Source organism: Cydia amplana, chromosome 1, assembly GCF_948474715.1.
Source record: "Cydia amplana chromosome 1, ilCydAmpl1.1, whole genome shotgun sequence".
Taxonomy (NCBI): Eukaryota; Metazoa; Arthropoda; class Insecta; order Lepidoptera; family Tortricidae; genus Cydia; species Cydia amplana.
This window is the reverse complement of record NC_086069.1, coordinates 19643866-19788044: the sequence shown is the minus strand read 5'-3', so window position 1 is coordinate 19788044 and position 144179 is coordinate 19643866. Positions and strand designations below refer to the sequence as shown.

Sequence of the window (144179 nt, the reverse complement as noted above, 5' to 3'; positions counted from 1 at the left end):
TGAAAATTAAGTAAAATAATATAGGTATAAAATCCTACTGCTTAGGGAGTTACCCCTCCCCCTCGGTAAAATCTTACCAAGCGGGATCCGAGATTACGTGGATTACGCGCTACCTGGCCAGTCCGTCAACAGCGGCGCTCTAAATCCTTCTTAATTACTCCAAATACTCAAACAGACTGACCATTTTGCTTATTAGGGTTCAGTGACCAACATCCAACCCTAAAATTTTAATGAAATCTGTATGTTTACAGAGATTGCTCAAGCTTAAGATTAAGGCTGAGGATACGATGCCTTTTGGGTATCTAACTACAGATCGTTATCGTACCGCAGTGGTCTCTTAGAAGCATTGTTTGAATACGACCGTATGTAGAAAATAGAAACAGACTATGTAAGATACAGTCAAAGGTATGATAGATTTTAAAACATTACGTGAATCCATGCCAAGCGAATTCCCTTTCCCTTGTACTTCTGTCTTTCCCTCCTTTACATAGCAAAAGACATCTGGGTCAAAAAATATCCGGAGTAGTTTTTTCGGGTCTCTATTGTTTCCCAAATAGTTTTAAGCCATAATGTATTGTTTGCCCGAATTTTCGTTAATCATAATTCATTTAATTCAGAAACGCGTCACTTTTCAGGATTGCCATAAATCAAACTTTTGTTTTTTTTTTTACATGGAGAATGCTTCTACGCATACCACCGGGCCGGGGAGAAACCCGGACGGTTATGTGGGACTCAGGGCTGTAAAGAGGCCCCACTACCCACTAAATCCCATGGTGTCCTCTCGCCGCTATGGTTGCGGGGTTACGGGGAAGCTCGCGCAATGCGTCCGCGACCCCGCAGCGGCTATCCTGACTAGGATCCATACCCATTTTTTTTTATATCCGTCCCAGTGGAAGCGCTTCCGGGACACAAGGTCGCGCTTACCATCTCGGGAGCCAGCGTCATGGGCGGGGACGCCCCCATGTCCGCCGCCCGCTGGCTCTCATCAGGGCGGCAGGTTCCGCTCATGAGCGGCACGCCTGCGGCCTATGCGGCGGCGGCACATTGGGTCAGCCTCGGCCAGGACTTCCCGTTCGCGCTCGGCCGCCTCCTTGTCTCCCATGACGTGCTCGCAGAACGTGAGCACAGTCTCCCACGCACTTTCGCTGCCCAGCATGGCCTGAACTACGGCTGGCAGCGATAGGTCTTGCCCTACCTGGGCGACCAACTCCTCCCGTTCCTCGCCAAAAACTGGGCACTCAGCCAATGTGTGTTGGGCCGAGTCTAAGCCGGCTCCGCATTGGTGACACTCCGGTGTCGGTTCCCGCTGGGCAACCTTGTGCAGGTACCTGCCGAAACAGCCATGCCCCGACAGTACCTACGTTAGTCTGAAAGTAAGGACACCGGAGCATCTTTCAACCCAGTTACGAAGGACTGGGCGTACGGCCTCTATAGTGCGGGAGCCAGCCCTCGGCCGTTCTAGCCGCTGCACCCACATCTCCGTCGCGTCTTATAGCAGCTCGGTGCGCCGCTTCGCCACCTCCTCGGGTGCTTTCGGGTCACCCCCGGCTCGCGCCTCCCCGCGCCACTGGTACAGCGCCGCGAGGGCCCTCGCGTCCAGGTCCCAGGGCAGAGAACCGGCCAGCACGCACGCGGCTGCCGCGCTCACTGTGCGGTATCCTCTGATTACCCTCAGCGCCATTACCCTCTGCGGTCGTCGCAATTGGGCAATGTTGTGGCTGCTGAGGGAATCCGCCCATACTGGGGCACCGTACAGCGCCATCGAGCGCACCACACCCTTGTATAAGCGGCGGCATGAGGCCTTGGGCCCTCCCAGGTTGGGCAGTATACGCCCAAAGGCCGCCGCTGCGCGCAGTAATTTGGGTGCTAAACGCTTGAGCTTGGGTGCTTGACGCTTTTAAGACTCACTTTGAAGTGAGTCTTTAAGTTCCACTTGCTGTCAAGCAAGACGCCGAGGTAGAGTAACGTCGGCCTGACAGCAATTGGAACGCCTCCCACAATAATTTCTGCGCCACCTGGAGGCGCTCTTCGCGGGCCGCCATAAAACAAACCTAACCTAACCTAATCTATCTATAGGCTAACCTAACGAAAATCCTGAAATGTTAACGGTTTCAGTTTTATGACAAATGATAATATGACAAACAATACATTATGACTTAAAACTTTATGGGAAACAACGGGACCCCAGTTTTTTCACATATATTCATAGTGAGTAAATTAGTCATGAGCGATCTTCAGATTAGGTATATTTTAAAAGATAGTTTGTTATTGATTTTATATTAATAGGTAGCATTAATGGCACCCACAGCTTCTTATCACAGATTCCAAATACAAAAGTTATATCTAAATCCTTTATTTACCATTTAGAGCAGTTTTATTAATTAGAAATAAAATGGTTTCTTGGAAATTTTATACCCTTATCCGTCTTATTACTTTTAAAAATGTTTTTCGGGATGAAATTGATTTTAGGTAAGTATTATTTAAAACATCCATAGTTAGGGAAAAACATAGGTAGGTACATAATTATTTGAACATTCATACCAAAAAATAAATTATTGATACACATAATGTTTTAACGGCCCACTGTAAGTAAGTACTTTATACTCTTAACACATTCACTGCCAGAAACCCGCCTAGTGGGCGCTTGTATCGTTTGCTTTGATGCCGACATTTTATATCGACATTAATATACCTATTGTATTGTCATTTTTTCGATTATAAAGCTGTAGAAGTAATAACTTCTATTAAACGTTGTAGCCATGAAAAATAAAACGTACTTACCTTATTTACATTTTGTGCTGTCTAAAACATAATACCTCACCAATGTGGCTTTAAAATAACTAGCAAAAATAATGTAAGATTCATAGCTATGAATTTACCAGTATAAGGTTAGTTTAGCCGGCTAGAATTACCTTATCCACTGGCAATGGGATATACTAGGAAAATATAGCTTAACGTATGTGAAGATTATATGTCGGTATGAATTTAAACTTACATGTGTGGACTGGTATCGTAGGCATGCAGGTGGGCTGATCTCCGGCCGTACAAACGAGCTGGTCCACAGATAAGGGCGCGAGCGTAAGTGCCACCATTGTTGTTGGGAACAATAACCCACCGTTACAGCTATTATCTGTAACGCGCGGCTCCAGCCTAATGGATACCCTTCTGAACATCACTCGTGATTGTTTTAATTTTCATTAAGTAGCCGTCCCGGTTAAGTAGGAACTATTAGTCATGCTGTTATTGCTATTGCTTTAAAACCCTATAGGAAGTATTTTAGCGACCGATAATGAACAGTTAGGTCAACACGGAGTTGCTTTTACAATTGTTGATATTGAGATTGTTAAGGCTTAAAAATACGGCGAGATATGGTCTGGCGACTGCTACTATCATAATAAACTTTGGTAATAATGCTTTGGTAAATAATATAGGTAGGTACCTACTCACTTTGAAATGTCACTTCTGAAGTAAGTTAAGGGTTTTTGTTTACGACCTTTATCTAAATTGTTTTATGTGAATAATATATTTGACCTGCCGACCCTGAAATATTATAATATAAAGTATAAATTTAAGGCTTCTCCGAAATCGGACCCTTGTGAAACAGAATACGGTACGCTATTATTCACCTTTTGTTTTGATTTTATGATCACTAAACTTGTTTATTGAACAACTTGTGGAGCGTTTCAGGGTTAATTCTGCTAAAAGCATCCGATTTTACTACGACGATAGATTTGTTTACCAACCCACTTACTTTTCTTTCGGCTAATTTAGTTTAAGTACAAAAGCGCGATCCCTTTTGTTACAGTTTGCGAGGGATTTACGGTAGACATTTAGGTACCTATTTCTTAAATTTGAATTGTTTCAGGTGTTTACTTGTATCCCAGAATGTTTACGGATTGTTTGACAAAGAACCCAATTGAAATGGATACCATTTTTGTTCAACTGATGTCCGTCGCCCATGCATTTTGCGCGTAGTTGTCCGTACATATATTGGCGCGAGCGAGACGCACGGGCGACTGACAACATTTAGATACCATTTTGATGTCACAATGTAAGCTTGAATTGGCCTCTAAGGCAGAGGTAGGTAAATATGATAATTAAACGAAATGAAAATTAAGAACAAGTAGTGTACATTGTTAGTATCAATAATTACGACAGCTTACGATTAAACTCATGTCAATAAAAGGTAGGTATGTACGTCCATAAATAAACATACTGTGGAGTACCTACTAAATTATGATAAACATTGAAACATCTCTTCAGTGTATATATTTATACGTATAATAAATGAAAATCATCAATTACATAAATAATCCTTGATAAATCTTCACCTTCAACACATCGCTCCCAGCCATTCCCGGTGCGAAGATGCCCATGATGCTAGCAGCATTTTCACGCTGGATACTATGGACGATCTTTCCACCAGGAACGGATCAGAACTTTTAGGTGGATTTCGAATATATTCAATATTAATTCATAATAAACTAGGTATAGCTAAATACCTGCCAGAAAAGGTGTTATGAATGAATTTATTAAATGGTAACTTTTTAATCTTTTTAGACCAATGAGTAACAAAATGCGCCAACAAAGCAAACAGGGAATATTTCCAAGTATAAGCTGGGACATTATCAGTCTTTGTACTTTAGACCCGTGTGGTGCTTTTTTACTATCATGGATTCCATCTCGCAACAGTATTGAATGTTAAAGGGACCTGTGTGAGCAAAACATTATAACCCAACCCTTAAATCCTTTTTAGCTTTACCGTGACTGCGATATAAAAAGGAAAAAAAGGTTCGTATATAGACTCGAGTATAAAAGATCCGTATTCTGCATTGATAAATTATTTACAAGCTTCATGTATCTCAAGCTTTTTACTATATGCCACTCAAACAGGAAATCTGACAGACGAGCTTATTGCAAATGACTATAATAATAAACTACTAGTACGTAAACATTGACAATTTTTAAAGTGAAAACTTCTTTAGCGACGCTGTGCACTTTTTGAGGTGGGGAAAAAATGTTTCCTCGAGACAGCGTAAGACGATCCCGTGACCGTAAGATTTAGATGGCCACTCATTTAGATGGCATTTAAATCAATAAAGAAAAGATATTACATGAAAAACTGTTACATGTAATGTCATTGAGTTTTTCTTTATTGATTTAAATGCCATCTAGTGAGTTTCGCTCTACCTGGTATTAATATAACTCGAGTACTAACAGTGATGTGCTTAGGGGTTTCAAGTAATTAACGCTAACGCTAGATGGCGTTAACCTCAATTATACATAGTGCATTTTGCACTAGTCATTGAGTTTTCACTTCTGCCGGCAGTCCCTGAGTGCAACCCGTTGTTTTTTTATTTATGAAGTATTGAGTGAACACATGCAAGTACACTAGAGTCTGTGTGGAAAAAGAAGAGTCGTGGAATGTATTGGGCCCCATACATTCCACGACTCTACTCTTTCCGCACAGACTCTATAATTACTTTAAATAAGCGTATTGTTTAATTATTTAGTCAACATGTACTTAAGTACCTAAAGATGAAAATAGTTATTTACGATACAAGTGCGCAAAGTAGAAATTCGGTACGAATGGTGATAAATTAACACACGACCGAAGGGAGTGTTTTAAATCGACAGGATTTGCGAATTACTTATGCACGGTGTAACGTACAACGTTTTACAGTACATATGGCCATTAAAATTTTCGACATGGGCACGGATAGTGCTTATTCCCGTACTAGTGCGGGAGATTAGCACCATATTAAGGCCGTGCATCGAAAAATAACAGGATCTTAGAAAGGTGGCAGTGGCTAGCCCCGGAAACAAACAGTAGTGATTTTCGGATATATGTTTCTTGACTATATGATAAGACATTTCGTAGTAGTCGAAACACGAATGCTTAAAATTTTCTCGATAGAAAATAAATCCAAACTTACGTGTTCATTTTTCGGTTTTAGCTTCGTGCAACTAGAAAACACATCCATATCCAGCACAATCCACCTTACAGCAAAGGTTTTCATCTCGTCTTAACTTTCAAAGAACTAAATATTAACTTATTATCCTTTACCGATGGATTTATTATCGATTTTTGATTTTATGAATTCAACAGCAAACGCCCATTTTACGCAGTTCGGTTTCTCTTTCTGTCATGCGTCAAAGTCATAAATGCATCCTTTATGCCAGTAATGTTAGATGGCCGTCGTGCCTCAAAGAGGTAAGACCTATGTCACTTCGCGCAGCGCTCCGAATTACGTAAAATTTTAATATCCAATAAACGTTGAGTCGTAACTCCATTGAGTAGTAACGGAATCGGAGGTAAACCTATGATGGTGCCTTCTTACAGGCCTATACGTTACGCATGTGTGCGTGTTTGCTTAGCTACGTCATGCTACGTCGAAATCTATACTCTTTGTCAGTTACAACGGGTTAGGAAATTTCGACAGATATTGAAATGTATCGGTAGCTGTTTGGTATTTAGCCATCAGAATCTAACCGTAACTTTTTGCTTTATTTTTGTTTGAAAATAAAATATCTATAAGAATATATTTTTTGCTTTTTTTCTATTGTAATGATAAAAATAAATCTAGTATGTTTCATGCTCAAATAATTTAAAATAATTGAATAAATATTAAAAACTAATTGATATTATTCGTTTTAATTATTATATTATTAAGTTTGTTTGAATAAAATATTTTATTTCAATAATACGAAAAGTTATTATATTTAAGTACCACTAAAAAAGGTCTCTACTTACAAAAACTCACTTGCACGGGCCGGGGTTCGAACCCGTGACCTCCGGTTTGAAAGTCGCACGCCACTACAATTTCACATAAGTAATTTACAATGACATGTGATACCGTGGGAAAAGTGAATATTACAATGTACTGTGTTACTATCATTTTATAGTTTATTTTGGCTTGACAAGGAGGAATGAGAAAAACGTGCAGAGCGAGAGGATTAAATCTCAGTGTCCCTTTCTTAAAGTAGCCAATCCTAATTATGACATCTGTTTTGATATTAATTCTTTGAACATAATTTGTCGATGTTCTTTTTTATATCATCGAGAAAGATTTTTATTAAAAAAATGTGTTGAATTTATATGTTTTATTTATGTTTTTTTGGCATAAATTTCATTACTTTTGACAAATTTTGATTGTGATGACAAACGATTTGATGTGATGTGTGAAACGAACCATGTGATCAACGATTTATCTAATAAAACTTCATTTAGTCGAAAAAAATTGTTGTCTACTACCGGGTGGAAAAAAATTATGGGCCCTGGAGGGAAAGTGCCTTAAAACCTTAAGTTTGCTCATTTTACTTAAATGAAACATTATTGTTTTTTAAAGAAACAACTGCATTCAAAGATTTTTGAAGTGAAAACTTCTTTAGCGGCGCTAGGCACTTTATGAGGTGGGGAAAAAATGATAAACTCGAGACAGCGTAAGGCGATCATGTGACCGTAAGGTTTAGATGGCATTTAAATCAATAAAGAAAAACTCAATGACATTACATGAAAAAGGTTATAATCTTGTACGGGCTGAAATACGAGGATCTCACAGTATTATAACTTTATATCACTCAAATATAATTCAATAAAGCTACATCTTGATGAAATCGCTAATAAAAGTGAACTCTAGTACTGGTGAATAAAACTCAAAATATCATGACCAAATATATTTAGACGCGAGGTCTGCAAGGTAACTTTACAATTTCTATTCGAATTTTAAACAATTAACGCTATAAATTTGAATTTCGAATTTTAAACAAGCTCACTGACCAGCAATTTCGGAACCAAAAGTTTTCAATAGAAAGGAGGATGGGTCAATTATACATAGTGCTGCAGACATTTTGGACTAGTCATTGAGTTTTCACTTCTGTCGGCACTCCCGGAATGCAACACGTTGTTTTTTTTTAAATTCGCTTAGTCGCGCCTGGGAATCGAACCTACTTTTTCCACACTGTATAAAAGAACACAAATGCTTTTCTTCTGGTAACTTAAATGTTCTATCTATCTTGGTGATATGTCAATGCAATCAAATAATCTGAAAAAATAATAATAACCCAATTTATGAATTCCGTTCCTTCAGAAAAATGCGAAATGTACGTACAATTTTTAGGGATATCGTACTTTTCCCAGAGACAAATTTAGTTGGCTAAGACACATTTTCACTGATTTGGGGTCTGTACTAAAAATCTAACATAATATGATAAGGACTTAATCGTTTTAAGCTCAAGAGTGAGTTTTTCTAAAGCTTTTTCTAAAAATTATGTCTTTATTAACGTTAGGAGTGCACTGCAGCATGTTAAATGTATGCCAAAATGTCAAGGGAGAGAACAATAAATTAAGTTTAAATTCCACTTCCACTCATCAGCAAAGTGATATAAGTATATCAGCAGTTTAAAGTTATTTTTTATATCACAAAATTAGCGCATCAAAAAAATCAAAGTGCATAGAAAAAAAGTCTCCTGAGTCATAATAAAATTGATGTCTCTTGGGTCACCAGAAAAGTCACCAGGGAGAACGATGACCCAAATCACATTTAAAAGAAAATGTAAATTTTGTGTACTACCTACGAACATTTTTCAAAAAACTATGTTTTTATAACATATTAGACCCAGGATAGATCTAATACCTCTTTTCGTACCCCGGATAAAATGGTCGGCGACTAAAAAAGTAACTGAAACGTTACGTTATTAGGTTCACGATGCCGCGTTGTACCCTTGCCTTCGTTGCGATATGTTTGGTAAGTCAGGAGACTTAAAAAATGAGCCATGATTTTGGGACATATTAACAAATATTTTTTTGAATATATGTATATTAATTTTAGCGGACTTTAATAATTTACCAGTTAAATTAGATGTAAATACCTTTTTAGTTAATCGTTAATATGATATATTAGTAGCAGTAAAACACTTTATTGTACAAAAAGACACATAAAACATGAAAAAAAAACACATCCTTCGTATATGGTAGAATATATTTTTCACACTTATAAGTAAAAACCAAAACCGATACGCGATTGGGATACGCTCTTTTTGTATGGGATAAAAAAAAATTCTCCTGGGTCACCAAGAAAAATCGACATATTAAAATAATTCAGTTCGTTTTTAAGTTCTAGTCAGATTGACTTTTTGGTTATTTGAGATAAATTACAATAACGCTTAGATTTGAAAAACATGATTTTCTATTTTGTTGCGATCGACCCGGGTAATAAAAATACGGCGAATTTGAACTTTTGTTTGTTGTCGTTGTAAAATGTATTAAAAAATAATGTAGACACCCCTGACAATTGAAATTCAAAATTATCCAGAAAAAGCGGCCAAGTGCGAGTCGGACTCGCCCATGAAGGGTTCCGTATTTAGGGGATTTATGACGTATTAAAAAAAAACTACTTACTAGATCTTGTTCAAACCAATTTTCGGTGGAAGTTTGCATGGTAATGTACATCATATATTTTTTTTAGTTTTATCATTCTCTTATTTTAGAAGTTACAGGGGGGGGACACACACATTTTACCACTTTGGAAGTGTCTCTTGAGTTTCAGTTGTTCTAAGTATGGGAAACCCCCAAAAAAAAAATTTTTTTTTCTATTTTTGTGTGAAAATATAATGCGGTTCACAGAATACATCTACTTACCAAGTTTCAACAGTATAGTTCTTATAGTTTCGGAAAAAAGTGACTGTGACATACGGACGGACAGACAGACATGACGAATCTATAAGGGTTCCGTTTTTTGCCATTTGGCTACGGAACCCTAAAAATGACTGTTTCAAAAAGGCACCCTGTATTCCTTACATACCTAAATAATCTCTTATTCAATAAAACATATAATTACTAAACACTGTGATTTATTTCAAATAAATGCAAATCGATCGGATAAAAGATATTAATACCTACCTATACAACAATGAATACGAGTACAGTCAGCTGCAATAATATGTTACACACCGAAGGCCGTTTTGCGGTAGATCATGTTAGATCTTATTTGTAGAGCCATAAGAGCGTGTCACATATTTTTGCGGCCGTCGAAGAGTAACATATTATTGCAGGTGACTGTACCTATGAAAAATTCGAGGGTTAAAAAGCATTTCAACCAAAGCATTTATAATAATAACGACCATGGACGCCTGCAACCCCAGGGTTATTGTAACCCCATAACAATAAGGTTGAAATTTGCATTTAGTGACCGCAAAGTCAGGTGAGCGTAATCAAGTAAATCTGTTTTCATCATATTTTATCAAAAATAATCTCTTTTCTGTTCTTGTGCTATTTTCTTATTATCAATACTCTTAACTTATATGCTATATACGCTGCTGCTTCTATGATGTTAACATCTTCCAAAACAACAATAAATATGCAGGTTTATGAATTAATTATTTTATTGTTTGCTATTATGAACAAGTAACAACGCCATCTGTTTCAATTTTTTCCGAATTTAAGTTTCTGGCCGACCGCAGCGACCACGTATAATGGTAGTTAACTTCTGTAACGTTAGATGGTGCTAAAAGGTCACACAAACTTCACGTGCGGCGCGAAGCGTTTCCATGTGTGCGTGTTAGCGGGGAGGGAAGAACTAGCGGGCGTGGTTTACGAAGCGCCAGACGCGGCTGCAGTAGGCCCTTAATGTACCGTAAATGTTATATTTGAACTTGTATTTATATACTTGCATCAACATTCCATGCAAAATCTTCACAACTTGTACTTAACAATTTTCTAGTTAGTTCTACTTATTTATAGTTTCAGGTCGCCATTATCAAGAAAATTCCCAGTCTGTATTTTGAATCTTGAACGACAAGAGGCGACGGAAGTCGTGCAACGACATCGTTAGGGTCGTCGGTATTTTAACTACGGAACTTTAAAAACGCAGACGCCTTTATCGCTGAGCGCCGGGAAAAAACAACTTGGAAATGGCTAGGTGTTTGCTTTTAGTGTACTATGGTCATCGAGACTGACCCGTAGAAAAATATCTCAAAATACCTGGGAATATTTTTAACTTTCAGGTAAAAATACAGGATGATTTCATAGATGTGATCAAAATTTTTTAAAAATTTATTTAAATCCAATAAGATTATTATGAAGCGTTTTAGCTTCGTTATTATTAGTAACTACCTAACATTTACCTACCCGCGTCTGTCCTTAAAACTTCCGTACCTACTGGCTTTGCCTTTTTCCACCTGTTGATGCATTTTGGGATTAAGAGTGTTTTTGCGTGCTGAATTTTATCCAAACCCGTTCGGCCAGTTGTGGTTGATTAAACATATGTTTATATATAACAAATGTTTCTACATTTATTATGATTATTTGGAGCCTGTCGTGTCCCACTGCTGCTGGGCAAAGGCCTCCCCCAATTTTTCCACAAATCTCTGTCCAGTGCTATGTCTGGCCACTCCTTTAAAAAGGAGTCCAGTTCATCCCGCCATCGCCGGCAGGGTCTGCCAGAGCCCCGGTTTGAGTTTTCGGGCTCCCACTCTGACATGATTTTGCCCCACAACTCACTCGGCATTCGGCAGACGTGACCAGCCCAGTCCCATTTTAGCTTGCCCGCCTTCCGAGCTACATCGACAATTTGGGTCTTGGAGCGTATGTTCCGGATTTAATAATGCAAATAATATTTATATATTTTTACATACGTAATATTATTGGGACCATTAAAAAAAATTAAGTAGGCCAGCGCTCTTATGCATATACGAAGCGGAACTATTTTGTTGTTAAATATCGTTCATTATATATGTAATACGTAATTGATTTTATTATGCATATTTTTTGCGTTTATTAAATTTCTTATTTTAACAGACATTTCATAGGTAGGTACTTCATTGCCGTCTTACAACACTTTTGAGTTCTTCAATAAATAGACATACATAAGACCAGATAGTAACATAATATGATGCTTAACCAGCAACGCTGCAACAATAATGTAACGCTGCTGCAGTGGGAATCCGAATGTAACCTTTAATTGAAAAAAAAAGAGTACAAAAAAGTTTTTGTATCAAATTAAACAGGTTTACCGATATATTCATCACAAGATTATTATAGTACAACATATTATTGTATTTCTATACATCTTAATACCTACATAGGTATCCATTGTGCTTCTAAGAAGACAATTTCGGTGTATTTAAGTCCAAATTCAAACACAAGCAATACGAAGTATAAATTAGAAAAGCAAATTTGGTCGAGTCCCTAGTTTTGTGTGATTTACAACGGTTGCTCAAGCGACGGCTTGTTTAATAAGCTACTAAAATGTATGTATATGTATGTAAATAATGCGCAAAGTACTCAATTTACATAGGTACTCGCTATAACTGATCTCTCGCTTTTCCACCTACGCTGCGGCTAAAGCCGTATAAGCATTAATTAAGACCCCGACGTCGAATTAGCGTTAGTAACTCAAAATTGCAAATGAAAAGGATTGCAAACTTCATTAACCTCTTATTATAATACCATCGTTAAGGTTTTGAAGCTCAAAGAGAACAAATAAAATATTCAAACATGAGGTGAGCTGTTTAGACGACATAACGGTTTCACTCACTTGAATTTTTAGTCGCTATTGGTGACTAGTTTCGCCTGAGGTGAGCCTTTGCAAGAATTAAAATTAAAAAACATGTATTAAATGTTAATGTAAAAAAACTTTATAATATTTTAAGATGTCGTACATTGTTAATACAGTCATATATGAATTTAATTTAACATGAATCCTAGGTTGTTTAAATCAAACGTTAACTTCTATAGTTACTTCAATTTATACCATAATATACTTATGTAGGTATTTATTATTCGCCGAGTATATTATAGGGTTTTTTTCCTTGCTATGAAGCAGTACATTATTATGTCTTTGAAAAAATACATGTCATCACCCTTTCCTTTGACAACTGATACCTTCTAGAAAGCCCTTGCTTGATCTTAGGAAAACATAATATGCAAAAAAACTATCCAAAATCGGATGTTAGCTCCATCCATCATACGGAGTGACAAGGGCGAAGGCTTGTCGACCCTAATCGAAAAGCAGCATACAGTACATATACGATATCAAATTTGTTAAATACATATATACGAAAGGCTTAGCGATAAATGCAAATAGAAAGGGTGATGCGGGGAATAAATTATTCACGTATTGCCAAATCGACTGAGCCTTTTTTTAACAGGTTCGACTTAATTTGAAAATGGTCAGCGGATAAAAATGTAAAAAGTAGCACACGCTAATTTAATACTAGTATATGTTTTATATTGTCGCAGGTAAGCGTATGAAAAGCGTCTTAATTACCTACCTTATGATAAAAAATACTGTTGTGATATATAACTAGATTGATATAGACTTTACTGATTTTCTTATGTATGCTATTCTTACAAGTCACAAAAAAGCCTAGAATAAGAATCACCCACCACTCCACCACACCCACTCTGATAGCAACAGTACTAATCGGATACGCGATAAAGACCGAGCTAAACTACTTGCATGCTATCGTAAAGCAGTGATTTTCAACCTTTTTAGGGTTATTCAAGAATTAGAAATAAAAGTTTTACAAACTAAGTATATCTGACATAATCATATTAAAGGGCTCGTTCTTGTTGTGATAAAACTTTGTAAATGGACGTAATTATTTAAATTAAATAAATTTTAACAAAATATACAAATTATGTATAGTAAAATACCACGACAAATTATACAAATAGGTATATAGGTAACTACTTTCCATCGAGATATCGGTGATATTTTTTTCTATTGAATAAATGCTTAAGTACGTGAAATAGAATTAGGCACAGACAACAATTTCAGTCAGTTATTACTGTCATTACTGTCATTAGTTCGTAATAAAAAGTATATTTCTTTGTATAAAAAAAGAAACAAAAATTTAGCATAAATTGCATTCAACAAAATACATATTCCATAATGATTATCTCTTAAACCTGAATTTTAAGTTGAAATTGAGTTTGGTGGCGTAATAGGGGTTTCCTCGTACCTTAGCTACTGGGCACGGAGCACTCGCTGACTAGAGGAACACGCCCCTCTTGGCACAGGTACGGGTCAGATAAAGAAACTTTACACGAAAACATATCGTACAAACTAGCTACTTCGTTACTAGCTAACACGAGCATCGCATCCTTTCTTTAATATATCAAGTTGCTACATAGGTAATTATATTTTGTAATTTTTGCTTTATTTTATTGTTTATAAAAATATGTAAAAGTGCCCCTGTGGCCTATTTGCTAAATACATTTTTTGAGTTTGAGTTTGTATTTGCACATATATTTACCGAATTGACTAAACAAGCTTTTATGAAACAAGTAACAATACGAAACATGAAACCTTAATTATCAATACTTCAGCATTAACAATTCTGAAGTTGCTACGATAGCCGCAACAAGAGGTATTCTCTACCCCTCTTCCACAGTCCATACATTTCATAAATAATAAAGGGTTAGTAATTGGGATCCTTTTATCTCCCTATTCGATGAAAACAATAGCGTCTATTAACGGCTCCCGTCAGATGAGCCGAAACGAGGCCGAAACGGATTACCTACTTTATTTTTTTTTCTTAGTGGGTGTTGTATAAAATAAGAATTGTGTAAGTTGGCTTAATTAGCTTTTCCAGTTGACAGTGCTGTTCTTAATATTCGGAAATTCTTTATTAAGAAGTTATTTGTTGACAAATAACTTCTTGTAAAGACTTTCCGAACATTAATATTTTGTCATCATTGACTGTTTGTATCAAAAAGAATTTTCCTTTTGCGTAGACAAAACAGCCCGTTCAGACAGGAAACAAGTCGGGGGAAACAACGTCAGGTACCTTACTCTGGAGAACAAAACTCTATGATTGGAACTCTTTTGTTTGATATTGGATGGTGCCTCAGAAAATCTTTTGCCTTTATATTTATAATGAACAGGTACAAATTACTACGTCAAGAATATAATCTTTATCTCATTTACCAATAAGGAAGTAATTCATTGTATTTTCAATGCCTCAAGTGCTGGCAAAAGTTTGAAAAGGACAAATTAAACAGATAATACTGGCTACGGGCTACGGGAATGGTTATGATTTTAGCAGTTAATGTAACACTCATGTATGTATGTATGTAGTACACGCAGCCGCGTCGAAGCGACTCACAGGCATATTCTAATTTTAATCACAGGATATGAATGCGATCCATATCTAATCCAGATCTAATTCATATCTTGTTATTAAAAATTTTAGTCGGTTTCGGTGAATAAGCTGTCGATTGATTCGATATTGTAACCGCGATGAGATTAAACCAGGATTAAACTACATTCTCAAGCCGACTTAATCATTTGAATAAAAAATAGTCGATTTAAAGCTTTCCAATTGTTTACGTTGTTATCCGTGTAGTCATCGTTATTATGAGTCACTCAGTGTTTTAAGAATAAGTACTTTTCAGCCCAAATGTAAATAACACATACAATTAATACATATTATATTTGTTAAGATAATTATAATTGAAAACTTACTTACATTATTACCATGCAAATGCCGATACGCGCCTAGGGACTGGAAGGCAGTGTCACGTGTCAAACTGACTACTGACTGTCCAATTGTTAAATCGATAGCTGGTGTCCGTTAACCGGATCGGACTTCCGGTGGGACGTCACTGGTTCCGCATCGGAGATAAACCTGAGCTTTAGTTGTCACTGTTAGTTATCTATTATTAACTTATGTGGCAGACGAGCAGATAATTAAGCAACGACAGTTGGATCAAGGGATCTAGGTACCTAGGTAAATAGGGCGAAATTAATTCCGACAACAACGTTCCCAATAAGGCATTATGGGCATTTTCATTTCAACTTGTACTTTAAAGCGCGACGTCGTGTTCCAGTAACGTCTAACCGTCATATTCTTGACAAAATGGGTTTCACATTGACCGCCAGTTTTGTGACAATTGTTAACCGGTCGTTAATGGTACACAATTAAGTGAAAATGCCCTTATACATACTCGTAATTATTACGACATACTTTAGATAATTAGTTTATTTAGTAGGTATTCAGGGCTTCGGATATCAAAGGAATTTTCCATGATGATAAAAGACATCAAGATAAATTCATTAGTCATTACTTACCTATGGCAAAGAATGAATACAGGCACCAATTTATTTTATGAGTAGTTCTTTACTAAACCTGTAAAAAATATTTTCCTAGAAGCGTAATCAAAGATCAAAAATGAGATGTCACTCTCGAGCGTCGAATGAATACAAATTGCAATAAAGCCCTTTAGGTCAGGTCTACAGATTGATAAATAATAGGTAAGTATACCTACCTCATATATCATAAAGCCTAAATTTTGTACTTTTATATTTTACCCTCTGACTTCAGTCTTATTTAACAAAATTAAATTAAATAGTTATTGGAATTTTTCTTGTACTAGTATATACTCGTACTTAAAGGACTCATCATATATCCAGGAAGATAATGCATAAAACAAATCTTTATTTGAATTTATGTAACAAGCTACAGAAATTTGGCTGAATATACTACTTGGATGAAATTTCTACTAAACCAACCCAACCCTCTGTCTTCACGCGCCTTTATTCCAATTAACGAAAGCAATAAAAGATTTTCTTTTAATTAGATGCCTCGGCGAAGATAACTCGCTTACGGCCAAATCGTCAGCTTGTTGCGTGACTAGACCACGATTTATGACTTAATAGCCAAGTCCGCGCGTTAAGTAGGCCTTAGATAAGGCGCTTCTAAGTGATTGTCGGTGCTCACAACAATCGTAATTACTCCAAACTACTATCTACGCTCCCGCACGCGATCCGTTTCATCGCCAAACTTGAATTGTGCTAATTACCATACAGCGTTTCATTTATGACTATTCCGAATAGCGGTTTTCTCTGTTACCCGTTGTAGATAATTGCACTCAGCGTTGTACCTAGATTTAGGAGTTTTAAAAACTGTATTATAATTCAATTTAAAAGTTTATAAAGGACAGGAGACAAGTTTCACGGGAATGGTATTAACACAATGCTGCATTGCAATGCGGCTGTATTGTACACAATGTACCTAGTAACGCACTCAAGTCGTAGTCTTCAAGGTTGAAACATATCTAGATGGAAAAGAAATGGGCAGATGGCCCCATGAAAAAGTTATGATGGAACATAGCCGTGAAAACTACAAAAACTTAGTTAACCGTTGATAATCAACGTGTATTACGATGATATCAAAATAAAATTAAATCAAAAAACGCCCCATGAACTGGCACTGATCAAAATCCAAATAGGCAATTTCATTTACTACGAGCCTTAGCGAGATATTCAATTCATACTGCATTTCCCTTCTTATTTTCTGCCTTCACCCGGGATGAACAATTGTGTGCAAATTAGTAATGACATCCCGCGGCACGAGACCGCGCAGTTGCGTGGGACACACAGCTTGTAAGTTTGTATAAATAGGTACCTATAGTCAAAAAATTAGCCATTTATCGCTTTTTAGAACCTTGTTGCAATGACTTACAATTGTCATAACAAAAACATTTCTAATTCTTCTAAGAAATTGTTTCAAAGCCTTGCAACTATAATAGTCAAACCTCCACTCTGATGCTCGCGCGGATTCGTACCTGGTGCAAAGGTTGGCCATCGCTATCCAACGTGGCAACGCGGTCAGTGTGGTGGGCACCTTTGCACCCGGTACAGCTCGCGGAGGTCTTTTTGATTAGTTTATTTATAGTCTATTCATTAATATATATCATCATCTTCCTCGAGTTATCCCGGCATTTCGCCACGGGTCATGGGAGCCTGGGGTCCGCTTGGCAATTAATCCCAGTAATTGGCGTAGGCACTAGTTTTTACAAAAGCGACTGCCATCTGACCTTCCAACCCAGAGGGTAAACTAGGCCCGTATTGGGATTAGTCCGGTTTCCTTACGATGTTTTCCTTCACCGAAAAGCGACTGGTAAATATCAGATGATATTTCGTACCTAAGTTCCGAAAAACTCATTGGTACGAGCCGAGGTTCGAACCCGCGACATATAGATATTTCATTAATATATATATTTTTAAGTTTATTTTTTTAAGGACTGTATTATTAATTAGCGAAATTTGCTGAATAAATTACCTATTTATTTTTTTCGGAAAAGGATAACTTCTTGAGCAAAATGAACTAATTCTAATAGATTTAGATTTAGATATTTATTCTCATAATATGAAATTACATTATAAATTATGCTAAACTAATCTACATGAATTTATATTATGATCGTCATTAATATTAACATGATATTATTTATTAGATACAAAATTAAAAATGTCTTAGAAATAATCAATCATCTGTCAACAATTTTATCCACTCATGTCAAAACAAAATACGGGAATAACTAAGTACGAGTATCTCTTAATGATCGTCATGTCAATAATGCCTAGTTTTATTATTTTATACCATTCACACAATAATGTATGTGTTGGTCATATAAAAGCATAAATAGTTGTGACTCTAAGTACAATCCATGAACTACTCTTTGAGAAAACTGAGATAGTATGAATTTAGATTATATCAAAAGCGAAAGAAAGTTCCCTTTGTGTTTATACTTTATTGACTTATGGCTTAGCCTCTTGTGTGGTAAACACAATGCTCTCAGACCGTGTGACACCGCGACTTTCTATAAAGTGGGCAAGTAACACGACATGACGTGCTTCACCAAATACTGTTCCGTCATTCATATAAAATAAGGTGGATTTGGCATTGTGCCGCATCGTGGTGTGGATCGTTCATTTAAAGTTATGTTTATTTTTATATTTTCGATGTGCCACGGCTAGCGTAAGTACTTATACTAGGTTTAACTATATAAGTTCTGTTGAAACACTGACTAGCTTTTAATTTTTTTTTTTTTGGGGGAACATAATTTGAGAATATTTGAGAATGGACAATATTGTGTTTTGTTTTGGTACGTTTCGGGTGTCAATTGAAATATTAATAGTTTTTTTAATTATTTATAGTTCTCGTAATATTTGGTACTAGGTACACTACTTATTTAAATTTGCTTGCAATTTTTTTTGACATGCCCTTTGTACATCTATCTGTGGGTCAGCTCAGTGCCCATTAAGTAGTTTGCCGAACTGTCATTTTGGCAAAAATATCACGACGAAGTGGTAAAGTTTTTTTAGAATCGTGTCCCCTCTCGCTCTGCCAGTTAAGATGTTTAGGTAGTACTTATTGACGATGAACATATTAGCACCTTAGAGTCTTTGACACTTTGGAGACTTATATGCCTAATGTTTAAAGTGTGTAGTCACAGAAGTTCATATTTGATACTTGTCGACAGAACAACACGTGTAACTTAAAGACGAAGAACACTGTTTACATTTAGTACCTACCTACGTACAAACATATAGGTGACATTCGAATGGCAACTGCAGCTACGTTACTGCAGCTGCATTACTGTTGTAACATTAGGGTAACATTTCATTTCTGACCGCAGCTGCACTACTGGTGGTACTGAACGCGTCGCTGTTACTGTCAATTTCCATAGTAAAATGAACAGTATTGCAGCTGCGGTTGGAAATGGACTGTCACCTTAACTGGTGGAGCCTTGCATTGATGGTTTCAATGTTCTAAACGCGGAAGCAATGCGGCTGCGAACGTCACTCATTTTATCAAGGAAATTGACATCCTCAGCGCCCGCGTCAAGCCTGCAGCACAGTAAAGGTGACAGTCCATTTCCAACCGCAGCTGTACTACTGTTCATTTTACTATGGAAATTGACAGTAACAGCGACGCGTTCAGTACCAATAGTGCAGCTGCGGTCAGAAATGGAATGTTACCCTAATGCTGCAAGAGTAGTGCAGCTGCTATTACCATTCGGACATCGTCTTAAGTGATAGTGAAGAATGAATATTTTGGCGCTGCGAAGATTTTCAATTAATTTAAGTTTGTAAGTAGGTACACGTGTTTATTCAGTACAACCCTTCCCCGGGGATACTTAAAGAAAACATTTATGTTTGAGTCATAGCCATAGCTAGTATCTAATTAAATTTCCCTCTGGGTATACCGTCTCCCTACGAACAATTTGGTCCTAAAATAACACTAAGTCGTAAAGATAGAGGCTTATGGTAATGGGTTGGAATAAATTTTACGAGTATTAAAAATCAATAGCCTTTTCATTTCATGTGGAACGTATAAAAACCACGTACGTAACATATTTTGTTTGATGTGATTTCCGACTTCATAAGATCCTAATCGCACTGATAAGTTTAAGTGCCTACATTCGATAAGGCGTTTCCTTATATTAGTTATGTCAACCAAAGATTTTATAGAATATTCTACGTGTATAAAAACATTATATGATATATTTATTAAGCATCTTTATGTTTACCGCATCGCCTAAGGTTGATCAAATAGATAGATGAGGTACTCTTCTGAAAATTGCCTTAAAATACATATACATATATATAATTTTATTTATATTTTCTGCAATTACATGGTGGAGTGCCATAACGAAAAAAGAAAAAGAAATAAACAAGTCCGTTGTTTTTTCGATACTTGTATAAATCAAGCATAGTGTAGCAAAATGTGGCACGTGGCTGCAGCGGGCTGTATCACAGGGCGGACACGCCATACATCAAAAATGATTTGCGTTTATATATGTGCGCGGTACGTCTGTACACGCGTCATTGAGTTTCTGACGGAATCCTGACATGCTCTCAGTAGAGCGCACACACATTCATGTCGCGGCCTGTCGCGGGCGAGGTAATCCGAATCGGGGCGGGGCGGTGCGTGTCCGTTCTGTATGATAATACTATTACTTATTCTGTGGCTGTATGCCGCATCTGTCTCAATCTGCCACATAAGAGCGTCCTGTAGGTAATTTTGCCAGCATCACCATCATGTAAATGGGCCATAAAATGTCAAATAAACGTTTCTTTAAACGCGACCCATTTGGGATAGGTATAATGTTATTAATGATACTTTTTATTACTTACTTATAGGTAGGTACGTAATCACTAATCAAATATGAATAAGTCACTTTTTATAGGAGCAATGCAACTAAGATTTATTTGTGAAATATCATTAATAGTATTTTATGCAACCGTTGTTTAAGAGGGGTCAAAAAAGGCGAGTGGCGTGAGTAACAATTTGAGGCGAAGCCGAAAATTGTTAATAAAGACGCCACGAGTATTTTTTGACTCAGTTAAACAACGTTGCATACAATACTTTTTCTACGACCAAGCACTTACTTTGAAATGCAATGAAATAATAATAAAAATGGATGATGATGATTGTTTAATTTCCTAATATGATAGGTTGTTCAGTGCGTGGGATTCTTAAGGGGATCGAAAATTTTATTATTTTTGCGCTACGATGCACGGTTTAGGAGATACAGCCCTATAAATATATTTTTTTTGTTTTTTTTTTATTTTTATTTTTTTTATTAATTAGGGGTTTCTTACAGAGGAATGGACATTTTATTATTTTTGCGCTACGACGCACGGTTTAGGAGATACAACCCATAAACATTTTTCTTTATTATTATTTTTTTTTTTTTTTTTGTTTTTCGTGGTTTTTAAATATTACGTAAGGGTTTCAAAGGGGAACGAAAATTTGATTATTTTTGCGCTACGACGCACGGTTTAGGAGATACAGCATTATAAAGTTTTTTTTTGTTTTTTTTTATTTCTTTTTTGTTATTTTTTTTTAATATTAATTAGGGGTTTCCTACAGAGGAATGAACATTTTATTATTTTTGCGCTACGGCGCACAGTTTAGGAGATACAACCCATAAACATTTTTCTTTCTTTTTTTAATTTTTTTTTTAGTTTTTTGTGTTTTTTAAATATTACTTACGTGATTCAAAGGGGAACGAAAATTTGATTATTTTTGCGCTACGACGCACGGTTTAGGAGATACAGCCCTATAAAGATGAAAACTGATGATGATGATTAACCAAAACATGTCTATGGTTCACTCATCTGTCAGAAATGACAATTAAAATTAGGTTGGCAACAATGTATTCCATACAATATTTTTTAAGTGGTGATTACACGAAGTATCGTAAAAGTGCCAAAAAGATACTGCGTGTATGCACAAATACTTTTTTGGGGAATAGACTAAAGACTTGTCTTGACAACTATAAGAGAGGGGTTTAAAGGTGTGTGCACGACCCTTTAAATGACAAATAAAAGTACGGGAGTAGAAAAAATTAATTATAGTATATACAGTTATAGTAGAAATATTAAATATTGTGCAAATGCGTTGATAAGCATCTAAATTGAAAGTAACATGTTTTTGCTGCAAGTTAGACAGATTTTGATATACATAATTTACATCAAGGAAAGTATGAAAAGCTAGTAATGTTGAGGCAATGATTATAGCCATATGGCTCATGGCTACGTGCCCTTTGTTTTTAATTATGGATTATACTAAATAATACCCCCCCAGACCCAGCCATGAGCCCAACCAACTACCTTAATCTTTAATAGTCTTCTTTTGTTGTAAAATATAATTATATAGCCTAGCTTACCTACACTCAACTAGAAAATATATTTTGAACTGGATCAATAATATTGATATAAGCAAAAACATTTCTTTTATATTTACCATTAGATGGATATAACAAGATGTACACCTACCACCAGTTTGGCACTGACATAAACGCTAGTGTGAACGTAACTTACTTTCTATGCATCTCGCTCGTACTGGTATACCTATTAGTGCAAGCGAGATGTATAGAACGTAAATTACGTAGACATTAGCGTAAGGTCAATGTGGCTAATTCCGTCATAAGAGCTATTCCGTCTACTACCGTTTTTCTCGAACAACGAACAAAATTGATAATTTGATCGACAAAGCAGCGACTGCTTTTAGTTTCAGCAATCAAAAGCAGATGTTTTTTTTTCCTACGATTGAAAATCAAAGAAATATACGCTCGTGGACGGAATAGTCCCATATGGCGGAATTAGCAACATTGATCTTATATGTCATTGTTGACACTGTCAGTGACTCGTGGTACGGTTACAGGTAAAGCAATTATTTACTTAGGATGCAAAACTTTGAATACCTAGTTGAAGTTCTTTGGGAGTTGAAAATAAGCTTGGCAAGTTGCAATGTGTTCGGTGCGAATCAAGACGTTTTGAAAGTTTAATTAAATTTATACTTTAAGCTAGATTAGTAATACCGTACCTCAAAGTAAAGTCTTGAAGTCAAAATACGCAAAACGAGGGTAATTAAGTAAGTAACCTTTCGTTGGATAAATAATTCGATGTTGATTTAACCAGGGATCGGATACCGGTATTTTTTGTATGGGAACGGAAACGGTATTTTTTCGTTCTTTGCTAATTACTTCATTTCTAATTAGGCAATCTAATAATACGAAGTCGTAACCTAAAAACACAACTGAGTCCTACATTTTGAGTATAAAATAATTCGAAAAATATGGTTACTTCTAAGTTTTTGCAAAAAACCGGTTCCGATCCCTGGATTTAACTTCCAGTTCTTCAGTAGGTACGAGTACATACTTGTGCATTCCATTTCCCTGTTGACATTTGTTTGTATCCTTACCTGTAATTAGTTTGTTTATTTCTTATTTCAGTATCTTTACATCAGTACACATAGATAATGAGGTTTATTCTAATTGTAATACCAGGTTATGAATTGGATCAAGAGTTGTTATGGATTTGATCTGTCAGTATCAAAAGTGAAATTTCTTCAACCAGAAACGTCACTTTTAACAATGACTCCACAATAATCGAATACATAACCGGTTATTACAAGAGTAAGCCTCAATATTGATTGTTGATCTAAACCATCAGTGAGCCTGTGATTGTCTCGATCTGTAAACTTTTAAATGTTAAAGTACATCGTCCTTAAAATCTTACATACATACGTCCTTTTTCATGCTTGTAACTTTCCTTGACTGTATGTGTCAGGACTTTTGAATTCCTTAATTAATAAGCTTAGCAAAGTTACAAATTTTGTGAAAACTCTGTCTCGCTTGTTTTACCCGAACATTAAGCATAGGTTAAGAAATATGAAACGGTAATCATCTTTTATGTCTTCGGAAGAAAACTTCTAATTCTAAAAGAAATCGGTTTAAGTGGTATTCAGATTTAACAATCACAACTTGATTTGTTATTATTACGATACGACCCGGACTAGACATTACGCGCATATCAAGTTGAGATTTTTAAATCTTAATTCCGCTCTTTTTCTTAGCTGTAAGTATTGTGTAAAGTATAGTATGTACAGGTGCTGGCAAAGTACCTAGACGGAAGTCAAGAATAGTTTTTAATTACTACTTCCACAAGTATTGAACTGATTTTGCTCTAGCTACTCATTAAAATATCGATAAAGAAAAGCTAAAGATAGGGAAACTAGCCACTAACCCACTGCAGTAAGTTCTAGAAACGGGCATACAGAGTACCTACCTACTGACAAGGCTTCCTTTGTCTTGCAAAACCTCCGCTGTCGGGACAGGCCGCATAACTTTGCTTTTGCATTATGTTCACCTATTTATACTTACAGAGGCTGAGGCTGTTTCCAACATTACTGGCATGTTGCTGTTTCTGGTCGGACTCCTATATGTAACCGACTGTAGTGACAGAGATTTCCATTTGATGATAGTAAGAAGATTTTTACTAATATAAGCGAATATTAACATCCCACATCCCACATAAACATTACACACATATTATCATAGATACCTACATAAATATTACCAATTAACCATATTACATACTTGTTTTATACATTATTTTAAATTATTAACTTATGTCAACCTTATAACCAATTGGTCAGTAACAGACATTTTTGGACCAAATAATTCTTTAAATTAAGTAGCCTTTGAACATACAAAAAGTGAACTTATCCCTTTAAGATACCTCTTTTAGTTGACCTTATTCGTTACATAGAAGGTAAAATTTGGCTATGTAGCCTTCTCAAAATAATTCTAAATGCATGATTTAAGACGTAGGTAACTAAATAACCCAAACTTCTTATCGTGACAAAAATTGATACTTATACACGTAATTAATTATATATTATACACAAAGGAACAATAAAAATACTGATTTTTTTTAGGTTTTTCAGTTAAGTATATTCTCTGTGATTTAAAGTTTATAGCAAAACTGATTGTCTGTAATCCGTGTTCTAGATTTACAATATAATACACCTCTATCAGAATATATTATTGCCCGAACCATAAATAAGTTAGAACCCGTTAGGATTATTCTCACTGTCACAATAAATTCAAATAGAATTGAGAATCCGTTATTGCTAGCACGCTTGCTGAAATTCTTATTACGAAATATGAAACCACTTTCCTGTTATAAGGGAATTCATTCCACGAATTGAAATCCGAAATAGGGAATGTAAAACTTAACAACTACTTTTATAATTGCTTGAGAAGCTCCACAGCGGGAGCGAACGGCTGTGCCCGATGATCGAGCCGAATAAAAAGACGTATAATATTCTCCTAATTTAATGACTTTGTTTCGTGTGCGTGTACACTCTTCTAACTGAAATAAAAACTGAGATAATGCAACAAACTCCATTTTTATTATATTTATATACGTATATTTATATATGGTGAATCGGTAAAGGATATTCTAACTAAACTGTTGTCGCTTATACAGATCGCTTGAATAACTCTTCTTGCGCGATGTGTGCTTCGTAGTGCCATCTACCGTGGGTAAACTTGTTGCTTGCCGCAACAGTGCGGTTCATCTACTACAATGATTAATTTTCAAACAATGATTAATTCTATGTAGATAATAATAGGGTAACCTGTTTTATTATTCATAAATTATTTATTATGCAACTGTTTTTGAATAATAACTGGCTGTTTGCAGATTTACTCAAGACTTTAACTGCCCAATTCGAACAATGCTTCTAAGATGTCACAGCGAAACGATATCGATCGAAGCATAGTTCGAATTTGGCCGTAAATCAAAAGGCGTATCTATTTAGTACCTATCTTCTACACCGTAGGTACGTATAAAAAAATCTGTTTGATTGTGCGGCTAAATTAATCAACAACAACAAGGCAGTGTCGGCTCACAAAAAATCCTTCAAAGCCATTGTTTTGCTCTCGTTTTATTAAATATCCTCGTGTAACCAGACACCAACTCGCACATTTATTTTCGTCGATTTTAAATATTTCTGTATTTATAAAAACAAACAACTGTATCTACATAATAATAGTACATTATTGTCGAGGTTCGGAAGTAGCTTTTTGCAGGCTGAGGATTCGTTTTAAACGGACGACCTTGGGAGTCCGTTTAATTGAATCCGAAGCCAGCAAGTAGCCTTCCAGCCGAGTCATATACAGTGCTTTTCTCAAAAATGGTGCAAGAAATAGAAATATTTTACAGAAGCAACATTCTAATTTTCACAAAATAAAGTAAACCCATTAAAAAGATTTGCTTTGCCGCCTTTAAAAAAAAGACGTATTTTTCTGCTGAAAATACGCCAACGTATTTGAGACACCTAAATAGTCGCGGTACCAACATTATAATAATAAGTGCTGATCATCTGTTTGGCTGTTTAATGGACCTATGCCTTCATTTGATATGGCCATTTAAACTTTTAAAAAGTTTGGAACTCGTTAAATAATGGAATTTGTATGCAACATTGCAGTCCCGAAATCGAGACTGCAATGTTTTTAACATTTTAATTTTTTGAATGACCATAAACTACGCACTTCGCGACCTATTTTTTAGCCGGCAACGTCGACTTTGCCGTCCATTTTTGAGAAAAATATTTTGTCGAAGAGACGCTCATTGGCATTTTAGATACATTGTCAGTAAATACAATTCACTTCAAAGGTACCTTATATTGCTGCAAACTGTTGTAGGTTTTAATTCTATGAGAATAGGGTGATTCTGATTAAACAATATTTTTTGTTAAAGTATTGTCAATTCACTCTATTGTAAGTGAATAACTAACAAGAACATTACACGTTTACACGTCAGTTAATTGAATTTAAACTATCGTGAGGCATACTATCATTAAGCTAATTTACGGTTTCACCCACGTAATTTTAGTCACTCGTGCGACATGTTATGCGTGAAGCGATCGAATTGGGCGGCGCCGGCGCCCTAATTTCAACCGAGACAGCTGCTGGGCTGTGGTACCAGCATGGAAGCCTGTAATCCAAGGACAAAACTCTGGTTCGTGTTGTTCATCACTACAAGTGTTGGGTGACCCAAACCCGCCCGCCTAAACCGAACGCGCTAGACCTCTACTACCGGTTATCTCATCATATTGCGGCGGCGCGCGGCAGCAGGGCAGTATATGCCGCCCGCCCGTCGTGACCGCTACTCACTCATGCCCTGTTAGTGCTTGAAAATGGAGACTTAGGCTATCCGAAACATATCGCGCGAGTGACTAAAAATCACGTGAATGAAACCGTATAATTAGCTTAAGGTCAGTTAACTGCTTAATATATGACGATATTAATTTACTTACTTGTATTTATTTATCCCTCAGAGAGGGCTAATATCTAAAAAAAAGTCCTGTGCCAATCACATGTCGGAGTTATGTCGATATGCCATGGCTTACAGACGGGCGGTCCATCAAACTGTTATGACTGACAGCCGGCTGCAAAAATGTATAGGTACTCGTATTGAGGGAGAACAATATACTAGCATATATTTATATTACCTACCGCAGGGGTGATTTAGGTATTCAGCCCTTGGTTGCCTAATACTCAATTGGGATGTGTGCAGACAAGGTGAGGCGGTTGCCTATATGTAAAGCAGCAGCAGGGGGCCGATTTTTGAATTTCGAACGTTCGAATTTAAAAGCGAGTGGTCGAAAATAATCGTAAATGAAAATTTGTCACGATTTTTTTCGCATGATCCTAATAATACTTATTTTTGAAAGTCACCATTCGACCGTGTAGTGATTGACTTTCGATAGTAAGGACTTAAAAAATATTTATATTTCAATCAAAAACTAGCTAATCTAATAAACACAAAAAATCGAATAAATTAATTCCTTTAAGATATTTTTTTTATTGGCGGCATATAATACAAAATATTAATATGTGACTAAAATTGTGGATTCCTACTTTCTACTGATATAATTGAATACGAGTGGTCAATACCACTCGATTCTCAAATTCTATCAGTAGAATTTCAAAAATAGCATTTCATAGGTTTTCACTGATTTTCGAGTGACGAAATCGAATGGTCGAGATTCAAAAATCGGTTCCCAGGGCGGCAGGAGCGCAATACCTTACTAGCTCTCTATTTAAAATCTCTCTATCGCCCTGTTATCTTACTCGTATATTAAAACAACGTCATTCTCAAAAAATACGACCCATATAAAATGTATGAAAAGAGTCGTGGTAATTAGAGGCAACCTCAAAATGTTCTCAGAGAATGACCATACAACGACTGTCACGCGCCTGCTTTTGGTCTGCAGCAGGCTCAGAATTGCCAAACTCTTAGGACCGAGATACACTTCTAAGTTTTACTTACGTAAGTAGGGACAAAGCTATTTGTTAGAATGAGATAACGATATTCATCTCTCATTCTGTAGTGTAGCTGTGTGGACTTACGTAAATAAAACTTACAAGTTTATCTCGGGCCTTAGTAAAGAAGTTATGAAATGTTATTTTTTTTTTAATATAAATAGTAGAATGATTAATGGTTATCTACTTGTAACTGAAGCTGCTGCTGAATGGGTTAAATAATATGACCAAGGTTAAACAAGGTTTTACCTACCTAATCGGTTTTATTGATGTTAGTTGAGTCAATTGTAGCCAAGGTACGAGTACTATAATTCTATTTGGAATTTCGTAAATAATTGTCTAGGTAAGACAATTATTATCTATTATTTCAAATAATTGAAAGCGTCCCTGTGCGTCTCGAATCAATTATTTTAATAGGCCATAAACTATTTTGCGTCGCAGTAAAGTAAGTACCTACTTCTACCTACTGTTTTGTTTTCAATTCAGTACAGCCGACTTATGCAACTAAAAGTTGTCAAACGTAGCCATACTCCGGTGTAACTTCCTTTGGTAACTTCTTATTCAATATGTTCAAAGAAAAGGGGCCTGTGTCTTACAGAACAATATACATAATTATAAACGTACAGTATTGTGTTGACAGATTTAGCGATGCCTCATTCAGCACGAGTAACTTAGTCTCATTCCAAAAGAACTAATTAATTACCAAGTAGATTTACCCCAAACCCCCCAAAACAAAACGTTTTTTGCAATTTTTACATGCCGACCGAAGTTTCGGTTTCGGCATAAAAATCATGCTACAGCCGATAGTTCCAGGTTGGCCGAAAAACTGCCGATGCTTTCGTCTGTGTATTTTCGGGTGTATCCGGCCAACCAATATTTGAGCATTTCTCAAATAATTTGTACATTTGTCTTTTGCCTTTGTCCTCTTTAGTTTTAGGCCTGAAATTAATTCTGAGATAGTTTAATATTTACTTTGATTAACGAAACTGAAACAATACTTTGTTTTCTTGAAGATAAAATAACTTCCTTATCCAAAACGCATTACATTAATTTTTAAAAAATATTTTTAGATATTGGGTAGATTGTATGAAAACCCCTATGTCCCATTTTAAATTAGCTGACTTCATCATCAGTTTTTCATAACTTGATGAAACCTTTTGTTCACAATATTTTGTATATTAGGAATGATTTATCTTAGGAATTAATTATGTAATGGATTGATTTTATTTTATTAATAAATATATTTTAATTTTAAACCTTTAATTTTGTCCTGAATTATTTTCCTTTTTTGATTCCAGTTTTTGTTACCGTATTTTCGTATATAAAAAATTTCGTATAAAAAAAATTTCCTAAATTTAGTAGAACTTTTAATGGAAGCTGGTAAAACTAGCGCTGTGGCGGGCATTTAGTTTGTTTTATCAGTTATTTAAATCGAGCTATCATCGACCGACGCATGTGGCTAGTGATCGACCGAAATTAAATTCCAAATTTCGGTTTCCGTCTCGGCAGATTTCGGCATTAAAATCATGATTCGGCCGAAGGTGGTGTTTCGGGCGAAACTAGAGCAAACCCGAATCTTTCTGTTTCAATTTCGGGATCGAATCTGGTGTCAGCGGACACTGGCGCAAATATATAAAATTTTAGAAATATTGATATATCGTTATTCATTTCTGTGTTAGGTACTTATTTTGCTCTGTAAAAATTAACTATTCGCTAGGTGCACGACTGGTGATGCCCTCATTTTGTCGGACTTTCTACGTTAAATCTTATGGAGTAAAATTAGTTCAAGCGGCTGCCGCTAGTACTAATGTCGGACATTCCATAAGATTACCTGTGTTTGTGACGATCAGCGCCACTTCCCCTCCACCGACTTCGCACCTTGCCAATAACATTTCATTTTCCTCGCAAGTTAGTTCTAAATCGTCATATGAAACAATGTTTCAAATTAATCATATTCTCAGCTCCCTTTTTAGGAGTTTATTACTTTCATTCCAAGTTGTGCTCAAATCAAAATACCACCTCGAGTGTAATGACTCAGTGTATCGTAATGTAAGTAAATATTAAAAAAAAAAAACTAAAAAAGCCAGGAGCGACCCGCATACACGCTAGGTAAAATAGGTCGCTGAAACCCAATCTGAAATTAACTTGTTGGTAAAAGTAGTTGCTATGAATTTTTTTGGTCGCTACCTAAACGAGTGAGCGTCGGAGTTTGCTTTAAATTCAACTCGTTCATGGAGTTGAGTAGCAAGTTTCATTTTTCGCAGGTGTTACCTGTTTATGAAGTTGCTCTTATAGGAATAGGGGAGAGCTAAATTAAACGGGATACCTAAGGTCTGATGCCCAATAAAACTCATTCAATTATGTGAACGTAAGTGGAATTAGAAATCGATTTAATCTTTTTTGATATCCTTATCATAATACTAAATAGTAAAACGATCGTAAAACAACCTGACTATAGACAATTTCGTAAAAACCAAAATAATAAAGAAAAATATTCTGCACTATATCTTCTGCACGCGACTTCATACGCGTGGATTGGCGGTAAGGCATTTTATTGTAAAAACAAACATATAGTCGTAACGGGGAAAAAACGAGACAATGCTGAGGCAAACAATCAGAACGTCATACAAATTATATAGGTTAAAAATAGGACAGCAAAAATTTCCTGGCCGCTGAATTGGTGCGAAATGGTTATTACAATTCACTCCCAGATTTTATTGCTGGCTGTTGTTTATTTGTTAAATCCTACCCAAAATGGTACTTACGTTATGGCATTTTAACGTACTACCTTAAAAGTCAATTCTACCAGCGACTGACATCTAATAGTACATTACGATACAAGTGCGAAAAGTAGGAAAAGCGCAACGAGTGGCGATAAATCGATAAGAGTTGCGAATTACCTTTTCGCACGTGTGTTGTACAGTCGACGTCAAAGAGATCTTTACGACTAACGTTACAAAAAAATATTTACACGACTTTATTGTCATAGCATTTAGGTCGTGTAAACATTTTTTTGTTACTTTGGCTGTAAATTTCTCTTTGACGTCGACTGTACAACGTTTTACAGTACATTATGGCCCTTTAAATTTTCGATATACGCAAGTATATTGCCGCACAAGGGCGGGTAAGTACTGCCATATGTACTGTAAATTATAATGTATTAATTTTTTTTGCATAAAAAACAATAACAGATAAAACTGCCTTAAATAAAACTACTTAGTTACAAATAAAACTATTAGAAGTGATTCCACTGTGTACAATTACATTTGCATTGAAATACATTCATTTAACGCGATATTTTTTTTATGATTACTAACGCGGTAACCAAAGACAATTACTGTGTTAGAGATCAATACCTAAGTATGTGCGATAAAAGGTCACTTTGTTTATCTCTAAGCTGCTGTCATGTTATAACAACTGGTATAAAGCAGTTTGCATTATTTCCTATCATGCTTTTATTAATTGCTTCATATCTAGTGTGCTACCAATTACTTAGGTATTGGATAATTATTATTATACACTAATGAGGAAACAGTCCAATTATGAAATGAAATGCAATACAGATTAACTTAGGTATATGTAGATAGTTATTGTTGAATGAAATGCAATACAGATTAACAGTGGTATGTATACTACTAGGTATTATTATGCTTTTAATTGCGCTAATTTGACTGTGGTTTTAAGCAAAGCACTGAAACTGGAAATCAAATCTGATTTAAGGCAGCTGTCCGACAGGCATCTCGTCGTCAAAGACTATTAGTACTAGACTATTTAATACTGTCCCTGCTCTCAACATCCTAGACATTTACGTACAGATTTTGGAAAAATATTATGTAGCCAGCAACAAAACCATGAATTTATCCAAAATATATATTGAATGCCAATCTCATTTACATCCAAGATCAAACCTTTTTCGTTACCACCCTAGAACAACATAATATTTATTTAACTTACTGTGCGCATACGTCAATTTCTGTAAAATTCTTTTTAATATCTATATTTATTATAACAGTTTTGAATGATTCACGGTTAGTTTCACTAGACCGGGATCGACCGGGATATGAACCGTCTCGAAAACAACACAAAAGGTAATCACGGTTCATATCCCGGTCGATAGGTATATATCTATATTTATTAATATTAATGGAGAAATTTTTCAATAACACCATTCAAGCTCTTAACACGTCCCACCCACTGCACCCCCACGCGTGGAGCCTACACCAACAGTCACCACGCCCCAGCAAGCCGCTCGACCAAGCGCACTTTGTTTTTTGAAAACAGGTATTTTTTATCGCGTTGGGAATTCATAAAGAAGCACTTTCTGAGCATATGATACATTGTGATATATTTTTTAAGGTACCTAGGTGTTACGATGACTAAATATGTAATTTTAGTCTATTAGCGCGTCTATGAAACAAGTAATATTTGTAAATCATTCGTAGCGAAAATGGCTCTAAAATGTAATAAGGAAATTATAATATGTGACTCACCAGTGGCGTAACTAGGGGGGTGCTGGGGGGGGCACGTGCCCCGGGCGCCGTCCAAGGGGGGGCGCCAAAATGGGCCAAATACCTCCCATAGAAAATGGACCAGCCAAAATGTAGGAAACAGTCATATTTTTTTTTTCGCGACTTAGGGGTTGGTCTCAAAGTAAAAATTGGTCAGTATAATCCCAAAACCTCCCTGGCAACGGAAATGCAGTTATTTTTTAGCCACCCTGTATACAGGGTGGTCCAAACCTTGACGTGAAAAAAATTTTTTTGGAATCCTAGCTCGTCGTTGGTTATCAGAATATACCCCATGTATGTTAGCCGATTTTTAGTAGATTTCGAGTTTAACTTTTAACTTTTGTTAAGAAATTCCGGGGTGAAGCTTTGCGTTGCTTTTATGCCTTCTAATTATCTAATTATAATTGTTCGTGGTATTTGCACTGATAACATAAATAGCGATGGGGAAGTGACCCCATAAAATAATAGTAGAAATAACAAAAGAGGATTTTTGTAATGAATTACTAATTTGGAAGCTTTCCACCTCAGTTCCTTTGGCCGGCGACTCTGACAAATTATGACTATTAAGTATCAGTTTTTTGACCTTTTAAAAAAACGTAGGGTCTAGCAGTTTCTAAAATAACCAAAAGTCTTTGAAATCGCTTGTATTTTTTATTTATTTAGGTAAGGGCAACATCTAAGCTTGACATGCTTGAACGTAAAAGTTTGTTTTTTTTTCCCAACTCAGCCAAGTGAGGATGCTGATTTTTATTTAGCAACTGCGCCGTTTGTGAAGGATTATGTTACAAAAAGAAATATTCAAAAAAGTTCAATAGTTTTTTTTAATAAATAATTGCTTCACCCCGGAATTTCTCAACAAAAGTTAAAAGTAATAACAATAAAAATCATAATTCGAAAACTACGAAAAGTCGGCTAACATACATATTCTGATAGCCCACAGCATGAGGAATCTAAAAAAAAATTTTGGACGGCAAGGTTTGGACCAACCTGTATAACACATGCCGTGCCAACATCTCGTTCTGTGATACTAGAATGCCGTGAAAAACCTGTGTCAGGTATTGAGGTATCCTGAGTTTTGGTGTGGGATCGGGAGAATTTAGTCCAATTCAATCCCACCAAGGCTCAATTTTGCGCGTTTACCGCTAAGAAAACCTTATTTTTCAAGGCACAACCCATCCCATGTCAGGGAGTATTGGGAGCCTCGGTGTTGACATCTCCATCAGTGACGTCCAATAATTTCGTAGCCATCTTGCTGGGTAGGCTGCGCTCGTATCCAAAAAACTCGGTGTGCTCAATAAAGGGAGGCGATACTTTACTCTGGGGCAGACAGATCCATAGGCGTACCCACGGTGGGGCAAGGTGGGGCAGTTGTCCCACCCTGGTCTCTGACCATCAGAATCAGAATCAGAATGCAGAATCAGAATCAGAATGCATTTATTCGTTATAACATAGGTACATTGTATAGGTCTTAAAGTTAAAGCATAATTGCGAACGCTATGTTTTGCCGCTAGGCGTACGAATTTTTTTACCTAAGTATATTATATATAAACTAAATTAAACATGCACAATTCCAAGGTATTCATGCTCCATTAGTCAAATCAATTAAGTACAAAATTAGAACAGAAAGATAATTCACAAAAATAATTTAAGAATCTCTAACCATAAGCTAAGAATCTCTGTTTCAACCGTACTCTGTTAACGTCCCCAGCCTCCCCTACTTCTGCCCCACCCCTTAAAAAATGCTGCGTACGACCATGGACAGATCCCATATAAAGAGTACTGCTGTCACCTTTGGGCAGGAGCACCTAGATGCCACCTTGGTCCCTTCAAATCAGTCCAAAGGCGCGCTATGAATAGTCTACGATCCCAAACTTACAAGCGATATTGAATCTTCAAGTCTAAGGAGATCTCCAAAAAGAAGTGTATAAGTTTTAAAATGGTCGGCAACGCGCATTACCCGCCCCTGGAGTGTAGACGTCCATAGGATGCGGTGACCGCTTACCATCAGGTGAGTCGTAAGCTTGTTAGCCACCGATGGACTAAAAAAACACTTATTTGTCTAAATCAAAAGTAAACTTTAATAAGTAAAAAGTAACCCTTTCGTTAGTTCATTTCGTTTGGGGGGGGGGGGCGCAAATATGGTGCCTGCCCCGGGCGCCATATCCTCTAGCTACGCCACTGTGACTCACCCTGACCCAGATCCGGGAAATTTAAAACCTTTCCCGATACTGATATTGCATGCCTATAAGGATGGAAAATTGATCTTTTTGGGTTTCATTCCTGGGGAAATTCGTTTCGTAGAGTTGACGTTAACTCACGTAAAGATTGACATAAAGAAACAAAACTATATTTTTTTACGATCGACGTCGAAGCCGGTCATCCAGATATTAACTCTTCAGTAAGATTCTACCATAATATAATATACCATAGTATAAGGTATGCTAGCAACTATACTTATACCGTACCGATTTCATAATTCTACAAGGTATAATTTTGGTATGAAAACAAACGGCGCGTTGCTATCACGTATGTTTGGCCGTATCCGAACAAAGTTGCAGAGTTATACAACTGGAGTAATTAAAATTTGTAGGGGACGGCGAACTGAAATTATGCATGAAGTGAGCGCAGTGGCCGCCCGGCCTTGCCCGGCGATTAATATTAATGAAGTGTGACACGGTGCTCGCTCGTGGCGCTGTTTTATATTGTTTCAAAAACCGATGTTGACAATTCTAAGCTAACCTATATGTAACATACTTGTTGAGTAATCAACAAGTTTGTACAAAATCCTGGAGTTTATAGGTAAGATTTTTTAAAACCCTTGTATGGTGACGATTTACGTTGCATAAACCCATGTTAATATAGGAAAAGGAACAGAAACAACCCGGATTAAATTAATATTAACATAGGTATAATTAAAAAAAAACCAGCCAAGTGCGAGTCGGATTCGCGCACGGAGGGTTCCGCACCATCAACAAGAAATATAGCAAAACAAGCAAAAAAAACAAGCAAAAAAACGGTCACCCATCCAAGTACTGACCCCGCCGGACGTTGCTTAACTTCGGTCAAAAATCACGTTTGTTGTATGGGAGCCCCACTTAAATCTTTATTTTATTCTGTTTTTAGTATTTGTTGTTATAGCGGCAACAGAAATACATCATCTGTGAAAATTTCAACTGTCTAGCTATCACGGTTCGTGAGATACAGCCTAGTGACAGACGGACGGACGGACGGACGGACAGCGGAGTCTTAGTAATAGGGTCCCGTTTTTACCCTTTGGGTACGGAACCCTAAAAACAAACAAAATAAATATGTACACAGGTCGTAAATTTTGCAGCCTACTCGAGGCACTCTCAACTTTAAGAGTTCCCTTAACTTCAGCAGACTGGGAACTTTTGGTCTTGGTAGAATAACACTTTTGCATGTAGGATAGGTTAGGATTCCCAGTACAAGAGCCAGGATACGCGTTCGAGTATAAGCGTAGGGCACGCGTGCAAGTGTCAGGATCTGTACACATGTGCGCTCCGACACGAGCCGTGAGATGAGGAGCATAGATCACGACTCCAAACTTGGTCCCCAATCCTTGCACTTACAAAGGAAATATTTATTTTAAACAAAACATGATAAATGATAAAATTTTCATAATCCGTTACGAGTACAGATATATAACTTATATTGGTTTTCCAATCACAGTTTATAGTATTTTATGCAACCGTTGTTTAAGAGAGGTCAAAAAAGGCGAGTGGCGTGAGACGCCACGACCAAACTACTTTACTACTTACTTTTTCTACGACCAAACACTTACTTTGAAATAAAATTGTAAATTTAACAAATATTTTTCATGTCATCTAGTGGACTTCTACCTACGGTATCTAAGTACCTGTTTTTAGTGATTCTTGTGCTATCACTGATATTTCTTCAGGCGTAGACACTAAGTTTTTGTCTTCATCCATTTTAACTTGAAAGACACACTGTTTTTTAACACAAAAGTTAAGTTTATATTCGACAGGCACAAATAGTATTCATATTCAAGATTCACAATATTCAAGAAGTAGCAAAGAATGGAGGGTTCGGGCGGGAAAAGAATGAATGAAATTAAAAAAAAACATATGTCTATGGTTCACTTATTTGTCAGAGATGACATTCGCACCCATAAGCGAGAGCGAGAAAAATATATTTCTTTCTCGCTCTCACTTATGGGTGCGACGAACCAAGGTCGCGTTGCGGTGCGATAGTTTGTTACGACTATAAGGTTGGCAACAATGTATTTCATACAATATTGTTTAAGTGGTCATTACACGAAGTATCGTAAAAGTGCCAAAAAGATACTGCGTGTATGCACAAATGCTTTTTTAGGGAATAGACTAAAAACTTGTCTTGACAACTATAAGATAGAGTTTTAAAGATGTGTGCACGACCCTTTAAATGACAAATAAAAGTACGGGAGTAGAAAAAATAACGAAATCAGAATCACTTGTTTTTTATCTGGCCGGCTTATTGAATTATTTGATAATGATATTAAGTACCTACCTAAGTTCAAGTAATCCGTTATTACGGTATTTTTATCTAACGGCCTCCTAACCATGTTGGTAGTGGTCTTGCCTATGAAGCTAGGTATTCTGGGCTCAGATCCTGGTAAGGGCAATTTGTGTGTTTACTATGAATTTCCTGAGTTTTGGATGAGATGGAGATATATGCCCCGACTTGTGACATGTGACGTCTTTTCATGTGATCTGTCTGTGTCTGTGTGGGTGTGCGTCTTGTGTCATGTGATTTTGTGATGTGTGTGACGGTCTTTGATATACCTAATACTCCTCTATTTACAAACGTGGTATTTCTGTAGGCACGTAAATTGCCTCTGGGAAAATCGAGATAAATAAAATGAAATGAAAACAAAATTACGTCTTAGGTAGCACACAGGAAAATTGTGCGTGTCGACGAAGTACCTCCTTGCCTCAGTTATTTGACTCGTCTTTTCCCCAACCATGTACGCTCATGGCGCAAAAAATTTAGCGAAGTGTGAGGTCGTTTCGAGGTTTCCTAAGAACGTAATCGGTTTCCGCTTTTCAGATAACACAAAATTCTCACTACTTATGAGGATACTTTTTCAATACACTAGAAGATGTTAGGCGAGTGGTACTCTTAATGGAATAAGTCAAAATAACGTTTTATTTTTTACCATTTGAAAGCCTTAATGATAACCGACCTTGTCACGATCTCTCTACACTTTTACGGTTATTAAATATTGAAAATGGCAATAGGTATATATTTATGGTATAAATATAACATCGATTATGATATAAGGTGTATTCGGGTATTATCTATTTTCGAAACAATTCCGAATCCCCAAAACTCACCCTTAATTTCATCATACCAGAGTTCAATTTTGAATTTACGCTAAATTTAGATAGCCTATTCGAATACAATAAAAGGTCTTCTATTGTACTGATATTAACTACTACTTAGTCCAATTTTGATTTCTTGGAATTCAACAAGAACGCTTGTTTCTATAGTACCTATATAGTTAGGTACTAGGCAGGTAGGTTACCTAATATATATTAACGTTATACTACAAAATAATAATGCGCTAAATTAGGTCAGTTACTTTATAATGACTTTTTTATGGCTTAAACCTTTCAGGCAAGAACATTCATTAATCGCAGGGTTAACAACAATGCTAACTTTGTCTGCAACTTGAACACGCAATGTTCAATGTTCATTCTAAGGAAATAAGCTTAATGAAAAATAAACGTGTGTTTGCATTAAACAAACTTATCTATAAAATAAAACTAAATTAAAACTAGAAACTCATATTAAATAAAATCAAAATAAATATAAGAAATTGGGTTACTTTGGTATGGTGCCGAGGACGCTGGCAAAGGGGCCTAATTACTTAGATTTAGTTTGAATTTACCTGTGTTAAAAAATAATTTACCATAAAACTAGTTTCGTAGAAATATACTCAATACGGGTAAGTTTAGCTGCGGGATAAGTGTGGCTGGCCTACATTTTGGAGCCTATTTACACATTGATTAGTGTTTATTGCGAGTTCAATACATTTGCCACTAAATGCAAGTAGCAAATATATGAACTCGTAATAAACATCCCATCTAACCAATGTGTAAACACTGTTTACCAAACAGGCTTCAATGTGAAGGCCAGTTACACTTACCGTATGCCACACTTAACCGTGTGTCACACTTACCCGTTTTGACCTCTTTATTAAAATAAATAAACTCACGTTAATAAAATAGATAGGCACTTTTAAAGCATTAAAGCCGACGTGGTATAAACAATTGTACCTAATTATAATGACTCCAACTAGCAAAAATAAAATAGGTACTTACTAACAAAACTCATATATATTTATTCAAAATAATATTATGATGTTTTCAAGAACAGAGACTGCTCTACTGGGGAGTAAGGTACTTCATTGAACAAACACTTTAATAAATGAATATATAATAGAGTCGGTCTAAGCTTACACACTGTGTATCATGTTTTCAAATTTTGAATAAGACTTTCTTCGCGTTGGGGTGTATCATGCCCCCCGTACGCCGCTCCGGAGGCCAATTCACATCACAAGTTACATTTATAAAGGGGCCCACTGATTAACAGTCCGCCGGACGGAATCGGCTTGTCAGTTGTTCGGAACTGTGAAAATTTTGTTCTAACTGACAGGCCGATACCGTCCGGCAGACTAGCTGTTAAACAGTGGGCCCCTTAACAAAGAGACATCATTTTGACATCAAAATGTGCGTGCAAATCCGCATCAGTACGGATATGATGGTGGTTCTTGTCTACGTGACAGCGTGATAAAACGGTGTCCGTCACTTTCTATCCCATGGTGTTAAACAGTGACAGTTATTTTATCACGTGGATAAAGATGGATAAAGCTATCCATAATAGGCCGGCAGCAGTGTTCTAACTGCGTCATTCCGCGCGCGCCAGCTACAACGTCGTAGCGCGTCGCAGGAATCATGTAGCGGAAATATTGTAGCAGCTTCACTGGGATTCATTACTTTTACATTAAAAGACGGTAACTTTTGTATACTAAAGGTCATCCCAGAGAAATTGTTCCGTATCATCGCAGACACAGTCAGCATCAATAGTAGCGGATGAAACAACGCGCCAATATAATGTTTAAAACTTTCGCGTTTTGAACACATATTAACTCACGTACAGACTCACTCATTTATAGACGGACACCAATGGATATCGACGACCAGTGAAACTTGTGTCGGAACGTCGGTAAATAAAGGAAATAAAATAAATTACGCGATAGACCCGTCTGTAAATGTCACTTAATATGTGTAACGCGCCAAAAGTATTTGTCACCGTGGAATACTTATTAAAATAGAGATAGGTATAGCTCTACAATTTACGATCAAAAGTAATCTCATACAGTCTAATAATCCTACATATAGCAACGGTACCTATATCTATTTTTGTTAAATGGTTAGAGGGTGGGAGACCAGAGGCGCGTTTCACAAAAGCTTGTAACTTGTTATCAAGCGGATGTCACTTTTTGACAGCTTTTGTTAGAAAGGGACTTCCACGTGTATTACAAATTACAAGCTTTTAACAAACGGGCCCCTGGACCTGGCCCCGTAGACAACATGCCAATCGCTGACGCTCCGTAGCCAATGAAATGCAACTGTCACTCGGCGCGATTCGGGAAATGAAAGACATTCACTAGATATGAAATAGTAACGATATGTGACGTTCGACGGCAAAAGGTACCCTATGGTGGTTGGCGCTTACGCTGTTATTAACGCCGCTCCAATATTATTGCGGCCATGAGATACCTTTTGCCGTGGAACGTCTCACATCGTTACTATTTCATATCTAGTGAATGTTTAATTCATTTCCCGAATCGCGCCGTGAGTCACACTAATATGGAAGAGAGACACAATGCGATTCTATGGCGAAGCGATAGCGATTGTCACCTTGGCTAGGCCACCTGATCCGTTACTTTTGAGACCTACTGACTGAACAAGTAAATATTGTGTAGGTACTTTTTTATTTACGAAGACGTACAAAGATCTCGTTCTTGTATTGAGGCCCTCTTGATTCATATTATGTGTGTCTCCTTTTTAAGCCTCTACACTGTTGTGCCTTTCGAGCCCGGTCGTTTATAAGAAGACACGCAATTCATAAAGGGTAACAGATTCAACATGTATAAAAGCCGTTCCGTTGTGCTTAACCTTATAAGGCCGAGTTACATTATATACAGGGTGCTTCCTGTAACAGGAGCAATAAATTAAACTGTAGGCTGTAAGTACTTTTCAAACTGACCAACATTTGTTCAGCAACTTTTGAAAATAACTCAGGTTTTGATTGAAGCACTCTGTAGAATCACAACGTTATCACCTCTGTTCTCTACAACGACGCAATTAATTTTTTAACTTACTGCTCCTTGCTCTTATTATAATAAATACCTTTTGTTAAAAAAAACTAAAGTATAGTCTTTAAAGAGAAGACATGTTTGAGCTCGCATTCGTATGCGAGCTATTTTTTAATTGTGTATAACTGGTATTTTTTGACTAAAATAAAAAGAATTTTATCTAATACCTTTAAATTCTTTCTAAAATAAGTACAAGTTTTCTAATTGGAACATAATATTTTTAGCCTCAAAAAATGCACTTCAAGCCTTTTAACAAGTATCTACCGACAATACAAACCCCCGTAGAAGTCGTTAACCCCATTAAACTTCATTGCGTACGATAACCCCATTTTCAACTCTTTAGAGATTGAATTTCAAAAAACTGATGGATGTAGCATAGCAGGGATATTTTTCTTCTTATAGACTTATTTATATCCTGTTTACTTGAATACATAAATAATAATGATATTCGATTGCGACCTGAAAACAAAAAACAACAATTATATTTATTTGATAGAAATATTCCTTAAATACACAAGTAGCATAAGGTTCTTGATGGTCACAAATATCATTTTGGCTAGTCTAGAGTAATTACTATTTTATTATACCTTATTTTTTGTTAGTAACTTAATTTAAAGGGATACTTTTCAGAGCATTATTTTGTAGATTTTGAGCGCGAAATATATTGTGATCTTAAACTTCTCTAGCCGTTGGTGTATTTTTTAAATATTTATTGCAACAATAAATAGATTGATTAAAATGTATGTAATCTATTCTGTATGTATCAAGGTTAAATTGTCATGCTTTGTCACATGTAGAATACCTTCCTTAGCCTTTTCAAAAAAAAAACTTCACAAAATTAAATTGAGATTACTGCTACGCACGTGATTTTTATGGATTCCAGCATAATATTTGAGTTTCGTTATTACCATTTAGAACACAATTCTAACGACGGTATTTTTTTATAAATATTATACACACCTAGTTTCCTTGCATGACCTATGTTTTGTTCTTTTTTTACTACGTTTGCGTTTAAATGTCACAAATTATTACTGCGTTGTAAAGGGAAAGAGGAAGATTTAGGCAGATTGGAATGGTGTAGGAGTATTAAATATCAACAACGAATAAAATATTGAAGCTTTTATTTACAAAATTATCAACATGTTATCACTTTGGGAATTTGCAGTTTTACTTGCATAACGCCATAAATACTAGTTAATAAAAACAATATTGATTACATTACAATTCCTCCATTTTTCCATCTTATTTATACCTACCATTAGGTACGACGAGTTACTGTTATGTCAGATAAGATAGATATATTAATTCACGAATAAATATGTGTTTAATACAATAAATTCGACATACAGCAATACATCTTATAATGATATGAAAATATGATGCTATAAAATTCGAAGTAAAAATAGGTACACAGTAAAAAGCAAAAATACTTCGGTAGAAAGACATTGCCTTATATGAATAACTTAGGTATGCTAATAGTTGTTTTTGAAATGTCTCATGCGTTATATTCTCCTTAATTCTTACTTTTTAGGTTACTGTCATTAAATGTTTAAACGATACCTATCTAGAATCCAACATATTATCCAACACCTATAAAAATGTAAAAATCAATTCACAAGACTAAGAAACTAATGTTTTATACAACTTAATTTTGAAAACAAAAAATCCCTTTTGAAAACCAAAATTCCCTTTTATTTATTAATTTGTTCGAGTAATGTATTAAATCTTACGTAATCTAGTATAGGTTCATTCTCATCAAGTAACTATTAGGTAGTTATTCCCATATTGAGCATAATGAAGTATGTATTATGTACATACACGGCGATACCGGAGGTCCGTAGACATAGGTATGTAGGTACATAACCAAAAACAGTTCTATGATAAATCGCTCTTCACGCTGTTACCATTATTTATGTTATTTCTTTCGTACAACCTACTGAAATACTTTATTACATCATCTCCTATTGATTAGGTACTGATCACGTCTTCAAAGCCAACCTGTACAGGTGTACCTACAGTGTTTCTCATTGGAAATCGTAGGCCTTTCTTCAAATTGATAATTGATCGTTTTTTTTTTAAGTGAAAACTTCTTCAGCGGCGCGAAAGCGTAAGACGTAAGATGTCATTGAGTTTTCACTTCTGTCGGCACTCCCGGAGTGCAACCCGTTGTTTTTTTTTTCTTGTTAACCCCTTTTAGCATGCCTTGTAGTTCTTAACTTTTGCAAAAGTAAGGTTGGTGGCTTTCTGTGTATTTATGCCTCATCTTATACTTCACTCGAGTATTTTACTGGAATGAGCATTAGGGACGAATATGTAAGTAAATAGGATTATCTCACAAGGGTAGCCGCGTGCAAAGGTAACCGAATTTTATGGCAAATCCTGTTTAAACAAATCAAATCATCTAGAATACTAATAATGTTGCTGGAAAATTTGCTTTTTTTTAAAGCTGAGAAATTACTCTCGGATCATCTGCGAAGAAATAAAATAAAATTATATTTAACGATCTTGCGCCACGTTATCTTTTACGAGTTCTCCACCATCTGCTTGATACCATTTGCCTTTGGCCGTGATGGCATTTTCCTAAGTTAAGCCAAAGGCTATGGTATTTCAGGACCGAGTTTAATTGCGTTTTACATCAGCTGTAACTTAATAAATACCTACTACGTCTACGTTTATTATAATGATAAGTAGTTGAATAATAATAAAAAGAGAAAAAATGGTTTTGTAATTTACTTTCGATTGATTTTCTTTATTTTGTCGATGTTTTTTTACATTGCACTAAATCGTATATATTAGAGAAATCAATTTTGGTATAACGTTGTGTTTCTGAAATATAAATTATATTGTAGCGTGTCATCTAAGGTTACTTATAAAGCGTAATAACATACATTTATTGTCACAAGTGTACAAACATAATAAAATAAACAATTGTAACATAGAATATCTAATTTATCAATGCGAACAAGCGATTTCATCCGTTAACATTATGTTATATGTACAATGATCGTAATATAATACACTTCTTACTACATTATAACAAAAACAGAAAATATGTATATATACAAAACCAGATTTTAGATATGTATTGACTTCACATTAGATGAGAAACCATGCAGATTTTTACTGACTGATCTTACTAACAATGATGACATCTTAGAAAGGAATCTTCCTAACAACACCATTAAAATCAAACAGGCAGCCAATATGTTAATGCCTGTGTGAGTAACACAATAGCTAGTGATGGAGCATTCGTTATAATAATTGACGCAATTATTTGCATGTTTTTAATTTCGATACTCAGCATAGCAAAATTAAATATTATATTCAAATATACACTGCTATATTTACTTAACATTATGATTCAAGAAAATAAATTAACTTATCTATATAAAGCCTATGAGCTAAGAGCTTCAAATGCGATCATTGATTGACCTTATGAATGGGGTAATAGTATCTCCGACTATCACCGAGCAGTATGACGTTTATAGTCAGCAAAACGTAAGAATTTATATTTGATGAATTCAACTTTTTATATATGTATATGAAGCTAAGACTATCAGTTAAACGATAAGTCTTAGCTTGAATTTTGTAAGGGTAAATTCATAACTGTCCAATATCAATTCTTACATTGACTATTGTTACATGGTGAGCACCATGCTATTGACCAATACATGACACTGACATGTGACAATGATTTCATGAAACCGATGCTGCCAAAAATACGGGGGTGCGGGGGGACGAGGTGAGCGAATCCCGTGCCGTGATTGGTGGTTGGAAGATGGAGTAAAACTACCGTATATTGAGGCAGAGGGGGTACCGTTACTATGCTCAGTCTAGAGGATGTCTTGTCTGTGTCAATATCGTTGGCATGTATAAAAGTTTCATGCAAAGTCAGGGTAAGGACGACTCTCCGTTAAAAACCCTTAAGCTCATAGGCACTCAGCATGTGAATTATTAATAAAACAGTTTAGCAATCTCATATAATTATGTAGATACAAAATAAGCTTACATATATAAAGAATAATATCTCCTCTTATTTGGAGTCAGCTATAAGTCGAACTTTACAGGTATTTTTACATATCTTTGTTTATTTACAACTTCCGAGAATTAGAAGCAATAGTCAACTTTCAAAATTAGATGGAAGACGCTAAACGGTAATCATAAATAAGTAATTTATAAAAATGCAACAGCAATGATTTAGTATTAAAATCAGGTAGGTATATAGGAAGTATCAACATTGATAGACTTATATGCACTTGTATAAAATTGTTATGATATTAAAATTCTATGTACATTTTGTGACTATCTACTTATTTAACTTTGTAACGTAGACCTTTAATAATACATATACATAGATTTGTATGAAATTACAATAATGGGGCTGCATAAAATTAATGCAATAATAAATAAATAAATAAAAAAATTTGCATATCAATTACATTTGTAAATCAATATAAAAATGTTGAGTTTTAGATTGTTAGTTTTATGGAAATTCAAACTGGGGGATAATTGACGGGCAATATTATAGAGACGTGGCTACCATAAATATACTCACATTTGGGCCATTGGCTGGCCACGTGGCTACATCATTTTGACGAGTAAAAAGCCCCCAGTTCGGATGACTACACTTTAGACGATAAAATGCGCGACCATCTTAAGACCGCTGGACAGTGAACAATACTTTATCGCGTAGATGATAAGTAGGTACGAGTAGGTACTTACCTCGTGACACCATTTTTGATTTATGAATGATAGATTGTAATTTTAGAACTGAGTAATCTTTGTACTTAAATAATCATACCATACTAACTTATATACTCGTATTTACAGTTTATTTTTATTTAGGCATGATGCCGTTATTTCGTAATAAGTAAAAAATAACACCATTAAGAGGCTCTTTACTAAAGACACGCGCAAAAGTGAATTTACTTTTTTTAATTCTGGATTGGGGATAAGCCCATCCAAAATATAGGAATAAGAAGAGTTAGACCAAGCTAAGTTAGCGATTTTGATAGCCCAGGCTGTGTAAGTGTTATTTAAACGTCATAATTTCATAGAACGACGAATTGACGTTTAAAATAACACTACGACATTTCATACCATTTTTTGTAGACATATCTGTATGTATATATAACCAGTATTTTGAAAATACACTGTTTATTATGCGCTGCCTTAGCTGTTGTGTATGTAGTAATCATTATTTTAACAAAATAACAACCATGTGTGAAATTAATACAATCAATTCCATTACCTACGTAGTTCTGTAGGATTTACGATCATTTTAAAATGTAAATAAAATCTGTTCACCGCCCAAAATCCGCATATATTCCGCAATATTTTAATTTACGTAAATATAGGTACGCATTTAATTCATTCGCCAAAAGCTCAAACCGCTAAACGCTCGAGCTATACTCGTTCCTTTGAGCCTTGCGGTTAGCTAACAACGTAATAATTTATTGATACGATCAGATAATACCACCTATAATTAATCAAATCGCAATAATTCCATACTAACCTATCATTAATGTAACAAATATTTGTATTATTATTCGTATTCCTAACTACTTGTTACGTGGAAACTATTGTTTAATTTAGATACAATGGAAATGTGTACCTAACACATTGCCGTAACTTAAAATAGGTAAGTAATTATTTCTAAATCCGTAAATAATCGAATAATATCAGTATAAATTAAAAATCTGTAACTCTATCGATGTATATTTTGGCAATTGACATACACTAAACTACCTGATGTGTTGCTTTATACACACTTGTCTTGTCCTTATTTTCTGCGCTGATTACTCATAAGTGCTTTGACTCGCTTGAGGTTCGTGATGGTGATATCGTCATTAGGCTGCAGCTGCAGGGCTCGACGGTACGATGTTGCGGCGGCTGCATATTTGCCATTTAAGTGTAATATTGCGCCAAAATTTGAGTGGTACTCTGCATCCTGTGAACAAGAGCCAACATTACTGAAAAAGTCCACTAAAGGCAACCCAATATTGGAGTCGTCTGAATAATAATAATAATAATAAGACAGTTGAATTTCAATTTCAGTGGTTTGATATCCTGGCGCAGTGGATCTTGTTTTGGTTAGATCTTGTCTTGTTCTTATATTAGGTTGCATGTAACATTTTCAATTGCAGAATGCTTCGAGAATGTTTTGTATAATTGTTGTGAAGAGTTTACGTCTTTGAGATCGTAAAGTGTAGTTAAAGCCACGCTTAGCGGTAATAGTTGTCGTGAAAGCCTTCTCGCATCAAGTTTAACTCTGGTTTTCGTACAGGAAGTTAGAGTGCAAGCTCTAGTCTTTGAAGTCATTCCACTTGAAATATTGTAACATTTACTTAACTGTATTTTAAGTCTACATTTCTGAATGGAAATGTTTTCGTGGGTTATATAATTGACTGGTAAACTGTTTCCTATCAAATCACGCATAGATCCAAATTTATATTAAATTTCATGTCTTTTTTAAGTGGTTAGGTAATGGTCCAATCATTCAATACTTGAAGAAAAAATTGAAAAACTCACTGTTTCGGGTGAGACGTTTCTGTTTAATACAAAATTAATTTAATATAATGGATCATCGTTTATACATTGACTAATTATTTAGCAGAGGAAGTAATTACTCACCTACGTAATTCTAATTTCATAAAAAATATATATGCGTAGGTAAAAGTATATTGCAAAGCCCTTTTTAATTAAAGCTTTCAATTTATAAATAAATAAACCGGGTAACATAAGCGTCTTAACGTAATTATGTAGAAATTATTTAAGTAGCTGTACAGTAGCTGTACAAAAACCTACCTACAACTGTACTATTTAGCGGTAGTATATCGTTAGATGTAAGGGTTATTAAAAACATAAGTCGTACTGTAATAAAACTAATCTCGATTATGTATAGGATTTATAGATCCTTTGGCGAGAAGATAAACGAGCGTGCCGCTATCGGACCAATAAAGTTGTGGGAGTACGATGTACGGACAATCGCATCACATATATCCTATAAACTGGCCGTAACGATTAATTTATCGCTTGGGTGCTATTCTTCCCGCGCTCGGACTAATCCTATGATGCAATAAAGGTTGCGAACGAGCATAGAATTCCACGCGTTGTCCTAAACAGTAAGTATACTCGTAACGTTGGATTGCAATTATTTGGAAAAGCTGTAATCTATTCAGATGAGTGTTGATTTCGTTCGGTAAATTTAATGTGGGAAGCCAAAACCCTCTTTTAGGTACTAGGTATAATTAGGGGAGGTCTGAATCATGCTGTAGGATTTAATTATACAACATTAAACAAAACCCACTGGAAACCTTGAAACAGTTTGTGTTAAATCGAGAGTAGAGTTGCTTATACTACTTATTTTAATGTTGATGAGGAGGGTATTTAAAATCTATTTTTCACCGTCCCTAACTAAATTTCTATTCATTATTAGCGCAATATATGAATGTGCTTATTATATCAAATGTGTAATTATACTCAAAGTAAAACAAATAACAAATGATATACGACACCGAAACGGACTGTGAAGATGACAATATCCCACTTGTTTGCTAGAAATTTAATAATGTTCTGACTAGTCGCACAAAAGTACTAAGTACCTCAGGTTTTAACTGCACAGCTTTCGCATACCACCGTTCGGCGGAGCGACAGCGGCGCGCGTCCCGCAGCGCGCGCGCCGCCGTTGCCGCGCGCGCGCCGTCCGTCGGAGCCAGGCGCGCTGCCAGAACGTGCTGCTCGGCGGCTTCCCTCACTCGCCTTTGTGATCTTAGAAACATCCCTATTGCAGAGTGTTCATTAATATCATAAAGCTCTGCGTTATGCTGCCCAACTCATACATTTAATAGGTATTATGTAACATAATTGAAGTGTATAATACTAGTTGTAGTTATACGTATTTATTGATTATTGCATCCTTAAAACGCGGAACCCATCATAATTTCGGCCAATAAAAATTCTAACTGCAGAATAAATAGGAAAAATATACGTACCAAATTGGTCTCTTATTGACGGATCATTTGGTGCCAGAAGTAGAGCCTTGTTAAACCACGTTTCCGCTTCCACACTTCGGGTAGTCTGTATTTATAAAATGTATACTTGATAAATATCAAAAGGAATGAATACATTGGATACTACACATTTTTTTACAAATCGTGTGATATCACGAAATATTTATTTTATACTTACATTCCTAGCAAGTATTCTCGCCATAGCGACGTGTGTGCCCACGTGGTGCGGGGACGCGACGTGCGCGGACAGCAAGCTGCGCTCTGCCTGCGCCCACTGCTGGAGCTGCATGTGCACTTCGCCGACCATGGAGAACAGGTTCTGTATAAAAATATATCAATTAATCATCTGAATCGATTGCGTTTGAGTTGGTTGATTGATTAGTTGGAAGACTGCAAGACAAAATTTATACCAATACAAAATAATAATTATCCAATGTTATACCTGAAAGTTGTTTGGCAATACTAAAGTTTGGGTATTTGTGATTTTATCGTCTTAGACATACTAGTAAATATTCATTCATTGCTACAGTGGAAGCAGCTCTATTGTATAATTTATTTAAGAAATTTGGATTGAGAGATAGTCACTTTATTGTCTTAATTTGAACAAGAATACATTGGCATTACAGTAACACCTTATCGCTAAAACTCCGTTTACTACCTATTAAACGTTTTTCCCGATGTCACATCCCTATGTAAAACCCTTTTTTATGTATGTAGGGGCACTGTGGGTATGAAAAGTGTCAAATTAACTTACATGCCTCGTCCACCCTACAACGGGAACGTTACTAGTCGGAAGTATCTGTAGAGCCTCCTTGTACGCTGACAGCGCTTTGTGCCAGTGCCCCCTTTGCGAATGAAGCGCCGCTAGCTGCACGAGCGCCGAGACGCGAGCGGCGTCGTGCTCGCGCCGATCGCGCACACGCACGCCGTCAGCGCGCGCGCCGGCACGGAGCGCGCTGGCTGCTTCGGCGAGGCGCCCATCCGCCATCAGCGATGCGCCGAGATTTACGTAGGCCACTGTGGGGGCACAGTCGACGAGAAATTATAATAGGTAGAAGTAGGTAGTTAAGAACCGAATGGCAGTACGAGTAGGGAAATGTGTCAAATCAAGATAAGAATTTTAAAGTTTGAACGCCGCTCCAAGGCACTGAATCTCCAAGAGTGATAAAAAACGAGTCATATTGAACGAAAATGTATTGTTAAATGTTCTTTGATCGATATTTCTAATTACAAGTGTTCTCGAATTACAAATCTCTAGAATCTACTGTAGAAATTTAAACCCATATTCATTGTCTAGTTATCCTCATTTTTATAGGTATTTTTAGCCTAAGTTTACAATCGGTATGAGTAAAATTACAGTGAACGTAAAATCTTTTCGCTTTTAATCCTTATTTTTTACTGGAAGTAGAAAGTTGGCTTCAACACGGGCCCAACTTTCCTTCTAACTGTATACAGAGCTAACTTTAACCTACTCGGCATTTATTTGAAAACCTGTTACCATACTTGTGCAAGTTAAAGGCTATATTTTTATAAGCATAAGCATTTTAATGATTTTAAAATTAACATGATACTTAATTACTTGTATATACTCTATTAATTTGCTCTATTGGTGTAAATTACTTGCTACGAGTATATTATAAAATGACCCGCAAGTACTAGATAATGTAGGTACCTATATACAAATTATTAGGTACTTACAAGCCATGGAAGGTCGGAAGTTAATCGCTTTTTCAAAACTCTTTATAGCTTCTCCGTATCTTCTTTGGTTCTGCAGTATGATTCCTCTGAAACAATCAAATAAGCGTAAGTATACAAAGTTTAATATTTTTTCAACAATCAGTCTGCTAGCCCTCTATGTATTCGAATTTGACATAACTCGCAACAATTCATAATTATGATAATATTATAAGAAAAAGCGAAATGTACGGCGATCAATATCAAAATGAAATCAACTTGAAATACATTTATAAAATGCCTTTCACGTTTCAACTTTATAAGCTTTAGAATGTACGCTATAAAAACACTTAATATGTTAGTTAGACTAAAATTAGGTATCCACTTTAAAAAGGACTTGTGACAATTTCCATAGGTATAACTGTGGCTGTGGAAATGCCGAGCGAATTGAATTCAAGGTACATATTTTGTTACAATTTAAAACTATTGTTCAGTTTCATTTTTGAGAAAATTTTCTCCATACATTATATTTTTATATATTTCTTACTTCGTAGACTGCTTTTACTTACGTTATATTTTGATAATTGCAAGGAGTATTTTTTGTTAGTCAAATTTGCTATCGATTTTTTTTATTGTAGCGAAATAAACAATGTCCCACTTTTCTCGATTTGAGAGCAGTTTGTTGCGTCTTGTTAGCTATGTAAACCCTAAAACATAGTTAATATTACGTAATAATCGTAATAAACTATTTTCCTAATACGTAAATAAAGTGAAAAGTGTACCGAATGAAAGGTTGTTAGGTTAGACACAATTATAATAACTATACGTTTGCTTAAACTGCTTTCCGCTATTTTGGTAATCAGTAGGGACATTATATTGCTAATCTGCTAAATCGGAATTGAGTTTAAACGCACTGGTAGATACATTAGCAAATATGAACGTCAATAAAATAGACCACGAAAAACTGTTTATATTAATGATTATTATACCTTTAAATGAGCAATTATTGTATATTTATTTATTTATAAATATATTTCGGGGATCTCGGAAGCGGTTCTAACGATTTCGATGAAATTTGCTATAATTATGGGGTTTTCGGGGGCGAAAAATCGATCTAGCTACTAGGTCTTATCTCTGGGAAAAAGCACATTTTTGAGTTTTTATATATTATGTTTTCCGAGCAAAGCTCGGTTTCCCAGATATTTTATATCAATGAATTACGTTTTAAAAGTATAGTAAGTAAATGCTTTTTTCCGATGACAATCAGTTACCTTTGTGTGGTACTGTACGGTCAAGGAATTTGATTTCTGTACCATTTCATACCTTGTCACAATAACAATTATGCGAGAGTATCGGCTTTCTTATTGATTGTCAGTGTGACAAGGTATGAAAAGGTACATAAATAAATTTTCTTGTCTGTACTTACTTCCTACATGATAACATGATTGCCAATTAGCTGAGCCTCATTTAAAGAGCATTATCAACTTGACCACGTGACATGAGCTTTATGCCTACCCTTATTAGGTACATATGTAGTGCATAATTATATTCCTTCATATTGTCTTGCTATTTCTGTCACTCTCGGTACAAAAAGTAGTGAGGTTGATTGAAGTAGCATGACAAATACGAACGTTTCCGAGAAAATACGAAGGAAAATAACAATGCACTAAATCTATAGGTACATTCATTACAACGTACATATTGATGATGAGCTTTAGCTGTTAAATATCAATTTGAGTATATACTGTACCTTCTATGCGTTACTATTATCAATACGTTCATTCTTTTCTAGGATGTCGATTTACCTACAGTAAAAGCAAAAAAAAACATGTCGAAGGACAATTTTAGTGACAGTTAGACGATTACCGACGAGAGGCAGCAGTGACCGAGCTACGATGAGGACGAGATTGCATAATTACGCAGGCTTAAGTTCCGAGCCGACAAGGACTCGTAGAGCAGAACAGTGTGCCTTACATGATAAAAAATTAACACGTATGTCTATAACTACGACGTCATTCCACAAGCTAAACGGTTGGTGTAACAAGTAAAAGCTCGGAATTAGACAACTATCAGCAGGAGCCTGCATTCAATAACAATAAATTCAATCAATATTCAACTGTATTTCATTCTGACTGTCAGTGCGTTGCGTTATCACGTGTGTACATATGGAGACCAATTCAAACTTAAATTTTTACGATGAAATGATGTAATTTTTTATCATGTACGAGCGAAATGCACGCGCAAATGATAACAAAATAACATCATTTACATATAAATATAAAAGTTCAAATTGGCCTGACCAAGCTCTTTAAATAAAGATTAAAAAAAAATTGGCCTGATATAGCATTACAATTATAATATAATATCATTCCAATGCCTGCAAAAAATATGTAGGTACATTTAGTAAGGTGTAGATAGTATGAGAAGTTGGGCGTATATCAAAATCACTGTTTAGGTCTACTTGCCACCAGGATAAATTAATAGCCTTTAAACAAAGGCTGAAAGGCCATGACGTTAGAAAGAAAGGAAAACAATGTACTTAACAGATTTAAATATATTCAACAAATCGACCAATAGTTAGCATATAATTATGCCTATCTGTATAGTTGACAGTAAACAAATTTGCAAGTAAATGATAAAATATTTAATGTAGTTACAATATAACCTGCCAGCCTATTATGGATAGCTTTATCCATCTTTATCCACGTGATAAAATAACTGTCACTGTTTAACACCGTGGGAAAGAAAGTGACGGACACCGTTTTATCACGCTGTCACGTAGACAAGAACGACCATCATATCCGTACTGAAGTGCTATCTTAGTTACGATTTCTATGATTACAACACTGTAATATCCTTTAGAAATACCACTCCTTAACAACATGTCCTTTTAAGTGTTAGGTAAGGTAGGGAATAGTATATGTGCATTGATTGCATGACATTTTCAACGTGCTACATTTTGAAACTTCATATAATACGGCGACGGTTTTAACTGACCACAAAGGTTCTTCTGACATCAAAGTGTCGCTTTACGCGTCACAAAACGACACAGGGGCAATACTCGCAGTGCACTAAAAGCAATCACGCTTGCAAACGGACGATGTGTTCCGCTAATAGTGCCACAAAATAGAAGTTCTACCAATAACCGCTAGCGCTCTTCACTTAGCGGGCGCATCGCCGCGGCTGCAATATTGTCCACATGAATAATGCAGGCTCCGCAACGAGCCTGGCTCAACGTGGGCCCGGCGAGCACTAATGAGAACCGTCCGACCCGACCATACTCTACTAACAATTTGTTACTAATTCCTCTCTCATTATTGTGTAAGTCTAGACAAAGAGCACATTACAGGACTTGCTGCTGTCGATTGCTGTTTGCTACCGCTCATTGTTTTGTACTTTTATATAGTATAGGTATTATTAAAAAGTATCGGGCATGTGTATTATTATTATTCGACTTTTTTCTTTTATATTTTAAATAAGGATCTTAGAATCTATCGTTAAGGACCTGCCGGCCTAGCCAAGGTGACAATCGCTATCGCTTCGACAACGAAACGCTGTGTGTCTCTCTATCACTCTTCCATATTAGTGCGACAGTGACAGTTGCGTTTCAATCGCTACGGAGCATAAGCGATTGGCATGTTGGCTACGCGGCCTGACGTCAATTTAACGGTGAAACGACCTATTCTTCTTCAAGCACTACAGGTTAGATTTCGGACTCGATGGTTTGGATCAATGTCGAATCACTAAAAGTTTCAATCCTAACACATATCAACAATGTAATCTAATTTGCCTTTCATGGTTATCTATCTACCTATATGTATATAAATGCACGTGTCCTGACTGACTGATTCATCAACGCAAAAGATAGAAAGTTGAAATTTGCACATCAGGTCAGGTTATATTTATAAAGTGAATAGGAGATAAGAAGCGATTTTGAAAAATTCATCCCTTAAGGGGGTTAAAAAGGGGATGAAAATTTATATGGGGTTATAAGTTTTATTTTAAGCTAGCAATTTGAAACTTCGTAAAAAGGTATACTATTTAAATACACGAAAAGTAATTTCAGCTTTTTTGAAAACTCATCCCCTAAGGTGGTGAAAAAGGGGTTGAAAGTTTGTATGGAGATCGAAAAATATATTGAGTGCGGGACTTGAAACTTTGTATATGGGCATATTATTAAAATACAAGAAAAGTAATTTCAGCGTTTTTAAAAATTCATCCCTTAACAGGGTTAAAAAGGGGTTGAAAGATGGAATCCATTACAAATTCTTTGAAACTTCTTATAAACGCGTGACATAAAATAACATTAATTGAACATTATTAAAAATTCAACCCCTAGGGGGTTAAAAAGGGGATGAAAGTTTGTCTTGGGGCTTGGGGTTCAAATTTTATTGTAAGCAAGGAACTTGAAACTTCGTAAAAAGGTATCCCACCAAAAACATTTATCAGTTAATTTTTCAGTTAATTTATCAGACAAAAAGTTATCAGATCTCTTGTAGAGCCAAGCTTCTAACTCTACAAGCCCTAACTTCACAAACTCTACACCTTAGTCAAAATATGTGGCTTGACCGTTTCGCTACTGTCACATGGACGTAAGGTGAAAAATGTATTCACTATTCATTATTTTTTATAATACAATAGTTCTTAGAGTAACGAAACGGCCAAGCCACTTATTTTGACTAAGGTGTAGAGTTTGTGAAGTTAGGGCTTGTAGAGTTAGAAGCTTGGCTCTACAAGAGATCTGATAACTTTTTGTCAGTGCGAGCCTTATGGTTTCGTCTTGGCAACATTTTACATGAAAATGTTTTTGGTGGGATTTCACTTCTTTTTGTAAGTTGCTTCCATCCCCTAATTTAAACGGTTGCACGTGTGATTTAAGGTACTATTAAAAATCCTGAAATACGTACCTCGGGGCATCTTTTATACAATCTGCTTTTTACTGATTCCCCATACAAACTTCAACCCACCTTTTCCCCTAACGCCCTTTTTCACCCCCTTTTCACCCTTACGGGGTGATTTTGGGGTTGAAAACTATTCAATGCCATTCCCCATTACAAAAACTATCTACATACCAAATTTCAACTAAATCGGTTCAGCGGTTATTGATTTCCCATACAAAATTCCACCCCCCTTTCTCCCCCCTTAGGGGCAAAAAATTTCAAGTTTTTGAATTATTTTGTTGTTTGTGTACTAATACTATCTTACATACCAAATTTCAGCTTCCTAGGACTTCAGGAAGTACCCTAGAGGTTTTGATGATCAACAGTGAGTGAGTGAGTCAGTGACGAAATTGGGGTTTTTTAGATATGAATAAAATCTTAAGTATAAGAGCTATGCAATTGAAATTTTTTATGTTTAATAAGTCCACTATTGACATCATATCCCGAGAATTTTGTTTATCTGGTATAATCCAAACCCAAGTTATGAGGGTTCAAAAAAACGACGAAGCGCTTCGAGAAAAGGTAGGTAGTGCCCTTGCGCTTCGCTTTGCTCGTCTTGGCGGGGGCACTACCGTGCCCCCAGATTATAATAAAAGAGAAAAAAACGAATTTCAGCGTTTTTGAAAATTCATCCCTCAAGTTGGTAAAAAAAGCGGCCAAGTGCGAGTCGGACTCGCCCATGAAGGGTTCCGTATTTAGGCGATTTATGACGTATAAAAAAAAAACGACTTACTAGATCTCGTTCAAACCAATTTTCGGTGGAAGTTTACATGGTAATGTACATCATATATTTTTTTTAGTTTTATCATTCTCTTATTTTAGAAGTTACAGGGGGGGGGACACACATTTTACCACTTTGGAAGTGTCTCTCGCGCAAACTATTCAGTTTAGAAAAAAATGATATTAGAAACCTCAATATCATTTTTGAAGACCTATCCATAGATACCCCACACGTATGGGTTTGATGAAAAAAAATTTTTTGAGTTTCAGTTCGAAGTATGGGGAACCCCAAAAATTTATTGTTTTTTTTCTATTTTTGTGTGAAAATCTTAATGCGGTTCACAGAATACATCTACTTACCAAGTTTCAACAGTATAGTTCTTATAGTTTCGGAGAAAAGTGGCTGTGACATACGGACGGACAGACAGACGGACAGACGGACAGACGGACAGACGGACAGACGGACAGACAGACAGACATGACGAATCTATAAGGGTTCCGTTTTTTGCCATTTGGCTACGGAACCCTAAAAAGGGGTTGAAAATTTGTATGGAGGTCAAACATTTATTTGAGTGCGGGACTTGAATCGTTGTATAAAGGTATATATTATTAGAATACATGAAAATAGTTTCAGCTTTTTTAAAAATTCATCCCCTAAAAGGTTTAAGAAGGGGTTGAAAGTTGGTAGAGAGTTCAAGTTTTATTTAAAGCTAGGAACTTCAAACTTCGTAAATAGGTAGTTAGGTAGTAGGTTTTACTAAATAGTGGACTTGAAAATACGAGTATGCTGGGGGTTGAGAGGGATTATATCGAGAACAATTTTATTCAGTTAGGGGCTTGAAACTTCGTAGCCAGGTTGTGTATAATAATTAACAAATGATTAACAGTCCCTACTGTTATCTTTTGCTGCATAATGTTCTAAGCTAATGTAGAATATATAATCTCCAATATACAAATCCACGCGTACGAAGTCGCGGGCAACAGCTAGTTGTGTTCATAAGTCTATAAATAGAACAGATTTACTTACTCAGAAATATAACCACAATATTATTTTAACAGATTCAATGTTACAATTCAATATAACAGGCAAAATTAAATTAATTGTTCTTAATTTATTTTTATTTAACAATTCTTGTTCAATTTATGATTAATTACCAAGTTTCTAAGAGAATCAATTAAATGTTCAATAACAATTACTAATTTATATTGAAACTCTTAGGGTTGTTTGCGATGTTGGTTATTGTTAAGGTATTACTTATTATCTAAAGGCAGGTAATAAAATTTAATTAAAAGTTTTTTACAAACTGAACAACTAAATGTTATTTATTTTTGTTAGAACTTTATCAGCTTGCCTAGCACTTCTCCTATGTTTACTGATGTCCGATTAACCTTGTTGAGTTGGGACTCATTAGCCCTTGATATCCCGGTCAGTTATAGTAGTTTATGCGACTGCTACATAATGAGAGGCATTAAAATACGAGTGTGGGTTTAAGAAACGAACGTTAGTGAGTTTCTTAATAGGATCACATGAGTGTTTTAATGCCTAAATATGTACAGTTACATACACTACTTTAACTAAACACATACTTAAATCTAATTAAAAGATAATCTGTACTTCAAATGTCGGTGAATGGAAACTTTTTGCACGTATGTCACGCATCCGTAGTTTTAAATAGACAAACGAATGAAGTCCCTATTCTCATGTCACTCGAGATCAAATATCGTGCGGTTTATATTAACAAAACATACTAAATTGACGTTTCGAATCGATAACTGTTTTTAATACTAGAATAGAGACCCACTTGAGTTTTGACTGCTGTTCCAAATTTAAACTCATAACGTTACAAAAAATCTGTAATGTAATAACATTAAAGTACAGATTTTACCTACTACCACAGATAAGAAAGTTCTCATAGTAAAATTGGCTGTAATAAAGCTGGTCATTTCCTACGGTTTCTGAACGCATTATAGAGCACTAATGACATGTGTGTAGATAAACAAAATAATTGGGCACCACAAGCAACAAATTACAAACGTGTAACGACGCATAAATTATGATCACACGTATTTGTTTAATTTGGCACGTTCGAGCGACGTAAACGCAGCCCGTATAAATTGAAAGTAATTTATGCGACGAATGTTCACGAAACGGCTCGGATGTCTGCGCCGGGCTTTACGTAGTCACGCAATACCGACATTCCGCGATTTAGCCGACGTGACAAATTGTCAGTTAAATTAATGTTCACTATCGCACTTACATTAAAAACCTACACATTACTGTGTGACATCAGTAATGTATATTTGTCATGATCTCACGATGTCTACTTGACACGCGTCAAAACAGTATGTAGGTACTGTGCCTTTGGTAACTAAATAGTACTTAGTACAGTTAGTACTTCTGAGTACCTAATTGAAGTACATAGGTAGTGCACTAACTAGACCGAGCCCTGGGCGCGTAACTAACGTTAACGCTCCATAGCGTATCGTAGTCATCTCTCTGTATCACTCTTTCACACTAGTACGACAGTGACAGTTACGTGTCGTTCGCTACAGAGCGTTAACGCTTGCACGTTGGCTACTCACCGTGGTGTCACTAAACCTTTTCTAATTAGAATGCCAATAAAGACTAATAAAGCATAAGTTTCAATACGTTTAAACTACCGAGACGAGCAGAAAACGACCTAAAAGTTAATCTTTATATGTGTACCGGATAAAAGCGGCAGATTGACCTTAATTGAGTGTTTCCGACGAGCAGTATAATATAAACTGCTTGTTGACTGGCTTATACATATTTCAGAATGGAACAATATTCACGGGGCAGTTGACGTTTTTTCGTTGCTACAAGCACATCACCACAAAAAACTTTTGTAAAATTCTGTTATTCGCTCTGAGCAGTGACAGTAGAGTTTCTCTGGCGGGCATCGGCCACATTATTTAGTTATCTGACAATTCACAACTGTAAAATAATATGAAGATGGCATCCCATCGCCGTTGTCGTAGTTGTATTCGCCCCCAAGTACTTCGCACATAGCCAAAAGGAATAGAGCTTCAACAAGTTAGCACCAAATACCCAATCTCATTTTCTTCTTCTATGCGTGGCGATCACTAGTATATAGAACGAGCATCGATAATTGAGTTTATCGATATAGGAAGTCCCTACCTGTCAAGAAAATTTGCCCCACGGATTCCTATTTCTGTTTACATATAACCAAACTTCTCATACAATCATCAACTTCTATCGAGAACAATAGAAAAAGAGAAAAGCTTATATTTTGTCGCAAAAATATCGATCGCTACATCATGTATATGTATTGCACATGTATCTACAACGCTAGAATGATTTAAGGAGTATTAAATTAATTCAGAAAATTTTAGCATTAACGAATTCTGAGATTCGATTGATGCCGAATTTTTAAATTAAAATGATATTTCGATTCACGGTCTTATTTCAAAAAGCATCTGATTATTGCCCCGATATATGTGTTTGTATAATACCTAGTACCTAATACTTAACCGTATTTTTTAAACTCCTTTAATTTTCATTCCTGAGCTTAAATGAAGTTACTTTCTCAAAGACACCGGTATTCTAATTAACTCTGTTTCAGAGCTAAGTAATCAATAATTTATTTTTATCTGATAAGGCCCTTATGAACGTGTACACCTTGTTGAACGTGTTTACATATTGATTATGTTTAGTATGAGTTTACGCATTTGCTACTAAACGCAAGTACGTACCTACTATCTCGGACGATCGAAGTTCGAAATGATATTTGTATGTTAAAATTTTTAATTGTAGCATGCCCATGTTACAACAACTAATTACTTTTTACGAAAAATTACTAAAAAAAAGATCTATGCCATTCAGTTTCCTTAAATGTACTTAGCCATACCACGAAGTTAATGGAGTTTAAAAAAAACACCGTGTATACGGTTTTATTTTCAACGCTTAACCATAGTTTGCGAGGTGAATACAATATATACTCAGACACTTTTGCTATGGATCATCCCTGAAATCGCGACAAAATTCGCGATTTGGCTAAATGTAGAAAAAAAAAGCGGCCAAGTGCGAGTCGGACTCGCCCATGAAGGGTTCCGTATTTAGGCGATTTATGACGTATAAAAAAAAACTACTTACTAGATCTCGTTCAAACCAATTTTTGGTGGAAGTTTACATGGTAATGTACATCATATATTTTTTTTAGTTTTATCATTCTCTTATTTTAGAAGTTACAGGGGGGGGGGACACATTTTACCACTTTGGAAGTGTCTCTCGCGCAAACTATTCAGTTTATAAAAAATGATATTAGAAACCTCAATATCATTTTTGAAGACCTATCCATAGATACCCCACACGTATGGGTTTGATGAAAAAAAAAATTTTGAGTTTCAGTTCGAAGTATGGGGAACCCCAAAAATTTATTGTTTTTTTTCTATTTTTGTGTGAAAATCTTAATGCGGTTCACAGAATACATCTACTTACCAAGTTTCAACAGTATAGTTCTTATAGTTTCGGAGAAAAGTGGCTGTGACATACGGACGGACAGACAGACGGACAGACAGACAGACAGACAGACAGACAGACAGACAGACATGACGAATCTATAAGGGTTCCGTTTTTTGCCATTTGGCTACGGAACCCTAAAAACAACGGGTTGCACTCCAGGAGTGCAGACAGTAGTGAAAACTCAATGACTAGTCCAAAATGTCCGCAGCACTATGTATAATTGACCCATCCTCCTTTCTATTGAAAAACTTTAGTTCCGAAATTACTGGTCAGTGAGCTTGTTTAAAATTCGAAATTCAAATGTGTAGCGTTAATTGTTTAAAATTCGAATAGAAATTGTAAAATTACCTTGCAGACCTCGCATCTAAATATATTTGGTCATGATATTTTGAGTTTTATTCACCAGTACTAGAGTCCACTTTTGTTAGCGATTTCATCAGATGTAGCTTTATTGAATTATATTTGAGTGATATAAAATTAGAATGTTACTGTGAGATCCTCGTATTTCAGCCCGTACAAGATTAGAACATTGAGCTTTATTGCTTAATATAAAAGTCCAGTTTTAAATAATTGACCTGATTATGATACGTTATGAGTTTATGACTAAAGTTCTTTGGTGAATAAAAACGAAACAGCAGGCTCAGGCATACATGTTCGCTGCGCGGTAGAAAGAGAGGGTTGCGCCTTACGCCTTACGCCTTACGCTGTCTCGAGTTTATCATTTTTTCTCCACCTCAGAAAGTGCACAGCGCCGCTAAAGAAGTTTTCACTTCAAAACCAGTAAGTAAATATCTTTTTAGGTGCACCCATTTGGTTGAAAAGCAAAAATTCAACTTGAATCTGACCTGAGTGTAATAAAAATATTCTGCAAGAAAATAACGAGAAATTATCGCATAAACATAAACGAGCTTTTTAGAAAACAAAGAAAATATAAGAAAGAAGGGCTCTTACGAGAAAATCGAATCACCGTGAGCGGCGCCTCTTGGTGGGAAACTAGGTTAGAAATAGTGTGCTATTGAAAGTAGAGTAATTGGCTTGGGCGGTGACATTAGAGTGATAGTGATGAAACAGCTGAATACTTTATGCCCGAAGGTGGTAATATTTTTTATATGTCTTTTATTTATTATTTACATAACATAATTTTCATTAAATAACTAGCTCGTTTTGATTAACAAGCACATCTTAAATTTCATAAACTCAACAAACAAAATTATTTTGTGACCATGGATTCTTGAAAGTTTCAATAGTTACATGATAACATCATTTAAGTTACACACACACATGTTTAAAAAGCTATAATTTTTAGTTTTTAGTATGAAGTTTTATCGATTGCTAAGCTTAGCTTAGTTGTGATACTTGTGATGGAAAGTTTGTTATAAAGTTTTAGTTGGCTTGAGTGCGGTCGACGGCGGCGCTTTGACACTAAACGAGGCCTAGTCGCGGGCGCCTCGTGGGAAATCAGAAACTTCCAACTCGTAACCAACTTTAACAAATACGGAGAATTAAGAACTTACTTCGAAATTCGGTTTTGAATGCAGCAGGTAAAAACTAGCGTGGTAAAAAGCCTACCTTTCATGGCCCTATCACATAGGTATAAGTAACAGCTTTTGCCGGTTATTAAAATAACGCCGATTATGGTGCTGAAGAAGAGATAATTATAAGTGATAAAACCCCATTATTGTTCTTCATAGCACCCACCCACCCCATCATTGTGTAAAACACAGGTACATAAAACTATACACATTAGGACATTGAAATCCTTTCAAGTAAGACCTTGCATCAAATAAGGGTCAGCAGATTTTTTATATGAGAATAGTGACAAAATGCTTTTGTCAAATACAAGACGGCAGGCATCTGATAAGGTCATTACTCAAGAAACTGTATTTGCAGACTGATATTAGAGGCCTAGCAGGTACCGTGCCCAACAAAACATTAAAAGTTGGTGCGCCGCAGCGCAGGCTGGTTGATAGGACTCGATTTCCAAGTTACATCTCAAAACTTTTCTGTAGTAGAAAAAATGCGTTGTAAGACTTGCATATTTTTAGATACATGTAATGATTTTGATGGGATAGTTTGATTGTGGATTCGGGTATAAGTCTCACTCTTCTTTTATGTTTATGAAGTTTACATTCAATTATATTATTATTCCTTATTAACATTTTCCTTCACCGAAAAGCGATTGCTAAATATCAATACATATGTAGATATTTTGTAGTGCACGCCTTACCGCCAGGCTAGCCTGGCAGTTCAAAGAAGTAAGAAATAATTTCACTAGGTACACTCAAATATCACAATCAAAATTGACCGAGTGACCGTGACAACCTTTGTTATTTTACGAAAACAAATTACTAAAAAAGAAACATACGACTATGTTTCACCTATGTCAATTACGTAAATATACTATAGTTTCCCCAAAAGCGAAGCGTTGTTTGAAACTATAATACAACAGCTCTGTAGGAACAAGTTGACAAGGGCATGCGTGTCCAATTAAGTTGGCGGTTAGAGAGGTGTGCAGTGTTCAGCTGTTCGCCATGTTCCGAGTGGACGATTCCCATACCTTGATTGAAAGCACGGTTCAATAATATATGTATAGCAAAATGTATATTTTATCAGGAAATAGCTTTTAAAAATAAAACTTCGTTCACAGATGACACCATTGACGTAATAACATTACTCATTAAAGGTGTCAATCAGAGCAACCAAGAATATGAAACATCTTAATTAGCCTACACTCACAATTTCGATGCTCATTTACTTACAGACTGATAATGATTATTTCAGCTTAGTCAAATCCAGCGATAATATAGCCATTTAATTAATTCATTGTGCGAGTATCTTTGCCTACTGGATGCATACCCTGTATCAGTGAGAATAATCTCTGCCTTTGGCAAAGACTGGGCCCTATCGAAACGTCATTGAAATTTTAAATCTGTGGATGATGGCTGCGCTCACGATAATACGGATCCAATAAGCCGAAACCGCAATTATTGGTATCATAAATCCCGTCAACCCTGAACACGCCATAGGACAGAACGTATCACCAAGGCCATTTATTATATTGCTTTCGCGCATCGAAACGTTCGCAAACAAATATGCAAATAGCGTTGTCGTGCCAGGCGAGAATGTTAAATAAGTGTGTGTGAGCAAACACGAGTTTAATCTACCCCTTATCGGCGATGCAGCGCGTTCCAGTGTCGCCGCGCCGCGCCCCGTCGCACCCGCCGGGCCTATAAATGCTAGCGCGGAACAGTTAGAGCCTTCCATTCGTACTCAATAAACGCATATTATGTACATATCATCATACAACGTTTGAATTATTTTTAAATAAAGTGGGATGTTTTATTGCAAACTAGCTGGGATGATTATTGTAAAGCTATCATTGAAAATAATATATTACCAAGGTACAAGTACGAGTAAGTAGGAAGAAATAAACTAGTAGCTCCCTAATTGTTCATTGAGTCGTTATCACAGTGAACTCACAATGATCTTAAGCGTCTTAGACGTTATTGGCACTTAAGTTATTTATACCTAATTCCGCATTTTAAAACAATCCAAAAACTGGATCAACAAAAAACTGTTTAATCATAGAATCTGGTCACAAAATTTCACGAAAATCTGTTAAGAATCACGAACTGTAGAGGTCCGGACATACGAAGCAAAATGCCCGAGTTAAAGCGGAGATCTTCGCTAACGCTACGGTTAATAATATTATGGGACAATCCTACACAAATCGACCTAACTCCATCATAAACTCAATAAGGCTTGTGTTGTGGTTACTAGACGACGATATAATATATATAATAAGATAAGATAAGATAAGATAATATTTATTCATTTAAAACTTATGCTAATTTGATTGATACAATGGTAATTATCCAATTTATGCTTAAATACTAGTACATTCATAGATTCAACTTAAAATAAGTAAAGGTCATGTTAAGAACTATAAATACCGGACAAATGTGTATTTTCTGTCGCTAATGGAAATTTGATAACAATAACAATAATAGATAGATATAGATAAATATTTAAATCATAGAACACATCCATACCTCAGGAACAGAATATAAAGGAATACATTTTGTGTAATACAAAACACAAGTGTGTATTAATTCAACCAACAACTAAACCTCTTATAATTACAATGCAGCGTCTGGTACTTAAAAGTTAAACTAACTCGTATGCCTTAATCATGACGAGGTTGGCTCGATAGTTCGTGGAAACCGAATAATGTGGTCTAGTGCATTCGAACACGCGGGGCCGTGGCACGTACGGGCTCTACACATGCTGTAACAGTTTGCTTGAATGCTTTGGTTTCAATGTACCTAAATGTAGCGCCTTTGTCATTATTTGTCCTTTTTTAAATCAACTTAGTCCCAAAATGCCAAAATGTCTATTTGTTTCCTTCTTGAAATCGTCCAAGTCCGAAAATAAACGGCATACTTAAATAAATAGCATCTACATAAGTGCGAAAGTGACACAGTCATATTCATGTTCAATTGGGTTTCTGGATGCAGCCCCTGTACGAATAGGTAATATTAACCAGCTGTACAAATACCGTAATATGCTAGTTATAGCTTTCTAAATTGAACTGTTCTTGTTTTAATTAAGACTAAATTTAACTATTGCAGTTAAGTTTGAATATATATGTATGTATATATATCAAGCACAATGAAAACGGATCGTTAAGTAAGAATATATATTAATACAAAGTGGCCCGTCTAAGTGGATGTTGCCCATGAATGTAGATATTACAACTTACAAGCTACTTACTTATCATGATATGACATGACCCCGGACATCCATTCGTAATTATTTTAGAGGATAAATAAATATTATATTTTTTTGTGACTCTTGTAACTACAACAACAAAACTGTTACACTTATCTCCAGCCCGATACTATTTAAGTTAACACTTGGTACGTTTCTTAAAATCCAATAAAATTGTCAAGTTCTCACACGGAAGCTAATCTTTTTGGAAGTCTTACAAAATTTGGCAATGATTCTGCTATATTCGCCGTTGGCAATTCAGTTCGTGCACTGATTTTGTAGCCGCTGTTCCAATATGGATCTTATTAGCCATGCAGAAGGTATAGAAGAACTATTTGAGAAAATTTCTCACGGCACACAGCTGTCACAATAGATCATCCACGCCGCATGTTCTTGCAGAAGTCTCGAGCGACATGTTGCTACGTGCTCGAGTGATTTCGTGCCCTAAAAATGTGGAACATGTAATTTATAATAATATATGCGAACAATAATTATATAATTCTTATTAGAAGTATACACTGATCTAAGAACTCACGAGTATGTATCTCATTATACGTAGAAGTAAGCTCTTGTTATAAATAAGTACTTACCTATTGTTTTCGTGCTTATTTGTAAGTACCCTTAGCTTAGTAAGGTTCTCGTTTTTAACTGAAGGAGTACGAAAGAGAGGAATTTTGTATATTGAGGATAAACGCTACCATGCTATGAACGCTCCTGTAAATAAACGAGTTCATTTGTACGTAATTCTCATCACACTTCCTATTTAGATGCAAAACATGGGGCAAACAACCAAAATGTTCAAGTAATGTACCCGTAAAGTATGATAAAATTTGTATTATTAAAATATTTGCTTGCGCCAACTCCGTAATAAGGGGTTGGACCTTTTGCCTTTTAGGTCCCCGGGGCGAAGGAAAAGACACGGCCATTATTATTTCTCCATTCGGAGAGGGTAAACTAAAAAACCCTTTGAGTACATTAAACTTTTGCTGTTATCGAAAATGGTTGCCGCAGGGCTGGCCCCTTTGCACGTCGTCATGTTTACTTTGAAAAATATGCCAAAAATAACCAGCATTATAAAAACGCAACATGTGACAGGGCTACGGCGAACATAGCTTCGTTGAATATCGATTTGCAAACCACGGTTTACGAATTCACGATTGGCAAGGTGGTTTCTTCACAATAATGTAATTTAGTTTCTTGTTAACTCTATTCACTCTAATCAAATTTTACCGGATGAGGCAGAAATTGAGAGTAAAATGAATTCCTGTAGTAAAATTACCCATTTGATGGAATAATAAATGTTCTTTGCATCTTCTTCTTTTTTTGCATTGGGTACGGTTTCTATAAAAGTACAATTTTATTCTACTCGTACTTGACTATTAAGTACGTACTAAAAATCCAACTGTAAATTTAATTTTCTAATATGATTGTTGTCATATTGATACTGAATCTAAAACGTGTGGTTGTGCAAATTATTGCTTTATTAGGTACTTAGCCGACTGCCTGTGTGAGCGAGTGTGATGTAGATAATTAAAGTGAGTTTGAAAATTGGAATTGTACCTATGCCCTATTGCTATTGCTATTGTACTGAATGCCCTGCTTGCGTAGAAGTTTTAAATATAATGAAAAAAAAAACTTTACTGTACAAGTCAAATATAATTCTGCTAAATTAACCTCTTATCTAAGCTCAGTCATGTGCTCATGCACTGCAAACTCAAATAAACGGACACCACCTTATATTTCGGTCCGCTCCAGTTAGTAACCATTTTGATATCGCGGTATCACGTTCTATTATAAAGGATATACATACGTAGTCAGTACAGGGACAGAGTGGAATTCCAAGCGAACGGGTTTAGAGCTAGCCCGAATATTAACATACTTGATTCACTTTATGGGCAGATATGAAATTGTTGGAACTTGTTAATGATAATGGCTTTCATTAGATATTAGGACACTTATGACGCATAAGTATACTTACTGTATGGTTGAAATGAAATTATACTTTAATTTGAGCACAGCATGTAATACGGTAACTTTTTATAATTAGCGCCAAATATGTGCCGAATATTACATTTTTATTTTTAAGTAAGTATGTAACTTGATCTTAGAAAAAAATACTGCAACAAGGGAGATATGGACAAAAATTTTAATGATAGTCAATAGAAACATGATGCGCGTAGCGTATCGGAGCGGTACAAAAATTAAGGCGCCGTAATTAATTATAATGACGGTACCTAATCAAGGATTTAAGAATGTCTGTGAAGGCTTAATTAACACGAGTTCGTAATTTCTGTACCGCCCGTGGCACACACAATGTTTTTCATCACACCTGTCATGAAAATAGAGAGACAAAAATAAAACTTCTGCCTAAGTACCAACATGACAGCCCTGGGTTCAAATTTAGGAATTACGGACCGCGTCGCCTACGTGAAATAACACCTTACGAGCAAATGTGATTAAATAAATAGACAAATTCGGGTAAAATGCTCTTCCGTGTCATTACGCCCTTCCTACATAGATGCTTTCAGGCTCCGTGAAGAATTTTTGCCAATAGGCACGCGCCCGACGTGTTACTTGTAGTAACACGTAAGAACCAAGTCGCTCCTCAATCCCACGGGATCCCGCTTAATTTATGAGCGGAATTAATTCCGCAAATTTCATGCGGGATCCCGGTATTTCGGAATCATGGTATCCCGGTACCTATTGCATTCTCTATTACCACCAAGTAGATGGGTACTAACTAATGTTTTATAAATTATAATCAATCAACCTGGCAGCAGTGGGACACTTTATACGCACGTTAAAAAAAAGTTTTTGAATACTTAAGTAACATTTATGTATCACGGTCGTTATGCATGGTGGAGCAGATTTAGTGTGAACTAATACAATATATTTAAAATGAAAATGCCCTGGACTTTTGGACATGAAAATAGCTATGACGTAGGTATGCATATTCGATTGAGTTTTATATTTTAGTGACTCATGCGTTCCCGTTTTCATAAACGCGAAACAAAAATATGGTGTAAACATGCAGCGCATAAAAAGTGTTATCAGATCGAATTGGAGTTAGATTTGGATTTGATTACCCATTCGAGTCTATTAATTTAAGGTAGGTACTCACATAAAACAATGGTTAAGTAGCAAAATTTGAATAAGGTATTACGATTAGGTCAAAATTGTCTGCTTTTAACAGGCTTGTGTAAATTGGAGGGCACTAAGACGTCAAATCTTAGTTTTAACACATTCACTGCCAGTGCGAGCTACGCGCTACGAGCGTAGCCAGTTACAAGTTGTTCCGCTTTTTACTGCGTTGCTGTCATTGGGCCCGATTCGGATTTTGTAATAGATATGTATTAGACATCGCCAAGATACGATAACGATACGTTTAAGATCTAACCTGTCAAATTTGACATTTCCGCGATTCTGGAGATACTTTTGAACGATTTCCACAAGATATTACTTAGAGATCTAATTCACATCTAATAGATATCTAACACGATCTATCGTAAAAGTGACATTGGTTGCCCGAATTGCGCTGCAAAAGAGAACTAGTTGAAATCTAAACTATAACGTATCTAGAATGGATCTAGTACGTATCGTCTCTTGTGAATATCTTGAAGTTCGAATACGGCAGATTGACGCGTTGTGATCAAGAAAATTGACAGTGACATCACTCATTTTCCGCTGCTGCTATCGTCATCTGAAAGTCACATTTAACGATAATCTCAGTTTTATCGTCAACAAAGTAGGTAACTAATAGTTTGACCATTTTTACGACTTTTTTGTGTCAATACTCATATCAAATGCGCTTTTCACTCAAAACGGCCAAACAGATTACACGCATCGCCGCCAGCAGCAGATGTCACTAAACGAGGCCGTAGAGCACCAACAAACTCCCGTCTCCGAGTTTTTCCTAACCTATGTTTGACTCATTTTTTGCCTGGCGAAACTACGTTTTAGTTATCGATCAAAACTATAATATCTTTATTTGCTTCGTAAACAACAGTTACGTGTAATTAATTAATGCAGTTTGTTTACAGAATACGTAAAATTAATTTACTTACCGAAATGTAGTTAATATAAATTCACTTGGCATATAATCAAAACCAGTTTAAGCTCAGGTCTTTGATACGGTATCAAGTCTCTTAGGGGAGGTAATAGTATTATACTCACAAATTGTAATGAACGTCGGCCATATTAGGTCTGTGCTTGAGCGCCCTCTCGAACGCGATTTCCGCTTCCGCAAGCCGACCCTGCGCACTCAGCACGCTGCCGAGGTTGCCGTATGCTGCAAAAAAGCATTTAATTAATGTTTATGTTCTATTATTCATACGATGCGGTAGAATAGTAGCTACATTATTTGCCCATATTTAGGTGAGCTGTATTTACTCGTAGCTAGGAACAAACAATTATAATTAATTTTCCCCCTTGCCACAGTGGCCACAACTGAAATATCATTGAGTAGCCCCTTATTCATAAAACATTACGGGCCTGATTTAGTTAAATTATGTTTTATCCCTTTCTTACAAATACATAAGTCAAAATGACAGATAAGGACAAACGATTATTAGCCAATTGAGGTTTGTAGCGCGTTTATGAATAAAGGGGAAGGTATAATAAACCAAAGATTTTTTTCAATCTATTTGTTGTGAATTCTCTCTTTGTAAATACTTTTGGAACGCGTATTTAAAAGGTAACGCCAAAGATATCATATTATATCATTTATAACAATAATATTTTACTAACTACCTAACCAGACCACTTCATCCATTATTTGGATGGGATTATGTTACCTCTTAAATTAATAGCAGCGTAAATTCAATAGGTACGAGTAATATAGGTAAAACAAAAATATGTTATAGCAGCCAATAAATGAAATCGATTATATAAAATTTCATTACAATGTTTCGAACATTATAAACTTCATATTTAACTTTCGTAGGTAACTCAATAACCGTATGCCCAACCAGAAACCTCATGTATTCATTACTTTACAGTGTTCTAGTAAATTATTATATTAGAACACTACACACACAGGTGGAGATTACTAACTCCTTTTGCCCCAATTCAGCAGCTCAGCTCGCGCGTTATCTCAGTCAGCTGCAATGCTTGAAAGTGTGGAGTTTTGCCAGTATTTAAGCTATTCGGAGAACGCCGCGACTTAGCCACATAGCATCCTTCTAGTTCCTAAACGTTGAATACGAAGGAATGTTAATGAAAACAGTAGATTTAGGACAAAAGGTATCTAAAAATATTATATTTGCTATTTTTTGCAGAATCAGGAATTGAAATCAGGATTGTAAATAGGTAGGTATAGGTATTAAGATAACTTACTTAAGCTGTCTAAACAAACATACAATATGAAAAAGCCATATGAGCAAAAAGGGCGTACCTTCGCGGCACTTACGTCCCATATAATTTTTATTTTTAGTTTACTCAGTTCAACAGTTAGAGTGGGGAAAATTACGTATAAACCTAAAAGTTGTTTTTAAAGACCTTAAAGACCTACATATGAAATTATATACCATACGTTGATTTCTATTAATCTAAACTTTAAGTTAATCTTTTTTAGTTCTAGTTTATATTTCTTTACTATCTAGTTTTTTTTTACATTTTCAGCTGACAATGTATGTATGACTGTATGCAGGGTATTTGGAAATGTACCTATACGGTGTCTTCCGCCGGAGCGTCAAAATTTATGAGACGATTTTGATGAGTGTATTTAAACTATTTTTTATATACAGAGTTATTAGTACGTATAACAGAGTAATTAATTACACGTGAAAGAAATAAAAACAATAAAGGCTCCAGATAATAAAGTATCGGAATTCTCTATATAAGTTTAGTGGGGGAATGGGTTTGTATCTGCCATGTCCCCCACTTTAGTATACCGCTTTTATAGTAGCTATAAACAGGCAACGGGTCACTTGCGTGAATCCCGATTGCCTTTCACTACTACACTACCGATTCCCAACAGGCATCACCGTGGTTAAAAGGATTGAGATACTTGGATTCTACTTTTTTTACTTACCTACGTCAATAGAAGTTATTTATCCACAACACAGTGAAACAAAACATTCCAATGACAGGCGTCTTTACTGTGGACATTTATTCGGGTACAGGTATAAAAAAAATTATCATACAGCTTTTAAGAAGTAGAACGTTTGAAAATATCTACAAGGGTTCAGCAACAAAATTAGGTTTTGAAGAACATTTATCTATTTTGTGACGTCTATAGGAAAGACGTATAACCTTAAACCATACAAACAAAGTTTTTGAGCCCAATACTCTTTACACAGAAATAAAATTAGTAGAAAAATAGTTTAAAAAAAATTACATTACATGAATGCAAAGAGGGAGGGGGGAGGGGGGCTGGGTATATGGGTTCGCGGGTTGAGCGTGAAGAGGGAACAGACAGAAAAACATAGGTCTTTTACATTTATGAAATTAGTAGGGATTGTGAAATCCTACGGACAATTTGATTTTATGGTTTGATACATTGATAAAGGAGGGTTCCATAAATAATCTAGCGAGAGTATCAAAGTTAGCCAAGCATTTATTGCCTCAGCGACGACGCTCATAAAACCTAGTATTCATTGCGACATAAAAAAATGTTGAGTAACAATGAAGCAGGGAATAGATTTTAGCGCTAACATAATAAGCAATGTCCTTCAAACACCTGATTAAATGCAATTTCACAGGGATGTTTACCATCTATGTAATAGCAGTGGGAATAAGCCCATGGGTCGCCTGATGGATAGCGGTCAACGTCTTACCTACATAGTGTGCAAATCGGTAGGGAACATGTAACTATTATTGATTTTCGCTAAACAAGCTTTCTCAGTAAACACGTTTCAGTTGACTGAGTTTGTTTTTGTTTATTTATTAAATGTACTAATAGCTTCTGCACGCGACTTCGTCTGCGTGGAATGATGGTGATAATGGTTGATAAAAAAAAGCGGCCAAGTGCGAGTCGGACTCGCCCATGAAGGGTTCCGTATTTAGGCGATTTATGACGTATAAAAAAAAAACTACTTACTAGATCTCGTTCAAACCAATTTTCGGTGGAAGTTTACATGGTAATGTACATCATATATTTTTTTTAGTTTTATCATTTTCTTATTTTAGAAGTTACAGGGGGGGGGACACACATTTTACCACTTTGGAAGTGTCTCTCGCGCAAACTATTCAGTTTAGAAAAAAATGATATTAGAAACCTCAATATCATTTTTGAAGACCTATCCATAGATACCCCACACGTATGGGTTTGATGAAAAAAAAATTTTTGAGTTTCAGTTCGAAGTATGGGGAACCCCAAAAATTTATTGTTTTTTTTCTATTTTTGTGTGAAAATCTTAATGCGGTTCACAGAATACATCTACTTACCAAGTTTCAACAGTATAGTTCTTATAGTTTCGGAGAAAAGTGGCTGTGACATACGGACGGACAGACAGACGGACAGACGGACAGACGGACAGACGGACAGACAGACAGACATGACGAATCTATAAGGGTTCCGTTTTTTGCCATTTGGCTACGGAACCCTAACTAGCCTTTGTCTTTTTTTCCGGGCCTCCAACTATATTCATACACCTTTCATTTAAATTGGCTCAGCTGATTAAGCGTGAAGAGGTATAATAACAAGCAGACAGAGAGCATAGCCTATACCTACTACGCGAAATCTTTGTTACAACTTTTATAAAGTACTCTTTTAGCCTTGTGGTAAGGGTTTTATATCGTATTATACGATGACAAATAAGCAATGTAAAACATATCAAGTGTATTAACGAATAAACGAAAATTGCGTTCCTGCTATTACTGCCATATCGGTATAGAATAAGGATGATCTCAAATAACAAAATATACGACTTTCCCGACAGTTCGTTAAAGAATAATCCCCCAGTATAGATGCGTGCCAAAGGCGGCGTTCGATTCGAGGAATGGTCGTTGGAGACTCGACGTCATAAACGTTAACGCGACTATAAAGTATCCGAGCGAAATTCGACAGCCACGCACGCAATTCTCGGAGCCGATTCTGTTACAAAACTTCAACTGCATTATTATTATAAAATGATTTGATTCAAAATTAAGACAGAAGTGTAAAAGTGTCTATGATATATATGGGTACGTTCCGATCGCGACGCAGCGCAGCATTACTGCTGCAATGCGTTCAGGCCAATATTAAATATAGAAAACCATGAGGCAGAAAGAATAAGACCTAATTAATAAATAAATACTATATCCACAATTTATACAGGGGACACAGGGGGCATAGGCCATTGGACAAAGCAGAAATGCACATATTATGCAGTAGGGTATTTAGCAGGGATCGGATACCGGTATTTTTTGTATGGGAACGGAAACGGTATTTTTTCGTTCTTTGCTAATTACTTCATTTCTAATTGAGCAATCTAATAATACGAAATCGTAACCTAAAAACACGTAAAAAAAAGAGATATGATCAAATCACGCAGGATGTTAAAATGGCGAATCCATATCATCATTTCTCTAGAAAAATTCAGTCATTTGACCAAATCACTGACTCTGTTTAGTGAAAAGACAAAATCGTCCAATAAACGCGAAACGCTTTTTCATTTCACTCGATTTGTTTAGGAATTTGACAAAATCCCTAACCACGACAGTAAGTTGACGAAACAAACTTAAAAAGTCAACTAGTTTTATCATTTCGCTAAACAGGTTTAGTGAAATGATAAAACTAGTTGACAGTAGTTGTTGGTAGGAGTAGATGATAGTTTACTCTACATTTAAGCGATTTGATCAAATCTCTTACTTCCAGTTGAGACTATTATTCACTAATATATCATAACATCCGGTGTAGCGGTTACAAAGAAATTACCAAATTACGATTTTTTACTTTGGAGCAGCCTGTATGTGTTAGTAGCTCCTGAGGTAATACATAGTATGAAACTTTCTTGGATCTTTTTGATTAATATTATAACATAACAGTTTAAATCCAACGAACGACCCTTAAAACATAATTCTTTCTAAAAAAAACCCTGCCGATGTCGGGCTATATTCCGGAAGCGGCGTGGAGTAGCCAACAGGTAAAACAAATAAACACAATAGACCCGCGTCAATAGACTAACTTTTTTATTTAACCCCGCGTTAGGTTAGAGTGCTTTCAGGAAACAACCGCTGCCAATATGATAAGATTTTATTTCTATTTGAATTTTTTATTACTAAGGTTTCTATTACTATCTATATTTTGGTTTCAATTACTAAGCTTCTATTTTACAGGCTTTTATTTAACTTGCCCTGTTAGTAACTATGTACCTATCTTAGTTTCTTAGTGTGGGTCAAATCTTGGAAGCTAATTTAGACCCACTTCCCGATTTAAGATCGAGCTGACACTTATTTTGCATACATCAATCCGATGACATGCAATATTATGATGACGCTGATCTGGTGATTAAGACAGGAGGTGGCCTTGGAAACTCTGTGAGAAAACAACGAAAACTAATTGAGTTTGGGGTTGTTAGAATTGTCTCGATGAGTATTAAGTACCAGCATCTGGTTGGTAGGTACCATATGACTGTTTCAATTGCAGCAGGTACATTTGTTATTACTTATTGCAATATTGTTATTAGGTATAAATTGGAGTATAATACCATCTGTGAATTTCACTTACCTACCTACATATACCTAAGTAGTTTTTTCTTTATTGTGGCGTATCGCTTACTACTTTATTCATACTAAGTGTGACCATGGCTTTTCTAAATTACCTGTTTATAATACTAGCTTTTGCCCGCGACTTCGTCTGCGTGGAATTAGTGACAGCAGCTAAATTTAGTATAACGCCTGGACCCTATACAGCAAGCTATGTACCTATCGAAATACACTTTCCGGTGAATTAATGGTTCTGACTACCATTACATGCAGAGTAGGGCATAACGCGTATAGGTACGTTCAATAAAAGCATTTTGATGTCTTTCGTCTAACCAGTCATTACCATAATGGCAGATATAAAAACGCAAATGAAGTGAATAAAGCAAATAATTGAAGCCGGTGATATGTATATTGATGGGATATAGATAACATAACACTGCAAAGAGTTTGTTGTTTTTGAAATATTTACTTTTACTGTAAGTACCTCAGACCTTACCATAATACCTATATTCAGATTTTCTTCTTTATTGCTAACGAGAGACGGGTGAGCGTTATGCAGACCAAATACAGCATGAATGCCATTACTTTTTAGTTATGAGATAAAATATATAAAGAGTTGATGAAATCAAAAAGAAACCAGACTATTGGCAGGCGTGTCTCACTCCGCGATTTCGTCGCTTTGCTACAACTGCTACAAGTAGCTAAAAGTACATCCGTTCGGCCCCAATTTTGGGGAAAGCCATAAGCCGCGCGTGGCGCTGTCGCCACCTAGCGGCCATATCTGTGCTGATCGTAACAGACGCGTTTTGTTAGAGAGTGAGTCTTCTGTACTTAGTACTATTATTTATTCTGTGCTATTGGGTGAAAGCAATGGACTAAATCACTGGGCTTTGGGATAAAAAAATCCGGACTCCTGCCTCATCATCATACATCAACATATTGGCAGCGTCTTTGCAGATGAATCTGGGCATATACAGAACCGGAAATAATTTAACAATAAATGACACAGATTAAAAGGGCCGCCAATTATGCTCTCAAAAACCGTCAAGAGAGATCTATCACAAACAAATTGTCATCTGTCTTCGTACCGTTTTCAAAGTTCTCGAGATCAAACAGTCAGTACAGATAAGTCGACGGTGTCATCTAAGCAGCCGTGAAACAAGTTCACAACTAGGATAATGGCGTTAATCCCCGGGGCGTCGTCTGGATGAATAGTCCGACAGACAGATGAAAATTATTGTATCAATTCGTAAGAAAATAAATTTACGTCATTTTGTAACATGGCAAACCTGCATAGTGCAGCCACCGCGCGCACTGGCCGGTTGTAAAATAAAAACTAAGCCATTCGCCCGTCTTTTGTTTTTTCTCATCAATATTCAATTGGAATTCTGTTGCAAATTGCACAACTTTGATTTTATTTATTAAATGAGACTCGATGCTTATGATTTGTACTAAAAACTATATACGAAGGCTGCCACTAATGCAGGTAATATTTGTATAATTGTATATATAGTATTAAGTTTCTGTTTATGTTTAAATTAAACCTAATCCAAGTCTTATTTGTACGTCACTGGTTTCCTGTAACGAAATGAGGCTTGGGTTAGGTTCCGACCCGACGTCTAAGAACGTACGATTGTTGCAGCCTTTACTTCTGCCTTAAAACTGAAGAGGTACTTATTACTGTTGCTGTTTCTTTTGATGGATATTTGCTGCTGAAGTTTTCCTCTGCGTGGACCTTGCTGATGCGGTAGCACCCGCGGCCAGAATTGATCGTTTGGTTCAACAAAGATCGGGATGCAAGAACGTTAAGGCCAGTGACGATATTTTATTTGTTTAGGCTTACGTACTGACGAAAATTACTTTATTTTATTGTACATATTTTTAATATTATATTGTTTTACTATGTGAACCTAGTTTCATTTTCTACCGCTCTAGTTAGCCGGTTACATTGGCGCCCAAAGGGTTTTCTGTCAGTACGTGGGTCTTTAAGTACTTGGATTGGGTTATGTACATAGGTACATACTTGTAAATACTATGAGTGTTTGTACATACCTTGTTATTCTTAGTTTTGTGTATTTATTAAGCATATAGGTACTAGATTTATTGGCGTTAGCTATATTTGCAGTTTGCATTTTGCCTTTAAGTACATAGTATAACATAGTACCTATTTAGTACATGTTATGTAGGTACTATCTATTTGTATGTGTGTCTGTATGTTTTTCTTCTAAATTGTGTATTTTATTCGTACATGCGTTGTTTCATAGGGATCTACTTAATATGGATTTGTCGAGTGTACATGTAAATATGTTAAATAAGTCTGAACTTATTTACGAAATAAGTATCAGACAAGAAAAGCCTCTCGACACGGTTGTAGAACTGAGACAGCAGTTGAGTAACTTGTTGATTAAATATGCGGCTGAGGACTTGCCCTCTACTTTTTCAGTCGCCGATGACTTGACAGGCGCTGAAAAATCACTTTCCTTCATTGAGGATAAAATAATTTTATATGAAAGTACGGGTGACTCAAAACTTGTAAATAAAATTCAAGCCTATCTTGTACATATATATATGCGCCTTCAGCGTATTGATATTTCGGACTCTGAGCAGTATTGTAATACTTATAAAAGTCTCGTATCGAAATTCAGCGCCTTGAAAATGCGTTTTGATACAAAAAATGGCAACAACAGCGATTCTTCGTCTTCATTTGTTACCGCGAGCTCTGATAAAAGTTCAGAGGATAAACTCATTGTTCATTGTGACAGGGCGGTAACTAGCGAGTTTCGGAAGTTTACATACGCGGGTAAAGGTTGTCCGCGTAGTTTTGTGCAGAAGGTTGAGGAATTTGCGATTTCTAGGAACTTGCCTACTAGTACCTTATTAAAACATTCCTATGAAATGTTTACGGATGCAGCACTTCACTGGTTCCGTGCTTACAAGGACAGTTTTTCCACTTGGGAAAGCTTAAAAGTAAAACTGTTTGATGATTTTGGTATTCTGGATTATGACTATAAACTAATGCGTGAAATTCAGGATCGTACTCAGGGTAAAGATGAGTCGGTCGTTGCGTACTTTGCCGTTATGTCTGGTTTATTTGGCCGGCTCAGCTATACTATGCCGGAGACGGATAGGTTACAAATCTTACTAAGAAATATCCGTCCTGAATACGATTGTATGGTAGCTCAAGCTGAGATTAAAACTATTGAGCACTTGAAGGCTGTATGTAGGAAGTATGAGGCGTGCCTTGATCGATCAAGGAACTTTAAGGAGCCTCCTACTGCCAGTCAGTCGTCTTTGACTGATGATTTTGTGTATAAACCTGTAAATAGTAAGTCAGTAAGTATAGTTAGTTCTAGTAAACAGTTTTGTGTGCGCTGTAGAGTGAATGGCCATTCTTTACGTTCATGTAAAGAACCACGCAAGATAGTGTGCTTTAAATGCGGCCAAGATGGCTACCGCAGCACTGAATGTCCTCAATGTAAAAAGTCTATTCATACTACTAGTATGCCAAAAAACGAGTGAACGAGGATCAAAGATTGGATGTAAATAATAGTGATAAGTTTTCACGTCGCGAGTGGGAAGATTGGCTATCTGTTGTTCGTCTTTTCATGTTGTCGTGTAAAACATCTTTGATCCTCTTTGACGATCAAAATGATCACGATCGGCCTTATGTAAATATTAATGTAAATAATTTGTCTCTCTGCGGTCTCTTAGACAGTGGGAGTTCTATTACTATACTTGGTAATAATTCTCACCATGTTTTACTAGAACGAGGCTTTGTTCTTAACACATCACAAAAACTCTCTGTGCGAGTTGCTAAAAAACAGAACGCTTCCGCTGACTCTATTGGTTATATTGACTTACCAGTATGTTTTGATAATAAATGTCTTAACATTACTGCACACGTTATCCCTGATATTTCTTCACATTTAATACTTGGTATTGATTTTTGGAAAGGATTTGGCCTTTTACCTAAATGTGTTACACACGCTAAACTGATGCGACCTTCTGACTGCTATACTTTAATTGCAAATAATGATAATAATACTACTACTAATAATAAACAAGTTTTTCCTTTCGAAGACTTGTCTCAAGAACAACAGGCTCAAGCTAATGATATTATATCGCGATTTCGTGAAGCGTCGACAGAATCTAGTCCACTCGGTCGCACGCATTTGGTTGAGCATCGTATTGATACTGGTGAACATGAACCTATAAGGCAGAGATGTTACAGACTCTCTCCTGAAAAACAAAAGGTGTTGGTAGAAGAAGTTGACAAGATGCTTGCTCTAGACATCATAGAGTCGTGCGAAAGTCCGTGGTTGAGTCCTGTTCTTGTCACTCCTAAAAAGGATGGAAGTTGGAGATTCTGTTTGGACAGTAGAAAACTTAACTCAGTTACTAAAAAAGACGCATATAAGTTGCCTTTTATAAATGAAATACTTGACAATTTACGTGATGCAAAATATCTATCTAGCATTGATATTGCCAAGGCGTTTTGGGAAGTGCCTCTGCGCGAAGAAGATAGGGATAAAACCGCGTTCTATGTAGCAGGCCGTGGCATGTATCGTTTTAAGGTCACTCCTTTCGGTCTTACGAATGCGCCCGCAACCCAGCAACGCCTAATGGATATGCTATTTACTCCTGAGTTTGAAAACCGCGTGTTTTGGTATTTAGATGATATTATTGTAATATCAAACAGTTTTGATGATCACATTTCCTTACTATCCCGAGTTTTGGACAAATTAAAATTTGCCCAGCTTACAATTAATTATGAGAAATCAGCGTTCTTCCGACGTGAGTTAAAATATCTAGGTTATATTGTTGACCACAAAGGCTTAAGAACGGACCCTGATAAAGTGAAGGCAATTCTTGATATTCCCGTTCCTACCACGAGACGTGAACTTAAAAAGTTTCTCGGTACGGCCAGCTGGTACAGGCGTTTTGTACCTAATTTTAGTACTTTGGCCGCTCCTCTTAATATGCTTACATCTACTGGTAAAAAGGCTCCTCCATTTAAATGGAATGAGGAGGCTAACATTGCCTTTGACAAAATAAAGCAAGCACTTGTGTCTAGTTCTGTATTGGCTTGTCCTGATTTTTCAAAAACATTTTCTGTCCATTGTGATGCTTCAAATTACGGCATAGGTGCAATGTTGACACAAGATGTAGACGGTATTGAAACACCTATAGCTTATTTTAGCCGTTCTTTATCAAAACAACAACAAAATTATTCAATAACGGAACGTGAGCTTTTGAGCGTTATTCTAGCATTGGAATACTGGCAATGTTATTTAGATAACGGTCAGAAATTCATTGTATATACTGACCATGCAGCTCTCAAATGGTTTTTAAGTTTAGACAACCCTACTGGGCGTTTGGCTCGTTGGAGCGTCCGTTTGTCTTCATTTAATTTTGAGATAAAACATAAAAAGGGTAAAGATCATGTGGTACCTGATGCTTTATCGCGCTCAGTACCAGTGGATTTGGTTTATGTTCAGTCTAACGACGACTGGTTTAATAACCTCTTACAAGGTTGCCAGGACAACCCTTCTGAATTTCCTGACTACAAAGTTGTAAATAATAACTTGTACAGACTTAAGCGAACTAGTTCTTTTCTGACTTCTGAATATGATTGGAAACTGGTAATACCAAAAGAAATGAGGCAAGATATTATTCATGAGAATCATTCACAGCCTACTGCTGGTCACTTTGGTATATTTAAAACGCATAAAAGAATTTCTTTGCGTTATTTCTGGCCTGGCATGTACAGGGACATTAGTAAATATATAGCAAAGTGTGAGACATGTTTAGCCTATAAGTACCAGAATCATCAAACTTTGGGGATAATGGGCAAGCCAAAGGAGTGTTGCAGACCGTTTCAGTGTTTGTCTATCGACCTTGTTGGCACATTACCAATGACTCGTAAACAAAATCGGTACATTTTAGTTGTCAATTGCTGCTTTTCCAAATACTGCTTAATATTTCCTATTAAAAAGGCAACGTCTAATATTATTTGTAAGATTTTAGAAGATTTTGTATTCTTGGTACACGGTTTTCCACGAACTGTTATAATGGACAATGGTGCTCAGTTTATTAGTAATGATTTACAGGATCTTTTTAGTAAATATCAAATTCCTGAAGTACATTTTACTCCTAAATATTGCCCTCAAGTGAATTCTGTTGAGCGATACAATCGAACCTTAATGACGGCTGTTAGCTCGTTTGTAGAGAACGATCATAGAAATTGGGATCTAAATATTCCTAAAATCCAATTTGCTATGAACACCAGTGTGAATGAAGTAACTGGGTTCAGTCCTGCTTTTCTGGTGTACGGTAGAGAGCTTGTTCCTTGCGGGTCATTCTATGGTGCCCCTAATTCAAGTGAAGTCGATTATGACGACCTCATTTTTGCACCGCGTGATAAATACGCTGAGAATTTAGGCCACTTGTCCCCTATTTTCGATAAAGTGCAAGCTGCAATTTGGGATGCACATGTAAAAAATTGTAAATATTATAATTTAAGGCGTAAACATGCAGAGTTTAATGAAGGTGATGTTGTTTGGCGTCGTCATTACCAGCTTAGTGATGCTGGTAAATATTTTACTGCAAAACTAGCGCCCAAATTTGTAAAATGTACTGTGTTAAAAAAGGTATCTCCTCTTGTATATGAACTAGCCGATTCTAATGGGCGTGCCTTGGGCAGATGGCACATTAAGGATCTGAAATTGTAAATATTGTAAATTATATTTTAGTGTATTTTTTTTTCTGGAATTTTCCCTCGTGTTGTATTCTGGAAAATTCTCCTGGGCGCGAGGGGTACTGTAACATGGCAAACCTGCATAGTGCAGCCACCGCGCGCACTGGCCGGTTGTAAAATAAAAACTAAGCCATTCGCCCGTCTTTTGTTTTTTCTCATCAATATTCAATTGGAATTCTGTTGCAAATTGCACAACTTTGATTTTATTTATTAAATGAGACTCGATGCTTATGATTTGTACTAAAAACTATATACGAAGGCTGCCACTAATGCAGGTAATATTTGTATAATTGTATATATAGTATTAAGTTTCTGTTTATGTTTAAATTAAACCTAATCCAAGTCTTATTTGTACGTCACTGGTTTCCTGTAACGAAATGAGGCTTGGGTTAGGTTCCGACCCGACGTCTAAGAACGTACGATTGTTGCAGCCTTTACTTCTGCCTTAAAACTGAAGAGGTACTTATTACTGTTGCTGTTTCTTTTGATGGATATTTGCTGCTGAAGTTTTCCTCTGCGTGGACCTTGCTGATGCGGTAGCACCCGCGGCCAGAATTGATCGTTTGGTTCAACAAAGATCGGGATGCAAGAACGTTAAGGCCAGTGACGATATTTTATTTGTTTAGGCTTACGTACTGACGAAAATTACTTTATTTTATTGTACATATTTTTAATATTATATTGTTTTACTATGTGAACCTAGTTTCATTTTCTACCGCTCTAGTTAGCCGGTTACAATTTATTGAAATCGGACTAAATATTATCTCAAAAAAAACTAAGTACTTGTCTGTTGTCGAAAACAACAAAGACAAATACTAATCAAATGTAGATATTTTTTTTATTGATTTCCGGACGCCTTACTCAGAAAAATTCACTCATACTTCCCGTGAATGTAAAATGATGTATTCTCATATCACGCAAAAGAAATACATTTAGAGCAGACTGCATGAACACGCACAGTCTGTTTACAAGTTAATACTTGGGGCACATTTTTATACCAGTATAAATTATGATATCAAATAAAATACACCCGTCTCCTGGGCTAGCTCCACGGCCGACCAGATAGACTCGATAACACCCGAGCTTAATCGATTAGACACTACCCTCTGACCAGATAAAGAGTTCTCAACAACCTCTTATCTTGATTAGACTAGAGTATATTTTTCTCGCTTAGATATCACCATCAATGCACTCCTCGATTCCCTAACATATAACATACTAACTTCTGCCCGTGACTTCGTTTGCGTGAGATGACGATAATGATGATGATTGATAAAGACTATCCTATATCCGTCCTCGGGGCTCAAACTTGTCCGAGCGATAGCGAAGTTCTCCGTTTCTTCTTGGGAAAAATGCTTTCGTATGTCCGGATATTTTCCTGTACAGGGGCCCGTTTCTCAAAATCTTGTAACTTGTAATACAAGTGGAAGTCCCTTTCTAACAAAAGCTATCAAAAATTGACATCGCCGGGGTCGCAATTCTCAACCGATTCTCGTCTATTCAGTTTTTGGATGTTTTTTTTTTCAAAATGGCGGAACCCTACATTTATTCCGTTTTAAGTTATGCTCGCGAGGTCTACAGCTCACAGAGCCATTAGTATTAGTAGGGATGATAACACATGTGATTTTTTAGTCAAATCTGTTTTCTGGTAACTTTCTGTTCACTTAGAAAATGTAAGTCCCATATGGATTTAAACAATACAAGTAACGTAAGGGGAGAGATCTAGTAAAAATAGCTTATATTAACAACCCTTCTCGTAAAAAGTCCTACGCAAGCTTCCACCTTATCTTCTGGTTATAGTTTCTGAAGCCTCATTCGAGGTTGCAGATTGAAATCCATCCAATTAATCAGAATGCACTTAATTTTTTATCATCTAACGTGTACTTAGCTCAAACATTAAGCTAGCTATATTAGTATTGTCAACAGTACATGAATTAATAAGTTAACCAGGGTACAAGACAGATGGCAAGGTATCTCGCAACATCATCATTATAGTTTAATCCATCAAATCAGATAGACCATAAATTTGATATAGACCAATAATGATATTAATCCTACTTATTTGGCTTTCAGATAAGTAAGTAAATTTAGTCAGGTGCATCAACGTAGGTTCAATAATTACAACAAAAATTTAGAATAACTCTGAAATGTAACTTTATATTTTGAAATACAAATTTTTTATCTATAGTTTATTTTTATGCTTAGTTTTTTAGCTTAGTTTTTAATTCTAGTTTAAAAACAATTTTTAAACTAGAATTAAAATTTTAGTTTGTAATTTTTATTTTAAGGCTTTTTATTATTTGTTTTATTACCTTTGCTCACAATATATAATTATTAATTAAATATACTTGTATTTTATGTAATTTTTCTCAGTAAGCGAAATATAAATTTCTTTGAGAAATAGAGTTCTTTAAACCTAAATACATGAACAAAAGGGAACACTTCAAAGCTTAATAATATTTTGCAGCCTGCCATATTACGGGAATCAAATCAGAAATTCGTCCGTCAGCGGCTTAGCGTAGTGACCTTTAACAGAACTGTAATATGGCAGGCATACTTTCAAAAATGTATCATGTTAACTATAATGTGTCAAAGGACTGTCTCATTTCAAACATAGACAGAGATAATCATACTATCTTTGTCTTACACTAGTACCACCTAAAACAAAAGGATGAGTACTTATAGTTTTTTAGGTTCTTATTTACTGACAAATTGGTTTGACCAACTATGTTCTAATATCAAAAATACAAGAAATATAGAACACTGCCTGAGACAACTGTACGTCTAAATACGATATAAGTTTGTAATAACTACTTATATACTTGTTCAAATAACTTCTCAATCAAAAGTTATTAATAATAGTGGGCAGCGACTCTGGAAAACATTTATAATTTTACAAATAAATATTATTAGGGTTCCGTAACTCAAAAGGAAAAAAACGGAACCCTAATAGAATTCACTCGTCTGTCTGTCCGTCCGTCTGTCACAGCCTATTTTCTCCGAAACTACTGGACCAATTAAGTTGAAATTTGGTACACATATGTAAATGTGTCACCCAAAGATGGACGTATAACGTAAATAAATTAATTTTAAATATGGAGGCCATTTTTGGGGGGTAAATGAGAAAATTAAAAAATAAAGTTTGTCAAACTATGTCGTGTTACATATCAAATGAAAGAGCTCATTGTAAGAATCTCAAATATATTTTTTTATCGTTTTAGGATAAGTAGTTCAGCAGTTATTTATGAAAATAGGCAAAAAATTACCATTCCCCCCTCTTATCTCCGAAACTAATGGGTCTAAAATTTTGAAAAAAATACACTTAATAGTTCTTTACCTATAGATGAAAGAAAAACCTATTAGAAATGTGCAGTCAAGCGTGAGTCGGACTTAATGTACGGAACCCTTGGAACGCGAGTCCGACTCGCACTTGGTCGGTTTATACCTATTAGTCAGGTCATAAGTTCTGTCACAAAGGTTTTGACTGATAAAATGCAATATATTTCATCAGTCCTCACCCTTTATCACCTTGAAAAGGCAGCGTGTTTTTTTGCATGTTTTTTCATAACTTTTTTTCGAATATTACATAGAAATATGCAAAACTGTAACAGCACATTACGTTGTAAATAATTCGTCATTAAATAAGCTTTCAAACCATATGTATGAATAATAAGGAATCTACCTATAACTTTTTTATCAGTAAAAATCCTTGTGACAGAACTTATGACCTGACTCAATAATACATATAAGTATATAATATTTATATACAAATAAAAATATATAATAAACGAAATACATATTATCAAAATAATATCGACATAGATAATATTGCCTCTTCAAGGGCTTTTACGAGTGAGTATTAGGTATGTATATTATTTATATTCTAACAGTAGCGTTTATCAATAAAGACTTCCACAAATAATTTGAGGAAACCCCTCTTGGGGACTATCATGTTTCAGTTAATACGAGAAATACAACATATTGGAATTTCCAAAGATCCTTTCAGCCTTATACATTTTACTCAAATTCTTTCAAGTGGTTAGATATTAAATTTATTTTAAGACCATCATACTTCGACACGCACATGTTTTTTTTTTTGTAAGTAAACTACGTATCATAATTATGTTAAAACTTAGAATAAATTTTGATTACTTAATAAAGATTTATTTTAGGATTTGATCAGGTTGCTTTGAATAGGTTAATAGTCCAATAGTAATGAAATGAGATGACAAATAGTATTAAATCACAGTTGTTTAGTACCAGAATATAATTTTTATTTCCAATTTTATCCCAGGATATTTTACAAATTTTATAACGCCGTCCACATGGTACCGCTTAACGGTCAAGCACTTACATGACTCGCTTTCTAATGGCAATTTCACAAAAATGTTCCCATTTTGTTTGACAGTAACGTGCACTGAGAGCTAACTCGATCCAATTTGTCTCTGGCGTGTTCGAAACAAGGCAATCACAGGGTGCTCCCTATTACTGCGAATTTGCCGGCACACAGGCGGTGGCCTAATCGGTTAAGCCTGAGGCTTATTGGGTACGTACACCTTTTGCTTCAATATCGACGGCTGATCTATTGAACTTGTGGCCTGGGTTGATATGTAGTACACTGGTTAACTGATTAATCTGACCTGAATAGGGCGCTGACTTCAATATAACAAAGGTTATTTTGGCTAGCTTTGAACGAGTAAATTCGATTCGTAGTTATTTGAAATGAAGCAAATGTATTTCGGAAATACCCCAAGTCATTCAGTCTACTTATGTTTAATATGGCATACTATCTTCTGCCCACGACTTCTTCTGCGAGGAATGTTGATGATGATTAATAAAAATTACCCTATCGACGGTCCCAATTAGAAGAGCCAGATCTGAAAAACGGCTACTATTCAGGTGAATCCATCAAAGTTTTCCATATAAGTATGGAAGCTTTTGCTGACTAAAATAATATCGTTGTTTAACTTGGCAAGTTTATTCATTACAACGTTATTTTGTTGTTAGCGGTTTAATATATAAGTACTTTTATAGCATTTTTTTTTCGAAAATCACAAAAAAATATGATATATTTTTTTACTGGAATAGTTAAGTCAAATTATGGTATGAAACGCCACTTACGAGACTTAGTAAGAACAAAAAAATGTCGGTATATACCACATCCGACATCCGACGTATAAATTGGTTCAAATCCCGTCAAAAATGTTTCTCTCATATTTGAATTGTGTATGATGTCTTATTTTCTTGCTCCGCGACACGCCCCCGCAATCAACCCGATTTATGTCGATCAGATCCAAACTAACCCAGATCTAATTCACAACCTGTTATTAAAATCAGAATACGCCTGTTAATTTAGTTAAATCTGTTGCTGATAGATACGGAGTTGTCTGCGAGCGTTTCTGAACCTGTGGCTCAGTCGGCAGATATGGAATTTGACGTATGCTCATAAATAGATTGATACAATCGTGGATGGTGGATTAAACTACTTTAACTCGGTTTCAATCAAAAGTTAAGTATACACAAATATTCAAAAATATTTTTCTTCCTTAAAAAGCAGCAAGAAACAATGAAATGTTATCATAGAATATTTGTTAGTATCAGATTACGGCTTATAATAATATGGTGATAAATTGGAAGCAGGTTGAGCCAATATAACTCAAATCAAGAAATTAGGCTATTATGTCATTCACATCTATAAATAATCATCACCGCCTATCGCCTGTATGACCCTGTTTCCTTACAAAAAATATACCTATAAGTATTACTATTTTATTCACATATCTTCTATGACTATCCGTTAAATGTCAGACATTACACACTGAACAGTGGGCTCAAATTAAAAACAAATGTTAGCTGGCCGGCGGCCTAATGCAAGCATTGCATGCACTTAACTAGCCAGTTAACGCGGCGCCGACGTAACCAAAGTTGATCAATACAGGTGGAGCATTAACAAACCCATTCCCCATATAATGAAAACAATCATTTACGGCGTTCTACTGCTCCAGGAAATTTAATGTTTCATGAATTTGTTGTATTTCTGCCTATTGAAAGTGCGTGCATGGATATTAACAACTATGTACTTTGTAGCTTCAAGTGCATGTCACGTAGGTACCTACTTTGAAACTGATACTATTCAATAGCAAGAAAATAAAATATAAAAGGCAACATCATTCATCTACCCTGATACCAAAGAAATATCAATGAACATTAAAAATACTTATTGTCTAGGAACAAAGCTGAAGCAGGAAGCTTTCTTTAGGTATACATACATCGTAATTGTGTCGTGGTTGGTTGTGATGATAATATTTGAATCATGCGCTAAAACATCATGTAACTAACCGACATTGTTGTAAAGTTTTGCAATTAAATAGCCAGCTTAGCACACATATGTGATGTGCCGTGTAAGTAAGCAGTAGGTAATATAATACCTTAGGTATTATAAACGTTACGCGACGGCTCACAAGTTTACTTTCAACGAAAACTGAAACCAAATGAAGTGATTCTTTCCTCAGTAAAGTTACAGTTTAAAATTTTGAGATAAAATATTCATGCTATGCTAAATGGTGAAGTAACTGCTACATCTGGCTTCGGCAGAACTCCTGATTTTCACTGGGATAGCTCAGTTGGATATTAAGTACTACTTTGTAGTTTTGTCCGTTTCCAGTGCAAATGTATTTAATTTAGGATGTAAATTTAACGAAATCGTTTAAATAAGTAATAAAGGCATTTAAGTTTATTCTTATGATGAACCATATTAGGGATTTGAGTGACTTAAAGAATATCAGTAGGTAGTTTAACAGGCATTTAGTCATTAATAATTGCAAAGACGGGACATAATCGCGTATAAGAGTTTTAAAATTACCTCTGACAACGAAAAGACACGTAACGTTAGAGGTAATTTTTAAACTTAATTATACGAGATTAATATGTTAAATAATAATGTGTAAAAATCGTAAAAGTTTAAATAGTTTTTATTCATTAAAATAAACTTTTAAAAATATGCATTTGCTGCTATAATTATGTTCATAATTTTTTAGGAAAACCTGTCTACCTAAAAGTTAAATTACGAAAAGATTGGTACCTACTCAAATATTATCATTCAAAAAGGAAACGCTTACTCCTAAGCATAATTAATACAAACCTTTACAATAAGATTTATTGTATTTAGTTTGTACGGGAAACAATAAGTCCGCGCAGTGAATATGAAGCACAATGCAGAGCAAACACTCAAGTAAAACCTGAATGCCCTATTATTTGCAGGCACAAATCTTACAGGCTTGCTACCCTTGTTCTGGATTTGATGTTTGGAACTAATGGAGGACAAGGAATACCTAAAGCCATGACAAACCTAAGATGTTTTAATCATATTTATTCTGTGACCATGTCTCAGTTAAATATAAGTAAAAAAATATATTTATTATTCCTTGAAACGCGTCACACGCGCTAAAGAGGTAAGTTAGTAGGTAGGTACGTAGGTAGGTACGTAGGTAGGTAGGTTGACCACGAGCGCTGTAAAGGGTCCGAATCGTCGGGTTGTAGTATAAATGCAATATATTTTTTGTCTGCGCTGGTAGTCGCCAGCAACATTCTGAGATGGGGCCATTTCGTGACACTTTATCTTTCATTATGTTATTTCTATGTATGTTTTTGTCTGTGTGTTTACGAATAAAAAAACTATTCCATTCTATTCTATTCTATATGTACGCGATATAATCCGTTTTAATAATTTTATTTCATGCATATGCGCGCCTCGACTGCCCGCTCATTAAGTACCTACTGGGTAGAACTAGTCATCGGTAGGTCTAAGTAGATATAGGTTACTAACATAGTGTTAAGTCTAAAATGTTACTAACTAAATGTGGAACGATCTTTTGGTCTGAAATAAAGATTTATTTTTATATATATTTTATATGTATGTTACTCATGATATTGTACCTGATTTTATATCTGATTAGTGTTCCTAATAAAGAATAAAATAATAAATACTACCCCAATGCAATCAGTAAGCTAGGTCAAAGAAGTTAATTTCTAGATCCATTTAATTGGTCAATAGAAAGTTAAAATATTAAACCAATTTGAACAGTTTTACCAAGAAATTACTCTAAGCATGCGTCCTTGCCAGCACTAAAATTGTAAATTTGAGAATAATGGAACAAAGAGACGCTGCCAAGATATATATTATAGAGTAATAGGGAACAGTCTCCGCGAACACTTGATTTGTGATTTATGTTTTGGGGTTGTTACATTTAACCGCTTTAATAGAATTTATTTTGTCGGATTGACTTAAGTAGCCAATATATTATGTACCGGGAATGACCAAATGATAGACCAACATATAATCTGAGAAGCATACCTATTAATATCACTTCCTGGATATCTTTCCATTAATAACCTTATGATAATTAATCAAAGGATATCCAGGAAGTTTATGTAGCGATGTAAAGAACTTTATAAAATGCCGAACATTTTAACAAATAAAATAAAACAATTATCCCTTTTATATGCTAGCAGCTGATTAGTTTGAAATCGTTGTCAAGAAGCGGTTAATAAGTAAGAAAAATAATTTATTTCGTGATTTGTCATTGTATAAGATACATTCAGTAAAAAAAAAATCTAATTTAAAATACTTAAATAAATAACTTTTGAAATAAGTTCGTGTCGGCAGTTAACTTTAGTATTACCCGATATCGAAGGAAATGAAGAAAAGCCGTTGTTAGCATTTGTACTTCAATAAATTCATGGATGCTGTGCCAGAGCTGAAGCAAAGTCTCGGCTATACAAATATTACTCGACTGGTAAAGCGACATACTTTGCAACTACTTTCGTGTTCCCCGTCTAGTCACCGTGGGTAATCCTCATGGGAAAATAAGTTAACGCGCCAGCTGACACACGCGCTTACTCAATATTTTACAACTGATTCCGAATGCCCTGAAACTACGAGGTACATCCACAAACTTTTAAAAATGACTCACGCCTCTTATTTTTTTCTTTCGAACCCATCACAAGTAAGTTAGATAGTTTTGGATCGGGGACCCCTCGATAAAGTGTCATAATTTAGGTGAAATATTGTTTTTGTGGCAAGGGAACATATTTTATTATATTTGTGGCTTCTGAATAAGTTATAGGTAGATTTTTCCACTCGGCGGCTCCCCTTACCTAATGTAAGTTGGACCTGTTGATAACTCAGTTGCGCGTGTTTTTATCTTACTATTGGACCAACATATCAAGGACTCTCGATTACGTGATGTTTTGTAGTTATGTATAGGTTTACATCTTCTTCCAGCAGCCAACCTAGTGTCACCCAAGTTACGGTTACGGAATCGGTCCGGCTGTGTCGACCTGTCGGCTAGACAGCATGTGGACTGCACCGTAAGTCGTTAAGCGTGCGAACTGCGATCAATCAGCGATCATTCGCCGCCGGCGAGAGGCATGCACGGTGTCGACCCGATGGGCCAGCATGATGATGTCACTTCGCAGTATTTATTTCTTATTGCGCCATAGCTCATCGATATTAGTTATACCTTATTTCGACAATAGGTGTTTCAATACAAGTTGTTTCATACAAACATACTTGAACCCAACTTAATAGTCTTAATACTTAACGGCTTGAGTTTATTTTGTGAATATCGGTCGCTCTAACTATACATAATTTCATTACTCATGAATAAAAGAAAACAGTAACCTACAATACATTTTGTCGAGGTAGTAGGCTAAATATGACATGAAAATCTTTAAAGTTGGTTGGTAGTTACTAACTATAAGGCAGTGAATTAATTGTGTTATAAAATATACCTCTGAAATATAATATTCGTCTGTAGGCGTACAACAACTCAATATTCGATGAGGACCGTATGAATAGAAGTGAGGGCAAACGAGAACAGTCAAGCCAAACTTTTCTCTTTGGGCGAAAGTTTGTGATGTGAACAGAAACCCGGGGCGCTCCCGCGGGACGTCGCACATGCATGTTTAATGGCGTCCTAGAAAGGTCAAGAGTCCGACTGTGTAGAGGTAGTGAATACATTATAAACTCGAGGGCGTGCTCGACGGACAGGCGTGCCGTGACAGCCTCCTTTCCAACTCCGCGAACGCTACTAACACGCCATGGACAGGTAGTTTGTAGCTGTCTCTCAAACAAATTAATTGTGTCTTAGTTTTGAGTGGTAACGAGGGAGCAACTGTGAACAAACTTTGGAAGGTACAGAGTATAAATGTTAGCTCTGCCAACTTCAAATATTTCGGCGTGAAATGGCATATTTTTGATACGACGTTGACTGAAGATTAATATGATGGTTCTCCGTTAAATTGAAAACTTTGGCGCTCTCCGAAGCAATAAATCTGTTTCATGTTGGAAAAGATACTGTTGTCAACACCAACTGGAATCTCAGTTGGAAAGTAATTACATTTTGGTTTTGACTATTTAAAAAGTTTCATAATTTTTCTTGCACCCGTCATATTTAAGATCATTCTGACGAACGTTGCCACACTTACCCGGAGATATTATACTTACTTAATTTAGAGATTTACGTGTGTACAAATTTCGAACTAAAATATCGAATAAAATCAAGCCGCCTTTGTACAGTTAATAAACATCAGATTTATACAATGTCGATATCCAAAGAGGAAAATAGGGACATTTGTTTTGATAACCGGCCGTCCCTTTTCCTCTTAACTGACTTGGTTTTACATTACCTACATCTCAAAACTTTTTTGCAGAAAAAGGAGTGAATTGCGAGACTTGCATTTTTTTACATGTAAGTAATGTTTTTCAGTTCAGTTCGTTCATGTAAGAGTTTTGGAGTTCAAAGGCTGATTTTTAATAATATCGGGCGTGGTATTTATGTGAATATAGCATATATGAAATAGTATTTTCACATGGCTTGGGTGGGCATATCCAAGCTGTGTGAAAAATACTACCTATAGTATGTAAAGGAAATTACAGAAATACATACCTTTTGGCGGATTTATATGCAGTGCACTTTTAAAAAGGCTCTCTTCGTCATGCCAGTCAAGGTTTCTTCTTAAAGTAGCTCCACACAGGGCCGACAACACCAATAACAGAGTAAGCATGAATATTCTGCTCTTAGCTTCACTTTTGTGCCAACTCCGGGTCAAAGCACCAGTTCCTAAGCCAAGTAATAAACAGAATCCAACACTTGGTATATATAATACTCGTTCCGCAACCACAAATCCGACGTAGAATAGGACATTGCTGGCCGGAATAAACGGCAGAGCCATTAATGCTATAGACATGAGCATTGCCACTTGAGGGCTGCGATAAACCTGTCTATGCACCGGCTGCACCTTCGTCTTATTGTGTTCCATCGGGCACACGCAGGCGGAGTGATGCATCATTGTGTTGTTGTTATTGATGGCCCGGCATGCACTGGTGTGTTCCTCCGTCAACGCATGCTTACAGCCGTTGCAAGGGCACAATTGCCGCTTCACCGAGTTTTCTTTGTGAGGTGCATGGTAATTCTTTCTGTCTATAGGTTCCTGTCTATTGTACTGTTTGCAATTGTAATTCCATTTGTGCTTATTTTTACAATTTTGTTTCTTATAATACTTTGCTTCTTTATAATAATTTTCTTGGCGTTTCTTAAATTCGGTGACTATCGCCCGCCAAGTTACTTTAGAGATAATTGCGTAGAAAATTATGGTAGAAATATTTCGTTGATCAAAAAGGGTCGTTATTCGTGGTATGGCATCCATAGACCAATCAAAACTGAGGTGAAACGGGTATAAAAGGAGGAAGAAGTTGAAGACTGGAAGATAGGCGAATGTGTATGTCCTGGTGAGGAACGAAGGGTCGCGAGAGGCTGGGTTATCGGCGGCGGCGAAAGCCGTCGGCGCTCCTGTCAGCCGCAGCCGCCAGTACAGTAAGGCCACTCCCCCCATCCCCAGTGCACACACGCTCCGCCATCGTTGCTGAAACAAACAAACAAATACTTTTAATAAATATTCGTTGACGTTAGTTATAATTTTAAAATTTTTAGAATAAAGGAATGATTCACGGTCTTGGACAAGATTCCAATTCAAGAACTTCCAAGTTTTTCTATTATCTTATTGCTTTTCCACTAAAGTGTATTTGTTGTACCTATCTTTATTACTGTTTAACATTATAATCCTCCAACTTAGTGTCATTATAAATTAACATTTAATGTACAATGTATTTTGTGCAATAAATATATAAGTAAACAATAAAAACCAGCCAAGTGTGAATGGGAATCAAGGAAAAAAGTAAAAGCGTAAAAAATAAGGTAAACTATTCTTGGAGTGAGAGTGCACATTGCAGATTTTTTGCAACCTACATAAGCACTAGGGGAAACTGTTCCCACAATTCACGTCATAAAAAATATACTCCTACAAAATGTTTCCTAACTTCTGGCCGCGAAAATTTTGCTCAAACCAAAACTTGATTGATCACCACTCTGCAGGAATTCATTAATATCTGTCAAAGAAATTGCTGCAATGTTTCGGAATTATGGTAATTTTTTATAACCTTTCAATAAACACGATCATATGAAAACGCGTCTTTAAATCTTCGAGGAGACATTATCTACCTACCTACACTTGAACTTTTAGGTAAAGTGTTGTAATGGGGACATTTGAGCCAGGTACGATTCGTGACGGTTATATATTGTTTAACTTAGATTTTATAATGACGAAGCCTGTTGCGGATATCATCCTTGGTATGTTTGGGACGAAGCATGTTGCTGATTTGCATTTGTAGCAACCGGACAAAGCCTGTGTTGCGGATTTCTTACATATAACTAGAGTTTTTTTTAACAAGCTTTTATTAGGTTGACCCGTATGTAACTAAAATGTAATGGAATCTAAGGTAACTAATTTAACCATCTTCCAAGGATCGTAGCGTCATGAAAATTGGCAGTTGTATGTAGTTCTGATGACAATACAATAATATGGTACTGTCGAACTGATCTGATGATGGAGACAGGAGGTGGCCATAGGAACTCTGTGATGAAACAACGCAACCTAATTGTGTTAGGGGTTTTTAGAATTGTCTCGATGAGTATTAGTTGTCTGTCGTAAGAAAAGTACAGTCAGCGATAAAAGCTTGTACCAAAAATTAATTTTTTGCCAAAAACTTATTTAACAATGTAAAGGTTAATTATTATAATTGCTATAAGCACATTTCTGTATGTTAAAAAAAACTACGTAAGTATTCATTTACTTTTTGTCTAAAAACGTTCAGTTTCGTTGTTTTAATATATAAAAATCTTTTGACTAAGTACAGGTCGTAAACAATGTTACACAGCGAAATAGTAAGTTTACTAAGTTTAAGAAAGATTCACGTGGTCAGTGCCTTCTGTCAATAAGTAGGTATGATAAGGTAGAAAATAAGAAAACATGATTTCCTAGAGTTCCGTACTTAGCCACAAATGGTATCAGTATCTGTGAGATGACGTAATCTGTTTCATGCGTAGCTTATTGACCCATAAAACGGGATATTGGCCCCGAATAAAGCAATGAAATAAGTTATAAGAATCGGATTTTTCTGGATGAAATAAGAATTATACCTACTTATAATTATGCAAAGGATTAGCACTAAGCACTGCTTATATGTATATAGGGTGCTTCCTGTAACAGGAACAATAAATTAAACTAAAGGCTGTACTCCTCAAACTGACCAACATTCGTTCAGCAACTTTTAAAAAATATGAATACTTTAGACTTCCTCTTTTTCATACAAAATAAATATTGCCTTCAATGTACGCTGACATCAGTGTGTTTGACGTTGCTTGTCACGCTTTTAAAAATAACAAAATTTGCAATACATCGCTTCTTAGAATAAACTTAAAAGTGTAATAAAAATCAAAATGTGAGTTATTTTCAAAAGTTGCTGAACAAATGTTGGTCAGTTTGAGGAGTACAGCCTACAGTTTAATCTATTGCTCCTGTTACAGGAAACAGCCTGTATAAATAGGTACCTACCTAAACAAACGGATATAGTTATCTGAAGCACTGTAATTTTATACATAGGTAAATTGCAGGGCAATTACGTTAAGCTGTGACGAGTAACAGCGCTTAAAGATAATTATGACTGAACTTAATGTGCCTGATGACAATATCGAGAATACAGTGAAGTGTACGGCCGAAGCAAAAACTATTACTACTGCTGCGATGTGGGGTTATTCATACATTTATGTATCTAAGAATAAAGGATGAATCACGCTAGACCCGGCCGGGGCTGGGCCGGAGCTTCCGGCGCTTCGTTTTCTATGGAAAGCACCACGTGATCACCGATCAGCCATCATAGAAAATGACATTTCGGACCGCAGCTGCACTACTGGTACTGAACGCGTCGCTGTTACTGTCAATTTCCATAGTAAAATGAACAGTAGTGCAGCTGTCGTTGGAAATGGACTGTCATCTTTAACGAGTAAGATAGAACAAATTTACCTACGAGTTCCGAAATTTCAGTAGTTCCTTAACATTACACTAGGATTATAAGTGTTATAAGATACCTACGAACATTTAAGAATCCATAATAGGTACCTACTAATAAAATATAGGATACGGTTAATAGGAACAACGACAACAAAAAAACTTGTCTCGAAATATATACTAATTCGTTCATTGTTGTAAGTTATTGGTTTCCTGCAATACATGGAAGACTTTTTACCGATACTTTTTAGCAATAAGACCGCCTGTTATTACCTAGTTATAATTTGTCTTCTTTTCTGTATTCTCTTTTTCATTATGTGGTGCACAATAAAGAATATATTATAACATATTATTATACTTACCTAACTGTAATAATTTTGTGCGTAGGTATACATTTTCTCGAGGAAAAATATGAGTTTAATTAATATATGATAACTTAGTGATATGAGGTATTACAGTTACCATGAGAGGTGTAATATCATCTGAGAAGTGTAATAATGTTAATCCTCAATGAAGGCGCACGATAAAATTGATTTACAGCCTCGTGGAAACGTCCCTTTAGATTATTAAATTACCAGAAGCACCTACTGTCAACCCCTACTCTAAATACGTATAATCATAATGATTCATACGAAAACACGATTAGCTATTACAATCTATTTAAAGTGGCGTTATTATGAAAGTTTGTAGGATTATTTAGTGCAGGGTTTCGATAGCGAGTCGGAAGGTGCTGGCTTGTTAGTTGGGGAAGCTCGTGGAAAAGATTTATGAAGGTACCGCCGCGTCCCCTACCCGGTGTAGCCCAGGGGAAACCCTCAGAACTAACGACGCCGGTTCGGATTTCCAGCACAATTTACGCCACCATCGGCCTCGTAGGTGGTAAGCGCTCTCCGCGCAACTTGACGGGCAAAATTAGTTCAATCGGAACAGGGAAACTGAATTATAGATGATCCTTTTCTCGCTTTTGGGAATTGGGACGAGTTCTTCTCGAACAAAGATTAATTGTTGTTCAATCTGTTTATCAAAGTTGTAACTTAATACTAATAACTGCACTTATGTTCAGTATAACGAAATAGTTATTGATTGTAATAGAGAACTAAGAGCCCATCAACGTGCACACTACCGCCACTGCTGAATAATCGTGATTATTAAATTTTACGAAATAGGTATATTTAAAAAAGGGGCCGCTACGGACTGTGTGTTGTATTAAAGTACCTTTTCAATACATCAAAGTAGTTTCTATGTTGCTGGATTCGTCAATCTCTGCGTCCAAAGTTAAAACGGCTGTTTTTGTTTTGAGTTCATAGATTGACGAATCCAGCAACATAGAAACTAGTTTGATGTATTGAAAAGGTACTTTAATACAAGATACAGTCCGTAGCGGCCCCTTTCTTTAAATATCTTTCGTTAAATTGAAATAATCACGATTATTTAGCAGTGGCGCTAGTGTGCACGTTGATGGGCTCTTAATAGTAGTGGGTTACAGGGTGACCTTAGCCATTGGAAAAACCCTGAAATCCCACGTAGGGTTACTTCTCAGAAATGCTTTAACGTTAATATTTTTTTAATTTTACAAAAGTTATTTCCAATAATCGACAAAAAAAAGAAACATACTGTATTAATCAATGGCAGTGCTTTTGACAATTTGTTTGAAAATGTGCGGCAATGATGATGTGTCACAACTGTCACAAGTCAGAATCTTATTAATTTCACAAATAAAAAAGATAATCAAAACGATCGAAGAAGGTTTCATACTATTTATTACCTCAGGAGCTACTAACACATACAGGTTGCTCCAAAGTAAAAAATCGTAATTTGTTAATTTCTTCGTAACCGCTACACCGATTGTCATGATAACTGGTTTTAAATACCCTAATGCATATGTATATTTCGGCTTTGTCCAATGGCTAGGGACACCCTGTATATGTTTTTTGCATGCCTGTTGGCCAAATATAGCGACACTACTTGTTGTAAGATTACTATCACTGCAGCACTACCTATATTTGCAAATAAAACATTTTGATTTTGAAAGGTTTTGTGGTCAATAAAATTGTCAAACAACTTTTGACCGCCAGGGTCGAATAATGTAGGGAGTCGTACAGCGGCCACTTCATCATCTGACAAATTCGAGGTGCGAATTTGTCTTAACTTTACACACAATCAATCAATTTGATATAAAAACACTTTGCATATAACTTTTATCATAATTTTACAAGACTTCATAACAACCAGTCCTTATTTGCAAAGAACTGCAACAGTAATAACAGTGTTTGACGGACGGAATAACACCTAGTCACCGTACATGCACATAAATACGTTTACAAATAGGTACGTATAGCTGAGACACACTAATAAGTTGACGAAGCCACCCTTTGCGAAGCGTCTATTACCACTCTCAGAGACAAAAGGTAACTACTAACACTATGAATAACCTCGACAAAATAAGTTTATAAACAAAAGTTGTTATATTACACATTATAATATATGTTATAATTAAAATTAATGTAGGTCCTTTCCATTTACATTTTTCAAAATAGACGTTATAGAAAGTGTATATTTTTTAAACACGTGTGATTTAGTAGATTGTTAACCAATAACCAAGGGATGAAAGGCACTCATTCCTGCCGAGGTACCTAGTTTGACGCTCGAACGCAGTGAGAGCGCCAAATAGTCTGAGGCTGAAATGATGCCTTTCAACCGAGTTAAACACTCTACTTTTCATTTCGAATACCAGGAAAGTAAAATGCTTGTGTTTTTTTTATAAACATGAGAATGTAGAATTTTTTATAGTAAATCTTGAGGGTACTTTCAATTAATAATTTAGGCAAAACTATCCTTATTTATAGAATGGGGAGTTAAACATCAGTATGGAAATTGTATAACAAATCCATTTAAACCCAAATTTCAATAGCTTATCGTAAAATATTTAATATTTTCGTACTTTGAACGTAAAATGCTTTAGTGCAGACACGCATCATTTTCTGCATATCTTTTAGAACAACAATGGCCCTCTTTCAGAACATGAGAAATGAAAAATAATATGTAAGCTTGTTCAAGATTAAGACGTAAAATTTTATGCATTTTGTTTCTATGGAAATCTTTAATTTTTAAACGAAGGGTACCTACTTTGTCCTTTTACTCGTATATACCCTTCTAATTCACAACCACCTAGATTTTGCGATGCGGAATGCAATTTTCAATCAGAATGCGCCTCTAGCTAGCGCCATCAAAATATAAGCGATTTACCTAATAGTAGCTATGACTGGTTTTATAAACATTTTGTGAATGATATTCATTGTATTTATATACTTAAGTATATTTCATTAACGTTGTTAGAACTCTGCTGTTTTCGAGAACTGATTTAAAAAATAAAAAATGAACTGAATAGTATTAATAAACTATTTGTCACTACTGTTCCTGGAAAAATTAAACACAGGTTAAGAGAGATACTAACTATACAAGGAAAATAAAAGTGACTTAAATGGAAAGGTATAAGTCTTAATTAAGATTTTTTATAAAAATATTTATTAACTTTTACTGCTTGCTTTAATTAAATGTAAAATGAAATCCAGACTTAAATAAATAAAGTTTTACATTATTTTCCTTTTTATTTATTGTTTGTTTGTTATCATTAATTTCTCTCTCTAGTTTAATTATAATTTATGATTTTTTTTCTAAAAAAAAAACTGTTTTTTGGCTCTCCTGAAAAATCGCGTTTTGTCCGTTAAGCCCTTTGAGCCTACGGTAGTCGATATGACGTTGTATATTCGGACTGTATACTTAATACGTATAATAATAAAATAGATACGCGCAAACAACCTACGCGCATACCTACTAATATGAGCAGCTCAGGTTCATTTAGGAATCCCACGCTGTGCTCAAGGACTATTGCGCTAGCAGCGACTTGAAGTCAAAGCAAATAACTTAATGAAATAAGCGAGCGAGCTTGGCCTAGACGTCAGAGGGGCGCTTATCTGGAAAATTTACTGCCTGGCTGACATTACCATCCTCGCCTCGTAAATGCCGGCTCATTTGCCAGTCCTTTTGAAAAAAGCTGCGGCTTTAAGCAACGAATCTGCATCGCGTTCAGTGTCAAAATGCACGACACCCTGAAGACCAAACACACTAAAACACCCGCTGCTCTCAAAGTAAACATACTTAAACAAACTGTCTGATGTAAGCATGCTGAAAATTTTCATATGCTTACTTAAACTAAATATGATTAATATTAATAACATTAAAGTTATACAATAAAATTGTAGTTAATAATATTGTCATTATTTTCTTTCCAATCACCGCACTGTCAATAGTAGAGTAGTTACTTAAATACCTAGTACCGTTGCTCTTACTGATAATGTACTTTTATGTTGTGAGTTTAGAGATATATAAATGAAAGACCAAGTATCTGCATCGCGTAGTACGTATCTTGGAAAGCAACAGCTATAGTCATTTTCATACCAGTTCAGCTTATTCATCAAAAGGACGTCGTTATTTTTTTATGTTAAGGTATATACCTCTTATAGAAAAGACAAATTTGCCCAAATATCAATGTACAATTCGAATGTTAAAATGGGATCTCCAACTCAGAATAATGCCGCGGCAATCCGTGGGGCTGGTTTTCATTGATGACCTGGCCGATTAGCATAACCTTGTGTTGTCGCGCGCGATCCATAGGTAGGTATGTCAAGCGCGAATTGTAGCCATATTCGAACTTTAAGATACGTCAAATATAAGATATTGAAACGATATGGATCGGTTATGTGAGTGTCAAACATGTGTCAAAAGTGACGTTTCTTCAATATGTCACATAAAATAAATAAATAATCATATATATCATATCACGACCGTTTTGGCCTAGGTGGGTAGTGACCCTGCCTATGAAGCCGATGGTTCTGGGTTCAAATCCCCGTAAGGGCATTTATTTGTGTGATGAGCACATCATATATTTGTTCCTGAGTGTTTGGTTTTAGTACCCACAACAGAAGCCTTCTTGAGCTTACTGTGGGGGAAATTAAGAGCTGATGAAATGAATGAAGATATGACACAAGAAACTCCTCACATGCGAGTTTATTTAGTATTTGTTAATGCTAACCCCAGGCTACGGATGTAATCAAACGCGTCTTAGATTAAAGAGAAAAACTTTCTGGAATCCTTTCAGCAACCTAATATAAAAAGGTATCGATAAGAATTACCTTCCTCCGCTGACGTTTACCCACGAGTTGAAATGTAGCGAGAACGTTAGCAATTTCCGTGAGCTAATGCATTGTCACGTTATGCCGTTTATCGGTCTCGCTACATTCGTGGCTTGTATTTAGCTTGGCATTATATTCGTATTTATTTCTGGATAATTAACAATGTAGTACATCTCGCTCGCTTGCCAATGTACGCGAATTTAGAGCCGCCATAAAAGAAAAAATCACCAACTGTCACGATGACACTTCATATATTTTGCGCGCGCCGTAACGCATCTGTCGCATAGTTATTAAAAATTAAGTTTTATCGAGTAATTACTAGTTTTTTCCATGCAGTTATACCTAAAAGGTCTATATACAGTGCAATGTGTACATGGAAAATTAAATTTGTAAATATCGCAACGTAAGTACCACGGACTGTGGTAAGTACATTGTACAGCCTTGTACATCTTTACGGACAGCATTTGTCAGCTAGTAAACAAAAGTAGTTTTCATTTTCTAAATTCTTGCAGCTAGAAGGTGCTAAGAGTGCTCCCGTGGGGAAACTTGGACTTCTGATACAAGTCATGTACTTAACCTCACTTTATTATAGAGTACCTATACAAAGTTTTTATACATTCTCGTGTGACGAGTTTGTCTATGTCCGTGGGACATTGTTCGAGGTGTTGGCTTAAAGATATTTACATACTTAACCTCACTTTATTATAGAGTACCTATACAAAGTTTTTATACATTCTCGTGTGACGAGCTTGTCTATGTCCGTGGGACATTGTTGGAGGTATTCACATATCGCGTAGCGACATTTTGTGCTTCGTTCTATAGAGAACATAGACTTAGGTCCGTGGGACATTGTTTGAAATGTTGGCTTGAAAATATCCACATGTTGCGTGGCAACATTGTGCTTTGTTCGTGGAACGAAGGTCAGATCTTTTTCAACTCACTTTGACTATAATATAATGCTTATTGCATAGCAAGGAGCCCTTCGTCCGTGGGACGAGCACGAGTATCACTATTCAATAATAAAATGGATTAAATGTGAAGAAACACCTCATCCGTGGGATGATAATTTGTGAATGGGAAAAGTTTTTTATTTCAATAATATAAATACGTACATACAAAACTTAAGAACTAAAACCTGTTCTGAGCCATGCCGGGTCCAAAGGCCCCAATCACACTTGCAGCGTTACATTTGTGAATTGTTTTGTATTACCTAATAATTTCTTATAATGACATTAGCACTTGAAATTCAGTGCATGAATTTCGTCACACTCATGGATGTGATCCTGTATCATTTACAAGCATATTCTGATATAGATGATATTCTGTCATTAGCAAGCCCGCTAGCGGCATTAAACAAATTGTATGCTAATTAAGCATCTACTTACTGTTTACAAATAATAACAATATTCTGGATGCTGTTGGAATAATGCCTCTGGATTAATGTATATGCTAAGCATTTATAATATATGCTGAACCCTTTTAAGGCTTAAGAATGGCCTACCATTTTTATTATTTCTTTACTAATCAAAACTTCTGTAACCTGCACTAATACAATAAAATAAATAAGTGCCGTGGCAGTGTACAGCACACACATACTAGTGTACAAAAGAATGCTATTTAACAGCCTTTATAAGGACTAGATCCAAACCACTGCCTTATTGTGAAGGTCATATCCTGGGGTTAATGGCTTATACTTTTTTCACTCTTACAAGTTTACTATAGCTTGAGCGTGTTTCATAATAATATATCATATTGTGTGAATATGGATAACTAGTTCCCTTTTCAGGCAGTTTGGTAAATTGCCATACAAGTTTACTAAAAAATTCTAATATCATAACATCATAACATAACCCTTCAAGGGCTACTAATTTATTTTAGCCAAAATGTCACAATTATAGTGTGAACAAAATTATGAAATGTCCCCGGATAGCTCAGTCAGTTGAGCATGGGAATTTTAAGTTCTTGAAGCCCAATTGCCTTCGGTGAAAATGTTCAAAAGATATATAAAGATATTATATACTGAATTAAGTGAGTTTATTATTACTTTCAAATGTAAGATAATGAGAAGTATGTTGTATAAAATACAAGACTGTAGGTGAACAAGGATACAATACCGAAACTATACCTACATATGAAATCTTAATCAGTCAGCCATTGGATGGATATTTAATATCAATTAAATTATAGCCCAACGCTTCAAACTCATTTATTTATGAAACTTTCAGACGTTTATAAGCCAGTGGTAACATTTATTTATTTTTTGGAACCCTTTTACAAAATGATAGGGTTCAGTTTAGCACAAGTTCATGCCCATTAAATGGCAGACTTGAATACATTTGTGATAAGAAAGAGAAATGGTTAGGTTGGTATGTAATATAATATAAGTAGGTAGGTAGGTAGATAATTAGTTAGGTTTATAGGTAAGTATGTAATAGCTATATTACATTTCCCAACTTTTGAACAGTAGTGTAGTAACTGTTAAAGGAGTTTTTATACTATCTGTTATAGGTATTCAAACTATTTACGTGTGACTTGCATCTTACTAAACTCGAAAAGAAAGATATATGTCATGTATTGATTATGTCAATGTCGTATGTGAAAATAAAATAACGTATTCGATTTGTGCTATATTTTAATTAATCTTCTAGTAAAGTGATCATTCTTCAAAACCGTGTCCCAAGGCGGACACCATTGCGGCTCTGCTTACACGCATGTGTTAAACTACTTCAGGTTATCGGTCCCACCTACGGAAATGGAGAATATCGCTAAAATTCAAATTGGGTTGTTGGAAGGGAAATCAAATTGGGATACTTGGAAATATAAAGCCATCAGTCTACTACGAACCGTCCCGCACGCGCTGGAAGTAGTGGAAGGCTCGTTCAAAAAACCCACAGAACCCGAAAGTCCGACAGAAGCAGATGCAGTGACCACGTACAAGACAGAACTAGACCGTTTTGTAAAAGCTGACGCGACTGCTCTGCTGATCGTAACTACCAATATGAAAGAAGAGACACTTCGAAAGGTCATGAGGTACACGAATGCAAGAGACGTATGGCTTGAGCTACATAGACTATTCGACGGCACGGACGACGACAAGTCCTACAATCTATGTATGAGCTTTTTTGGCTTTAGAAAAGATCCGGCAGATGACATAGCTACACACATGTCAAAATTGAAAAATATTTGGACGCAGCTTAATCAGGAAATAAGTAAGGACAAAACCAGTAAGCTTCCAGAACTGCTACTCCTTTGCAAGATTCTCGATACGCTTGACGAAACCTACTTTTCCTTCAGAAGCAGCTGGCTGTTACTGCCTAAATCTGAACGAACTATAGAAAGCCTTACAAGTCATTTATGTGCATTTGAACGAGCTCTTCAGAGTAACAACGTACTTCAACAGGAAGCTCTCGTTTCAAATTCCGGCACTACGTCTACTGCAGAGAAGAAGGACAGAAAGTTGAAATGCAACTACTGCCAAGCTATCGGCCATCGAGTGAGAAACTGTCAGAAGTGGATCAAAGACGGCAAGCCTCCGAAAAGCAGTAATTCGCAAGCAACACCTTCTTCTACATCTACGAACATGATCCTGTTGTCAATCGATAGCACAGAAGTATTTTCAATCGTTCCCGACATCGAACACTGGTACGTGGATAACGGCGCCACGAGCCACGTGACTAACCGGGCTGATTTGTTCCAAACCTTCAAATGCTTTGAAAACGTCCATACTGTAACAACGGCTGATGGCAAAGCGATTAGTGCTAAAGGCAAAGGTTCAGTAATGATCGAAGCAAATGTAAGAGGGAAGCTACAACGAGCAACCCTTCAAGATGTTTGGTACGTTCCAGCCATTGCAAAGAATTTATTCTCAGTACTAGCACTCCACGACAGAATTCCGAACAGCAAATTCGTATCAAAGACAAAAGAATGCACCGTCTATGTCAACGGAAAAGCGTGCTTATTAGGAAGACGTGAGAAAGAAGGTGGATTGTACAAATTAGATGTAAAAGTTGTACATCCTGAGAACCCCGCAGAAGTCTTTGCAACGTCCAATACTATGCAACTATACCACGAGAGGTTCGACAACCAAAACAAGAGGCACGTGAGAGCTACAGTTAAACGCGAACTGGACATAGATCTTCCTCTTGATAAGGATTTGTGCGAAGGCTGCATATATGGGAAAGCTAAATCCGGTACGAGAACCCGAGCTACCGTGCCAGGAGAACCCGAGGGAGTCTTCGAAGATGCTGAAGACACCGTCTCTAGAGATTATGAACTTGGCCTTGAGGGAGAAAATTTGGAACCCGAACCAGTCCAAGAAGACCAAGTACATGTACCCGAGCTCGAACCGCATCAAGATGATCCTGAAGCAATCGACTATGACGCCGAACCACCGCATTACGATTTGCGCAATCGCAACGAAATACGACGACCTGAAAGACATAATGACTACGTATGTATTACAGAGACGTACCCGTCGAATTTTGCTGATGCCATGGATCGTAATGACAGTGAAGAATGGCGAAAAGCGATGCACAGTGAAATGCAGTCACTGAAGGACCTCAACGTGTGGACGGCATGTGATCTACCGAAAGGGAGAAAAGCGCTTCCTTGCAAATGGGTCCTGCAAACAAAAAGGAACCCAGACGGCTCTATCGACAAATACAAAGCACGGCTAGTTGTGAAGGGCTTCAGGCAAAGAAAAGGAATCGACTACGATCAGACCTTCAGTCCTGTCACACGCCTCGCGACTGTCAGAGCATTATTGAGTGTCAGCGCTCAAGAGAACATGCATTTAGTACAATTTGATGTTGCTACTGCGTTCCTCAACGGAAAGCTTGAAGAGGAAATATACATGCAACAACCCGAAGGCTTTAGCGACGGAACGCCTAAGGTCTGGAAATTTAACTTTCTACGTTCCAGAGCAAGTTGCTGAAGGTGAGATGGAAGTCAAGAGAATTGGCACTGCAGATCAGCCAGCTGATATTCTAACCAAAGGACTACCGCGGCCAAGATTCTCTTTCCTTTGCCATGTCCTTGGAATAGTATTGAATAAGGGAAAGTGTTAAAGGAGTTTTTATACTATCTGTTATAGGTATTCAAACTATTTACGTGTGACTTGCATCTTACTAAACTCGAAAAGAAAGATATATGTCATGTATTGATTATGTCAATGTCGTATGTGAAAATAAAATAACGTATTCGATTTGTGCTATATTTTAATTAATCTTCTAGTAAAGTGATCATTCTTCAAAACCGTGTCCCAAGGCGGACACCATTGCGGCTCTGCTTACACGCATGTGTTAAACTACTTCAGTAACAAATCTCTATAGCAGAATCCTTGACTTTTTAAAACAGTAACGGGCTTAGCCAAATTAAGCCCAAAACATAAAATGAAGATAATATAATTACTTACGTATTTATTTATATTTGTGTTAGAATGTTTGATACCTCTTGGTACTGTAAATTTACTTTGAACGGTTGGGGGGCTAATGATAATGGGTCAGGTCCATCGGAGACAATTATCAATAGTAGAGCTGAAATGAAAGAAGGATTGGATTCCGAAAGTAAAATTATGCTTTATGCCCATTTTATGCCATAATGAGCAATAGATATTTTTCTTTTATCTCTAATGATCTAATTAATCAATTATAAATGTATAAATAATCAGTAGTGAATTGAAACAATTTCAAAAGTATAATAAAATGTACAACAGATCATTTTGTTGCATTTATATGCTTTTCTTTATACTCTCTGTACGAATATGATCAGAAAGATCCAACAGAAAGTGGATAGATAGTTACACCTCTCAGCAGTCTTACGACTGTTCAAGCTGATCTATGAAGATATTTTTGGGCACTTAACAGAGCATTATAGACAAACTGTCGATCCATAATAACTCATGACTATGTTATATAAATAGTCATTTTCTGTTTTTCTTAGTACCTATTTAGAATTCTCGAGGTGTATGCATATGTACAACATACGAAGTACGAACATATGTCACTTACAAGTGATTTGCGGTTTTTATTATGGGATAATACACGAAACGTCACAGACCGATCCACATACATATGTGTGGTTTTATAATTCACACAGTCCCTAAATAAATGTTTTACATTATTTTACCTAATTACATGTTGTTTTGGTTTAAACTGCTTATTTTGTTAGATTCTGTAGTGGTGAGAAATACTAGAACAAATAATTGAAAGAATGTTACCCAACAGGATCATCTTTTTATATAAGTACCTCTAGATATTTATAATAAGTACTTAAATAAAATATTCCCTATGCCCATGTCCAGCAGTGGACGTCCTATGGCTGATAGGATGATGATGATGAGGAAATAAATTATTAAAATATAATACAAAGTGAAACTTGTTGTAGCTAGGAAAGCAATTTATCGTATTTTAAGTGTAGGCTATATAATTGGTAATACCCCGTTTAGCATAATTAGCAAGTAAGCAAGTGAATACTTACTTAGCTTAGTTAAGTACTTAACAATATTTTAAATAAGGGTACTTAATCCCTTCTAACGTAAACTATCTGGTGTTAAGTTACCATGTAGTAACAAATTTACTATATTTAGTTTAAACAGCTCCAAACATGTCTCAAGATTCTCCAAACGGGGAAAGAAGAGTTTATTCGGATTAGAATATGGACATGCAATCAATTACGCTTAATTGCATGCATGAGAAGCAATGCGAGTATATTTAAGGGTGTATGACACGAATAATAAATCAACTTGAGAATTTGAAACTAAGATTACAGGGTTAGTTACTTCATGTTTCAACAAATAGCTAGTACATTTATTTTTATGTTTACTTAGAATAGCAAAACTCTTTGAAGACCTTAGCTAAGAAAAATTAATAGTGTCAAGATTTTACTTACTGGGTGATGCCCAGAACCTATGACTATTGACACAATTTTAATAAAATGAAATTATGTATTTATTGGAATAAACGAATACAATATAAGAGAAAAATATGGCATCATAATGTCTTAAAACCTTGTCTTACGTATCTTAGACAAGTAACAAGAAAGTACAAGGTATTTTAGTAGCCATTCACATGTCTTCTTTCTTTTATGGAGGCTTTATATTTATATATCATACATTACTTAGATGCTATTTAGTACTAAAAGAGGGGGTAATAATATTTCTATATTTTCTTTACATATGACAATTATCATGTCTCACATTGGATAAGGTAAAGATCATAAGGGCAGGTCTCACCAGTGAATTTAATGTTTTAATATAATGGAGGGATGCTTCAGATAACTAGTCTGCTACTTTTGTTAGATACTTATTTATTAGATATATTTACATGTTCAAAATTTTGTATACAGTAAATCTTTGATTCTCAAAGTATTTACCTATTAAAATAGCAGACTCTAATTTTATTGTTGATAATTCCCATGTCATAGGAAGGAGAATTTTTATTTTAACATTGATCTACTTTAAGATGTCTCATAGCAACTTATGTTTAGTTTACCTTTGATGATATATAGAGATAGGTATCCATTATAGATATATAGATATATATGTATATTCTTACCAAAAAGACAAGTGCTTGTTTTTGGGTAGATTTTTGAGATATTTGGTTTTTACAAATTATTTAATTCTCTTCTCTAAACATCTACATTGTTAATTATCCAGAAATAAATACGAATATAATTATAGGATTAAACGAACTTACCTGAAGTGAAGTTCAATCCTGATTATATGAAGTATTTATTTCTGGATAAGGGATATCCCCACCCTCCTCGAGTAACCATGGATCCATGGTTACTTCCCAATTAGTGTATGAATACTCTAAACTATATGAAGTGTCATCGTGACAGTTGGTGATTTTTTCTTTTATGGCGGCTCTAAATTCGCGTACATTGGCAAGCGAGCGAGATGTACTACATTGTTAATTATCCAGAAATAAATACTTCATATAATCAGGATTGAACTTCACTTCAGGTAAGTTCGTTTAATCCTATAATTATCTAACAACCTTTAGGACTTTGCCTTAAAATATAACTATAACAGAATTAATACATACTTGAACAAATAATTTGGTTTTAATGACATGCATATTGAGAGTCAGAGTATAGTACGCCAAATTCTGGCTGATTGTGATGTAACCAAATACTAACCCTACCACCATTTATTACCACTCAGATTCAAACAATAAATAATTTGTATCTGAATAAATACCGGAATATTGCTCGTTCAAAGCCAAGGATTAAATACATGCACATTATTTTATTACAGGTAAACAATAGATGTGGAATACGTTGATCGGAACATTGTAAGCACATATAATGTAACTCAACATCACCTACGAATGCAAGATTTTATATGTATTTAACATCTATCTACACACAGCAAAAACCCAGTGTCGGGGTCGCACGTTATGTTCAATTTGTAAAATTACGGAAATTTGTGGAGTAAACCAGTAAAAGCTTTCAAAGACGAAATAAGTCAGAAATAAAAATGTACCCAGCGAGATACCTTAGCCATAAACTCATAAAGTCGCCGAGGTGGGCGACGGAGGCGAGGGGTCCATTAACTTTAATGCCCTCATAACTACATGACGAAATCTCTGGAACAGGAAAAAGCTTTTTTAATTCCGACCACCACATTACCAGAGACAAAGACACGTTTTTTTGTAACCTTAACTAAGCATCCCATTAAAAAATATATATATGTCCCACAGGAACATCAAAAGAATCATGCATACCGCGAGGTGGACAACCGTCACCAATGACATTTTAGGAGTAGGTATTAATTAATACTTTTATAGCAGACAAAATAATAGAAACAATGTTAAAGCATGATTTGACATGAAAATGCCAGCTGTTTTAAAAAACTGGTACAGTGCGAGTTCGTTTAACGACAAATCGGCTAACTATAATCTGCGCAACGTGTTAAATATTATGTACGTTGGTTTTTTTTGCGATAATTCTTTATCATGTGAGCCATTTCAAATTTTTTTGCGTATTTGAAAGGTGTCCTTAGTGTAATTTCATAGAAAAATAATAAACACACGCTCTGGTGGTTAAATAGTAACTAAATTCGGAAATGATTTTGTAATTAAAAATGTATGTATGTTGTGATTAAAAATGTATCAAAGTAGAGATGTGATTATATTTTTCGTGTAATATTTATTATAATGTCAACGTTAAGGTACCTAAGCTAGGCAAGCTGCTATGTAGGTTCTTAACTTGCCTACTTTCAAAATTTCAGCATTTTACAAGTGTGAATGGGTTCATAATTATATTTTGCGTCCATGTTCGTTCGTACCACAGACAAAACTTAAACATAAGAAAAAAACGATGGATGTACGGTTGGCCTTACATAGTTATAAACTTTGGAGATAGGGGGGAGGGGGATGGTTAATTTGTTTTGGAATGTACAAGTACAACTTAAGCTAATTGGAATGATACCCCACTTGACTGTCTTGACCTAGCAACTAGACTGAAATTTTAGAGTGGCACTCCATATGAAGGGTACACGGAAAGAACATGTCTAGTCACTTTTTTCGACTCTTAATGAACTATTAGTTAAATCTTTTGCTACCACTGTATAATAAACACAACTTTTTTTTAGTTAAATTATACCTGGTACGTTTTGACATTGTTCTAAATGTTAACATCGGTAGTACTCAAAATGTTGCTAAAGTGACTAGACATGTTCTTTCCGTGCACCCTTCATATTCGCTAGGTGCACGACTGGTGCTGCCCTCATTTTGGCAGACTTTCTACGTTAAATCTTATGGAGTAAAATTAGTTCAAGCGGCTGCCGCTAGTACTAATGGCGGACATTCGATAAGATTACCTGTGTTTGTGACGATCAGCGCCACTTCCCCCTCCACCGACTTCGCACCTGGCGAATACACGTATATAACTTCACCCAACTCGGACTTGAACGGTTATTGTTTTTTCATTTAATGCGGTCTTTTCTTCACTGCTTTTTTAATATAAAGAACGAAACCCTCCACTTCGCGTGGTCCGACACTCACTTGGTGAGTTTTTATTGAAAAGGATTAAAATATACCTGAGAAAGTACCTATATTTAATGTTTGTTTTCAACTTTATTGGTAAAGGCGCCAGTGGAGTTTATTATTTAACCACCGGATATAGATAGACATTCAACATTGACACCTTGGTCAGACAAGAACTAAACTATAAGCCTGACCAGGAATATATGGTCATGATCACGCGCCATGTTGCGGAATTTCACTTGAACCAATTTTGTCATACTATGTTGAACTGTCACTCTAAGTATACATGAAAATAACAACACCCTCAACGAGGTAACGCTGCCATATGCTACTAGTTGAAAATCAATTTAGATGAAACCTATAAATTCTTATAGTATATGACCAGGTTTTTAAAGGTGTTATTATTCGCGGCACGTATTTTCAGAAGCAAATAATATTATGAGAGAAATCGTGTCTACCGGGAACGAAATTTTATCGGTCTGCCGCATGTAGGTATAGATATTTATGGATTGCTGTACTGTCAGCCGTCTCAATCATTCTCAGTCGACAGAAACACGTACGTCAAATGTCGTAATGCTCTTAATATTACAATATATGTTTTCCCATGTAGTCACTTACATAATTTGTAATTGTAAAGTTTCATGTAACGAGGAAAATAAATGTTTTAGACCTATAGAATTATAACTTTGTGAAATGACAGAGGAGGTATCTCAAAGAAAGGTAAAAAACGAAGTAGGTAGGATTTAAAATCATACTGTTTTGCTAACTTATCTATCATAGACACCTCTGTAAATCTGTTGACACTCGTAAATTTGGTTTTATTAAAAGTGCATACAGTTTCTTAACGGGTAGGTATACTCTTATCATAACAACAATGTTATTATGTTTTTCATTGCAATACCCGCTTGTACTTTAAGCAAATGCAAAATTCGGCATATTAAGTCCCCTCAACGGTCTGCTTGGCAAATAAAGGCACACCAGTATTTACCGTGACAGTCAATGTCAACAGTCTGCTCGCTTTGTACCGACTCAGAAAGTAAACAAAGGGTAATCCGCAACGTCTCGAGAACATCGCGGACACTTCAATCAAACTCTACGCATTCTATGATTCATAGATTGTGTAAAATGTGGAAGGCGTTCATACGATCTTAAGCAAAAAAACTGCACATAACTCACATTAGACTTACTACCACGCCAGTATGATAAAGGATCTCGTACAGAAGATGTAGAAAAACTGTTTTAGTGTTATAACAATTTGGTATACTTAAGTACCTAGTGCAATATTTTAGTTAAGTGGTTCTGAGTTGTCCATGAAATTTTAACAAAGTGTAACTTTTTAAATGCAAAGCCACTTAATTGTGTTCAAGGGTATTGAAAGAATAACAATTAGACGAAGTGTACTTATTTTGTCCTAGTTGTCGTGCGTTATTTACAACGACAATGAGAACCCTTCAAATTGAAATCAGTTCATTTGTTATATATCTTCTATAAATATTATAAACTATTAAATGCAGATAATAAACTTAAAAAAATATACATAAATAAATAAATAAATAAATAAATAAATAAATAAATAAATAAATAAATATTATACGATATTTTTACACAAATTGACTAAGCCCCACCGTAAGCTCAAGAAGGCTTGTGTTGTGGGTACTCAGACAAAGATAGATATAATACACAAATACTTAAATACATAGAAAACAACCGTGACGCAGGAACAAATATCTGTGCTCATCACACAAATAAATGCCCTTACTGGGATTCGAACCCAGGACCGCGGCTTCACAGGCAGGGTCACTACCCACTAGGCCAGACCGGTCGTCAAATATATTTATTTTTTTAAGTATAATTTTACTCAGAGCTGTAATGGCCAAGAAAACATTAGTAAGTACTTTACAACTTGACGTAGCAAGTAGCAACGCACGCGTTCGTGTGTAGCAGTCATAAAATTATAGCAAATTTACAGGGAAACTTGAAAAGTAGCTGTTTATAAATTAATCACCGTATTGCAGGCACGGGACAGCTTCGAAAGAAACCCGATAACAGTATAATTATATTACAAATGGCCTCGGTAATGTGTATACAACATGTTTCCTATGAGAAGAACCTTAGTACGATACGAGAAGCGGTTTTTTATTTAAACATTTCGCAGAATGTTAATTTATATTATAAAAAATCTCTAAAGCCGTGTAATGATTTCAACATAAATCCTGGCCTTCATACCGAGAGTACCTACGTAACGTACGTAGCGTACGTAAGTAAGGAGCTTTTCAAAGCTTACTTACATAAAATTAATTATCGTAGATGAAATATATTCATTGTTAGTGGTATTATCGATAAGTCTGAATCACCTTAGTGAATACAGTGAAACCTTAAAATCTAAGGGGCTAGCAATTTTGTGTCAATTAAGGTAGTGGGTTCAGCCAGCAGAGTTTTTGAAAAATTGTGGCGCTGTTTTAGATCATAATACGGTTGCGGACTGACGAAATGCAATGGAATTCACGCAGTGGCTAACGTAAATACCAAATTTCAGCTCGTGGTAGCCATGCAGTTGTTTTTCAGCGGAGGAAAACCTTATGCGTCTCAAATAGGTGACATTCGAATAGCAACTGCACCTGTTACATAACTGAGCGTTTTCCAAAAAAAAATTACATTTTATTCATGTCTTCAAAATATTGACTTCTTGGGCTCATTTTACTCAGAATCATTTGTACATTCACGCCTCATACATGAAAAAAAAAGCGGCCAAGTGCGAGTCGGACTCGCCCATGAAGGGTTCCGTATTTAGGCGATTTATGACGTATAAAAAAAACTACTTACTAGATCTCGTTCAAACCAATTTTCGGTGGAAGTTTACATGGTAATGTACATCATATATTTTTTTTAGTATTATCATTCTCTTATTTTAGAAGTTACAGGGGGGGGGACACACATTTTACCACTTTGGAAGTGTCTCTCGCGCAAACTATTCAGTTTAGAAAAAAATGATATTAGAAACCTCAATATCATTTTTGAAGACCTATCCATAGATACCCCACACGTATAGGTTTAATGAAAAAAAAATTTTTGAGTTTCAGTTCGAAGTATGGGGAACCCTAAAAATTTATTGTTTTTTTTCTATTTTTGTGTGAAAATCTTAATGCGGTTCACAGAATACATCTACTTACCAAGTTTCAACAGTATAGTTCTTATAGTTTCGGAGAAAAGTGGCTGTGACATACGGACGGACAGACAGACGGACAGACGGACAGACAGACAGACATGACGAATCTATAAGGGTTCCGTTTTTTGCCATTTGGCTACGGAACCCTAAAAATGTGTCCCAAAATTTTGTATGAAAAAATATTTTTCCAGTGAGTCACGTTCATAATTCAACAAATAAAAAAATTATTCATACAAAAATGTGACGATCTGGAAAGGAAATCTTGGGACACATTTTTTCATGTATGAGGCGTGAAAGTTCAAATGATTCTGAATAAAATGAGCCCAATAAGTCAATATTTTGAAGACATTAATGAAATGTACATTTTTTTTAAAAACACTCGGCTACAACTTATTTCGTGTCCATGCTATCCCAATTACGGCAAGATTGCAATTGAAAAGATATATTATGTATCTTGTGGTATAACAAAATATTGCTCTTTTATTTTGTGACATATATTTTGCCTTTCTATTAAATTACTGGCATGATATCAAAACCCCTTTGTTAATATATAATATGTTTTCTTTAGGACGTTAAGAACGCTTTCAATTCCGTAAATAGGGACACCCTGCTGAACGAAATAAAAATTCATGTTCCGGAAATCTACAATTTTCTTCTACAGTGTTACCACTCTCCCTCAAAATTAATTTACAAAAACAATGAGATCCTTTCGGCCGTAGGTTGTCAGCAGGGTGAGTAGGGTGACCCTCTTGGGCTAGCAGTAGGTATTTAGTTTGGCTATAAATTCGATAATACACAATCTAAATTCAAAATTAAACGTGTGGTACCTCGACGATGGTACAATAGGTGGAGATTCGCAGACCGTCTTGGCTGATCTAGTCAAACTTAAAAATCAGTTCCGGGATATTAGCCTTGAATTAAATTATAATAAATGCGAACTATACATCTCCGACAGGATGGACCCGCTCACAGTTTCGCAAATCACCCAAAACTTCAATAAGGTGGCCCCGAATATCAAAATTACCCCCAAAGACAGCCTGCACCTGCTGGGATCGCCTATCTTCGACGAGGCCATCCCACCTCTAATCAATAAGTCAATTACAACATTCACAAATCATTCGGACCGCCTAACCAAAATTAATAGTCACTGTGCTCTATTTATTTTAAAATTTTGTTTGCTTCTTCCTAAACTTACCTATCTACTGCGATGCTGTCCCATTTGGAAATTCCCCAATATAATGAACACCCTAGATTCCATTCTAAAATGCCAAATTGAGACCGTTCTTAACGTTAATTTTAGCGAGCAGGCTTGGACCCAGGCCTGTTTACCGGTAAGGTTTGGCGGCTTGGGAACTCGAAATATTTCAGATGTCGCTTTGCCAGCATTCCTGTCCTCCATCCATAGCACGTCCGATCTCGCAGGTAAAATCCTGAAAGCCTCCACGGCTACAAACTGCGAGATCGCGTGTCTGGATGAGGCCACGAATGCTTGGCTGGCCGGACCGAGCCCAAGCTTGCCATCCAAACCCACACAACAAAGAGCATGGGACACAATAGCCTCCGTTGCCACCCTGAACTCTCTCGTGGCAACATCTTCAGGTAAAGACCTCGCGAGGCTCTTAGCCGTGTCCAAACCGGAATCGGGTCACTGGCTTCACGCCTATCCCTCGCCCAACGCGGGTACTTTAATTGACGCCTATCCCTCGCCCAACGCGGGTACTTTAATTGACCCTGGTACTAGCCGTTGGTCTCCGGCTCGGAATCGAGATATGCACAGATCACACTTGTGCTTCTTGTGGGGCCCAAGTGGACCGGCTTGGCCACCACGGCCTTTCCTGCTCCTCGGGCGCCGGCCGCCTGTCTCGCCACGCTGCCCTCAACGACATCCTTAGAAGGGCTCTTGTCAGTGCCGGCGTCCCCGCAGCTCTGGAGCCCCGGATCGCGCGGGACGATGGCAAGCGCCCGGGCGGGATGTCGTTAATCCCATGGAGAATGGGCCGCGCGCTGGTGTGGGACGCTACCTGCGCCGGCACGTTGGCAGCGTCCTACATTCAAGCAACCAGCAGAAATGCCGGGGCAGCGGCGGACGCCCGAGAGCGAGCTAAGGCTTATTATAAATACGAGTTCGTAGCTTTTGGCGTCGAGACACTCGGAATGTGGGGTAGAGAAGCGCGTGGGCTCCTTAAGGAGCTTGGTAAGCGGTTAAGGGAGGCAACAGGGGACTCTCGCGCAGGCAGCTTTCTCGCGCAAAGGATTGCCATCGCTATACAGCGCGGGAATGCTGCCTGCGTGATGGGCACCTTGCCGAGGGGCCTAGGTTTAGAATGTAGGTTTTAGGGATTTTTATTTTTTTTATTAAGTTTAGTTTTAGTTATTTTATTTTATAAGGTACTTAAGTATTAAGTTTGTATTTTTTAAGTTAAATAAACATTTTTATTTTTCTTTAGGGTCGCTTAGTATTGTTGTAATAGAGATAGGCCACACGTTACAGAGCCATTTCCTCATGGAGCGGAATATGAACAGGTGCATTACTGCTGTGGCCATAACGTCGGCGCTGTCACTGTCAACTGTGCGATGTCCATTAAATCCGTCACTCATTTTGTCAAGTAAATTGACAGTGACAGTGCCCGCGTCAAAGCCGCAGCAGTAGTGTCGTATCAATAATGCAGCTGCAGTTGCCATTTAAATGTCACCTTGAGTTTTTCCTTTGACTTTCAGAATTTAAAAGAAGAAACAAGCAAAGCACGTTGTTAACCTCCGAGCCTGAGGGCCTACCGCGAACCACGTTCGACGTGTTGCCTCTCAATCGCACTTGTAAATTCGTGCGTAAGTGTGACAAGGAGGCAACATGTCGAACGTGGTTCGCGGTAGGCCCTCTGTTTTCACCTCGTAAGTTGCTAGGCACCAAGTCTGTCTATAATACCTAACAAATAACTTGTGATAAGTATTTAAGGTTTACTATTTTATTTATTAAATTCTTATATTGGTCTCCCATATTTGAAGGTCATGCCAAAACACCAACTAAACGGGAATAAAGCCATACGTCGCAAACATGAATCACCAAGTGACTATCTGGATCAGAATACGTAGGTACTGTTCTGTTTCAAAAATGGAGTAACATGCAACATTGTCTGAATTTACCCAGTAAAACATAATTGTCACGTAACTGAAAGCCTTCAATTATTTCCAAATAACTTTTATAGGTAACAGAGATAAAACATCGACAACAACATCCGGATTGTGCTGAATGAAACTGTAAAAATGCATTAAATAGTAAAGTACTTACTTAGATTTCTTTAGTTGTCGGAATAATTTTGTTCAACACACATTATATTAAAGTTATATAAAAACTGTATAAAAAGTTATATTAAGTGCGTTTTTGGTGCGGATTTGGCTATTATTATTTAAGGCACATGATGGTCCCTTATCCTGCCACGGTCTTTCGTAATGTTTTGATTGGTAATATTTGAACGTAAGAATTGATTTGTAAGTAATAAGTGGGACTGGGCTGGACATGTCTGCCGCATGCACCCAGAAAGGTGGGCCAAAATGGTTACTGAGTGGGACCCACGGAACACAATAGACGGTGCAGGCCGGAGTTCAGGCAGACCGAAAAGGAGATGGCGGGACGACTTGGACGCATTCTACCCCAAATGGTGGGAAAATGCCGATGACAGGGTCGAGTGGAAAAAACGAGGGGAGGCCTTTGCCCAGCAGTGGGACACCAAAATAGGCTAGAGAAAAAAAAAAAGAATTGATTTATACATACCTACAAACTTATCGCAATATAATATAATATAAAGTAGCAAATTTTGAGACAAAAACAAACGAGGTCTCGGAAAAATTAGCGTTCATCATCCCATAAGCCCTAGAGGTAGGTATTTAAAGTTTAATGTTTCCACGAACACCGACGGGAAAAGATGTAATGGAACAGTTTTATGAGTTTATGTCCTGGCTATATATTTAACGCCGACGGTGGAGTAAACCGGGGTTTATTTTATCTTTTTAACCCAAATGAAAATTTTAGCGGTAGTTCTAAATTCGGTTATTTTTTTATATTTGCTACCTCATTCATTCTTGAGATTGGAAATCTTTTTTTTTTAATGCATTTCCAAAATTTTCGAATGATGGAATATAATAATATATATATGTAAATAAATAAATAATCGATGAGTTAAGTTACATAGGCATGAATAATAAGTATTGTAACTGCCGATTACTACTACGGAACTTCTCAATGACACGTTTTACTGTAGATTTTTGAGTTTGTTAAACCACTTGTGTTCCAAAAACTATTGAAGGCAAAATGGAACTGATCACGAAGATCACAGAGTAATCAACATACCTCAGTTAAAATACAGTTAGCTTGTAATCTCCATTTTATGTAATCATTTTTGTTTTTATCCTAAATTATCCAATTGTACCTACTACACGTTTCGTCATTCTTTAGTTTATAAGGTTTGTAGTACTATTGGAATTAGTACCAACCTCACTTTGGACACTGTTAGTGCTTAAATTTACGTTACACTCTCTGTTGTTCTAGTCCTAGCCCGAGCAGAGCTGCTAAACCGGCCGCTGTGTTGCTTCACGCAGTTGTATGCGCTTTATATAAAACATGCCGAATGCTATTCCACGTTTTCGTTGTTCCATGTTTGAGCAATTCCGTCTGAAATACGAGGTCATTGTTGGTGGCACCGACGGCGTCAGAGACAGGGTTGGGGAGCAGGGGGGCCGGGAGGGGCGGCGCAGCCTCTACTCAGGAGAGGGAGCACCAAACCCATTACTGTAGTAGGCGAGAAAGAAATAGGACGCTTGTGTCGAGTTCCTGTTTAAGTAATTGTGTTTCGTCCATTCTTTCCCATTTCAAAGTGGAATAGTATTATTGATGAAATTTTTCACATTTCAAAAGAGATCTACAGGCCAATTCGAACGTACACTGAAATCAGAATGATATCTAAATGATGTCTTTTAGTTATCGTGCATTTCGCTCGTACTTGTCCGTACATGTATTGAAGCCAGAAAAACGCACGATAACTATGTAAATGATATCATTCTGATGTCAGTACCTATATATACGTTCGAATAGGCCTGATGGTCGCAGTTTTTCGCAAAGTGCTTTTCGCACATGTGTAGCGGTGGCAGTGGCAGAGCTAGATTTCTCCGACGCGACGTATACCCTATTTGTTTTCTTAAGTGTAGGTACCTAGTTACCAACTTTATGAGTGCATAGGTACCTACTAGATTTCGCCTCCTCGTGTGTACCTACAGTATAAACCAAAGATCTAGTTCATAAAAACATGTCTGTAGTGGTAGGTCTTCTTAATATTATCTACCAGTTTAAATTTGCTTATTGAACGAGCGTTTGCGAAGGTCTCCGTTTCAGCTTGGCATATATGCTTTCGTATGATTTAGACTTATTTATTTCATAATATTAAATTATTTTAAGCTGCCGTAAAATCTTTTGTTTGTTCAAAAATTGAGAACCACGGGGCTATTTATACATAGAAGAAAAATTATAAGTTTTGAATTCATATAGGTATCTCCTATCATGGCCGTGGTAGAAACGTAGGCAATAGTTAATCTAATGAAATGTTGGTGTATGGTCACAATGACGCCGAGGATATTTAAAAAAATCTAGAGTGTATCGTTGGAAAGTCTATATCTACCATTTTAATTTAGTAAAGTTTCGATGTTCGTATAATGAATGTAAGGGCAGGGGGAAAAATGTTTAAATCAAAATAAGTTGAAACACAGTTAATAAGCATGTCACAATGCACAAGAGGCTCTCCAGGTTACTTTTCCAAGACAAAACCCCACTTAAAGTTACATTTATGGAAACAAGATGAATAAATTCAAAGTAAGTACTACTAAGTAACATAATGAAATAAAGCTTACCGCAACTTTAGGTTTGTAGAAAATGACCGTTTATTACTTTTTTGCATTCTATTCATGCCTTTATTTTGAGGTTTTGCCGTTTTTCGTGAATTCGTCCTGGTACATGGACGGCTGCGTTGTGAACACAGATTAAATTACTGCCATCCACGCCAACCTGCGACACGCAGAACAAAAGGACTCCCAACATACGAGCGTTTGCAGAAATAAAACACCAGAAAGGTGGGCTCAAAGCAAAAAAATACTTGTACAATTTTTGAATTGTGTGGGACTTAATATAAAACTGTTGCGTTACGTCTCTGGCCACTCGATATATTACTTTATAACTTATACTATATACAATCACAAAATACATGCAATGCATCTAAGAATGCACATCATTTACATTGTGGACACCGAACATAGTGCGGCGTCACGGCAGACCTCGAAGGAGATGACGGCATGATCTTGACGTCTTTCGGATAGATCGGCCTAATATTGCAATTTGAATGAGACGCGTGGAAGAAAGAGAGGGAGGCCTTTGCCCAGCAATGGGACACAACAGGCTAACAAATAAAATAAATAAATAATAATTATGATTTACAATGTAACATTTGGCGTGCATTCGATTGCATTAATAATACGTAAGTATTTATTGAATATTATTTTAATACATTAACGCTCCCATGCAATTCGAAAGTCGTATAAATAAATATTCTATAAATTTTAATTAAATAATTGTTTTTACAGAGAAAAATGTGGTTTGAAGACCTTAGTTCATAAAATGAGTTTGCTGTGGCAACTTTACCAGTAGTCGACTATTTTCGCAGGTGTTGGAAGAAAATGTTTGACTTTTTCGATTGCGAACTTTTACTATTCGTAACTTTGTTCGACGTCGTTTCCATCGATTTTAGATTAAGGAACTTCGTTCGCCTCCGACCGATACATAAATTCTACTGTGACCAGCCCACACATACAGAGATTTTTGTCCTAAACGATATACTTATATGAAAAGAGTAGTAGTTAATATAAATACGTAACGAAGAAAGAAAACTCATTCAGTGTGATTATATAATTAACTAAATCGTCTTCTTTGATCCTTTAGAATAGTAAACTTGTACATAAGACAACACCAAATGACAAATAAACAATTTTTATTTTTTCCATTGCAGCAAACATTATCAAAAATATCAAAAAGCTTTTTATTACAACAGAATTATTTATCTAACGTTATGTGGCAACGACTTGTATGGAGTTATACTGAAGTTTTTAAGTAGTTTATCACTTACGTGTTTGTAAGGCACCGTTGATCCTGACCTGACTGCTGTTTATTCCTTCAGTAATGAAGCTGAGATAATAAAAATTGAATATAAGTACTTTTTCTCGTCGCTTGATTTCCATCTTTACTTCTTCGAGACACAATTAAATCACAATGTCATCACATGAATTCAATTTTATCAGAATAGGTAAGTACTAGACGGCAGTATAATGCATTAGATACAATAATTATCACACGATAACCTAGATACCTAAATGATGTTAGTTATCGTGATTTCAATCCAGCCATGGCAGAACGCGTACTACAGACAGCGTTTGCCTCTCGTTTCCGCTCCTTTGTGACTGCTCGTTCCGGATTCTCTGCTTAGTTTCTTTTTGAATGCACGTATCTCCCTATACGTGAGCAAGCAAATGCTTTAGGCATTAAGGTGTTTATGGCACTCAGATTTTGTAAACATCACAAAACGTGTTAATTAGCGTTCTTACTTCCTTTTTGGTTTGACAAACAGTACGTCGAACGATCATAATATACCTATCTAATCCGAAAAAAAATTGTCGGTTGTTAATGGGTCTTATAGCTAACAGATACGGAGTAAGCTAGGGTTATTTCGCAATCGGAGATGTTTACTTTGGTATTTCAGGACTACATCAATAAAATTTAAGCTAGGCTATCTCTTAAATCTTAACTTTAAAAGGTGTTTTTTTCTCAATGTGTAACAGTGTATCTATTGCTATAGGTAGTAGTAGTAGTAGTAGTAGTAGTAGTAGTAGTAGTAGTAAAACACTTTATTGTACAAAAATCAGAACAAAATAGTATTTTTTCTACTCCCGTACTTTTATTTGTCATTTAAAGGGTCGTGCACACACCTTTAAACCCCTATCTTATAGTTGTCAAGACAAGTCTTTAGTCTATTCCCCAAAAAAGTATTTGTGCATACACGCAGTATCTTTTTGGCACTTTTACGATACTTCGTGTAATCACCACTTAAAAAATATTGTATGGAATACATTGTTGCCAACCTAATTTTAATTGCCATTTCTGACAGATGAGTGAACCATAGACATGTTTTGGTTAATCATCATCATCATCATCATCAATTTTCATCTTTATAAGGCTGTATCTCCTAAACCGTGCGTCGTAGCGCAAAAATAATCAAATTTTCGTTCCCCTTTGAAACCCGTAAGTAATATTTAAAAAACACGAAAAACAAAAAAAAAAAAAAAGAAAAATGTTTATGGGTTGTATCTCCTAAACCGTGCGTCGTAGCGCAAAAATAATAAAATGTTCATTCCTCTGTAAGAAACCCCTAATTAATATTAAAAAAAAAATAAAAAAAAAAACAAAAAAAAAAATTATAATGCTGTATCTCCTAAACCGTGCGTCGTAGCGCAAAAATAATCAAATTTTCGTTTCCCTTTGAAATCCGTAAGTAATATTTTAAAAGCACGAAAAACAAAAAAAAAATAAAAAAAGAAAGAAAAATGTTTATGGGTTCTATCTCCTAAACCGTGCGTCGTAACGCAAAAATAATAAAATGTTCATTCCTCTGTAAGAAACCCCTAATTAATATTTAAAAAAAACAAAAAAGAAATAAAAAAAAACAAAAAAAAACTTTATAATGCTGTATCTCCTAAACCGTGCGTCGTAGCGCAAAAATAATCAAATTTTCGTTTCCCTTTGAAAGCAGTAAGTAATATTTAAAAAACACGAAAAACAAAAAAAAAATTAAAAAAAAGAAAGAAAAATGTTTCTGGGTTGTATCTCCTAAACCGTGCGTCGTAGCGCAAAAATAATAAAATGTTCATTCCTCTGTAAGAAACCCCTAATTAATATTAAAAAAAAAAACAAAAAAGTAATAAAAAAAACAAAAAAAAACTTTATAATGCTGTATCTCCTAAACCGTACGTCTTAGCGCAAAAATAATCAAATTTTCGTTCCCCTTTAAGAAATCCCTAAGTAATATTTAAACAACACAAAAAAAGAAAAAAAAAAGTAAGAAAAATATTTATAGGGTTGTATCTCCTATACCTATACCGTGCGTCGTAGCGCAAAAATAGTAAAATTTTCGTTCCCCTTAAGAATCCTACGCACTGAACAACCTATCACATTAGGACATGAAACAATCATCATCATCCATTTTTATTATTATTTCATTGCATTTCAAAGTAAATGCTTGGTCGTAGAAAAAGTATTGTATGCAACGTTGTTTAACTGAGTCAAAAAATACTCGTGGCGTCTTTACTAACAATTTTCGGCTTCGCCTCAAATTGTTACTCACGCCACTCGCCTTTTTTGACCCCTTTTAAACAACGGTTGCATAAAATAACATTACAGCATTAGCATTACATTATTATGTACTCATTAATCTAATTATTATTAGGGCACAGCACACCATTTTAGCTTTTTCTTATATATTTTTTCTTTAAATAACAATTACCAATGTTATACATAATAGCAGGAAACTGAGGATAGGTACACTTCAAACCTTTTTTTTTTTAGTTTGTTATATATATACATGTAAATTTATATTTATATACCAAAGCAATAGACACACTAGGCATATCTACCTCTTTTCTTCTACTGGTAATCGACCGAGATAATCTATTCAGGGAGACAGCAATTTACATTAATTCATTGTTGCTATATTTTCAAGAACGCGTACCGACGGCGACGCATATGTAAGAGAAACCACCGCAAAACGATAAAATTATGACGTGAGAGTCGATAAATTTGGTCAATAGCTATTATACTGCGTAGTCTGGGTGCGAAAATATGGAAGTATGGGGGACTTCACGGCTGTTTGATTTACTGGCGGGCCTTTATAAAGTAGACGGAAGAGCCTGTGGGATAATATGATTTGTATTAATGTTTCTTTATAGTCCCACTATAAACTAACGATAAGCGTAGCTAATATCAAAGTTAAAAATATGTATATTAAAAACGGATTTGTTTATTTGAGGTTCAAGAAGCTTGAGTAAAAATTAATATCATCGGTAGTAAGTATCAGTATACCTATTCATCAAAGCATTGAGTCTATACTCAAACAGAAAACGACTAATTATTGCATACGTATTAATGCAAAAAATACAGCTTTCTTTTTACACAACTAATGAATGCAAATTTGACTAACTGTAAACAATTAAGTAGACATTATTACGAATGAGTAGACCAACACTGTAACTGACAACTATTTCCTCATATTGATCGATTTGGAGCGGCATACGATATAATCTTGATTTTTCTTACTCGAAAGTCGAAAAGTCGAAACCCACCTCTTGCGCGCAATAAAATATCGGCAGGCTGGGCTCACTCCGCGATTTCGTCGCTTTGCTACAGGTAGCTAAAAGTACATCCGTTCCACCCCAATTTTGGGGAAAGCCATAAGCCGCGCGTGGCGCTGTCGCCACCTAGCGGCCATATCTGTGCTGATCGTAACAGACGCGTTTTGTAAGAGAGTGAGTCTTCTGTACCTAGTACTATTATTTATTCTGTGATATCGGTGCGAGTGAGCTGCACTAATCTAAGTATATACATAGAACACATAAAAATTTGGAGTTTTGGAATGTTTAAAGTTGGGAAGCCGCTCCAGATTAAGTAAAAAGAAAAGGTGTCAGAAAAAAAGCAATTTATCGATAACTTGATATTTTATGAATTTTAGGATACATTTTCTTTTGTAAAAAAAATAGGTCATATTGAACCTAAATGAATAAAACTAAATTATTACAACATCGTATTTATGCTGAATTGTATAAACGAATGTAGCGAGTAAATTAAAATAGCATAGAAGTAAACCGATCATCATGTAAAGCTATATCCGTGTCTCGGGCGGGAGCAGTGGCGACGCGCTGTGCCACAGCTGGCAGCCGTCCGAGTGGACATAACTATACTCACCCGACCTAACGAAATAGAAAATACCATTATTCTTTCCTCGAGACAAGAAGGCGTTCGAGCGATGTTATTTACAGCCAGGTTTGTTTATCTCCTTACAAGGATATTTTGAGACTAACTTTACTGCAGCCAAGTCACTGCAACCCAATTCCATTAACAAAACTGCAATGTAACTTTAAATTGGTCGTGGAAGTTCGTTCGTGTATTTTAGGGTTCACAAATAAAGACTAGTATTATATTTTTGTACATTCTGTCTGTCTATGGAATTGGATGTTTAATTATTTTTAATGTTTGTAATTATATGCTTAATACTTTTTTTCTTAACAGCGGCGCACTTCAAGTTAATCTTTACTATCAAATTTATCTCCTGCAATTTTTTGGATATTTTAGTTTGAGTGTGAACAAAAGCGAGAGTGGAAGATATTGAATATAATGCTTCGTAAATCGAGTCTGAAAAGAAAGGTTGAAGCGTACAATCCGTCAGTCCGGGCAATCTATAATATGTATTCAATTTGTGTCTGTCACCGCGAACAGTAAGATCCTATTTTGTAACAGAAATAAAATGAGGCATTTGTCGGGAATCCAATTTATCGAGAGCACAAAATGAATAAGAATAAGAACTCGTAAGTGAGATATTTCATGTCCAGATGGTCGTTTCAGTGCTCTACGGCAATCTTGGGGCATTCAAATTGATGGCAAGGGTACGTTTCACCATTAGAGGGGACTTATTAATTCCCCTTTCGACAGGCCGACCGAGGAGGCCATAAATTCACCTCAACCAAAGGGATGACCAATTTCAGAACATTTACGAGCCACAAATTACGCGACCGCTGAAATATACTGGGCCTGGGCCGGCGCAGAACGGCGGAGGGCAAGCGAGAGGAGAAAAAGCCCAAATGTTAATTTAATGGCGAGAGCTACAGAAAATTGCTTTAGTCCTCAAGATGGGTGAAATATTGGGGGCTATCCGCGAAAAGGTCCAAATACTAATTTTATGCAGAGCAAATGAGTCGAGGATAAGACGACAGTTAATCAATATTTATTTAGGCCTCTACGCTCGTCCTCATTATGGTGCTAATTTGCCAAGACCGATTATACGTAGAAAATCAACAAACTGGTACCCAATTGAAGCATGATTTAGTTTTCAAGTGTCATGGCCGGCGGCGAATATTGGCGTTTTTCGTAAGAAGTATATACTAATATTTATGTTTTATATTCGGTACTCTCATATATAATTTAAAAAAAACTAGATTAAATGACCTACGAATGAATTTGAAGGACCTACTAATTGAATTTTCTTAATGGCTGTCAATTTATACGATAAGTCAATAAAATTGGTAACTTTAACGGGCACTTGAAACTGTGTATTGTTCCCAAGAAAGTGTCGTAAAAGGGACCCATTGCGAAACGGACGTGACACATCTTTCGATGTTAAACCATGGCCAACCAACCATGCCTGGCTTGGTAGCAAAATGGTTTTTACTCATTTAATATAAATTACAAAGACTTTTAGAAGTTTTAGATAGGTAGGTAGGTATTTATAGAAACTCATTATCCTATCTTTTATCACGCTGATACATGTACAGAGTACATATCTTCATAAGATACAAGTATAGTTTAAAAATAATAGTAAATAAGGTTAAAAAAAACATGTATATTATATAAATATTGTAACAAGATAAAACAATTGTAACGAGCTTAAACCTAACTATCGTTTCATTAAAAGAGTTCCTATGGTCACCTTCGGCATCCAGCATCGAACTATCTTCATGATAACATAACATTTACGTTCTTACTGAATTTTAGCTCACATCTTGCTAGGAAGGTGTGACCTAATAAAATTACTAAATAAGATTTTATACTTAAATCAGTTTTATGGTAGAAAACCCCGTACACGTGAAAAAAAACAGTAATTCGCTGATGACGGTCTTCCCACCGCGATATAGCCAGCTAACGATTTTTATTCACTGTATCATATATAAAATATCATTTGAAAATTTTTCAATCGGGGCGCGATGACGATGGCTAAGGTTTTAATTTTTTTACTTGTGATAGCAGAACTATCATCTGACATACTTTCAGTCGTGACTTTTTTAACGTATTTAGATGGCTGCCGGTCGCGGTTCTACCAATGGAGCGGCAGCTGACTTTCACGATATATATCGCCCCGGGACGCTAGGTATTGGTCATGAAAATCTGTTCTTGGCTCACTGCCTAATAAGCCACGAAATGGACAAGCCTCAACCTGTGCGCTAGTCATCATCAGATCATGATGAGTGAACCTACTACGACAAAATATTCGGCATGAACTGCCAACATGAAGTAAAAAAAAAGACACCAGCAATAAAATACCCCAATGCTGAGGATCGTGACGTCATATTAATAGAACAAAAATGCAACTCAATTATATTTATAAAGGATTATTGATTCAAAATTTGCATTATGCGTTTAAATTACGGAACTGTTTTAGTGAGAATTATAAGATGATGAAAATGATACTTAGGTATAATATTTTTAACCGACATAATATATTCTGAGCTACATCCAACGATGTTCCTCAGTAAACATTAATGTATCTCGACACGACACTTATGCCCATAAAGCGATATGAAAAAGAGAAACAAAACAGTTCGCAAGTTTGTTCTCTTAATGTTTGTTTTATATGTTTTTGTCGATACGGGTACGTCTGAACCAGTTTCGTTCATACTCGTACGAGCTAACTTTGGGCCCGATTCGGATTTTGTAATAGACATCTATTAGATATTTTTTAGACATCGCCCAGATACGATAACGATATGTTTAAGATCTAACCTGCCAAATTTGACATTTCCGCGATTCTGGAGATACTCTTGAACGATTTCCACAAGATATTACTTAGAGATCTAATTCACATCTAATAGATATCTAACACGATCTATAGTAAAAGTGACATTGGTTGCCCGAATTGCGCTGCAAAAGAGAACTAGTTGAAATCTAAACTATGTATAACGTATCTAGAATGGATCTAGTACGTGTCGTCTCTTGTGAATATCTTGAAGTTTGAATACGGCAGTATTTTATCACTTTATTGCATGAGATCGCTTAACCTCTAGCCGCCCAGAGACCTATAAAAAGGTCTCCTGTTCCATTCTAATTTGAACTTTGTGTTGACAAAATAAAATTTCATTTTGCTTGGCAAGGTTTGACGTATGGGCGGCTAGAGATTAAAGTTGCTATGTTGATATCAATAAAATGTGAGTAAAGGGAAAACATAAAAGGTTTGTTTGTGAAAGTCTTACGAGATTTAGGTCATAAATAGTTTACAATGTAGATGTTATGAGAATATTCCTAGTCAGCTGAGTTACGACGTACATGCGCAAACAAACAGTAACTTTATATAGCGAGCACACGATGGTTCGTTAAGTGGAGCTTCTAATCTAAATTGGGTTCAATTGTTTGATAGTACACTGGTAGGAACCGTCAGTTACGTTACAGATCGTTTGTAGGTATATCAAATAAATTATCAAAATAACTTCATCCAGTTGGAAACGTTGTAACTATGATGACTTATGTAAAACGCAAGTAGTTAGTCAAGCAATTCGCATCGTCCGCAATATATGTATTCATTTGTGAAGCATAACATTTTTCATATCTCATGCTCTGAAAGTGGGTCGTTGTTGTTCTAAAAAGTGCGCAGAAAGTGACACGTTTCTGCTCTAGTGCAGAAAAGAAGTGTACCTACTCCTCTGCGTCCCCGTCCCACGAGCAACTGGTTGGAAACAAAATGAAAAATAGTGTCTTTAATATTTCCCCGCTTGGCACAATTGGTAATTAATAAATTTAACTAATTCCGCATTGATTTTTTTATTAAAAATTATGTAATTAAATTGTTCAAATAAAATATTCTTGATTTCTTTTGTTAAATTGTATTTACTCGATTATTTAAGGTGCGCGGGAACCAAAAAGAATACACCAACAACATTTTTTTTAAACTTTCATTTGCGTAAATGAGCAAAGGCAGAATCTTATACAGCCACAGTTAAACGTTTGTATAGGTGAACCAGAATCTATTGAGGGTGCGCCATGTTGCGGAATTTCACTGGAACTAATTTTTTCATACTACACTGAATTGTCACCCTATACAAGAGAATAACAGCGCCCTCTTGACAATTATCATATATTACTGGTCAGGCTATACCATATTAAATAGTTTTTAAATTTATTTAGCACAATATTTATGAAAATAAAATAAAATACAAGATACAAATTGCTCATTTAATTCATTAAATTGTTAGTTTATTAGGGCGAGCGAAGCGAGCCCTATCACTATTCGACAAACTATGCATTCTTGTGGTACACTTTACGGAAAAACTACTGCACTGTTAGGCTTGAGATTTAACATAGTAATTTAAATTCATGTCTAGATGTGTTATCAAACATAAAAATATCATTTTATAAACCTAAAAACATAAAATAATGTAATAACACTTTGTATTACTACTAGCGCCATCTTTTGGCAAAATAATGAATTAACATTCGTGCTAATGTTATATTTCTCTAACAGATGGCGTTAGTAGTAAATAAATAAATAAATATTGAACGTTGTTTTACAAATTGACTAAGCCCCAGAAAAGCTCAAGAAGGCTTGATGGTGTTGTGGGTACTCAGACAACGATCGACCTATGTGGTGTTTTTAATTTCAATAATGTCGATGGCGCTTACGCCATTGACAACGATGAATACAAAAGTGGGTTAATATTTTGGGTTCAGACCAGGGATGTTGCGAATATCCGCATCCGCATCCGCAACCGCGGAACTTCCGCATTATTTTAAACATCCGCATCTGCATCCGCATCCGCATAAAATCGATGCGGATTTAATGCGGATGCGGATGTGGAACAGGTCGGTACAGGAACGTCTTAGCATCGGCGTAAGTGCTAGACTGCTAGGTAATTTAGTCATTAGCCAAAAAAACCTATTAGAAATTAGCAGTCAAGCGTGAGTGGGGCTTAATGTACGGAACCCTTGGAACGCGAATCCGACTCGCACATGTCCGGTTTTTTTAAAATAAAAATGTAATATTTGACGTTTTTTATGTACCTATCTTGACATCCGCATCCGCGGATGTGAGCCTCTAAAAATCCGCATCCGCATCCGCGTCCGCGGATGTCAAAAAATCGGCATCCGCAACATCCCTGGTTCAGACCCAGCTCGCTTCGCTTGGTTTGATTCCTAATTTAGCAATTAAGTTTCTGTGAATACCTACTAGAACAATCAATCTCGCTGTATATTCACTGCGGAGGCACAGAATAAATAATAGTACTAAGTACAGAAGACTCACTCTCTAACAAAACGCGTCTGTTACGATCAGCACAGATATGGCAGCTAGGTGACGACAGCGCCACGCGCGGCTTGGGCTTTCCCCAAAATTGGGGCCGAACGGATGTACTTTTAGCTACCTGTAGCAAAGCGACGAAATCGCGGAGTGAGACACGCCTGGCGGAGGTCAATTTACTCGCATGTTTTGTGACGCTGATGAACTGATCAGTCATGTTGTGTTTAGCAAACATAAATCGGGTATTTTCAGTTCGAGAAACAGTTTTGGCGCCATTCATTCATTACGTAAGACGATTTTGGGGTGGAGGGGATCGTACATATCTTATTTTTTCCATTTTTTTCTTACTAGGGGGAGGGAGGGGGTTTTTATAGTTCTTACGTAAGATCACGAAGATGCAATTTTTTTTAATGTCTATGTAATTATGACGCTTAAAATAAGAATAATACTTCCACACTCTATGCTTTCAAACACGGTGCAGAGTTAGCTTAAACGAGCTCAAGTACCTTTGTCCTGTACAAACGTACGTACAAATAAACTTTCATAAAAATATTTTTTTGAAAAATAAACACTAAAACAAATCAAACGTGTACTCATTTTTTTCGATTCTTACGTAATATGTATATGGTAGGGGGGCAGGGGGAGGGGGTCAGTATATTCTTATTATTTCTTACATAGGGAAGGGGGTCAAAAACTGGTAAAAATTGTCTTACGTAATTAATGAAAGGCGCCTTAGTGTTACTATTGCTTGGAGCTGCTACTATTATAAATAAAGATCATATTAATACAAACTTCAGTGACTTAGGGCCGATACACGACTGCAACTTGTATGGGAACTACACGCGGACTGCACGCCAATTGCAACGTCGGCGTGCAGATCAAGAAAATGACCCAGAACAGAACCCTGGCAGATCCTAGTAGAACTCAGGTTTGGTGCAACACAGGCACACGCTGTCTTAGTCAATCGACACTTGATGAGCACTTGGAAGAGCAGTACCTACCTACCCAAGATAGAGCTGATACTGAACCTTGGCTGTACCTAGTGGAACTCAGGTTTGATGCAACATAGACACACGATGTTTTGGTCATCCGGCTCGTCATTATGAGCACTTGGGAGAGTAGTACCCAAGATAGAGCTGATGCTGAACCCTGGCAAAACAGTCACCAGCATAAATATATGACTGTGGGCAGCCGTGCAAAAATATCTGATGCTCCATTGGAGCCATAAGTATATGACGACACTACCTCGGTAAAAATATGTGATGCTTTGTGGCCGGCAAACATATCGTAAGTCTGTATCCGCATAAATATCGGATCGGGTCGCTTAAACATATTTGATTACTCATAAAAATCAAAATTATGTGATTACTCTCATCTGGCATAAATATCTCTCCACTGTGAAAGCAAATTAATACATCGGATGGACGAGGGACCGCCTAGATATATCTGACACGTTGGAAAATCACAAATATGTTATCGACCTTCAAAAACGAATCATACAGGTTTGGTATAGAGCCGTAAATTGTATGAAGTGATTTGACAATTCACGAAGACATATGCAATGACAAGTCTGCACTCTTGTCGTGAATTGTCAAATCACTTCATTACAATTTAAGGCTCTATGCTATCCAGGTATGGTTTGTTTTTGCCGATTGATGACATATTTCATAATTTCTTGTCAGATATATAGGCGGTCCGTTTGCCGTCCGATGTATTTGCATTCACAGTGGAGAGATATTTATGCCAGATGAGAGTAATCACATAATTTTGATTTTTATGAGTCGTCAAATATTTTTAAGCGTCCCGATCCAATATTTATGCGGATACAGACTAACGATGTTTTTGCCAGCTACAAAGCATCACATATTTTTACCGAGGTAGTGTCGTATCATATACCTACTTATGCCTCCAATGGAGCATGAGATATTTTTACACGCCTGCCCACAGTCATATATTTTTGCTGGTGACTGTACCTAGTGAAACTCAGGTTTGATGCAACATAGGCACACGCTGTTTTGGTCATCCGACTCGTATCGATGAGCACTTAGGAGAGTAGTACCCAAGATAAAGCTGATGCTGAACCTTGGCTGTACTTATTGGAACTCAGGTTTGGTGCAACGTAGACACACGCTGTTTTGGACATCCGACTCGTTATGATGAGCACTTGGGAGAGCAGTACCCAAAATAGAGCTGATGCTGAACCCAGGCAGTACCTAGTGGAACTTAGGTCATCCGACTCGTCTTGATGAGCATTTAGGAGATTAGTACCCAAGATAGGTTCGGTGCAACATAGGGACACGCTGTTTTGGTCATCTGACACGTCTTAATGAGCACTTAGAAGAGCAGTACCCAAGATAGAGCTGATGCTGAACCCTGGGTGTACCTAGTGGAGCTGTGTGTGTGTGTTTATGTACGGAGCAGCGTGATTACCGCCAGTAGGTGTCCAGACGGGATAGTTTTTCGCTCAATTGTGTGGTGTGGACGCAAAAATTAAATTCAAGGACATTGGCTCGCTGACCTAACATTATGTAGGAAAGCCAGCTGGCTTCCTTACAAAAACTACTGGGCGACCGCTTATGAAATTGTATATTACCTACATGTGGATGTTATTGGCAATTTGATTTTGTCGTCTGGACACGTTTTTAGTGGACAAAGTAAAAGCTGTAACAGGCGTACCGGACAGCAATCGGGATCCGGTCAGTAAGTATATTTCTTTCTTGCTCTCACTTCTATAAGTGAGAGCCTATGTAATACCTATACCTATGTAATAAGTCCGTTAAGAACGCAGCTATCTGCGTTCTTAACGGACTTATTACATAGGTACCCACTCGATCGATCATGGAACAAGCCTCGGACTGGATCAATGTCGCGCTCCGGTACGTTTAGGTAGGAAAACTCCGCGAGCCCTTACAAAACTCTGCTTTTTGCTAGTATTTAAATTATTTTAAATATATTTATTATGTTATTAAAGCCTGACCAGTAATATATGATCACGCGCCATATTGCGGAATTTCAATGGAGCTAAATGTTTCATACTAAACGGAACTGTCACCACATACATGAGAATAACAGCGCCCTCTTGACAATGATCATATATTTCTGGACGGGCTTTATGTACGTGGTGCGGCGCACCAAGATCGCGGTGCGGTGTCGTGGTCTGTTATACGGCTTTTAGAACGAAAAAGTAAAAAATTAAAAAGTAAGAGGCAATCCCGCTGATTTTCATACTATAATGAACAAATCATTTTAAAATACCGCAGTTTGTTAGAATATGTGTGTTTCGTAAATATTGCAAGCTAAATGTTTTTCGCTAGGGGTTATTTATGTTCAGTGTCTTCACACATGTAAAGTCTCCGATTGCAAGTCCTAAGAAAAAAAATCATGGCTGTAGGTCTAGTAGGTAGTTGTTTTCCTCATTTCGCAAAATTGCCTTGTCTTGTTTGGTTTCCTCGCATTCGATATGAAAAGTAGAGTGCTTAACTCGGGTGAAAGACCCCATTTCTGTCTCGGACTACGAACTGAAACTACCTCGACAGAAATTCAACCCTTGGTTAACAATCTACTATTTTATTATAATTTATTATGAACTTAATAATATTTATTTGTTCCCGTATTCAGTACACGATTGGATGGAGTCGGCTCGATAGAACATAAGAATTGTAGAAGGAGAGAATTAAATAAATTATCATTAGTTTCCTGATTTTACGACACCGTCGTTCATTTATTTGTAAGTACCTTAACAGTGCTTTCCTTACACTTCCGTTCAAAAATACATACAGCTTCTATCAGCCTCTTAATACTGGCGCTCTATAAATAACTTCAATACCTAATTGCAATCCAAAAGCAAATATAATGGACGTAAAGTAAGAAACGTTGTCGATAGACATCGCGTCTGAAAATCTCTAAAATAAGGAGAGGACGGTGTGGATCTAGATCAAAATAGTCCGCTTTTATTGAACCAAATGAAGTTGCGCGTATTCTAACAAATTAACGATTCCATTATTTCCATTTCAAGCAGAACTCATCTACCTCGGGTAGGTACCCGTTTGCTAATTTCTCATTTTACATTTTGTATTATTCAAAGTCTAGAAAGATGGCAACGTGACTATTTTTTGTTAATTTTACGAGTATTACTTTATAGATTATTACGTACCTTTGTTAGTTTACCATTTGAATTTAAAAAACCGGCCAAGTGCGAGTCGGACTCGCGCACGGAGGGTTCCGCACCATCAACAAAAAATTGCCCCCCTTAAATATTTATTTTATTCTATTTTTAGTATTTGTTGTTATAGCGGCAACATCAGAGATACATCATTTGTGAAAATTTCAACTGTCTAGCTATCGCGGTTCATGAGATACAGCCTGGTGACAGACGGACGGACGGACGGACAGCGGAGTCTTAGTAATAGGGTCCCGTTTTTACCCTTTGGGTACGGAACCCTAAAAAGGAGGTACAGACTACAAAGCGAACAGCTTACATAAGGCAATAAAATAATGTGTGTAGGTCATGTATATTCGGCACAGTGTGTATATGGCTACGTGATAATGATAATATTTGTAGAATGTCAAAACATTGTTTTCGGAGAATCAAAGTTAATATGTTTAGATTAAAATAATTACCTATTCATCATAATCTGATTCCAAATATTCAAAATTAAATGGCGTATGGCACATTTATCGAAGTCGAGTCATTTTGCACTGATGTCAATGGCAAGAGCGTCTCATTATCTTTATACCATATTCATTATATGTTTATACCTAGTAGAGCTTCATATTAATACCTCAAATAATATAATCAAACCTATTAAGTTTTAAAAAACCAAACCAACTAACGAGTTTAATACAATACAATGATATACCTATCTGTAATGGTTATGTCAACAACCAATTTCAAAACATTGTTTATTAGAATACTACGCAATCCTCTATCCATTTTTTGATGTAAATATTTTTACAGTACATATGGGGGCACTAGTGCGTAAAATAGCACTTTTCGTGCGTATGTCGAAACTTTAAAGTGCCATATGTACTGTAAAACGTTGTTCGATACACGTGCGAATAGGTAATTCGCAACTCGTGTCGATTTAAAACACTCCCTTCGGTCGTGTTTTAATTTATCGCCACTCGTTTCTAATTTCCTCTTTTTCGCACTTGTATCGAAAATAACTATATTGTAACATATTTTCTTTCGTCTTTATACATTATGCAGACTATTAAGGTCACCGCGTAATTTTACCAAATATCAGCAGGTTCTCTAAATCATTTATTTCGTATGCAAATTATTTTCAGCGCTTGTGTCTTTGTTATTTAATGTAGGTACCTCCTCGTAACAAATGACTCGGTCGCGGAGCTCTGTCGACACTGTGGTTTTTTGCGGTTTGACCATCCCTGTTTTAGGTGGTATTTATTGCGCTTTGAAATTGTTCGAAAATAACTGTAGGAATTCAATTAGTATTATTAAGTCGCCCGGCAGCTGAAAAACGCACTGCAGGGGCCCGTTTCTCAAAAGCTTGTAACTTATACAAGCAAATACCTATCACTGTTTGACAGCCTTTGTTAGAAAGGGGCATCCACTTGTATTACAACTTACAAGCTTTTGAGAAACAGGCCCCTGGTCGTAAAATGTTGGTACCAAACCAATAACAAATCAGGTCGAGATTTTAAGTGCGAATAGGCCTCAAACAGTGCGTGAAATAAAATAACCGAAGCGCATAAAAAAAAACTAAAGGCACTTGACGCCTGAATGAAAGTGATGTATGTAGAGGTAGTCGCTGAGCGAGGCGGAATACGATTATCTTTTGAGTATTTCCCACGTGAGAGGAGGCAGTCGGTGGAAAATTAAAAAGCAGCGAGGAATAAACACGGGTGCTATTAACTTAGCCTATCTGTCAAATTCCCAGGTGTAATCTTTCTTCTCTGCGAAAAGTATAATGTCGAACGACAATTATACTATAATATGTTTTCATGAGTCCCGACAATTACCAACAGATAAAGTATGTAACTTACGTAAGTCCGCGCGTGTACGAGTACAAATGACGTTTTACAGTGACTTTGCATCTGGCATTGCAGTATTTGACATACACAGTGATTTTGCATCTGGGATTAATTTTAATATGAAAAAGCAAACTTACATGCTATACATTTATTAGGTACACGTAATCATTAATTCTGCGAAATAATATTGCTTTTAATCAAATTGCGCAATATTTATTCAAAAATTTGTATATTTTCTGACTCATACCAGGCGTGGCTCACTCCGCGATTTCGTCGCTTTGCTACAGGTAGCTAAAAGTACATCAATTCCACCCCAATTTTGGGGAAAGCCATAAGCCGCGCGTGGCGCTGTCGCCACCTAACAGCCATATCTGTGTTGATCGTAACAGACGCGTTTTGTTAGAGAGTGAGTCTTCTGTACCTAGTACTATTATTTATTCTGTGCTCATACAATGATTTCATTATTTGCTGAATAACGCGTAAATTAATTTATTAACGGATCGCAATAATATTCTATAACGGGTATAAATAAAGCGTACCTACTGGTTTGGATGTGCACAAGCAGTATTAAAAGGACCTTAAACTTTTAGTCACCATTGCCCTTATGCAATAAAAAGCGTGCGTATTTTCCCCAAAAAGTAAACTGATCCTAAAACTTTATGGAAAACTCTAAAAATTGATCGTGAGAAACAACTACCGAACCATTTTAATGACCCGAATATAGTCAATCGGCAATATCGGCATTTTCTTAATTTACATATTTATTAATTAAAGTAGGTAGTATTTAACGAAAACAGCAAAAATACTTCAAGATCTTTTTTCCGTTTATAGATTTGTGATTCTGAAGCCTACTTAACTGAACTATTTATTATTTATACAGCCCGCAAAACCGGTATATAGAGTACATACAAAGGACGGATTTAATGTACTCTGGGTTACTGTGCGGAATATAATATCAATGCTCAAACAGCCGTCCCTCTAGCTTTACAAACTTGAATCCCCCGCGTATTCAAGTTTTTGGTATATGATCTCTATGAAACTTATTGCAGGAGTTACTCGGCCGTATTTGTGCTTAGGTATTGAAGTGCCTTTATAAGTACCTAGTTTCTTATTTCATATTGTTTTACAAACAGTTAATGACGGTAAGTACCTCCAAATATTCAGGTTTTTTTTTAATTCATGATGTGAATGTATTTATATTTGTAAAATTATTAACAGTTAGTTAGATGCTGACTGTACTACTAACGGGTTGTATTTAGTGACGTCTCCCAAACACGAAATGTGTGGAGGTTTATGCTATGACGTCACAAAGCTTCATTATATTACATATAAAATTTTGTCGACTAAATCAAAACAACACAACTGATTATAACTAATTAGGTGTCATATGGTGTCAAGAGGAAGGTTTACGTATAATTTGTTAACCCGTGCGAAGCCGGGTCGGGTCGCTAGTATTATCATAAAACAAAGTCACCGCGTCTGTCTGTCTGTATATTCGCGATAAACTCAAAAACTACTGATCGGATTTTCATGCCGTTTTCACTTATAAATATAGTGATTCTTGAGCAAGGTATATAATGTGTGAAGGTTTTGAATAAATAGATTGAACTGCGTGCAAAGCCGCAAGTTATAAAAATGTTTTGTGAATTTTTATAAGAGCAATCATATGACATGACGTCTGATCCAAATAGCTTCAATACTATTAGTTGTAGATAAATTCATACCACGAATCATCTATTTTGTGACTTTATAGCTACATATCATCTACTTACTTTTAGAAAGTAACGTCTAATTGTAGTAGTATGCTGTTGTGCCACTAAGCGCCACTTGCACCATCTCACTAACCCGGGATTAACCGGTTAAACCGTTAACCCAGTGTCAAATTGTACTAATAACCATGGTAACTCCAGCTTTAACCGGTTACCCCGGGTTAGTGGGATGGTGCAAGTTGCCCTAATTCGGGTAGTTTATTCTAACCTTATATAAAACTTATGTAAATTACATAATCTTACCTTAGCGTAGAGATCTTCAGGGCGATTCCCTTTCAAAAAGTCGTAAAATATACAAAGAGGCAAGACCATGATGGCGGGCTCTTTGCATAATGTAGCAGCCACGGCAAACAAAAGAGTTCCTGCTAGGGTCACCCACTGCCATAGTTCACCAGAGTCCTCACTGACACTGCCACTGTACTGACACTTCAGTCTCACTGCCTCGGACTTCGCTTCCCAAGCGTTTAACACTTTCATAGGACCCGCTTTGCCACATTTCAATAATCGACGAAAGTTCATCATGACGTGTTGGACCAAGCTATGGCAACTTAGTCGAAACGGCTGATCATTGCATGAGCTCGATCTTCGCATTAAATTACTTTTTAAGATATGTCTGCATAATCGTTTATGGCGTTGTTCACGTAATCGGATGTGCTCGCTGTACAGTAAGAAGCTTATGAGAAACAAATTGCAGGCCGCCAAATCCGCTCGGCCTACGACTCCTGCCACTGCTTCTGAATGTATTGGATGGGCTGCGAAGGTGAGCCCAGCGACTGCCGCACCCACTCGTATGCAGGAACTCGGCATCAATCGGCGGGCCAAAACAACAACGAGCGCTGACGCTATGCAGTGAAAAACTACGTTTAGAAAATGAAAACTCCATGGCTTGAATCCACTAAAAGCGTAGTTGAGCCGATATGTAGCGACGCACAGCGGCCTATATGAACCGTGTGAACCTGGGTCTGTAAGCGGTGTTCCCCAGAAATCGTTTTCAAATAGTGCCTTTAGCGGTGTATGTCCGATGACGTCCGGATTGGAGAGGATCGCCCGTCTGCAAAATAAAATTACAATCTGAGTTTGTCCCAGTTAGTAACAAATGCACGTGAATATTCATAATTGTTTATGTGGACGCTGGCAACTTATGTTTGAAACCCGTTAATATAATGCACATTATCGGTCATAAGTAAAAAAATCCATTTAAAAATGAAGGACGTATTCATAGATCGTCATATCATGACGCGTCATTTCTGATGCGCGAAGTCAATATAAGAAGGTTAATATAAAAATATACCCCACTTGAGTATTATTGTCTTTAATGCAGATTTGGTTTCATAAAATAAAGGATTTTCCTTTATTCGCCTATGAAAACCCATACCTTCATCCGCCTTTGCAAAATAACAAATCCAAACACGCGTCCCTAGCAGCTTAATTTAAATAAAATATTGCCTTCTTACCCGGCGCGCGTTCGATCGCTGAGCTCGGATCGCATACGACGTTTTCCCGAACGATTGGCCCGCTGCCCTTAGCCTCGTCCTTCCCTTTGCCGGCTGAATACCGTCTAAATAATGGACACGTTTAAACGTACCAATCTATCCTTTGGGATTGATTTTGGTGAGCCGTACATTTGAGCTTGCCGGCTGATGTGTGAATTTGCCGCGGGGTAGCTGAGAGATACGGCCTAAAGATCACTTTTATTATTCTAATTGACTGAGGATTTTTTGTGGGAGTTTACATTATAATAAGTGTATTATTTTTACTTAGATAAGAAAATTATATTTGTCTGTCTTCAACTGCGATAAACGAAACATCTGGAAGAAATATCTCGTACGGACCTATAATTTGATTTCTAATGCATTCAATCCCTTTGTGCTTCCTGCTTTGAAGAGGAAAGCCAGGGATATAGACGATTGAATAATAAAATTTTATAGGGACCGAACCCGTGCTTACTATGCAGGGAGAAAAATCATCTTTTACATTTCACCATTGTATTGCAAATTGTGAGAAGGCCGATGATTTTCTATACTTATTTAAATAAGTTAGGTACAATTTTTATACAGTATAATTTTTTTAAATTTCATGACTAAAAACTACGTTTATTTAGGTACAGTATCGAAACATTTACCCACAGATATAGGTACCTAAACTCTCGTAACCAATTATTTGTGTTTATAGTGCGTGCGGTAGTTATTACTTATTAGTTAATTGCGTTTCTTCACTCGCACCCCGCAGGGCACGCAGACTAAAACTGTTTAATTATAATAATTACGATTTTATGAATGATTGTCTGCAAGTCTAGTATAACTTTTGACTAAAATTGTATGAACTTGAACATTCGCAATGATTTTGAATTTGTCTTCCATTAAAGTAAAACATAATTATGTAGTTTTTTAGGTCTTAATTTTTTAGTCTGCAAAACCTAGTATTTAATCTATCTATAATAAATTCAATGATTCATTGTCGACTCGGCCGGTTCAATTTAGACTTACTGCTGGTTGAAGTAGAGGTTTAGGTACAGAATTATAAATTTCTCATCTTGTAATCTAATCTTTTTTCAGTCATAAGATGCCAAATAAATTAATTTGGTTTAAATATGAATACCTCCCACTTTTAGGATTTAACATTTTTTGTTTATTCAATACCTTATTCTATTTAAAACCAGCTGTAAATATTTATAAAAAAAACTGCTTAGCATTAATTCGGATTATCATACAGTAGATCTTAAGGAAAAAAGAATAAAATATACATGTGAAGGTACAAAGGCACTTGAACAAGTTCCATTTGGTTTGTATCGGTGTTAGAAAATGTATTTTACAAAAGTCGGCATGTTAAATACCTACTTATAGTTCAATATCTGGGACACCGAGCTTTGCTCGGAAAACATATAAAAACTCAAAAATGCGCATTTTGTAGCAGATAAAACCTAGCTAGATCGATTTTTCACCCCCGATAACCCCCATATAGCAAATTTCATCGAAATCGTTAGAGCCGTTCCCGAGATCCCCGAAATATATATACATATAAATATATAAAAAATAAATATAAGTATATACAAGAATTGCTCGTTTAAAGGTATTAGATTAGATAGGTGCACTGTAACTTATACTAATTTAGTGCTAACAGCATTGAGGTTTTCTAGTTGTTAGGAACAATGCGGCTGTACCGCAAAGAAATAAATAACAAAAGCCATTTTAGATTGGAAAGTTGTCGATAAAGTTGGGCAAAGCACCGAACTGTTCCGGGCACGGGCAGTGGCAGCTGCGGGCTGCGTCACGTAAGCCCTCAATTACAAAACACTGGAGAGGTTGCACACGAACAAAGTTCCGTTCCATCCTCATTATCGCTCCGAGAGATTTAGAAGAAAGAGAAAATGAAAAGTTTCTATAAGATTTTGAACCCTTTCAAAGTTTAACGGGTTTTTGATACGGTTTCCGTTATGACATAAATATATTTATTAAATTATTGGATATATACAATAACTTTTGGCCTTCTCTAAATCGTTTATACTAAATATATATATAAAAGAAGAAGCCTGAACTCAGCGGAGAGGGGGATATAGCCTGAATGGATACTTAGATAGGAAAACTATAAATTTAAATGTTCAACTATTTACGTTCCAATTCCCTTGAGAACTATTGTCTAACGAATGAAATCGGTTATTAAAAAGGCTCATTTGTTTAATTTAACTATAATAAGTGCTGAACATGAATAAAAATTTGAAATCAACCTCAAAGCTGATGATCGATCGTTAACTTTGCTTGTTAGCGTGAACGTTTGTGCGAAAGTTTTTAATTGGTATTAATACTGCCCATTATGAGCTCAGTTAAATCTTGTTAGGAAGTAATTTGCCAGTTATAAAACACTTACTGTAATTAACGATGTTAAGTATTACAGTAGATTTTAACACGCAAAACTAATATCCAAAATACAAAGTTAGGAATATGTAATAAATGCCAATTAATACCTACTGATTCGATGAAAACGAAGACTAAAGTACATAGTCCTTAATTGATTCATGTTGAAATGAAAATTGCTACCGCTTGCGTGTAGCTATCCAAATGTGTAAGAAACTTATTTAAGAATTGTTTATTTATGGGTTCACAGCAAGGGCAACTAGTTGCTATTACCCTTTCTCTGACACTGTGAGAAAGTAAATAAATCGTAAGCGGTGCGTTGCGCTAGGATGACAAGTAACAATATAACATTCCCACAGCCGTACCTGTCGTCATAGAGAAATCCCGCATCTAATGTGTTGTAGTACAGGAGGAACGCTAGCAGGGCGCTAGCCGCCGTCACCCAGTGATCCATGGCAATGCAACGTCTACATCAGGAATATTTTTAGGTACTCCATTTCTGAAACAAGAGGAAAGTTTTTGAATTAATAACCATGACCACATCTAAGCATGAGGATTTTCATCAGGCATTGTATGTGGTGTAAAATGTAAATAAGGTACCAGAGAAGGCCCATCGTTATTTTTTATTTATCTTGTGTTTAATATGAACTTGCAGACACCATCTATCATCGCTAGCATCGCTACCATGTATGTAGCGAACATGGACACAAAAACCCATTCACACTTATAAAAGTATGAAATTTGGCAATCTTCAGAACCGAACCTTCTTTGGCGCAGGGACTTTATATTGTAAGGATACTGTGTGGTTTATATAGATTTTTAGTACTTATAAAACATTTTTCTAGATTAAATAAGCTAAGTGACTTTTAAAAGTATTTGTAATGATCGATCACGTGAATGGTCACGTGATCGATCCCTCCATCTTGAATATTGAACGATGATTCGTGGGGTGACGTTCGAACGATAAGGTCGATCAATATTAAAAATGGTAGAAGGTATTTGAATTGTGAGCAGGTCAGTTCGTTTTGTTTTGTGAGAACCCGAGATAATAATTATAGTATGTGTCTAAGTGTATACCTACTGTCGCGTGCGTGTGGTTAATCAGGCTCAAAGAGATTATATTC

The 144179-nt window shown here is 36.2% G+C and overlaps 1 protein-coding gene across 1 annotated transcript; it reads right to left on the bottom strand.

Moving 5' to 3' along the window:
- Positions 1-46669: 46669 nt before the first annotated feature.
- LOC134649779 (protein O-mannosyl-transferase TMTC2) lies at positions 46670-143569 on the bottom strand. The gene is made up of 10 exons (XM_063504608.1): positions 143421-143569; positions 139448-140255; positions 93286-94261; positions 70126-70240; positions 51043-51128; positions 50099-50361; positions 49523-49663; positions 49327-49411; positions 48937-49115; positions 46670-47282 (listed from the first exon to the last, which is right to left on the bottom strand). Exons 1-10 carry the CDS (start codon positions 143507-143509, stop codon positions 47115-47117), a joined length of 2910 nt encoding a protein of 969 aa, XP_063360678.1. The 5' UTR covers positions 143510-143569; the 3' UTR covers positions 46670-47114.
- Positions 143570-144179: the final 610 nt, after the last annotated feature.

Bases quoted from the DNA above. Each gene is read 5' to 3' on its own strand.
- LOC134649779 (XM_063504608.1), bottom strand. From the start codon at position 143,509: ATGGATCACTGGGTGACGGCGGCTAGCGCCCTGCTAGCGTTCCTCCTG. The intron at 50,362-51,042 runs GTAAGTACCTAA...GTGCCCCCACAG, and splicing joins CTTCCGACCTTCCATGGCTT to TGGCCTACGTAAATCTCGGC. The intron at 47,283-48,936 runs GTACTTAGTACT...TCTTGTTCACAG, and splicing joins CTGTGCAGTTAAAACCTGAG to GATGCAGAGTACCACTCAAA.